Source organism: Gossypium hirsutum, chromosome D08, assembly GCF_007990345.1.
Source record: "Gossypium hirsutum isolate 1008001.06 chromosome D08, Gossypium_hirsutum_v2.1, whole genome shotgun sequence".
In the NCBI taxonomy this organism is placed as follows: Eukaryota; Viridiplantae; Streptophyta; class Magnoliopsida; order Malvales; family Malvaceae; genus Gossypium; species Gossypium hirsutum.
The window spans coordinates 53,764,710-53,907,445 of record NC_053444.1 but is presented as its reverse complement, the minus strand read 5'-3'; the positions used below and the strand labels follow the sequence as shown (position 1 = coordinate 53,907,445).

Here is a 142,736-nt window from a genome sequence, read left to right as displayed (position 1 = left end):
ACAAAATTATTTACTAAAATAATACATTACTTTTTTTCTTTCTTTCTTCTTTTTCTTCTTCTTCTTCTTCTTCTTCTCTTCTTCTTTTTTCTTCTCCTTTCTCTCTTCCAGATGGGGTTTGGGGGACCATGCTTATAAGGTCTCCCATTTGCAACTTTTTACCATTGAAGGGATAGCAGCAACAGCAACAGCTGCTAGCAGATGGAGTGGGGGAGGGGGGCAGCAATAGCACCATTCGCGCTTACCTGTCAGGCACAATTAGTCGTGCCTATCTGACAGGCTCGACCCGTGTTTTACCCTTATTTTGACCCATTGACCGTATTTTTACCTGTATATATATTTAAATATTTTTAATAAAAATAAAAAAATTAATATTTTATTTTAAAAAAAAATTAATATAAAAAATTGATTCGCTCCTGTCAGATAGGCGCGATTAAAGAAAACATACCATTTCGGTAATTAATTTAGTTGACAACCTATTTAGGTATTTAAAATTTTTTAAAAATATATTTGGGTAAAAAACCCACTCTCCCACCTTTCTTTTCTCTCGTCTTCCCTTTACAACTGTAGCTGCTGCCGTCGAACCCGCCATAGGAGCTCCAATCAGAGGCCATCAAAATGATCTCTTCCTCCTCTACCCTTCTCTCGATTTAGAGCATTCGAAAACATCTAAAAAAACCTCCAAATTTTGAACTACCCAAGATCGAATCTCCATCATCGGCCGTTAGATCAGCCCGATTTTTTTATATGTGCTCCTCTCACCAATACCTCATTCCTGACTGTTAGGATTGGCAAGCAAGTTGCCGGAGTACCTCCAACCCCTTGACCCGAATCTAACTCCTCTCTTTTTCTCTATTTTCTCTCTTTTATACCCTTTTTCTTTGTTGTAAGTCTAATCTTTGGGGCTTATTAATTGTTGTTTTCTTGGGTTATTGATTGATTTAGACATGGGTTTATTTGGTGAGGGGATGATGTTGTTGGGTTTGTCATGAATAAGGTCATGGTAGTGGTGAAGGTGTTAGTGGATGAAATGAGGATGATGGGTGGTGGTGGTGAAGGGTTTTGATAGTTAGCAGATAGTTTTTAGAGTATGCCCAAAGATCAATCATGAGATGGTTGTAATAACATACTTGATTTATCATGTTTATTAATATAAGGCGTTACCATTATTATTTCAGTTTCTTTTCTGTGTGTATAAATAAACTATTTTATAATAATGTCCTAAGAATAATATGATTATTCTTAAAAGATCCTTAGTCAAGTATTATTGTTGGATAGGACAACGATAATGCATTAAGACTAACAAGTAGTTGATTGATGATAAAGAGTTGTCATTGATATGGAATGTCAGAATCGATGCATGAATATGTGTGTTAGAGAACAACATATTGGACTGACCCATTATGAGTATGTTTCTTGGATTATTATGTAATTGTCACGACATTACTCATAGTGATTAATATGTATATGATCCTCAGACTTGAGAGCATCATAATCCCAACATCGTGAGTAGTATATTTTGGTACAGTCAAACGTACACCGTAACTGGTTTTTCTATAAAGGCTGATGTTGGATATACCACAATCGATGTAAACGGATATGGTTGGTCGATATAGAATAAGTCCCTCCTACATAATGGGAGTAATATCTTAGGCCACTTGATTAAGTGAGACTAGAAATGCATGGTCATACTCAAATAAGTTGACCCAAATAAGTTGATATGAGATGTCATACTTATTTGTATATCGTAGTCTGCTTAAGATATCAAAGAACATGGAATGGATTATGCAAGTGTGACTATTCCATGACTTGTGTCCAATCCAGAGATAAAGGACTTAAGGATTATTGCATAAAAGGTTAATCATAAAAAGGTTATGTCGAATCATGATCTCTTGTGACTTAGGTAGCAATGATGCATTGTTAGATGCCACTCATTGTTTGTAACATTGAAATCGTTCTAATATTACTGCTAACGTTACAAGAACCTACAGGGTCACACCCTATAGTTGAAATGAACGGAATAAACCATAGTTGGTATTGTTTTTGGGGTTGCTTGAATTAAATTAATTATAGAATTAATTTAATTCGGTAATCAAATTTCCAACACATTATGTACAATATTGTTGTACGCATAATGAGGACATGAATTTGGTTAGCATATGAATTCAAATAAATATATGGTTTACCGAAATTATATTATAATTAATGTAATTATAATTTTCGGTTTAAAATATTATTATATTTATTTAATTCCTAAAAACCCTAAAATAAAAAGATATATAAGAATCCTATTTTTCTTGGTTTTGGGTCTAGCAGCCGTCAAAGAAAAATCACTCTCAAAATTGTTTTGGGGATTTCTGATTTCTTTCGTCCGTAGTCAACTGGGTGGGTTACGTAGAGGTCGGGGTCTCGATAGATTGCGGCTTGGTTCGACTGTAGATCTGACTACACGTTGTTGAGACGTTGCTGTCTACTCAGAATAAACATTCGGTAATTTCGTAACTTTTATCACCCCGATTCGTTCCTCACACATGAATCCTTAGTTAGGATCGCCGGATTTTATTTTTTTCGCTGCGCCATAGGGGTGCCGGCGATCCAACAATAGTATGTGTTGATGGGATTTGGTTATGGGAGATGGCTTCCGGGCTTCCTTCTTCGCTATCAATTTTAGTGCTTTCGTTGTTGTTTGTGAACTTCAGTTCTCGACAATCTCTTTGGAGACCACCGGCGGCGTTGGTGGGATCCCCTTTCTAATCTTTTCTTTCATAAATAAAGGAAATTAGAGCTTATTGCACAGTAAATTATGTGTGTTTTTGTTTATAATCTAAAGGTTAAAATTAAATGATGTGAATGCTGGGGATGACACATCATCATTTAATGATGATGTTACATCACTAAATAAATGATCTTAATGATGGATTATTTTATAATTTACTAAAAAAAAAAGGGAGAAAGGTGAAAAGTAAAGTTGGGATGCTCATCTCATGTGTTGTTCTAATCAATTTGTGCAGCAATAAGATCCTTTCCATGAAATATCGATTTGCTTTTAATTTGTCCGCATGTTTTCAATCTCTTCTTTTTGTTTCAACATAAATTTCACAATGATAATTATATGCTTTTATTATTATATTTTAAAGTTACAATTTTAGATTACATCAAACATTTTCAAATTATAAACTAAGTTTTAAATTAATAATCTTCAATCCAATCTTTTAATTAACTGTTGAAACAATTTATCAATTGGGAATTAATATTTCCAGTAACTTAATTTTTTAAACACATTTGATAAATTATTAGATAGATTTTTTTACAAAAAATTATATGTACATAGAACATTCTTATCACCTAATAGAGAATAAATTCAATGATTTTTATTTTATTTAACTTCTTTATCAAATAATATAATTCTATTTAGTATTTAATTTTAAATAAAATATCAAACATTTTTTTCTACACTTATTAAACATAATTTTAGTTTAGCCTTTCAGCATTAAGTATTGTTTCAAATTTGATGGGGAAGTATATTTAAAAATAAAATCAAACCATTTATTTTCAGTTTTTAGGGCGCTTTTATTTTGATCACCCAAAGAAAACTTTTTGTAATTTCATCACTCAACTTTTAATGCGCTTTCATTTTACTTAACTAAGTGTTGAATCTCTAACGACGGTTGATTATACACGCCATATTATGTTTACAATTTCATTTTGGTCACCAAACTTCTAGGTTGCTTTCATTTTGGTTACTCAAAAAAAATTCTTTTTTTAAGTATTGATTGAGGTAAAAAAAATATTAAGGATTAAAGTGAAAAAACGATAAAAACTAAAATAATCCATTAAAAAATTGTTAATTTGTAATTGTTTACCCCTTGAAGAAAGTTCTAAATTTCCCCCCTTTTTTTGTTCAATATTAAAATTTTAAATTTTAAAACATCAAAATCAATTAAATAAATTGTTGAAAATTTCTCGTCTCTTGGTAGTATCAGTCAATTTGTTACTACAATATTGAAATTAATTAATTTAATCCTCTTCTAAAATTTAAAATTTTATGTTATGTAATAATCGAGATTATATAATCAAAAGAAATTTAAGTTTTGCAGACAATTATTAAATATGAGTTGATTTGATTAAGGATAATTGGGAAATATAAAATAAAAACTTAAAATTTAGAAGGAGATTAAATTAATTAATTTTAATACTATAGTAATAAATCAGTTGACATTATCAAAAGATAAATAAAAAATCAACAATTCATTACACTGATTTTGATGTTTTGAAATTTAAAATTTCAATAGAATTTTCGGTTATAGGATAAACAAGTACGATTTGACAAAATTTTAATGCACTATTTTAATTTTTACCACTTTTCCACTTTAATCCTTAATTTTTTTTACCTAGATCAAAGCTTTAAAAAATGATATTCTTTGGTGAAAAATGAAAGCGACTTAAAAGTTGGGTCACCAAAATGAAAATGCAAACATAATGTGGATGTAATTTGGCATATACAGTTGACCGTCATTAAGGATTTAACACTTGAGTGACTAAAATGAAATCGTCCTAAAAGTTAGGTAGCGAAATTACAAGAATTTTTTATGGTGACCAAAATGAAAATACCTTAAAAGTTAGATGACCAGCTGAGATATTTTACCCTTAAAAAATACATTAATCAGATTATAAATATATATAAAATTTAAAATGACTACTTTTTTTCGTCAAATCTATATTATTCATGAAATAAATATATACATATTTAAATTTAATTTGCACACATTATATATCCTTCATATTAAATTTCAATTACATTTGAATGTTTTAGATAATGACTAAGCTGACAGTAATATAGCATACTTTTAAGGGTTTATTATCTAATTTCCAATTTTAAAATAATTAAAAGATTTAGAGGGATCTACTTATATCGGTATAAAATTTAAATGATTTCACTTTTTCGTAACTTTTTATTTTAATAATTCAATCGTCATATTTCATGCTCCATTCATATAGATCATAGATGTAAAGTTTGGCATATATTAAAAAAAATTTACTTATTTTATGTAAAAAAAAAGAATTTAACTATTAAATATATATTAATATAAATAATATTTTAGATTGATATGATAGAAATATCAGAAACTTTTATATACATGACAAGTACAAATATCTTAAAAAATTAACTATTGAATCGTTAAAATATTAATTTTATAAAAAAATATAAAATAATGTAAAATAACTTAAAATTTACATCTCCGTTTGTGGGCAAATTTACCCAAATATGCTGAAAATTTTATTTGAAAAACTATGCTATTTTTCTTAAAATTTACCAATCTACGTTGTTTTTAGAGAGAAAAGAAAAACACGTCCTACTAGGGCAGGTTTTCACTTTGCTAAATTACTTTTTTTTCTTATTTTTTCTTGCAATTTGAAATTAGAAGTTTTTAGATTTATTTTTTCCCATGTTTGAGATAAGCATTGTTATAGTTTTAAGGTATGTTTGAATTTACAGTGGTGTCGTGGAGCTGAGTGACTTATGAATTTCATCTGGCATGGGAGCATGAAGCCATCAATCGAGCAGCTAGATTGCATTGCAACTCAAGGACCCGGTTGACGGTGGTTATACGGTCTTCGGTTAAAGTGTAACTAAGGCTTCAATTTTTACAAAGGTTATGCCTATCAATGTATAACAACCCGTTTTTCAATGGTGTCGAAAATAGTCATTTTAGGACCACAAATCCATAGTGTGAGTTCGTAAATATTAATTAAATAATATTTATATGTTCATTAGTGTTGTATTAAAGTTTGGTTAAGAAATTTTATCATTTTGATAATTTTGATAGTTAATTAAGTAAAAATGACTGAATTGTAAAATCTGCAAAGGTTGAGTTCCATTAATTAAAGGTTCAAGATGATAATTGATAAGTAAAGGAAGTTACTTAAATGGTAATTACACCATTATGGAGGTGAGTGGGCGATTTTAGCTTTATTTTAGCTAAAATATAAGTCAAACTAAAAAAGGCAAAGTTGTAATTACTTAAATAAATTTTAATTAAACTAAAACAAAGATGAATTCTATCACCATTGTAACAGCCTGATTTTAACTAAATCAGAATAGTGGTTTCAGAACCCCGAATCTGAGGTTGTAAAATTATTTTAATATTATTTTTGGCATTTACTGTAACAGCCCAATTTTGACCCTAATCGGACAGAGTGATTTCGAGACCAAGAATCCGAGTCAGAAAAATATTTTTATAATGTTTTTAATGTCTATTGCATGTTAAGTTATATGTGTTTAAATTTCGTGTGAAAATTTCGTGTGAAAATTTGAAGGCTCAATTTGATAAAAAGGGCTTAATCGCGTAAAATAAAAATTTAGAAGTTAAATTTTAAAAGTACTAAAATGAGGTTGTCTTTTAAAGTGGAAGGAGTTGAATAGTAATTAGTCCATAAACTAGTTAGTGGGTGGCATATTACATAATAATAAGGCTAATTTGGTCAATTAACAAATTAAGGTTTATAATTAAAATAAAGTCAAAAATTTGTGTCATTCATCTTCTCCAAAGCCGAAACTAAGCTAGGAAGAACTCAACCATGGCCTTTAAGGTTTCGACAATTGCTTGGTTTAATTGAGGTATATTTTGGTCCCGGTTTTTGATGATTTTTATGTTTTTGTGATCGTTGTTTCGTGTACTATTTAGCCCATGTTTTAATTTTAGAATTTGATGGTGATTTTGAGTTTTACCATTGATGAATACTTGATCTTTTTGTTAGTTGTTGATGAAATATGAAAGATAGGTGAAAGATTAATATGTTTTGTATTTGAATTTTTGGTAAAATTGAATATTTAGGGCCAAAATTGTGAAATTTAAATTTATAGGGACTAAAATGTAAAATAAATGAAATGCGTGGACTTGTATGAGAACCATGAATATTCCGCTTTTTTGTGGTATGGGCAAATTTTGTGTATTTTGTGTTTTATGCAATAGGGACTAAATTGAAAAAATGTAAATATTAGGGGTAAAATGGTATTTTGTGTAATTTTCCCATTTATGTATTTTTGGACTAAATTGAATGTGTTAATAATTAAAAAGGCTAAATTTGAATATGTTTAGATCAAGAAACGAAGAAAACGAATTTGGATCGGGGAAAAATGAAAGTAATCGAGTAGTCAATCGTGTCCGTCGATATCCAAGGTAAGTCTAACGGAAATTAAATATCATTGCATTAGTATATATATGTTCTATAAGTAAAAATATAATAGTTTGAATTGTGTAAAAGTGTTAGCCGAATGTACATATATATATATATCAACATGTTTTGAATTTTTAAGTTAAAGTAAAATGTATGAATTGTATAAATATATATATTTAACTGAATATATGTGTTGTGTTTTGTAAGTTGGAAGAAATTTTATGAATATCATATATGTTATTCGAAGGTATGTATTGAATTCGAAAGGGTGAAATTAATTATATAAATTATATGTATGCTAGCCAAAGTATGATTTGAGTTTTATAATTTAAAGCTAATAGTATAAGATATATATATATATAGATAGATAGATAGATAGATAATGACCGAATGTATATATTGAGTTTGATGAGTTGAATTTAGTGGTATGAACTATTGTTAGGTTATTCGAATGTATGTTGGTTATGAATATTGGAATATAATTGGTTTTCAGGCTTAATGCCTAGCAGGCTTGATGCCAGTGAATTATTTCAGACTTTATGTCTAGTAGGCTTGATGCCAGTGAATTACTTCAGGCTTTATGTCTAGCACGCTTGATGCCGGTGAATTACTTCAGACTTTATGTCTAGTAGGCTTGATGCTGGTGAATTATTTCAGACTTATTGTCTAGCAGGCTTCATGCTGGTGTACTTTAGTAAGCTTTAGACTTAACAGACTTCATGTTGGTATGTCATTTAAAGATACGTGCTTAGAAATTTTTAATGTGAATGCGATGTCAAAATGGATTGTGAGGTATAATAATCAGGTATGTGTTATGTCTAAACTCATCTGATGATTAAGTAAGTACATTTGGTTGATTGTATTTAACAAAAGGATACTTATATGTGTATATATATTTGACGAATATATGCAGCATTATGCTAATGACAGGTGCAAGATTGAAAGTTTATTTAATGTGAAATAGTTATGACTAATATGTATTAAGATTAATGAATGTTTTGATAATGCTTATATGTTGTATTCGGCTTTAATTAAAATATCTAAGAAATTGTTTCATTCAATAAAATATATTATATTTTGCTCAAGACTTACTAAGCCAAGATAGCCCAAGCTTTAATTTTTGAATTTGATGATGATTTTGTGAAATGCCATTGATGAATATTCAAGCTTTTTGTTGTTTGATGATAAAAAATAAATATTTGATGTTAGGTTATCATGTTTTATTAAGTGATTTTTGATAAAAATGCTTATTAAGGATTAAATTGTGAAATTTGTAAATTGAGGGTTTAAAATGTGAAATAAATATAATTAATGGACTGCTATGGACATAGGGAAGATTCGGCCAAGCATGAGTCTATTGAAATTTTGTGTACTTTGTGTTGTTTTGAAATAGGGACTAAATTGTGAAAATGTGAAATGTTAGGGGCTAAAGTGAAAAATACTCATTTATGTGTTTTTGGATGAAATTGAATGAATATGTCTTTAAATAATTTAAATTTGAATTGATTTAGATCAAGAAAGAAAGAAATCGGAGTTAGATCAGGAAAAGTCGAAAGTTGTCGAATAGTCGTTCTGATCCGTTCGTTTCCGAACGAGGTAAGTTCGTAAGTAATTTAATGTTTTTAAATTTAAATGTATGTAATAAATCTGAGCATGGGATAACTTGTTTGAGCTTGAATCGATTGAATTACGATGTCTGAAAGCCCCGTACGAACCATAGGAATAGTATAGGATACGTATGTCATGACATTAGGACTTTCGAGGTATAATTTTATGTAAGACCATGTCTGGGACACTGTCATCGATATGAGATTACGTGTAAGACCCTGTCTGGGACAGTGACATCGAGATGTGATAACATGTAAGACTATATCTGAGATATGGCATTGAATGTGATATATGTGTTTCCGAGTATCCTTAACGATTCCGGATGGTTCAACAGGCAATGCCGATACGAGTCCGAATGTGAATTTGAGCTAAATGAGTCAGGTACGTATGAGGTTTACATGTTCATCGAAAAATAAGGTAAGTGAAGTTACTTAATATGGTAATTTGGATTATTTGAGATGAATGATTGTATATGTGTATGAGGTTAGCTAAATTTTGGCCTATTCGAATTGAATTATATATGTTCTTGTGATGAATTAATTGCTTATGACTTACTAAGCTTTCAAAGCTTACTTTGTGTTTCTTTTCATTGTTATATAGATTTTGAAAGCTAGTTCGAGTTCGGGGATTGTCCAGGAACATTGTCACACTATCGATCGCTATTTCGGTACCTTATAAGTTTGTACTTTCGACTTATGGCATGTATAGGCTAGTTTCAATATGGTTCATTTTGATTGGTATATATGTAGCCATGCGAAAATGGCTTGATAATGATTTTAATGTTTGTGTCTATTAGGCCATGTAATTAGTTCATTTTGGAAGTATGTTATATGGTATATCTTGTGTGATAATAAGGCTGTCCAAATTAGTGCTTAAATGTTGTCCATTTTTGGTACAAATCTATGTTGTCCAAATGTTATTAATGCTGTCCAAATTAGTGCTTAAATGCTGTCCTTTTTTGGTACAAGTCAATGTTGTCCAAATGTTTTTGCTGTTGTCCAAATATTTGTGAATTAATGATGTATGAATGTTGCAAATCAAAGCTGTTCAAAATAGGACATGCTTCCTATGATTACCTAGTGTAAATGCTTGTTAATGACTTATGTTTTGATGTGTAAATTGCCTTGTAAGTTGTTTTGTAAATGATGAAAATTTTCTTTGATTATTAGGTGAGATAAATTATTCGGCTATAGTATTTGGTTCATTTTGATAAGCATGAAATTTTGATAATTGGTAATGTATAAAGATTATATTTAACCATTTGTTAATGTTTGCTAATGAATCATATTTGGTTAACTAATAAATGATATAATATAATTAGTTTTAACTTGTTATGTGAAAAAGCATAGGTATATAAAATGGTTCGTATAATAATTAGTCATTGAAATGGATGTATACTAAAGAATGAGGTGATATATGTGATTGTTATATGGAATAAAATTTGTTTGGTTTAAATTGGATAGGCAAATACCAAGAATGTGATGCTCATATGGTTCAAAAATTTTGATTGAATGGAGTATATTGAGTTGATGGAAATTGAAGCATGGTTCGTATTTGTGATATGATTAATAAGGCTTGTTTGAATTAATTGGTTATGTGCTTTATATATATATGAATTTGACATATATGAATACGTGAATGGTTGCTGTTTGAATTTGATAACTATTGTAAAGAAGTCATTATAATTTCGTGCATGAATTTTAATAAATGATCGTGATAAACTATATCTTGTTCGGTAATACCTCGTAACCCTAATTCGACGAAGGATACGGGTTTGGGGTGTTACAACCATATTCCTTTATTTTTTTCCTATCTTGTCGAAACCCTAGAGAAAAGAAGAGAACTTCATTCGGCTAACTTTGTTCCATCAATAGGTAGGTGAAACTTGGTCTTTTTTTAGTAATTTTTATGTTTCTAAGCTCGTATTAGCTTAATCTAGCTAACCCAATGACTAATTATAAAACTGTCAAACGTTTTAGATTATGCCATTAATGTGTTTGGATTGTTTTTAAAGTTCGATGGATGGTTATTGAGTTTGATTGTTAGTTAAGGTTATTTTGTAAAGTAATTTTTGATGATTTTAATGTTTAAGGACTAAATTGTTAAAGTGATAAACTTTCAAGGACTTGTGAACTAATCACAAATATATTCTAAATTGGGGGGTTGTTGACATTCAACTAGGATGGGTTTTGAATAAATTGGTTTAATTGTAAATTTTGGGCATATGGACTAAATTGAATAAAAGTGAAATGTTTAGGGTAAATTTATAAAAATGTCAAAAAAGTCTTAATTACATAAAATGACTTAATTTTGTTGTTGATTTAGTTAATTGAATGAAGCTATTATTTTAGATCAAGAACATGTTAACGATAATTTCATATTGGGATCCTCGATTTACATCGAGATTTTGGAAGCAGTTACATGATTCTCTGGGAACTCGGCTCAATTTTAGTATTGCATTTCATCCATAAACTGACGGACAATCCGAATGGGTAATTCAGATTTTGGAAGACATGTTGAGAGCTTGTATCATCGATTTTGAATCAGGTTGGGAACGTTACTTACTATTGGCCGAGCTTGTTTATAATAATAGTTTCCAATCTAGTATTCAGATGGCTCCTTATGAAGCTTTATATGGTTGAAAGTGTCGATCGCCTGTATGTTGGACAGAATTGAATGAAAGAAAAGTGATTGGGCCTGAATTAATTAAAGAAACAGAGGAAACAATTAAAAAGATTAGAGACGGGTTGAAGGCAACCTTCGATAGACAAAAATCTTATTCGAATTTGAAACGACGAGATATAGAATATTTCATTGGTGATAAAGTATTTCTGAAGGTGTCACCTTGGAAGAAAGTCTTGAGATTTGGCCGGAAAGGTAAATTAAGTCCACGTTTTGTTGGGCCGTATAAAATAGTGGAAAGAATCAGACCGGTTGCCTATCGATTGGCTTTACCTCCAGAATTACAGAAGATTCACGATGTTTTTCATGTTTCGATGCTTCGGAGATATAGATCGGATCCTTTTCATGTTATTCCTACTGAAAACATTGAAATTTGATCTGATTTGACTTATGAAGAAAATCCAGTTCAAATGTTGGCTCGAAAAGTAAAAGAGTTGAGAAATAAATAGGTTCCTCTAATGAAAGTGCTATGGAGAAATCATAATATGGAAGAAGCAACTTGGGAACCGGAAGAAACTATAAGAGCGCAATATCCTCATCTCTTCTCAGGTAAATTTCGAGGACGAAATTTATTAAAGGGGGGAGACATGTAATGACCCAAAATTCACGGGCATCGAAAAAGTGCAATATCGGGCCTCCGTCTTAGTAAATCGAGTTCGTAAATAATTATTAGGAGTAATTATGAGTCTAGTAATGTGTCCGATTAAGTTTTAATTAGATGAATTTAGTCTAATTAAGAGAAATTAGGAAAAAAGACTAAATTGAATTGGGGGTAAAAGTTGAATTATACATTAATAGAAAATAAAAAGGATTAAAATGGCAATTAAGCCATTAACAAGAAATGAGGCGGCATAAGTATGATAAAAATCTTAGATTTTTTTATGTTTTAAATATATTAATATATTATTTTATTATAAAATATATTATATTATATTATATTATATTATTATATTTTAAATAAACAAAAAAAAGTTGACAAATGTTTGGTGCATATGATGACATGTGGAAAAATGAAATACATATATTACTAGTTATTGCATATTTACTTATCATTTAAGTAAATAATATTATATTATTATATTATTGTTATTATATTAAACTAATTAAATAAAAGAAATAAAAGATAGAAAAGGAGAAATAGAAACAGAATAGGTAAAAAGAAATAGAGAACAGACGAAAAAGAAAGAAAGGAAAGGGGAAAGAAAAGAAAAGGGAAAAACTAGGGTTTGAGGCTTTAAGCTTTAATTTGGTAAGTCAATCAAGTCATTTTCTTTTAATTTTGATGTTTTAGAGGTCTTAAAACAAAGTTTTGTTGAATTTAAGTTAAAATTTTGAAAGTTCTTTGATTTTTGAATATGATTTATGTTGAACAGATTGTTAAATTTGGGGTTTGATTGATAGAATTTCTAGTTAGAATTGATAAAAGGGGTTAAATTGTAAAATAAGCTATAAGTTTTATGTTGTAGGGACTAAATTGAGAAAAGTTTGAAATTAGTGAAAAATGCTGAAAATTTAGTAGATAAATTTGAGTTTGGAAGAAATTTGAATAGAAATAGAGTGTGAATTAAATTAGAAAAATAAATAAATTTAGTTAGGATTAAATTGGAATTAAAGTATAAATTAGATAGAAATTCTATTATTATAAATTAATGTTGTAATTAATAGTGTAAATTATTATTATTTTCGTAGCTAACAAGGAACTTGAGGCATCGACACACAAAGGAAAGGAGAAGGTTATTGAGGAATAATCGAGCAAATTCGGGTTTGTATTACTATAATTTAAATTATTTAATATTTATCTGTTTGATTGACGGAATTAATTTTCCGGAAAATCATTTCCAACTTTTCCAGCGTTTGATTGGCGGAAAACATTTTCTATTGGAAAATGAACTCCAAAACAAGGGAAAATGTGTTACATTTTAGGAAAAATGTCTTACCCTTTCAATTTCCGTAAGACATTTTCCGTGCTCTCCTCTCTATCGCCTCCTTCATTCCTTCCTTTATTTCCAGTAGAAAACTGCTTTTATTTGTCGATTTTCCAGTAGCTTGTTTTTTTAATTATTCAATACTTGTTTTTTAACACAATTACAAATAATTTATTTGATATTAGTTTTTTTCAATTTATAACGATTAAAATTGTAGCTTAATAATTGAGTATTATTATAAATAAATCATTGCAATATATGTAAAAATAATTTAAAATATAAAAATTTATTAATATATGTAAAAACAACTTTTCCGGAAAATATTTTCAGAAAATCTGTCAAACAGCAGAAAATATTTTACACAGATTCAATCAAACACCAGAAAATATTTTCCAGTAAATCATTTTACAGAAAAGTAAAACATTTTTCATAAATCATTTTACGGAAAACATTTTACTGGCAATCAAACAGACCCTTAATGTTAAATTTAAATTATGTGTATGGTAAGCAAATAATAAGGTAAGTACTATTATTAAGTTGGAAGAAATTCAATTGAATAATGGATATATATATATAAATGAAATGAATATTGACTTGAAAATGGAAAAATAAATTTGGAATTGAATTATGATAATGATTTGAATTTGGAAAATTAAATTGAATGAGAAAAGTATGTGTTGGTATTGAATTGTGTTTTGATTAGTGAATGGAAAAATATAATTGATATTGAAAATGAATTCTTGAAATAAAAGTGAAAATTGAATTGTGATTATATGTGAATAATTGAAATGCATATTGAATTGAGAGAGTGTATTGAATTAGGAAAATGTGAATTGAAAAATGGAAAATGATACAATTGAAAATGTGAGAAATTGTGACTGAATTGAGTTTTAATTAAGAATTGGAATACCCTATTAACTAGTCGGGCTGAGTCAGATGTAGTTGGCATGTCATAGGATTTGGAAGAGTACGAGATTTATCGGCCTTGCCAATTAAGCACTTTATGTGTCGTATTTCAGGCACCTCGTGTGTCATATCAGGCACATCGTGTGTCGTTTCAGACACTTATGTGTCGCATACTGATTAGGTACTATGTACCGTTTTAGGCACAATGTGTCGTACTGGTGTGTTTGGGTTGGAATCTGTGTATCCCATCAAAGTCCAGATTATTAATAGGGTGAATAATTGAAATGAGAAAATCAAATGAATTTGATCGATTGTCGTATTGAATATGAGAAAATTTAAATTTGTGGATTGAAATTGAAATTGAAAATGAAAGGCAAGAACTTAATGTTCATGTAGTGATTGAAATTGTTACATGTGATATGTGATTGAAATTAAAAAATAGCTAAAAAAAAATTTATTGTTATTGTTAATTAATGAAAGTTTAAGAATTAATTGATATTTAAGAAATTGGATAGTTACATGCTTGGTAATTATAATTCTTTATTGCTATTATAATTTGAATTATGGTAATACCACTGAGTATAAAATACTCAGCGTACAGTTGTTTCCGTGCGTAGGTTGAAAGGAGTTCAGAGTCTCGGTTCAGCATCCAGAACAATCTCGACTTCGGCATAAAGATTTTGGTGATGTTTTCTTCTTTTAAGTGAAAGTGGCATGTAATTAGGGGTTATAATGATTATTTTGGTATGTTATATATTTTGTTGGAAAGAAAGGTATTTGGTGTTTTGATGATTAAATTAGTTAAATGATATAATTGTTTATGGCATTGGTATTGAATAGAAATGGCTTGAATAGTTTTATGAGTTAATTAGAAATGATAATAGGGTTTTCATTAATTAAGTTGTTAAGTCAATATGTCTAGTATGATTTAAGTATATTTGAGTATATAAATGCATTGGTTGAATTATTGGAATTGATTTGGTTGCGATTTGAAATTTGCAGGGAAGGTTCAATATTTATAAAGGGGTTATATTGAATTTTTTTTTTTAAAAAATGAATTAAGTCAACTAGTAAGAATTTATATGAATTTATGATTACATTATATATGTTTGTTATTTATTTAAGAATTATTTGTAAATTGTTCGAGATGTCCAATAATGCCTCGTAACCCTGTTCCGATGATGGTTTGGGGTTAGGGGGTGTTACAAATGGTATGTGTGATTCTAACTTGGTATAAAATGGTTGAAGTGGTTTGTTGTATTCATGTTGAGACTTGTAAATGATAGCTAGGTGATGTTTTGGTATGAGCCTTATAATGTGATCTTAAGTAGTTGAAAATGACATGTTTTGGTTTTTTAAAGGTGTACTTATAGACTTGTGAACATGTATTATGAATTGGTTTAGGTACCTATGCAATTGGGTGAGGAAATAGCATGATTCTGGTCATTTTTTGGGCACAGATGGCTTGAGACACTGGCTGTCACACGGCAGTGTGTCACACACGGGTATGTGCCCTGAGCGTATTACGTACAGGATTCACATGGGCATGTGGGATACCCATACAACCATGTTTGGAGCCACACGATCTGGGCTCTATCACACGGTCGTGTGACCCCTGTAGGTGAAATTTTTTAGTTTTTCCTGAAATGTTCTGATTTGTTCCAATTTGGTCACTAATGGCTTGAAAGCTATTTTAAGGCCACGTAGACTCGATTTTCAGCCTGTAAATGCATGATATATTCCATTTCTAATTTCTTATGTATTTATTAAATTAATTTAAAAATTAATTGTTATTGGCTATAAAATGTTTTGTTATATACAGTAATATTCCGTAACCTTATTCCGGTGACGAAAACAGGTTATGAGTGTCACACAAGGGATGGAGCATAAATGGGGCCCTAGTTGGCTGTGGTTATGCGTGCACGACAACGAGTTTTTCATCATCAGGAAAGGATGCTAGTGTAACGACCTAAAAAGTGCAGGCATTGGAAAGTGAATTATCGGGCCTCCGTTTTAGTGAAACGGGTTCGTAAATATTTATTAAAAATATTTACGATGTTAGTTGTGTGATTAATTAGGTTTTGGTTAAGTAAATTTGACTTAATTAGGAGTTATTGTGGAAAAAGACTAAATTGAAGTAGGGGTGAAAGTTGAATAATAGATTAAAGAAAAGTTAAAATGACCAAATAGGTAATTATGCCATCAGCCTAAATTGAGGCGGCATAACAAAAGAAATATCTGAGATATTTTAGTTAATATATATTATATTTATTTACTTAATAAATAAGTATTATTTTAATTATATTATATTATATTATATTATATTATATTATATGTATAACTTAAATAACTAAGTAAAAGAAATAAACAGAAACTAAAAGAAAAGAAATAATAGCAATGGACGAAACAGAGAAGAAACAGGGGAGAAAGAAAGAAAGAAAAAGATAAAGGAAAATTTGGGGTTTCAAGGTTCAAAGGTAATTTGGTAAGTCAATTTAATCTCTTTTCTTGTAATTTTGATGTTTTTGGAATCCTAGAACAATGTATTTTTGGATTTACGTTGAAATTTTGTAAGATATTAGATTTTTTTAGACATGGTTCATGTTGGTAAAGATGATGAATTAGGGGTTAAATTGATTTAATTTCAAATTAGAAGTTAGTAAAGGATTTAATTGTAAAATAATGTGCAAGTTTTGAATAGTAGGGACTAAATTGAAAGAATCTCAAAATTAGGGATTTATGGTGAAATTGAAGAGTTAAAATGAGTTTATAGTAAGAATTAAGAGAGAATATGGAGTTAGATTGGAAAAATAAAATTAGTATTGATAAGGGTTTAAATTAAAATTTAGGTAAAGTTTAGGAATAAATGAAAATATTTAAATGAAATTGGGTATTAATGATTTTTAATTGTTTAATTACGTAGCTAATGTCGCGCAAGAGTCATTGACCAAGAAAGAAAGGAGAAGGTGGACAATGAGTGACTCGAGAGAAATTTCGGTTAGTATTACCATAATTCGAATTTAATTATTAATTGTTAAAATTTAAATTAATATACATGATAAGCAAATTGAGGTAAGTATCAAGGTTGAATTGAATGATAAATACGTATTGGTATTAAATTTATTAATAGCAATTGTTGAATTTTGAATAATATGTTTAATAAATAAAAATAAAGTGAAAATCGATATTGAATTTAATGATATTGAATTGTATGCGAATTGAATGGAAATTACTAGTGATATGATTTGAATTAAAAGAATTAATGTGGTATTGAAATGCATATTGGATTGAGAAATTGATTTGAATTGTGAACATGGGAAATTGTGAATTGAATGAAATTGAAATTAAGTATGAATATATATATGAGCATTTGATGGTACATTGATTGAAAAGTGGAAAATGTATTGGTATTGAATTGTATATTGATTAGAAAGTGGAAAGTGAATTTGAATTGAATTGTGATTGAATCGAAAGTGAATTTGAAATAGAAAATTTATTTGAATACCCTAACTAGTCAGGCTGAGTCGGATATAGTTGGCATTCCATAGGATTGGAAGTGTTTAAGGATACTTCGACCTCGAGTCGATGAGACACTGGGTGTCACTATATTTCTTCAGATAGATTCAATGAGGTACTGGGTACCAACTTTCTTCGGTTCTGCCGTTGAGACACTGGGTGTCACTTTATTGCTTCGAACTATCCGATGAGGTACTGGGTGCCATTCTGGTGTGTTTGGTTGGATCCGTGTATCCGCCAAGGTCCGAGTTAAGTTAATAGGGGTAAATAATTGAAATGAGAAAATTTGAATAAGTGTGATTGATTGAGCTATGGAAAGAAATGAGAAAGTGAAATTGTGAATTGGAAATCGAGATATGAGATTTGAAGACATGAACCCAAAGTTCATGATTTAATTAAGAGTAAATTTTTGTTATATGATATTAATGAGTACAAATTGCAATAGAGTTGATATTGAATATAGTGATAAATTGAATGACTTGTATATGAATTGAAATGAACTATTGGAATGAGATGTGGAAAATCCAATGAAATTAAGATAGTGAAATATTGCTTATTGATATTAATGATCAAGTTGATTTAAAGTATGAGATAATTAATGAATAATTGTAGGCATAAATTGAATGTATATAATTTATTGATTAATGTTATAAATTTGAATTATGGTAATACCACTAAGTATACCTATACTCAGCATACGGTTGTTTCCGTGCGCAGGTTAGTAGAAAGCCAGTGTCCGGTCCAGCATCCAGAGCAATCCCGACCTCAGAAAAATTTTAGTGATGTACCTTTCTTTTGATAATGTGGCATGTATCTAGGTGATGTATAGGTTAAAAATAATAGTCTTGTGATTATGGTTGTAGAATGATGTTTAAATTGGTTACAAGTCTGAAATGGAACTAATATGACATATTTGATACAATGATGCTATGTCTGTTATTTATTTGTGAACTAGTTATAAGATATTTGATTTGTCCGGTAATACTCCGTAACCCTGTTTTGGAAACGGTTTAGGGTTAGGGGGTGTTACAGCTAGTCACCACAGAAACATAAATACGAGGAAGACAAACGCATTGGCATTTTAATACAATCAAGTAATTTTTTTATCCATGTCCACCGAATTACTTGATTATAATAAAATGTCACTGCATTTGTCTTCTTCATACTTATGTTTTTATGGCGAATAACTTTCTTTTTTTATGATGAAAAAAAATTGTTTTCATGTCCGTATAACCACCACTTACTGAGGCCAAAGCTATGCTCCGTCCCTTGGCAGCATACCATTTGTAAACTTGAAGCATTATTTACAATTCAACTCAAGACGGTATAATCACTACCAACTTGGACCTCGAGTTGCAATGTGATCTTGGCTTCTCGAGTGATGGCTTGATGCTCACACGACATGTGAAATTTGTAGGTCACCATGAACCTAAACATAACTTAAAACTAAAATTATGTCTCTCTCAAAGCAAGGGAAATAAATCTTCAAACCCAAAACTTTTAAGACGCAGGAGAAAGAAAGAAAACATTTAGAGATATGAGTGATTAGGTTTAGGTTTAGTGCATTTATATAGGGAATGAGGCGAGATAAAATGTGAATTTTTATCCCGAGAATCCCAGGTTACAGGTCTTAGACACAGAAGCCATTAGCTTTGGTTGGAGTTGAAACCCTTAGAGGCAAAACACTCTCTGCAGGAGGTGTTTTCGTTTGACATTGCTGTGAAAATGCTTTCTACAAGAGGCGTTTCCTCTTTGCATTTTTTAATGGAAAATGCCTCCTATGGGAGGCGTGTTCAGTTTATTTCTAACATATTAGTTGAAAACACCTCTTATAAGGGGCGTTTTCTCTTTGAGGTTTTCTTTAACCCGAGATTTTCGGGATAAAATTTAGGATTTCTAAAAAATGAACCTATGTGGGAGCGTTTGTAACACCCCTAACCCGTATCCATCACCGGATTAGGGTTACGAGGCATTACCTAACACAACACAGTCTAACACAGTCATTTATCACAAATCATGTCTACTAATCATATCTCATATACAAATCATACTTCTTTTCCGTGCAAACCAATTTCACAATACAATTCATACATTGAAATTTAACCAAGTCATAACCATTCTACTATTCAAATTTCGAACCAACTAACATACATCGAATCATATTACATTATAGCAAAACACATCCACCAACTAAATCATTACTCAAGCCGAATCTTATAACCAAACATTATCATACATATATACCTCGAAACATACTTCCCAAAAGAGCTTATAACATGACCGAATATACATAAAAATTAGTATCTTTAACAAGCCATTTCGCATGGCAACTTATATACAATTCAAAAATTGCCATAGTCTATACATGCCATATGTCATAATATCAAGCTTTCAGAATACCAAAATGGCGATTGATAGTGTGACGATAATTCTTGACGATCCCCAAGCTCGAGCTAGCTTTATATATCTCTATAATACAATGGAAGGATGCACAAAGTAAGCTTTGGAAGCTTAGTAAGCCATAAGCAAATAAATCATCTTAATGATATTTATAATTCAATTCAACTAGGTCGAATTTAAATAAATCTCAAACACATATACATTTAACTATCTCATATAAATTCATATTATCACATTAAATATAAACTTACCTTATTATTTCATGAAGATATAAACTTCACACATACCTGAACCATTTAGCTCAAATTCACATTCGGAATTGTTAAAAACACACGAAAATCATATAAAGCTTGTACAATGTCATATCCTGGATATGGTCTTACATGTTAACATATATCGATGCCACTGTCCCAGATAGGATCTTACACGTTTTCTCACTTCGATGCCAATATCTCATACATGGTCTTACACGAAATCACACCTCAGAAGTCCTAATATCATGACATCAGTAACCTATACATTTCCTAAGATTCATTCGGAGCTTTTGACTTCGTAATTAAATCAATTTATGCACGAAACCAGTCATCCAATGCTTAAATCAATTCGGCAATATATATGTATACATATACAAATCAATTCGGAAATGTATATATCTATATTTAAATCAATTCAGCAATATATAAAACATATACATTTTAATTCAAAAACATTTATTTACTTATGAACTTACCTCGTACGGAAATGAACGGATCGGATTAATTACTCGTCAACTTTTGATTTCCCCCGATCTAAATCTGATTTTTTCTTTCTTGATCTATATGAATTCAAATTTAACTCATTTAATCACCTATTCATTCAATTTCATCCAAAAATACCTATTTGGAAATTTTTGCACTTTAGCCCTTAAAGTTTCACATTTATTCAATTTAGTCTCTATTTCACAAATACACAAAATTCACACAATTCAATATAACCCAAGCTTAGCCGAATTACTATAGTGCCCCTAGCAGCCCAAAACTTTCATTTATTTCACATTTCAACCACTCAATTTGCACATTTCACAATTTAATCCCTATTTGACATTTTTGTCAAAAGTCACTTTACAAAACATATTAATCTATCAATAATTATTCATTTTACATCATCAACATTCAAAAACATCGAGCTATCATCAATGGAAACTCACAAATTCATCAACCAAATTCAAAAATTAGGGCATGGGCTAGCTAGAACATGAAGCAACGATCTCAAAAAAGTAAAAATATCAAAAACCGAGCTCAAACCGTACCTTAATCAAGCTATGTGTGTGTCGAACCCTAAGTGTTCATCAATGGTGTCTTTCTTCTTCAATATTCGGCTAAGGAAGAAAAGATGGACAAAATTTTAGCTTTGGTTTTATTTATTTTATCATTAATTTACTTATTTACTATTTTACCATTAAAAACATTAGTAATTACACCAAATGCCACTCCATTATCATCCAATAACTTACAAATGGCCTATTTACCACTTAAAGACCTTTACTTTAATGTTCTATAGCTATTAGACACCTTTAGCTTATAGAACACAACTTTTACGCATTACGCGATTTAGTCTTTTTTACCAAATTAAGCATTCAAACAGTAAAATTCCTTTATGAAAATTTCACACATATATAATCACATGCAATAAATACAAAAAATAATATTAAAATAATTTTTTGACCTTAGATTTATAGTTCCAAAACAACTGTTCTGATTTAACTAAAACTGGGCTGTTACAGCATTTTCTACCCTTTAAAATTCTATAAGCATAATACAAGCATTTGGTTTTTCATAAGGCTTTTAAAGTAATTTTTGAAGGTTACTTGGCATTACGAGCAATAAGCGTTGTCATGCAAGCTTAGATTTCATTCTTACGTTGTTGTCAAAGCAAATGTAATTCTTTAAATTACATGTAGGTTTACGGTCTTGGATGATGGGAACTGTGTTTTCTTACTATTTCATTGGTTTTAAACATATGGAATACAATATTTTTGTTGAAATGAACAAACGAGTCAGAGTAGTTATCCATTACAACAGTCAAAATTGTGGGAATAAGATTGGCCTCGTTTTTGTATCAATACAATCTGAAGATCTGCCATTCAACCGCGGCCTAACATTGAAAGATATTTAGATAAGGATTAGGCACAAAATAGGGATTCAGAGAAAATTTTTGAGCCTCAAATTGAGATATATATGTCGTCATAAGAACCTGTTAGATATGCCATCTATGAGGTCATGAGGGACAACGATCTAGAGCAAGTGATCAAATCCCATTACTCTAGTGGGAGTGTTATACTGGAGTTTTATGTAGACTTTGTCGAAGAGGACGAATGTGGCCAAAGCTCGATGGCATAGTGTCTGTTAAGTTCTACCCCAGTTCAAGGAGCTGAAAGTCCTACCGCATGGTTGTGCGGTGGGTTTACATCATTACTGCAGAGCTCATACCGCTAAAACCATCGTCAATGGTGAGACATTCATCTATTTCGTCCTTCGACACCAATTTTAGGAGATGGTTAGGTGTATTCGGTTATCGGGTGTATGACACACCCACATAACATTCCGTCAGTGCCTTCGATTTTAACTTTAGGAAGTCGATGATCAACACCGGTAACACTCAAGCGGGTATATCATCAAGTTACTGGGACAAGTAAAAAAGAAGTGATTTTGAGGCTGACGTCGAATTTATAAGAATGGATGGTCTACTCTCAACAACCTCAATCGATGAGAGCAATAATGAGAAGGTCGATGATGATAAAGTAATAAATAATGACCCACTAGAGGATTCCAGATCAAATGGTACGAAAATTACAGTGATTTCAGAACCATATCCCATTTTCACTAAACTGGAGAAAAGTGGATCTAATGGTCAAGCTTTGAACATCATTCGATGAGATGACCCGAGTTTCATGGTGTACGATGTCCCAAATGTGTGCTACAATCGAGTGCGTGTCTGGCACGCTTAGGGTTTCGTCACACTATTGAGGCTGACGACTCCTTTTCAACCTCCTATTCATGTGTACTTCGGGGTTGATCGATTATCTCATCTCCTTCCTATATGGATGATTGTGAATGTGTTCTAGTTACCGATAGTACATCCCCCTCGATTGAGTAGGTGTGTGTGAGGACAACCTAAATCGAAAAATTAACGATACTGAGGGTGTTTGTGACACTATCGACAATATGAGATGTGTTCGTGCAGCTGGACATGAGGCATGTAATATGATGCAGTGGGTGGTGGTTATAGGACATATAGCGTTGGAGAACGTATCGGTGCATGGAATGATTGTGTATGCTATGGTGCTTGTGAAAAATAAACAGTTGATGGTTGTGTCAGTGAAAGGAATGGTTGCACGTGTTGTGATGCTTGTGTGTAATAAACTTGTGATGAATGTGCTGGTGCAGGGAAAGATTGCTCATGTAATGGTGCTTATATGAAATAAAGGGTGATGAATGTGTTGGTGCAGGGAACGATTGTGCGTGATATGGTGCTTATGTAAAATAAATCGGAGTTGTATGTGTTGATGCAGGGAATGATTATGTGTACTGTGATGATGGTGTGAAATAAAAAGCGTTTGTGATAAGAATAAATAAACTATACTAACCAAGATGTTGCTCGACAATCGGGTCCTTGTATGCATGTGGCGGACATGTCAATCCCTCCGCAACATCTCCTCCTAACTTGGGATTGATGGGTATTTGTCTTGGCCTCATACGACAATGTTGCCTACTTTTTGAAGCCGAAAGTAGATACGACTTCTCGTGATGTCTAGACCAATCCATGTAATCCGGAGTTGTCACCAAATCCAACGTAAGAAATAGTTCACACATTGGCAAGTAATTGTACCCCTGCTGCCAAATCTCGATATACTTCTTGTGGAATGTTGTCCAATCTTCGTCCATTTTCCCCCGTAAGTTGATCTTGTGCAAGTCATCGAGCTTCTAAGGTTGCGGCGGAATACAGTGTACACTCAAACTGCTGCATAGCTCGGTTAAATTCGTGTATCTCGACAGTTGCAAACATGATCAATGACACTTTCACGTGCCAGATTCTGTGGTTGGCCAAAAATTCATCTAGGAGGCATTCTTGAATCCTTGGATTCGCGTATGACATCCATACAAACTATAGTACGAATTTATAAATTCCAACAAGTGTCGAATATTTAATTTAAAATGTTGGAATAAAAAATTGATAACTATAAAATTAATAAACTAACATCATCTTCTGTTTGTTGGTCTAAAGCTAGTCGGATGTCCTCGAGCTTGGTCGGTATATCGCTATGTCTGGCAGGGTTGTTCCACCTATACAAAAAGTGTTATTCCAAAATTATAATAGTGAAAAGTTTGATACGATTACAATATTATCAAATAAATTTTACCATGTTACGAGTGGGAATTCGTAAGGGACTTGCACTTAGGGGCGTAGAAATGGTAGTCAATACCATGTCCACAATTGAAGAAGTAACATGCAAACGCCTATTTTAGCTTTTTCGGTATCGTCAAACGTTTCTCGGTACAATGTCACCAGCACTGTCGATCCCCAGTTAAATCTTCCCACTTCTCTTAAGCCGACTAGTAGTATTAACCACCTCAAGTGTACCAGATTGTGAGATTTATCTAGCATTAGTAAGCCCCCGATCAACCTCACGATGAATGCGTGCGTGAATTTCTCTTTTTCAACGTCGTTCGTTGAAGTGTCGATAGTTAGGAAGTTGTGCTCCAACCATCTTATCTCAATCCGGCTACCTTTAAACCTGTTTGACATTCCCAGTAGTTCCTCGCATGTTGCACTCCAATCGACACTAACAACTAGCTCTGTAACGACATCCCTATCGACCAGTAGACCGGGTTGTAAACTGACGTCCTCGAGTGTAATTGTACATTCACCGCAGGGGAGATAGAACATGTGCATCTCCGGTCTTCATCTCTCGACCAAAGCACTAATGAGTGGGGAATCCAATTTAGTTCCCCGAGCATACGAGTAACATATAAAAAGTCTACATCTCGCAAGTGTCCATGAATGACCTCTAGTGCACCTTCGATTAAGTTGTTTATGTATGTCTCCAAAATTCGATCTTCAGCCTAAGTATATAAACATAAAAAACTACTAACCTCAAGAGCATAATAATTAACTATTTAAAATTAAATAATTTGATTTTTTTCTTAACATCATAATTATTAACGAATTAAAATTAAATAATTAAATAATATTTTATTACCATTTGTAATTGAAAGTCGGAGATGTTCATGTCATCCAAACGAATAAGCTGATATGTCATCGAAAATTGAATAAAATAAAATCAAAAGTTTTAGAAATATTAAAAAAATGGAAATGGGAATTTAGAATAACAAATTGAGAACAATAAGTTGAGAGTTGAATTGAATGAATGATAATTGGAGGATTTATATAGGTAAAATGTTGTTTGGATTAATGATCATTGGGAAATTACCGTTGAACAGAAAATACATCTTACAAGGTATGTTTTCACTGATGTTCCAGAGCAAACGCGCTACGATGCATCCTACGTGGTGCATTTTTCTGAAACAACAATGAAAATATGCCCTCTGAGAAACGTTCTTTTTCTCTCTTCGAAAATAGCTTAAATCGATAAATTTTAAGAAAAATAATATAATTTGTTAATTTTTTTTTGGGATAAATTTGTCCCGTTTGTGAGTGATATTAAACAGAAAAAATAGCGAAAATTAAATAGAAGAAGTATTAAAGTAAAGTTTGTTATTCACAGCTTTTCAGGCCAAGAAAGGACACTGCAATTAATTGGTCCCCCATGCGCAGTGGTATTGCTATTCGACAAAATCAATACGGCTGTGAAACACAAATATGGACCCAATACCAAACCCGACCCGAAGATCGTTTTCCTCACACGTCCCCCTCCCCCAATCTCTTTTAACATTATTTTATTGGATTTTGTTCTTCAACAGCAACCACCCAACCCATCTTTACAGCCTGTTTTTTTTCTTTCTTTTTCATATCTATCTACACGTGCCTACTACTGATTGGATTGAGCAAAATACGACATCTAATCAACCGTAGGCTACTTATAAAACCATTTCTATTTCATTTATTTTTTATTTGCCACACCTGTCCGGTTAAAATATTTGATAGACTTTTTTTCTAAAAGAATTATTATATACCTCATTTTCAAAGAGAGTATTCTTAATTTTATTAGAAAATGTGATACTAACAAATATAAAAATAGTATAGATTTCAACACCCAAAACAACAGAATTACATCATTGCCCAAAGCTGTCCACCGAATTTAAGATACATGCCATTATTATCCCTTTAAATTAGTTTATGAACAAATTTCAAAATTAGCAATAATCCCATCAAACATATGGATCTCAAACAAACAAACAAACAAACAATCAATCTAAACCAAAGCCTCGATATATAAGATCTTGATCATGGAAGGGGTCTAGTCACCGTAACACATATCAACTGCAACTAATAAACCACAATAATCTTTCATTTCTAAATTAATAATAAAATGTAAAAAGTAAAGATGGGATATGATATACTATAGATTTGATCCAACCAGAAGAATCAGAGGAGAGAGAATCTTGTTCATCTCCAGGAATTTTTGCAATCAAGATTTCGACCGACTCATTTCTCCCTCTCTGAAACAGTCTTTTTTTACTTTTTTCTTTTTCTTTTTGAGATCGAGCATAGATCTCCACAACTTGCTATTTTCAGGTCGAAAAATGTTTTGAATAGTTTATTTAATTTAATTTGGATCCATTTGGTAAAAACTAAACTCTGATAATCTTGGCTGCTTTAACCACGGGATTTTCCCTAGCGATGGCTTCGCGACCCGCCGCCTTGTAGTCGTAGCTACAATCGTGTCGATCCGAGTACCGATGGTCCGAACAGAAAAGCTCCCCGCATCGACACCGGAACCCCGTCAACCCAACGCGTTTTCTGCAACCAGAACATCGATTCACCGACTTCTTTTCCGCGGTATCGTATCCAGACCGATTTGAAGCAGTCATCGGACTATTCGTCGTTGCTGTTGCTGTTGCCGTTGTTGCAGCTGTTGTAGGCGGAGCGGAGTCGGATCGGTTGTCCTGTGAACGAGTCGGCGTAGATCTCGAGGATTTATCGTCGGTAGCGGAAGTAGCGGTGTTGTTGGTGGAAGAGGAAGAGGAGGATGTGGCGGCCGTGGTGGAACTAAAACATTTCTGGCACATGTTGTTGGTGGCTGGATTCCCCGTAACCCCGCAGTTGTTAACGCATAGAGTCAGGGTTTCAGGTACTTTGAATTCAGTCTCTTCTTTTTCGGTTCTTTGAGCCATATCTCCTTGAGGTGATTTCGAAGGAGGAAAAGGAAAACAACAAATTTGAAGGGGAGGATGGAGAGGAAGGAGAGAATTAGTGTTTGGTTGGAGAGAAAATTAGGGGGCGTTGGCGTTGGAATTAAGGAGAGAGAGAGAGAGAGGGGATTTGAAGGGGTCGAGAAAGGTCGGTCAGTAATGGCGACGGAATATGGGCCTCATAGAGACGCGTATGAAACAAACGTTTTACTTCTTTATTTATTTATTTATTCATCATATGCTACTAGTATTTTACAAAACTAACCTCCCTCACTTTTGTCTATTTCAACTTACTTCCCCTCTCTCTCTTCATTTCTATAATACAATTCCTACTTTTCTCTTCTTTCTGACGTGTCTAATGTAATGAATATATGATTTCTCCTTCTTCTTCTTTTATTTATTTATTCTCATCAACAAAAAAAAATTGAATTATTAGTTAATAGAAAATAAGGTTTTGTTGGGTTTTAAAAAACATTCCTTTTTTTACAGAAAATAATAAAATGTTATTTTCACTACAAATATGTTTTAAAATTGAAAATAAAAATTTTTAACTTTAAATTAATTGAGGCTGGTTTAAATTAAATACAAAATAATTTTTTTAGCTGTTTTACAAATATTAAATCTTGGTTGGAATCATATAAATATAAAAAATCATTTTACTTCTCATGTTTTATTATTAAAATATTATTTTATTTTTATATATTAACTTAATTTTAAAATTTTAAACAATAGAAAATAACTAAAATAAAACGGAGCTTTAGTTTTATTTTTCTTTTAAAATATGCAAGCGGTTTTTCGAAAAATTTTATGGACTAACTGGTTTTTATAGGTTAAATTTTGAGGATAGTATCTGTGCTAATTGATTTGTGTGGATTTGGTCTATTTATTTTTATTTAATTAAAATTAGTCTCTTTATCAGTTTTTCTGTTAATTTTGTCATAAATTTAGCCCCTCAATCTTTATAATTTTTGTCAATTTGACCCATACTCTTTTTTACTTTCTCTTTAATAATTAAATAGAATAAAAAATTAACAATTATAAGCTTTTCCCATATATGCCAACAAATTAAGATAGGAAGAAAAAGTTACTATTCGAGATTTTACTTTAATGAAATTAAATTAAAATTATATAATTTAACAACTTAAATCACTTAATCATTTTAATAATATAATTGAATCCGCATTTTTAACATACCAACAAATTAATACCTAATTGAAATTTTAATTAATTTTTTAGTTCGATTAGGTGACGAGATAGGGTTTCAGTTTTTTTCATCTTCTTTTTAGTGCCGACGAAAATATTAAGATGAATATTATATTAATATTAGAGATTGATGTTATATATTTTAAAATAAAATAGCAAGATAAATAGAAAACAAAAGAACAAAATTTTTAAAACGAAAAGAACATTCTTTAAAGTTTGGTTTGGTTTGGATGAACTTGAAAGTAAATATAAAAACTTTGGTATTTAAAAGGTACTTTGAAGCTAGTTTATAAAAAATGGGAAATAGTTAAAACTTAAAAACATACACAATGACTTTTGAAATTATGTAGTCTGCACACACAAAAAAGGTTCTTGAAACTTTTTGTAAAATTGGGGGTAATAATTATAAAAATCGAAGAATAACTTTAAATACTATGAAAAATCAAAGGGAATTATGAAAAAAATAGAAATAAAAAGGACAAACACTTTCTTTCCTTTTCTATTTCCAAGTTTTGATTTTTTAGAAAATGGAGAGGCAAGGTGTTGGTTATTAATTTCAGTTATTGAGAGCTGAGGGAATATGAAAGAAAAAGTGAGAAGAGTTTAAAGAGAAATACTTTTTCAATGATATCAATATGGTTACGTACACTGCTACTTGGTAGGATTAAAATTTTAATAGCTCACCCAAAAAAAATTATCATTATGATGTTTTATGTATGGGTGAAACTGATATATTTATAATTCATTTTCAAAGTTAAGACTTGTAGTTGCAAATTTAGATGATATTTGTTATTTTAAAAAAATTTAATTTAACTCATTCTAACGAATTTTACTTTATTTTTTCATTGGTTCAATCGTCTTTACTAATTCAATTTGTTCTGACAGCCCAATAAGATTTGATATTGACAATAATGACTCTACCCAATTTATCAACTCCTTTATGGAAAGACCGTTTCAACTATACATATAAAAGAAGAAGAAGAATTCGGCTATAATAATATATGAAGATGGTGGAATATTAGTAGTAATGCATGAGTGGGGCATGCCATCACATGTTTGCTTCGACATGTTATATAATTGCCCCAGGGAGGGAAAGATAAAGAAATAAAAGGGGTAGAATTGGTCGCACCCCACTGGCCACTGCCTAGGCAACTGTGAGGGTGGGCTTTTTTAAAGATTAACCGTCCAACTTGGGTCTGCCCCCACCTCCACCTCGCTTATACGTGTTTTTATTTCATTTCATGCATGTACGTCTTTTTTTTTCAGTTAATACTATTTGAATATTTAAAAACAAATTATTCAGTTATTATTAAAATTTCTAAAAATCTATAAAAATAACAATTCAGCAAAAGAAAAAAAAAAGTCTTAAAAAAGTAAACACAGATAATAAATAATGACAATTTAAAAAAAATGAAAAAAAAGGGCTAAAGTTAAGCATGTGCAAATTGAGACTAAATACAAGAGGCCAGCACACTACAGGGGAGGTTATTACAACCGTTACCAATAGAACTTACTAAGCAGTTGGCAACTTGGCATACTTGGTTCAAGTGCATACTACAATTTTGAAACTAAGGACACACTTGAGGGCACACTTGGTTCAAGTGTACAGATTTGAAATTGGTTAATGGCATGAATGCCCCTATACTTTAGAGTTTATTTTAATGTGGTACATTTACTTTTAAAATGTCCAATTTTGTACCTAAGTGTAATTTCATTAACTAATCTGGTACCTGATTATAACATCGTTAGATTTTTTGATGATGTGGCATGTTGACCAACCAAAAAATTTCATGTGTCCTTTTGTTGACTTTCACTAACTCAAGGGCATCTAAGCAATAAACCCATTTTAAAATTTCTTTTAAAAAGTAATTTTCTTTCATCAAAACTCAAAATTCTTTCTTCAAAATTTTCCATTTAATTTTCTTTCATCAATCATAACTCTAAAATTTGAACTTTTCGTCAATTCATTTATTGGAATCACCACTTTCCATGGCCTATGCAGTGGGTAATGCTAGGATACCTTATTAGAAGAGGTGACATATGGAGTTTAGTAGTGAGGGAGGTTGAGAGATCGAAGTTACCTAGGTGAGTGGCATGTACTAGTGATACATGTGTAGATGTGGTGAAATTTATTAAATTCTATTTACCAGAGTTGTCACTTTTTAAGTTTAAAAAATCAATCAACTTGCAAACACTTTTTGGATGGGATCCAGTCATTTATAGGTTGAGATCTTTTCATATATTCCAAAGATCTATCTTTTACCTTCGAAATACACTTTGAATCACTCGATTTCGAGTTCAAGAACTCATGTTATGATCATTTTAGTGAAGATTGCGTGAGCAGAATTTTTGTACGGGATTATTACAGGAAATTATAAGTTTTGGGCTTTTAATTCGATTTTAAATCATATTGGGTTCGATTTTTAGGCTTAATTTATTTATATATGAGCCTAATATTATATTTAGTAGGTTTATTAATTTATTATTTATTTATTCCTAATTTTAGATATATTTTTAAGCATTTTAAGTTATTTAGGAGTTTTATGTTTCTTAGTCAATAAGAAAGTTTAGTTTAAAACTACTTCTTATTTAGATTAATTAGAGTTTATAGTTTTATTTGGATATAATTAGCTAGCCTATATAAAAGCCTTTTCATTGTTCATTAGAAACACATTTGTTTTTCATTAATAAAATTTTCAATTTTGAGAGTTGTTTTTTTTTTGCAAGATTGTTTTCATGTGATTTTTAGAAGTAGTCTTCTCGATTTTCTTCAAGGAGTCATGCGAATTCATTCTTCATCCTTCAATTTTTCAAGGATTATTTCTTGCAGGGTTGATTAGAGTCATTAATTGAGTTTGTTGGGGTTTATATATCAAAGAGTTCAATTGGACACTTATCCATCTATCCATCATATCTACTGGTTTATTCGATACATATTCCACTTTTTTTATTCTATCATTTTGTAATAGTTCGCACAGTGCAGACTGTATCGATATGTTGTTTGGCGTATAGTTGAGTAAGTTAGGATAGAAACAAAAGGGTGAATTATCCATTAAGTGTCTAGGTGGCGTATTGCGTGGATTCGAAAATATGCCCAATTGAGGGATGCCTTGTTGGAATTCACCATTTGGTGAACTTTAGGGTTTGGTAGACTCCTTTGTGTGACAATTTGCCAACCCCAAATACTTGGGGCAAACTCGTTAGTTTACAGATCAGTAAACTTATTTTCTGTGATTTTAGCATGAAAACGATGGCTCGATGAGTAGCGATAAAGTTTAATTGAGACCTAGCTGGAATTGAACTCGAGTACTGTAGATGATAGCTTGATGTGTTTAGGTAGCTGAATGACTTGTTTAATTGGCTTGTTTTAGTGTACAAGCGACGTTTTAGTACTCACTAAACTGGTTAGTGGTAGTAGTTAAGTTTGGTAAATGTTTAGGGAAGTCTATTCTCAAATTTCATGGGCTATAGTGGGATTTTCTGACCCTTCCATTAAGCTTTGCCCCCACTATCTGTGCTATATAAGGATGTCGATAGTCGGCATGTTCACCTTTATTTTTCTTTGCATTCTTTTTTGAGTCTCTGGAAAATTTTAAGGTATTTTCATTAGAGAAGATGAGGAAGGTTTCCAATAGCTAGACAAAACACCATTGAAATCTCTTCATATATTCCAAAGATCTATCTGTTACATTCGAAATGCATTTTAAATCACTCGATTTCGATTTCAAGAACTTAAGTTATGATCGTTTTAGTGAGGACTGCGCGAGCAAAATTTTTGTATGGGATTATTATAGGAAATTACAAGTTTGAGGCTTTTAATTCGATTTTAAATCATATTGGGTTCGATTTTTAGGCCTAATTTTTTATATATGAGCCAAATATTGTATTTACTATGTTTATTATTTTATTATTTATTTATTCCTAATTTTGATAATATTTTTTAAGTATTTTAAATTATTTAGGAGTTTTGTGTTTCTTAGGCTATGTTTTTTATTGCTTTTTAAATGAGCTTTTGGCTTCTCCATCTACCAAAAGTGCTTTTAGCTTCTATTTACATTTTTAACCTTTGTCTTCTCTCAAAATTTTTAGTATTTATAGTTGGTATATAAATATTATCCCTTTTTAAAACTTTAATTTAAATATATGTAATATTTTAATTTGTTAGGTTTATATTTTCTATGTTATGTTAATATCTAATATGAGTTATATATTCAAATACATTTTAAAATAAAATAATACAAATGTGTTAAAAGCATTAATTAAAAATATAAAATAATTTTTAAAATAATACAATTGTGTAAATATCTAATTACAAAATTATTATATTTAAATATAGTTTATATATTCTAATTAAATTTAATAAATAATTAATATTAATTACTTAGAAATATTTAACATTAATATTATATATTAAAATATTAACAATAAGTTATGATAAATTATTTTTTATAATTTTGCTTATGATAAATGATTTTTTATAATTTTGCTAAAATATCATAATATTAACTAATTTGAACATTATTTAAATACATATTTGTTACTTTATAATATCATGTCTAAAATGGACATTTTATTTCTCAAAAGCACTTTTTGTCAACAATACCAAACACTCAAATTTTTCAAAAGCACTTCTTAGAAGTACTTTTCCACAGTAGGGGTGAGCATTTGATCAAATCGAATAAAAAATTTTCAAGTTAATCGAGTTTTCGAATCTCATTGTATCATCCTAACTTTATTTGAAGGTTTCTCGAATCGAGCCGAGTGAGATGGAATTCGAATCGAATATATTTGTTCGAGTTAAATTTTAAAAAATAATTTTGGGTCCTTGTATCCACTGTCACCCATCGTAATAAAATTTTTCCACCTTAATCAATTTTTTTATTAATTTTTTATATACTGTTTAGCTTCTTTGGTTGCTTAGTTGTTTCAATTATCTTCAGATTCTTGTCACTATGTATTTTTGAATTAAAAAATATATTAACTGTAAAAATATGATTTTTTAATAAAATTTATTTTAAAAATAAAATGTGAAATTGATACCAATATAAAATTTTAACACAAATATTTTATGGCATAATTAATAATTCAATTTTAATATAAATATTCAATATGACTAAACAATTCAATAATATAAATAATATAAAATGTGAAATTTAATTTAATAATATAAATAGTAGATATAAATAAAATTATTACTTTATGTTTAGTGATTTTTTTGGATAATTTTGATTTTTTATTTGAGAGTAAAGAGTGAGAAGTAAAAGTATAGGGGGAAAATAAAAAATTTTGGAGAATAAAAGTTTGAGAGAAAGTAAATAGGGGGAGTAAAATTTTGGAGGGAAAATATTTAAAAAATTGGAGGGGGGAGGGTTTGGGGTAGATGAGAGGTGGATGGGAAGGGAATAAAAATTTTAGGGGAAAAGTAGGAGGGAGTAAAAATTTTGGGAGAAAATAAAAGGTTTTGAGGGTTTTTTGGAGTAAAATTTTGAGAAAAAGTAAATGGGAGAGTAAAATTTTGGTGGGTGGGGGGTTGGGAGGGGAGGGGAGGGGAGTAAAAGTTTTGGGGGAAAAGTGGAAAGAAGTAAAAGTTTTGAGGGAAAAGTAAAAAGGTTTGGGAGTTTGGGGTAAAAATGTAAAATATTATAATTTGATATTTGAATTATTCGAGTCATTTGAATTTGAAAACTCAACTCGATTCGAACTCGAAATTTGAAAAAAAAATTCGAGTTGATTCGAATAACTCGATTTGTTTAACCCAAAATTCAAAATTTTTTTTGAGTTTTTCGAGTCGAATCGAGTTTTGCTCACCTCTATTCCACAACACTTTTCAAAAGTACTTTTCAAAAGTACTTTTCAAAAGAAATGATGAACTAACCCTTAGTTAATAAAAAAAGTTTAGTTTAAAACTACTTATTGTTAATATTAGCCCCATTTAGTTGTGCTTCCAAAAGTACTTTTGGCTTTAAAGGAATGCTAACAAACACCATTTTAGTGGTTTTTTAACTTCCAAAAAGTGCTTTTCCTCCATTGAAAAAGTTAAGAACTTTAGCTTTTTCTAAGCCAAAAGTGTTTTTGGCTGGCTAATTTAATTTTTTTATCCTTAATTTTTCACTATATAGGGATAATTTCTTCTTCAAGAGAATCTCTTTGGTTCTCTATTATTTCCTTCCATTCTTCCATTTTCTTCAAGGTTAGGGTGGTCTCTCTCTCTATCTCTACTCCCCTAATCCCATCTTCTCATTTTAATTTGTTGAGATTCAGTTTGATAAGTGTTGAAACCATTCTTATTTTGAAAAAAACAAAAATTAGTTGTCGATGAAAATTAGAGTCGCCACCAATATTTTATTAAGGTGTGATTGGATCACCTAAAAAACGACTTTGGTCTACGAGTTTTAGAAAAACGGGTTCGGGAGTCAGTTACGTACGAGGAAGGATTAGCACTCTCATAATGCCCAAAAATTGGTATCAAGTTGATTAATTAGTGTCTTAATGTCGAGAGTTGATATATACGATCCTTAGTTAAATTAAGTTATTCGTTAAGACTTTCTCATTTCGAAAAAAGAAAAATGTCACGCCCAATGCATTAGGGCACGATATTTTATTTCTTTAAAAAACGAGTTTGTCCCAAAAGACTTGTGTTATAAAATTTAAAAGAATATCCAATTGTTAAAAATTTATGAAGAAATCGCAGCCCAATACATTAGAACACAATTTCTCAAAATCCCAAACATTGAATATTTCCTTTATTAATTTTTAGAAAAAAAAATCTTTATCTCGAGAAATTAACAAGTCACATCCAATGCATTAGGACACAACATATTGAATTCTTAACGACAAGCTTTTTATTTTGTTTGTTTAAAAAAAAACATTCTCGATAATTAAATTCAACGAAAAAAATTGGAACCCAATACGTTAGGGCTCAATCTTTTCAAAGAGTCTAAATTCGAGTATTGCCTTTATTTTCGAAATTTTGTATTTTAAAAATTCGAACAAAAAAACGATATAATGTTTCATTGGATGTATGTATAAATGCCGCTTTAACAAATAACAATAATATATACAACCATGGTATAGAAATAATATATAAATAAGGAAAAAATAAGCAATGACATGCAAAGTATCAAATAAATGAGCAAAATAAAAAAAACATTCTTTTAAAATATAAATGAAAACATAAATCAATAAGCAAATGAAGGAAATATACAAAAAAAAATATAAAGAATAAAAGGTACATAATATATACATTGAAATTATGAAGAATAAAAAAAACATATGATTTACATATAAAATTTTGGATTATAAAATTTATATAAACAAAAGACATAAAGCATTTATGAAAATAAAGAAAAACATATATAAATATATATATATAAATTATAAAATATGTGTTAAAAATATAAGTATATATTTAAGCATTTTCGAAAATAAAAAAACATAGATATATACATATATATAATATTCATTAGAAAAAATATATTAATATATTTACATGTACATATATAAAAAATAAATATATACATATATATAAATTATAAAAATTTACATATATATAAAAAATAATAATTACATTATTAAGATTAATTAATTTTAAAAAAATAAAAATAAAAAAAGACTAAATTGAACTATAGATAAAAAATCTGGGGCAAATCCACAAATAAGTGAGATATAAAGGACCATATTGAACACGCCAATAATGCAGAAGGGTTGGAAAGGAAATTTTCCCTTCTCCTCTAAACGGCGTCGTTCAAATCGGACCAAATTGAAAACAAAAATACAGTAACGAGGCAAATTTTAAAAATAAAATAAACCAAATTGTAAAAACATTAAAAGGCAGATGGGCTAAGTGCGCAATTTACCCCTCCGCATAAAAACATGAAGATCCTAAGCCGGGTCGGGTTGGTTTCGGGTTGGCCTCCCTAAAACGATGCCGTTTTGGACGTATGGGGCCTCTCCAAAACGACACCGTTTTGGTACCCTATATAAGCCCCTAACTTTCCAAAAAAAATTCATATTAAGCTATTTAAAAAAAAAACAAATCCTTTCAAAAAAAAGCTCTCCCCCCCCAGTTCATCTGGCTAGGGACCCGGGCATCGGCCACCGCGCCGGCAGCCGATCTCCGACGACGGCACTGCCATCTGCGGTGGCCGAAAAAGGGAAAAATCCCCTACTTGGCCTTTTAGACCCCCCTAAGCCCAAATCTGGGTTCAAATCCTTCAAAATACTGTCAAAAAGCCCCAAATCTCGAGAAACCTTTCGGTTTCTGGTCGTCTATCCTCGGATATGACTACCTCGGCCATCCACGGCGATCTGGGCACTACTAAAGGTTGTTTCTTTCCTTTTTTAACTTCGTTTTATTCGTTTGTAAAAAAATAATAAATATAAGAGTAGAAGAAATAAATAAAAATTGTAAGTATCAACCTTTTTTGATCGATTTTGCTCTCCGTATTGAACTCTCGGTTTTGCTGTGAAAATAATAGCCATTTTTTATTGATTTTCCACCCCCTTTTACAGTATCTTCATGGCTTTTTTATAGCTCTAATGAAACAATATAAAGAAGAAATAAATCTGTTTTTATTTGATTTGCGAATCTTTGATTCTCTTGCCATATTCTGTTTGTTGTGCAGGTGAAGATTTCGGCTCGTGCGAGGCGGCGCGGATGCTTACCCTAGACACCCTAGGGTTTCCTGAATCTATCTTGGGCCGCATGTGTAATTGGGCCATTATTGGGCCATGTATTTTGGGCCGACTATTTTATCTTATTAATTGAGCCATAGTCCTATTTGTAATTTGAGCCTTTAGACCCGGGCAAAATCAGGCATTTGCAGCTGCCCCTCTTTGCTCGTTATTGTGTAATAGGGACAGAGCAATGACCTTAAAAATGCCTAATTTTGCCCGGTCGTGCTGGGCCTTGGTACTCTTCTTCCTCAAGTAGCCTCATTTCTTCCTACTTCATCTTCAGAGGCATAGGAACTAGTGCTTCAATCTACTCCACTGCAATGTCAGGGAGATAGGATTTGTACGTTGTAGCTTCTCAAAATTTGCTAACCTTAATCTGTTCCACTGCCACTTCAGGGAGATAAGACTTATAGCTTCAACTTGATCCGCTGCAACTTAAAGATAAATTTGATGTGATTTGCTCTACTGTAATTTTAGAGAGATAAGATCCATCATTCTAATCCACTCCACTACAACTTTAGGGAGATAAGACTAGATCCGATCCACTCTCTACAACTTTAGAGAGATAAGATCTGTTTTAATCCGCTCCACTGCAACTTCAGGGAGATATGATTATTGGCTTTAATCTGCTCCACTGTAATTTCAGGGAGATAAGATTTGCCATCTTCAGTATGCCCCACTGCAACTTCAGGAGGATAAGACTTGCTTACTCAGTCTGCTCCCCTGCAACTTCAGGGAGATAAGACTAGATGCGATCTACTCTCTGCAACTTCAGAGAGATAAGATCTATCACTATAATCCGCTCCACTGTAACTTCAGGGAAATAGGATTATTGGCTTTAATCTACTCCACTGCAACTTCAGAGAGATAAGATTCGCCATCTTCAATCTGTTTAACTAGAATGTCGGGGAAATAAGATTTGCCGTCGTAGCTTCAATCTGTTCCACTATACCGCAAGGGAAGTAAGATTCGCCATTGTGGCTTCAATCTTTTTAATTGCAATGTTGGGGAAACAAGATTCGCCATCGTAGCTTCAATCTGTTCCACTACAATGCCAGGGAAGTAAGATTCGCTGTTGCGGCTTCAATCTTTTTAATTGTAATGTTGGGAAACAAGATTCGCCATTGTAGCTTCAACCTGTTCCACTACACCGCCAGGGAAGTAAGATTCGCCGTTGTGGCTTCAATCTTTTTAATTGCAATGTTGGGAAACAAGATTCGTCGTCGTAGCTTCAATCTGTTCCACTACACCGCCAGGAAAGTAAGATTCGCCGTTGCGACCTCAATCTTTTTAATTGCAATGTTGGGGAAACAAGATTTGCCATCGTAGCTTCAATCTGTTCTACTACACCGCTAGGGGAGTAAGATTCGCCGTTGCGGCTTCAATCTGCTCCACTGTAATGCTAAAGAGATAGTATTCACTGCCCACAGCTTCAGTCCGCTCCACTTTAGCTAATCCAAGCCTTAATGTCAAGGAGATAAGATTCGTCGTCGTGGCTTCAATCTGCTCCGCTACAACGCTAGGGAAATAAGATTCGCCGTTGTGGCTTAAATATTTTTCATTGCAATGTCAAGGCGATAAGATTGATGTCTTCGATCTGTTTCACTGCCAGTACAGGAAGACAAGATCTGCTATTTTTAACTTACTCCACTACTGCTCAGGGAGGCAAGGCTGGAGTTTTCACCGGTTTGTTCTCTGGGGAACATGGCTTGTATAATTCAATTCATGAACCTAATTATGCTTAGTGATTAGGATGTCATGATCTGAATGGATCAAATGCTCCTAACTAGATGCGTATAAGTGATGTTTGTATGAATGCAGAATAGGGGTGAGCATTCGATCGAATTGAATCGAATCAAAAATTTTCGAGTTAATCGAGTTTTCGAATCTCATTTTATCATCCTAACTTTATTTGAAGTTTTCTCGAATCGAGTCGAGTGAGATAGAATTCGAATCGAATCGAATCAAATATATTTGTTCGAGTTAAATTTTAAAAAATAATTTTGGGTCATTGTAACCATTGTCACCCATCGTAATAAAATTTGTCCACCTTAATCAAATTTTTTATTAACTTTCATCACCTTATAATTTATTTATTAATTTTTTATATACTGATTAGCTTATTTGTTTGCTTAGTTGTTTCAATTATCTTCGGATTCTTGTCACTATGTATTTTAGAATTAAAAAATATATTAAATATAAAAATATGATTTTTTAATAAAATTTATTTTAAAAATAAAATTTGAAATTGATACCAATATAAAATTTTAACACGAATATTTTATGGCATAATTAAGAATTCAATTTTAATATAAATATTCAATATGACTAAACAATTCAATAATATAAATAATATAAAATGTGAAATTTAATTTAATAATATAAATAGTATATATAAATAAAATTATTACTATTTATGTTTAGTGATTTTTTTTGGATAATTTTGATTTTTTATTTGAGAGTAAAGGGTGAGAACTGAGAAGTAAAAGTTTAGGGGGAAAATAAAAAGTTTTGGGGAATAAAAGCTTGAGGGAAAGTAAATAGGGGGTGTAAAATTTTGGAGGGAAAATATTAAAAAAAAATTGGAGGGGGGAGGGTTTGGGGTAGATGGGAGGTGGGATGGGAAGAGAATAAAAGTTTTAGGGGAAAAGTGGGAGGGAGTAAAAATTTTGGGGGAAAATAAAAGGTTTTGAGGGTTTTTGAGAGTAAAATTTTGAAAAAAAAAATGAATGGAAGAGTAAAATTTTGGTGGGAAATGGATTTTGGGTAGATTGAGGGGTTGGGAGGGGAGGGGAGGGGAGTAAAAGTTTTGGGGAGAAAGTGGGAAGGAGTAAAAGTTTTGATGGAAAAGTAAAAGAGTTTGGGAGTTTAGGGTAAAACTGTAAAATATTATAGCTTGATATTCGAATTATTCGAATTATTCGACTTATTCGAATTATTCGAGTTATTCGAATTCAAAAACTCAACTCGATTCGAACTCAAAATTCGAAAAAAAATTCGAGTTGATTCGAATAACTCGATTAACTCGAATAACTCGATTCGTTTAACTCGAAATTCGAATTTTTTTTCGATTTTTTCGAGTCGAATCGAATTTTGTTCACCTCTAATGCAGAATGTAATTTTTTGAGAATGATATTTCTTTATCGCTTAGGTTGTTGTTTCTCAAAGTTTATTAAGGCTTTATCACTGACGTGCTGCAACACCTTCTTACTCGGCTGGCATTTCCAAAGAAACACTTGATCAAATTGCCCCTCATTGTGAATTTCAAAGTTTGATCAAATTGCTCGCCTTGGTAATCATTGCTTGTTTGTTCATTGAAGTTTTGTCACCAACAAGATATCTTCTCATCTCGTTCAATCAATATTTGGACAACAAAATTCGAAAGAACAGTCTTAATTTAGACTTTTCCTTCTTAGACATTTCAACCTTTAAACTTGGTGTGTTCTAAACAATAGTCCTGTTTCAGGTTACTGTATTATTTAAAAATTTCTAGAGTAATATACAAAACTTCCCCTGTGAAAGTTTTATTAGTTTATTAATCATTATTCCAATGCAACATGCTTACAAGAGATCATAACAATGGGTAAGAATATAATTGATTTAGAGCGTGGCTCCGAAATTATCAAAGATAGTAAAGAAAGATAACAAAGAAATTAATTGAGAACACATATCTTGGAAAAGAATGAAGTATTCCAAGAACAACAAATTCAATATAAATAGTATGAAGACTAGGTGCCCCAGATATCGCAGCTTGAACTTCTCTGTACAAACTCTTTGAAAGACCATTCTGAGTTTAACATGTGTTTAGGAGATCTACAGTACTTCGTCGATATCCCAAGATGTCGCCTACCCTTTCTGTTGATTCAGGTATAGCAAGATCACTACATGCCCCCAATCTGATCAATATTAGAGCCGTCCTTTTCAGGTTTTCAACTCAAATCCCCTTTGGTCTCAAGGTGCCCTTTGCGGGTTTTCACCTTAGCCTCTCCATTTTACTTTTTCCATTTTTATTTTTTTCACATCTGTTTCTTTTCTTCTTCTTTTTTGCGACTCAAAGTGCCCTTTACGGGTTTTTACTTTGGCTATCTCCTTCTTTAAGCGAAGTATTTCTTGACTGAATTTGAGTTTACAGGACTTTGCAGGTTTTTATCATCCATCTTGCTTAAAATCAAAGCTCCTTTAGAAAAGAAATTCTCTACAACATAAGGTTCTTCCCAATTTAACATCCGTTTCCCTCCATAATATTTTTTGTAGAGGGAGGATCTTCAATATTAGGTCACCATTGTAGAATTCTCTGGAATGTACTTTTTGTTATAGGCTCGCATCATTAATTTCTGGTACATCTGACCATGATGAATAACTTTAGCATTTTTCCTTTTATCAAGTTCAACTGATCACATCACGATTAGATTCGTTCTGCTTCATCCAACTTACTCAGCCAATACCCGGAGAAAAAGAATTTCGATCGTGATAAACTAAAAAGAGAGGCATTGCCCCGACAGAGTTTTTCACTGCACCATTCATGATATTAATCCTGAACATACTGCAAATTTCTGATATTGTGCTGTCGTTCAGATTGCAATGACAGTGCGTAACCCAGGCATATCCTGGTATGACCATGCGAGGACATCTTTGAATTCTTGAAGTAACTCAGCGACGTCTTGTTTTGTTTCTTCGGCCATGCATGTTCCCTCAAGGTCACAATCTCTATTGACTCCTCTGGAGGTAAATTTGTTTCTCTTCTTGCTCTAACATCCTCAACAAGTCAGGAGATAAGCTACAATCTATGTCATTTTCAAAGTCATGAAATCTCTCTAAACACATGCCTCACTCAAAAGGAAATTCTGAGTTTGTAGCAGCGTCACTCATGTTATTGAGATCTGGGGACCCATAATAAATATCAAAGAATATACAAAAGAATGCATAAATTTATGAATAACTATTTGTACAATTATGATTATGAATGAATAAATGCATAATATTGAAGAAAATCCAAAAGAATGAAAGAATAATTATTCGAAAATAATGAAAGAATATTGACTCAAAAATGAATGCAAAGATGTATTTTATTAGAATAGCGATGTTCAGACATAAGCCTATTTCATAAAGGAATTCTTATTGCCTCTAGGCTAAAGGCAACAAGTGTGTTCTGAACATTACTCTAAGTAAGCTCTAGATGCTACAGAGATTTCTTCTACAATCTGATTATTTAGAACACTCTCAAGTTTATTTAACAAGGTCCCTTTTTCAAGTGTGTCTTTATATACGACATTGATGTGATCGTTTCCCACCACTTCTTCATACATTGCACTCAATCCATTATCAATCATGATTGGGTAATGGATTTTCTGCACTAGATGAGTCATCAAACTTGACAACACCCATGTTGATAGTCTTTCAACTAGCTTTTTAAATGTAGTGCAATTCTCTATTGAGTGCCCCGTAATTCCCGCATGATAATTGCATTGTGCACTTGCATCATACCATTTGGGGTACGGAGGCTGTGAAGGCTTCAAATGAAAAGGGGAGACAACATGCGCCTCGAATAAGATTTGATATAGCTCCTTATACGACATTGGAATTGGCGTGAACTGGAGCTTCTCAGTACCTTGCTTTACACCTGATTCTTGTCTTGATGAACCCTGCTGATTAGCAACCACTTTTCTTGGTTGATTCACCGTAATCGATTTACTGTACGTATTCACGTTGTTCACCTCATTTTCTTTTTCCTTTGAAGCTTGCCTTCTGTTATTTCCTCCAACATCAATCTTTCCACTTCTGATAGTATTTTCTATCATTTCACCATTCATAACTATGTCAGAAAAGCTTTTTGTGGCACTTCCTAACATATGTGTGATAAATTAGGCTTTCAATGTGTTAACGAAAAGCATTGTCATCTCTCTTTCTAGAAGAGATGGCTGAACTTGGATGGCAACCTCCCTCTACCTCTGTGCGTATTGCCTAAAACTTTCACCGGGCTTCTTTTCCATGTTTTGTAAAGTGATTCTATCAGGTATCATGTCAATTACATGACTAAACTGCTTTATGAATGCCTTTGCTAAATCTCTCCACGAATTAATTTTAGTACGGCTCAATTGATTGTACCACTTGGAAGCAGCCCCTGTGAGGTTATCCTAGAAACAATGTATTAGTAGTTGGTTATTGTTAACATATCCAGCCATTCGCCTGCAGAACATGGTTATGTGAGCTTCTGGGCAACTTGTCCCATTGTATTTTTCAAATTCTGGCATCTTAAACTTATTAGGGAATACCAAGTCTGGGACTAAACTCAGTTCTTTAGCGTCGATCCCACGATAGTTTTCAGTGATCTCCATCGCCTTAAACTTCTCTTCGAGCCATTTTCACCTTTCTTCTAACTGCTTTGGTAACTCTTTCTTTATTCTTTCTTTTTCAGCCACTTCATCAAAGTCAGGAATGTCAGAGTTAGTAGGGTGGTTTCCGGGGTTAGAGCCCAGTCTAGCCTGGAAGTTTGAAGTACCGGCCTGGAACTGCTGAGGCTTGATTATGACAGTAGATTGGTGCGGGTATACCTCAGCTTGGGTTCACACATGTGGAGGAGTAAAGCCTGGAGGATAGAGAAATTCATCATCATTTCCCTCTTCGACATTAGCCATGGGGCCATTTCCCTTATCATTTCCCCCAGTCAACAGTTGGGTCAACTTCGCCATCATTTCTTTTTAAGATTCCAGCATCTTCTCCGAGATATCCTGTTGCATTTTGTCTAACCGCTCCTGCACTTGTAGCTGAAGTTGGTCTTGTATCTCCTTTTGGTACTATTCGAGCTTTTCCAATCTTTGATCCATGTCTTTAGTTTTCTCTTGAGTACCGTAACGATGTTTGGTAGATTGGTTAGTTTCCAGATTAACTGAGGAATGATTTATATCAATTAGAATCTTTTAATATTTTTAATGCATATGAAGCAAATGCAATGCATGAAATGAATGCAAAAAGGCGTTAATTTTGATTCAACTCCATTTAAGAAAACTTTACTAGAAAATAAATTTCTTTACATAAAGTGAATTAAAAATAAAGTTTTGCCCTATTACTCAGAATTCTAATCTGCCTAAGTAACAAAGCTAACTCTTGCCCCCGATCCGAATCTAATTCATACTTCACACTCAGCATGTCAGCCTGTACTGCCAAAGTCTGTATGTGATCAGCTACTTCTCAAATCTAGACCACAGCTTCCTTCATAATATGATCTCTGCTCCTAACTTGATTCTGAAAGTAGTGAAGCTGTTTCATTATCACGACTTTCATTTGCTTCTAAATACTAGGTCTGGATCTCATAATTTTGCAATGCCGTTTCCAACTCTTGTATTCTTTTCTTCATTTCCTCAATCTTGCTCTAGCTTGCTTTCAACTTTATTGTAGAATTTCGATGTTGATACTGACGAAGAGATCTTTCCAACTCGGTCACCTATCTTTTAATTCACCTTTTTCTCTTTGGCTATCTAACAAACTCTTTTCTAAAGCCTCGTTTCGCATCTGCATCTCTTGGAATTTTTGTTCCCATCTATCGGGTTTGTTATTTTCTTCTCAATTTTCTTCACGCCACTGTTCTGAAGTTTTTCCCAGCCCGGCAGTTCTAATTGATAAACTCAACTTTTTATAATCTTTCTTTAGACTACCCAACTCCTCTTTCGAAATGTCGTCTCTCTTTAGTGTGGCTACAATCTCCTTTAGTGGCGAATAATTTTCAGAGAAAACCCGATACGAAACCCTATCAACCTTCCAAAAGTGACTGTGAAACCACGCGAGTAGGAGCTGTACACATCCAATGAATCTACCCTCTCCCACTTTTCGGCATGCACTGAATGACCTGAAGGTTTCTGTCAAAATTGCCAGAATTGGTGTAACCCTCTTATCAAGTCTGTCAAATAAATCAGTGACTGCTTCATCAACATGTCCCAATACTTTGGGGAAGACAACTAAGCCATATATACTCAAAGCAAAGACGTCTAACCTCTTCCTCACATCTGGGTGTGTTAGAATTAAATCTTTCAAAATCTTCCAAGGAATGCACTTGCTATCCCCTTTGTGCTTAATCCGTGCGGCAACTCACTGCTCACTCATACCCATTATATTCATCAGCTTCTTCGAAAAGGTTGGCAGATTTACAGCTCTCGAGTAGACTTTATCTACTTGAAACTTTGAACATCAAAGTAAAGCCACATATTCTTCTATCGTAGGCACTAAATCGACCTTTCCAAATGTGAAGCAACTGTAAGCAAGATTCCAAAACTGGGCGAGGGCTCGAAACAGGTGTTTGTCTACCTTCACATAAAGTAAATAAGGTAAATCCCCATAATTATTATAAAATAGCTGTCTAACCTCGTCATTCCACTGATCCCAGATTTCCTTGAATTCTTACAAATTGTTTTGAGTTACACTGATGCACGTAAAGTCCCATAATTCCGATACATATCCATAACCCAAACTATCGCCTTTCTCTCGCTGCATTGTTTCAGACCAAGTCCGGACAGTCGCATTATCCTCCACTTTATCAAGAAACCCTTTTTCCATGATAAGCTTTCTATCTAGCAACTGCATATGAACCGACACCTTTTATAATGAAATGAAATGCCATGTCATGCAATCAAAATAAAACACAAAAAAAAGTTAGTATCATATATAAACATTGAATATAATCAAGAAATAGTAAAACACCTGTTCGGATATCTATTAGGGTTTAGTGTAGCTCTACCTAAGGTGGATTCCTAAGGTTCATTATATGAAGTTCGGCTTCTAGGGCAAAGGTACCTGAACCAGTAGATTCCTCGATCTTCACCCATTATAGGCTCATATAGATCAAGTTCGGTTCAAGGGAATACATTTTCCCTATGACTATACAGAGATGAAAACCTCACGAAGGCATAGGTACAGATGTATTCGAAAAGCAATCCACTATCCTATACGGAGGTGAAAACCTCATGAAGGAATAATTTCTCACTCCCACTTAGAAGGGTAAAATCATTCAACTTATGTAATGCATAATGCAAACAATACTTAGATCAATTAAGCAAGAAAATAGTGAATGAAAAATGATCTTTAAAACAAATTTCATTTTTTTGACCATAAGACAAAAATTAATCACCTTTGTGGCTCCACTCTCAAAATAAGTCCCCAGCGGAGTCGCCAAACTGTTGAAACCATTCTTATTTTGAAAAAAAAATTAGTTGTCGATGAAAATTGGAGTCGCCACCAATATTTTATTAAGGTGTGATTGGATCACCTAAAAAAACAACTTTGGTCTACGAGTTTTAGAAAAATGGGTTCGAGAGTCAGTTACGTACGAGGAAGGATTAGCACTCTCGTAACGCCCAAAAATTGGTACCAAGTTGATTAATTAGTGTCTTAATGTCGAGAGTTGATATATACGATCCTTAGTTAAATTAAGTTATTCGTTAAGACTTTCTCATTTCGAAAAAAGAAAAATGTCACGCCTAATGCGTTAGGGCACGATATTTTATTTCTTCAAAAAACGAGTTTGTCCCAAAAGACTTGTGTTATAAAATTTAAAAGAATATCCAATTGTTTAAAATTTATGAAGAAATCGCAGCCCAATACATTGGAGCACAATTTCTCAAAATCCCAAACATTGAATATTTCCTTTATTAATTTTTAGAAAAAAAATCTTTATCTTGAGAAATCAACAAGTCACATCCAATGCATTAGGACACAACATATTGAATTCCTAACGACAAGCTTTTTATTTTTTTTGTTTAAAAAAACATTCTCGATAATTAAATTCAACGAAAAAATTGGAACCCAATACGTTAGGGCTCAATCTTTTCGAAGAGTCTAAATTTGAGTATTGCCTTTATTTTCGAAATTTTCTATTTTAAAAATTCGAGTAAAAAAATGATATAATGTTTCATTGGATGTATGTATAAATGTCGCTTTAACAAATAACAACAATATACACAACCATGGTATAGAAATAATATAAACATAAATAAGGAAAAAATAAACAATGACATGCAAAGTATCAAATAAATGAGCAAAATAAAAAAAATATTCTTTTAAAATATAAATGAAAACATAAATCAATAAACAAATGAAGAAAATATACAAAAAATATAAAGAATAAAAGGTACATAATATATATATATTAAAATTATGAAGAATAAAAAAAACATATGATTTACATATAAAATTTTGGATTATAAAATTTATATAAACAAAAGACATAAAGCATTTATGAAAATAAAGAAAAACATATATAAACATATATAAATTATAAAATATGTGTTAAAAATATAAGTATGTATTTAACCATTTTCGAAAATAAAAAACCATAGATATATACATATATATAAATATAAAAAATATTCATTAGAAAAAATATATAAATATATTTGCATGTACATATATAAAAAATAAATATATACATATATATAAATTATAAAAAATTACATATATATAAAAAATAATAATTACATTATTGAAATTAATTAATTTTAAAAAAATAAAAATAAAAAATTCTAAATTGAACTGTAGATAAAAAATCTGGGGCAAATTCGCAAATTAGTGAGATCTAGAGGACTATATTGAACACGCCAATAATGCAAAGGGGCTGGAAAGGAAATTTTCCCTTCTCCTCTCAACGGCGCATTTCAAATCGGATCAAATTGAAAACAAAAATAAAGTGACGAGGTGAATTTTAAAAATAAAATAAACCAAATTGTAAAAACATTAAAAGGCAGATGGGCTAAATGCGCAATTTACCCCTCCGCATAAAAACACGCGGATCCTAGGCTGGGTCGGGTCGGTTTCGGGTCAATCTCCCTAAAACGACGCCGTTTTGGACGTATGGGGCCTCTCCAAAACGGCATCGTTTTGGTATCCTATATAAGCCCCTAACTTTCCAAAAAAATTCATATTAAGCTATTTAAAAAAAAACAAATCCTTTAAAAAAAAAGCTCCCCCCCAGTTCGTCCGGCCAGGGGACCGGGCATCGGCTGGTCGTCGGTCACCGTGCCGGCAGCCGATCTCCGGTAACGGCACCGCCGTCTGCGGTGGCCGAAAAAGGGAAAAATCCCCTACTTGGCCTTTTAGACCCCCTAAGCCCAACTCTGGGTTCAAATCCTTCAAAATACTGCCAAAGAAGCCCCAAATCTCGAGAAACCTTTCGGTTTCCGGCCGTCTATCCTTAGGGACGACTACCTTGGCCATCCACGGCGATCTGGGCACCACTAAAGGTTGTTTCTTTCCTCTTTTACTTCGTTTTATTCGTTTGTAAAAAAATAATAAATATAAAAGTAGAAGAAATAAATAAAAATTGTAAGTATCAACCTTTTTTGATCGATTTTGCTCTCCGCATTGAACTCTCGGTTTTGCTGTGAAAATAATAGCCTTTTTTTATTGATTTTCCACCCCCTTTTACAGTATCTTCATGGCTTTTTTATAGCGCTAATGAAACAATATAAAGAAGAAACAAATCTGTTTTTATTTGATTTGCGAATCTTTGATTCTCTTACCATATTCTGTTTGCTGTGCAGGTGAAGATTTCGACCAGTGCGAGGCGGCGCGGATGCTTACCCTAGACACCCTAGGGTTTTCTGAATCTGTTTTGGGCCGCATGTGTAATTAGGCCATTATTGGGCCATGTATTTTGGGCCGACTATTTATCTTATTAATTGGGCCATATAGGCCTATTTGTAATTCGGGCCTTTAGACCTGGGCAAAATCGGGCATTTACTATAAGCATGGAAGAATATCAGGAGTAGCCATCCGGATTTACCTTTTAGAGAGATCTCGTGTTTGCCAAGTTTCTGACTTGGAACGCAACTATCACTGTTTTTATCTTCTTTGTGCTGCGCCGCCAGAGGTATTTTTGTTGGTTTCTTATGAGATCATCTAACTAATTGTGAATACTAGCCATATTATTTTTCCAGTGAGGTTTAAGTTTCCATTGTGAACAGGAAATTGAAAAGTACAAATTGGGAAAATCCCAATGCTATCACCGGTGAGCTTTTTCTCTTCTACACCCATTTTTTCTTCTTTTCTGTGGCATTGGAGTTACTTTTATTCAACCTTTATATTTTTCATCTTTTTTCAACCGAGATGAGATATATAATCATCCAGGCAACTTTGAACGGTGAACCCAATTGTCTCGTAACTTGTTTTTTATTATCCATTTTGTTTCTTATTTTGACTATTTTATATATATGGATAATAGTGTGTACAAGTAGTGTTCTGGTCAGAGTTAAAATGAATTAAAAAAAGAAGTTTCAAGTGCTAGGGATGGTAATCGAGTAATGAGATTGACTAGAGAAGTGTTGTTGCATATCCTTAAATTTATCTGCAATGCTTACTGAATCTTGTAAAGATACATGGTGAGAAGAATCTGCTTGTATGTCTGGTATCTGTTATGCCTACTCTAAGAGGTAGAATGAGTTGGTTCGTGCTTCATTGTAATGGAATTTAAGATATGAGATGCAGCTTTGAAAGGTGCATAAATTTTGCACAAAATAACATTAATGATTCAGATTGAATGCTAAAGCTATTGGTGACATAATATTTGTTGAACTTCCAATCTAAAAGGACTGTTTGTTTTTTACCAGAGATTGTTTATGAATAGAAGATGATAGAATTGTATCACTTTCATTGCCACTTACTAATTTTTTTTATCAAACTATGACTGTAAAAAAAGTTTATGTTGCACAATTTGAGTTAGCTCAATTTCTGAATAAATCAATCGACATTCTAAATCATTTTTAGTGGACTACTCTTTTTCACTTATAGTATGGATTTGTTTTGAGTAATTTCATTAGAATTTTCCTTCTTAACTTGTTGTATCATATATTCATATCAATTTGTGGATTGTTTCATGATGGTTTATCCATTTTATGCATTCAAATTTACCTATTTCTCTCGTGAGGCAGTTTTAGTGAGGAAGTAGGTGAATGATTTGGTCCTATGCCTTCTTCTAACTGCACACTTTTCCTTTCTTTTTAAGTATTTTAACTTGAAGCGCAACATGAGTGATGTGTAGATAAAGTAAAAGGGCTGGTGAGCAAAAAAAAGTAGGAATTGCATATGGTGTTAAAAAGTAAAAACAAATTCAGACAGATGTGTTGTTTAATTGGTACTGCACTTAATAACCTGTCCTTTTTCCTATAAGATGGCATTTACTGGAGGCCATGATTGGGAGAGGTGTGGTGAGACTACAGTCGAGGCATAAGATGAAGTGTGGTCGACAAGATGTATGGAATACAAAAATATTAATAGGGCATATGAGAATATTATTGATCCAGAAGATGTGCATGGAGAAAGTGATGATGGTGATGGCGAATCAAACAATTCAAGTGATTTTGAAATGAAATTAACAAGAGATGCTATAACTTCTAGTTTAATGAATTCACTTTAAATTGTAAATGCTAATGTAAATTTTTTTATGATGTATTTGGTATATAAATATTTCCCCTTTTTGAAACTTTAATTCAAATGCATGTAATATTTCAATTTGTTAGGTTTATGTTTTCTATGTTATGTTAATATCTAATATGAGTTAGATATTCAAATTACATTTTAAAATAAAATACTACAAAGGTGTTAAAATCATTAATTAAAAATAAAAATAAAACATTTTTTTAAAATAATACAACTGTGTTAATATCTAATTAAATTTTATAAATAATTAATATTAATTACTTAGAAATATTTAAAATTATTATTTCATATATTAAAATATTAACAATAAGTTACAATAAATTATTTTTATATTATTGCTAAAATATCATAATATTAACTAATTTAAACATTATTTAAATGCATATTTATTACTTTATAATACCATGTGTAAAATGGACATTTTATTTCTCAAAAGAACTTTTTGGCAACAATGCTGAACACTCAAATCTTAAACCAAACTTTTCAAAAGTACTTCTCAAAAGTACTTTTTAAAAACACTTTGCAAAAGAACGCTAAATTAGCCCTTAATTAGAGTTTCAATATACTTGATAGTTTTATTTGGATATAATTAGCTAGCCTATATAAAAACCTTTTTATTGTTCATTAGAAACACATTTGTTTTACATTAATAAAATTTTCAACTTTGGGAGTTAGTTTTCTTTTTTCTTTTTGCAAGATTGCTTTCTTGTGATTTTTAGAAGCAATTTTCTTCTCGATTTTCTTCAAGGAGTCGTGAGAATTCATTCTTCATCCTTTAATTTTCCAAGGATTATTTCTTGTAGGGTTGATTAGAGCCACTAATTGAGTTTGTTGGGGTTTATATCTCAAAGGGTTCAATTGGATACTTATTTATCTATCCATCATATCCATCGGTTTATTCGATACATCTTCCACTTTTTTTTATTCTATCATTTTGTAATAGTCCGCCCAGTGCAGACTGTATCGATATGTTGTTTGGTGTATAGTTGAGTAAGTTAGGGTAGAAGAAAATGGTGAATTATCCGTTAAGTTTCTAGGTAGCATATTGCGTAGATTCGACGGTATGCCCAATTGAGGGACGTTTTGTTGGAATTCACCATTTGGCGAACTCTAGGGTTTGGCGGACTCTTTTGTGTGACAATCCGCCATCCCCAAATACTTGGGGCAAACTCGTTAGTTCGCGGATGGGTAGACTTATTTTCTGTGTTTTTAGCATGAAAACGATGGCTCGATAAGTATCGATAGAGTTTAATTGAGACCTAGTTGGAATTGAAGTAGAATACCGTAGATGACAACATGATGTGTTTAGGTAGCTGAATGACTTGTTTAATTGGCTTGTTTTAGTGTACAAACGACATTTTACTACTCACTAAACCGGTTAGTAGTAGTAGTAGTAGTTAAGTTTGGTAAACGTTTAAGCAAGTCTACTCTCAAGTTTCAAGGGCTATAGTAGGATTTTCTAACCCTCCTATTAAGCTTTGCCCCCACTATTTGTGCTATATAAGGATGTCGATAGTCGACATGTTTCACCTTTGTTTTTCTTTGCGTTCTTCTCTAAGTCTCTAGAAAATTTTAAGGTATCTTTGATAGAGAAGACAAGGAATGTTTCCAATAGTTAGACAAAACACCTTTTTTAAGTATCAGCTTACTGGTAATTTCTGGAAAGCCCTTAGGTTGTTGTTAAAGGGATTTACATTTTTGCATTAGTGCATGTATAATTAAAATAGATAAATAGTCTAATGGTTATAAATGTTTCATATTTAGCTCAAGAAGCTAATGAAGGTCCAAGTAATCGAGGCAAATGACCAGTAGAGTAGATTTTGTTATGAAGTTTGCTGGTGAGTTCCTTCTTACTTTCTTTGAGTTATGAAACTTTCATGGTATGTGGGTTGTGTACGGTAAGTTGCTTTTACTATAATTTTACTGTAAATGAGTCAATGTGTTGCATCTAGACGTGTGCATAATAACTAGTGAAGTGTGTGTGAGTATGGCCATTGTCAACGTAAAAATGTCTTCCTTGATGCACAAGCCTAGTATTAGACAATTTATGATATGTGAAAATTATGGAAATGAGATCTATATGTGATGCCTCTGATAGGAGAACTGTATTACAAACCGGATTGGCAGATCATGGCTCGATCTTGAGAGAGAACACATGTTCGACTTAACAAGGATATGAATATGAAAATAAATATGGCGGATATGTGATTCTGATTTATGAGATATGGGTCTGAGGTTGGCACAAGAATGGGTCGTTGATAACCATACATGGTTAATTGAGATGTCTATAAGTGGAGAATGCATCTGCCAGAGTCTTGTATGTGTTATGATTAAAATTGGCGAAGTTTTATTGCCAATGAACTATAGATGACAATTACCGTATTATATTTGTATGATAGAGTCCCGCAAAAAAGTCTATTATTCTTTTCTTACGAGTATTGATGCTTGTTGATTATTGAAGTTCTTGTAAAACTAATTGTTTCTTTTTTTAGAACTCAATAAGTTCAATTGAAATTATTTCGTTACTTTTCATCCTCATGCATTTTGATAGTAGAAGAAGAATCTGTCGAAGGGGACTACTCTAGAGTTACGGTTGCGGATGAGCCACTTGTTTGTTTTTGTATCATGCATGACTATGTGGTGGGTGGCATATACATATGTGTTAGAAAAATCAAGTAATTTTAAAATCCTTCTCTTGTGCGATACCCTATTGAAAACCTGCTATCTTTTTTATAATTTCGGTTAAAGGTGCAACAATATTTTTTGAGTTCATATCGTACAACTACAGTTTCCTCTCTCAATTATCAGTTAGGGCCCTCAAGTTGCATTAGTCAGTCTATATAGGTGGCTCGCAGACTCCTAAGACTTCTCTTAGTCTTTAAGGGGTGAAATTCTGAGGTAAGTTGAAGGAGAGACTATAAAGGCCCTTAAGATTGTCATTTAAGACACCACAGTAGCTGTGAAGAGACCCTAATGAGGCTTGCAAACTCCTCGGGCTTATTAGAGGAAATGACTATTGATGCTTGAGGTATCTCATGAGGACAAGCCCAAGATGTGCGAGGGAGGCAAATGTAGTTGTAAGATATGGACTCCTTGGACTCTTGTTGGTCTTAAATATTTATAACTTCGAGATTAGTCAAAGAAGGGATAGTAGAAACCTTGAGAAGTCGACGTGCTAAGTACTTATGGGGCTATGGAGCTTAAGGGGACCAACAGACTACTTTAACTCTACTGGGTTGAAGAGACCTAAACTAACTAAGCACACTTCTAACCATTTCCATAAGAATACGATTACACCTTTTAGGAACATTTTTTTATTGCGTCAGACCTGACATTTTTTGTTAAGCTCGAATGTGACACTTTTTTTAGGAATCTAAGAAATAAGATAGGATTTTGTCTTGACTCATCATTTCTACCATAGTACTTATCACATGAATTTGATCTCATACTTTTGACTTTTCTATTTAATTGTCTCTCTACTTTTGTAATGTAACTTCAAGGATGTCAACAATATGAGATTTTTCATCTATCATGTGTGCGTAACCATAACAAGATAGATCATTTATGAATGTGATAAAGTTTTTTTCTCTAACTAAATAAGGAGTTAAAAATGATTCACAAATTTTTGCATGTATATTAGTATATCTTAGGATACTGTTAGTTGGTTAGGGGATTGTTAATACTGTTGTTTAGTTTGTTAGTGAGCAGTTAGTCATTAAGGCTATATATTGGCTTCTTTGTAAGTTCAGAAGACAGATTGGAAAATATAAAATTCTTCTTTCTTACCTTATTCTTTCATAGTATCTTTCGTTGGTTGCTCCTGTGGCTATGGCTTCTGCTGATTTTGGAGATCTGATTCCTATTGTTTTTACTGGTGATCGAGTCACCAACGCGTTTCCTCGGCATGAGGTCGTTAAGCTTGATGACGGTATTTATTTGCAATGGCACAAACAAGTCAAGTTAATTGCTGATCGATATGGTCTTACTGGTTTCTTGGATAGTACCTTGCCTTCGCCGTCGCGGTTTGTTCAATTGCCTGATGGTTCACGTGCTCCGAATCCTGCTGCTTTGGTGTTCACGCAGCAAGATCGTCTCCTTACTTCATGGCTTTTGTCCACGATAAGCTCGTCGCATCAATCTTCTATTACCGATGCCTCCACAGCATGCGATGTATGGGCTACAGCAACTCATTTGTTTGCTGCCAATACTGGAGCGAAGCAGTCTCGTATTCGTCATGAATTATATTCCTTAAAAAAATGAAGTCTGTCAGTTAAGGCTTATGTTGCTCGTATTAAAGAGCTTTGTGCGGTTTTGGAGACTTCTGGCTCCGCATCACAGAAGAAGAGAAGATCAAAGTGTTGTTTGCGGGTTTACCATCGGAGTTTGAAGCCGTTATTTCTTCAGCCCGATTGGCGACTGGCGTTATCTCTTTTCAGCGCTTTATTGACGCTCTTGTGGATTGTGAGGCTCGTTAGGCGCGACTTTTTCAGGATGCTGTTTTGGTTGCGAATGTTGTTAAAAATTTTCTGTTTGATGAGGGAGACGTTCGTGGTGGCGGTTGTGTGTTCAATCGTGGCCGTGGTCGGAGTTTTCAGTCTCGAGTTCAATGCCAGATTTGTAGTAGATTTGGTCATATTGCGCAAAGGTGTTACTATCGTTACCATTATGACTCAAATGAAGTGTCAACGGTACCTTCGTCTTCTTCTCAAGAGGCTCCATCGTCGATGCTTGGTGGTTATGGCGAAGGGCAAGCTCATCGTCAACAGAAAAATTTAAGGGTGAGTTTTGGTCAAAATTATTTTGGGGCTCAGAATAATGGTATAAATGCTGGTCAAAATTCTCGTGGTTATGCTTCATGTGGGCCGATTATGTATGATAGTCAACATGGGGATCCGGGTTTCGGTCGTTCTTGGGCTGGTGAATTCAGGCTTGGTTTTAATGATGATGGTCCTAACACTTCAATGTGGCAGTATGAACAGTTTACACATGGGCCCATTGATGTTGGTGTTGGGCATAGGCCGAATGAAGATTATGTTGGTATTGGGCATAGGCCGGACGAAAATTCTGGGCCGAATGTTAATTTTGCTAATCCTGAACCTGGTTTGTATAGGTCGCTGAGTGTGGCTCGAGTATACGCCCTACTGGCCCAGTTGGTGGTAGTCCGATTTTAAGGTAAACTAAACCACGCGCTCGGGTGTATGATGGATCCGATCCATGTATTGGTCTTCCTCAGTTAGGTGACTTACACGCCTCTAATTTTTCTGATTCTCCTGTTCATACTATTCCAACCGGGTCTAATGCTGGTGATGGTCGTGTTGGTACCACTTCTTGGTACCCTGATTCTGGGGCGAGTAATCATGTCTGTCGTGATGTTTCTGCCCTATGTGATGTCACGCCGTATTCAGGTATGTCATTTCTTTAATGGGTGATGGCTCTCATACACAGATTTTCTCAATCGGTAATGCTATTATTTCAACTCCGTCCAAGTCATTACACTTGTCAAATGTTCTATGTATGCCAAGTATAAGGAAAAATATTTTATCAGTTTCACAATTTGCTCATGATAATGATGTTTTCTTTAAGTTTCATTCTACACATTGTGTTTTAAAGGATGTCGTAACCCGAGAGACATTGCTAACGGGTTGCATTCGTGATGGGCTATATCAATTTTCTGTACTAGATGTGTCGTCTTCATCTAATGATGTTTTGTTTGCTGCTTATTCTCAAATTCAACCTAAAGTTCCAGATTTTCCGGTATTTACTTTATGGCATAATCGTCTAGGCCACCCGTCTGCTTCTGTGGTTAGGACTGTTCTTCAAAAATGTAATGTTGTTTCAAATAAATATAATTTTGATGGTATTTGTTCGGCATGTCAGCAAGGAAGATCACATAAGTTGTTTTTTCCAGATTCGACCACTAATTATTTTCCGTTTGAATTGATTGTTTCTGATGTTTGGGGACCTGGGTCTGTTGCATGTGATGATAAGCGGTATTATGTTTCGTTTATTGACATGTGTACTAGATTCACCTGGATTTATCTTTTACGATAGAAATCTCAAGTTGTGGAATGTTTTCTTCAGTTTCATCAGTTTGTCAAGACTCAATTTGGCAAATCGATTAAGCAATTTCAGAGTGATTCTGGTGGTGAATATCGGAGTCTTACATCTATCTTACAGTCTCAAGGTATTGTTTATCGATTAACTTGTCCGTACACGTCTGAACAAAATAGTGTTGCCGAACGTAAACATAGACACATTGTTGAGATGGGTATTACGTTGTTAGCTCAAGCACATATGCCTATGGACTATTGGGGATATGTCGTTTGTTGTGCTGTACATCTTATAAATTAACTTCCTACTACTGTTCTACAAGGGCGTACTTCGTTTCAAGCTCTTTATGAAAATGATCCTACTTATGATCATCTTTAGGTGTTCAGTTGTTTCATCTTCGTCTACCAGTTCAACTAATGCAAATCCTATTCGTAATACTCATTCAATGATTACTCGGGCCAAGGCTGGTGTTTTTAAACTTAAAGTCTTAACTGCTGAAGCTCTAGAACCTTTTAAGATTGAAGAAGCTATGACTACTGCTGAATGGAAAGCCCAAGCACAAGATGAGTATGATGCTCTTATTCGTAATTCCACATGAGAATTGGTTCCAGCTCCGTCTGATCGTAAAGTTATTGGATATAAGTGGTTGTTCAAGACTAAAAAGAATTCTGATAGTACTATTGCCCGTTGGAAGGCTCGGTTGGTTGCGAAAGGTTGTTCTCAGGTTTCGGGGTGTAATTTTAAGGAGACGTTTAGTCTTGTGGTTAAATCGGCTTCTATCAGAGTTATTTTGTCTCTTGTTATTTCCAGGGGCTGGTCGCTTCGGCAAGTGGATGTTAACAATGCTTTTCTAAACGGTGATCTTGACTCTGAAGTTTTTATGCAACAACCTCCAGGTTATGTTCGCTATGACACAAATGGTAAACCTTTGGTTTGTCGCCTAAAGAAAGCGTTATATGGGCTTCGTCAGGCTCCCCGTGCCTGGTTTGAGAAGTTAAAGCCCTTTCTTATCTCTCTAGGATTTGTTGTCTCGAAGTCTGATGCTTCATTGTTTGTTAGAGTCAAGCTAGATTCGACGCTCTATGTTCTTGTATATGTTGATGATATTATTGTTACTGGGAGTGTGGCTTCTGTTATTGAGTGGTTTGTTCAGCTATTGAACAAAGAGTTCTCACTCAAGGACATGGGCGAGCTTCATTATTTCCTTGGCATTGAGGTTGTTCGTTCGTCGTCAGGATGTCTTCATTTATGTCAGAAAAAAATATATTCGAGATATTCTTGTTCGCTGTTCAATGGAAAATGCGAAGAGTGTTCATACACCGATGATTAGTTCATCTGTTATGCCTAAGTCTGATAGCAATCGTTTGGAGGATCCAACTGAATATAGGAGTCTTGCTGGTGCGCTACAGTATGTTACTCTTACTAGACCTAATGTTACACATGCTGTAAATCGAATATGTCAATTTATGCATAGTCCCACTACTGTTCATATGACAGCCTTGAAGCGTGTGTTGCGATATTTAGCAGGCACTCTGAATTTTGGGCTTGTTTTTCGTCCGACAACCAATCTATCGTTAGTTGGGTGTGCTGACGCGAACTGGGGATTGGATTTTGTTAATCGGCGATCAACTTCTGGGTTCTGTGTTTATTTTGGACACACTCCGGTGTCTTGGTGCACAAAGAAACAACAAGTGGTGGCTAGGTCTATTGCGGAGGCCGAATATAGGAGTCTTGCTGCGGTTACGAGTGAGGTTAAGTGGTTATTGTCGTTACTTCAAGAATTACAAGTTGAGTAGGTTGATACGCCAAATATTTGGTCTGATAGTTCTGGTGTTGCTGTGGTTGCTGCTAATTTTGTTCTACATTCAAAATTCAAGCATGTTGAATTAGATTTGTTCTTTGTTCGTGAGAAGGTTGCTAGTGGTTCTATTGTGGTTGGTGAAGTTCCAGCATGTGATCAAGTTGCTGATATTCTTACTAAACCTCTGTCTGTTTCAGGGTTTACTCGCTTTCGAAGGTTTCTTCAGGTTTTGCTTGTTGAGGAGATGGATGCATATTAATATATCTTAGGATACTGTTAGTTGGTTGGGGGATTGTTAATACTATTGTTTAGTTTGTTAGTGAGCAGTTATAAAATTCTTCTTTCTTACCTTATTCTTTCAATGTATAATTCCAAGGAGTTCATTACTTTTTGTGACATCTTTCTTTGTATGTTTGATTTGCTTTCATTTAATGCAATCCAAAAATAGTTAAAAATAAATGACGTCTAGATTATGAGAAATTTCGTCCTTACCAATTTTTCAATTCTCTTTGGAGATGTGCTTCAACTTTATGTGCCATAAGAATGAAGAATGTTCATTAATAAGGCCCACGTTTTAAACCAATATTTGAATGCAATGTCAATAAAAGCTTGTGCAAATCATAGTTCAAAATTTTTTTATACAAGTCACCATATGAAGCACCAAAACCAACTATTATCGAATTCAAATATCCCATAATTAAAATTTTATATTAAAATTAGATTAATTACTAGGGAAGTAATTACACTCTCTTATAATTACAATTATAAAGAATTGTAATTCTCTAAACGTGTTTGATTGACAGAGTGTAATTATATCTTAATTCTCTATATCATGCTTGGTAGTACAAATTGTAATTACACAGGTATATAATTTATATTTTTTAAAAAATATTAATTACTATAAAAATTATTAGTATGATAAAAATAATTCTGAACAAGTAATAGAGATTAAAATCAAATAATCATATGTATTATGTTTTCCTAAAAAAGTATATGATAATACGATTACTAATAAAAATAGTAAGAAAAATAAACATCATATGCAATTTTATCTAATTGTTCTAGTGCATATTTGTTGGGTCATTCCATCTTTAATATTTAACATATACTTCTTATCATCATATGCTAGTCCTTGATTGAGTTCATCATCATCTGAATTTGAATCGGCATCATGAAGATTATCAAGATCTCCTTTTTTCCATGTACTCTTTAAAGTATATGGATCATCTCAATTCTAACTATGATTGAAGTTATAAAATATGTAACATGCTAGTACGATCCACCTTGTTTTTTTATGCTATACTAAGGTGATGCTGTTAATATATGACATATTTTTTAGAACAACAAATGTCTTCTCAACCACATCTCGAAGCCTTGAATGTTTCAAATTAAAGAGTCCACGAGCTACTATAGTGCATGTGTCTAGCTTCATTCTTTCAAATGGTATCATATCTGCAATATGGTGTAAGAAAATTTGTTCTATCTGCATAATTAATATTAACATTATAATATTTGAGTTCATAATTTAAATAGTCTGTAACTTTAATTATAAAAACTTATATAAACTTAATTTGAAGAAAGACTTATACTAAGTTATATCCCTTTTATATAATATGTAAATAAAGTAAAAATAATATACTATTTATAATATTTAACCTTTATAAAAAATAGTTTTATAAATTTATCCAAACCTTTCATAACACTTCTAATAAATAATATAGTGACTTTTAAAAGTTATTTTTATAAATAAGTTATAATCATGTTGGAAATTTGAATCTCTATCCATCATTTTGCTATCAAAATTAAAATTAAGAATATACAATTTTATTAAATCACAGTTACGCGCCTTTCTTCTTTTTATATTTTTATATAAAAAATTAAAATTAAAATGTTTAGAAATTAACCTGTGTTTAATTGATTTATAAACAAAATCTTTATCATTACATTAATAATAATTTTTGAATAAAATTTTCTAAAAAAAAATTTTAACATAAAATATCACTAATTGTCTTAGTGTCACAAGTCAATTTGATATTTAAATTTTTTTAAAAATAAAATTTTAATATTGAATATTTTTCACTAACTTGATAGCTTTTTGACATAATATAGAAAATTGAAAACATCACAACTAATTGGAGTGCATTTAAAAATATGATGTATTTACCGATTTCAATTTTCTTTTACTCACAAGTTAAACTATTTTTATTTATTTATTTTAGTTTCATACATATTGCATATGTGTTATTATTGTTAGTTTCCAAACCTTACATTTCGTTATTTATTGTATGTTATGTTTAAACACACACACATGTTCTAAATATGTGGTTTCCACATGCATATGCATGTGATAGGATTTTTAATATAAATAATGTCACCGATTGAGTTGATGTCACATGCCAACATGGCACTAACTCAAACTTGATGACAACACCATGATAAACAATTGTAATATATTTTAATATTGTTAATCTGATGTATTTATGTGTCTAAATTTTGTTTTACTCACAATTTAATTTATTTTTTTATTTTAATATCGTACATATTTCATGTGTTATTATAATTAATTAATTTCAAACTTTACATTTCATTATTTATTATATGTTATTCTTAAACACACACCTGTGTTCTAAATTCGCACCTCCACACACATACGCGTGTGATTAGATTTCTAGTAATATTTGAAAAATTCAAAATGCTTAAAACTCGAAAGATTCAAAAGGAAGTTGGAAATGTAACGTGTATCATACTAAACGTAACTATAGAAAAATAAAATACAAAGAAAAATATTTAAGAGACATATAAAATAATTTTAAAATACAATTAATTTAAAATATTAATACAAAATTTAAAAGAATAATAAATCATATAATAAATTTAACTGTTTAAAAAATAATTTAATAATAAATATGATATTTAAAATATAATTAATTTAAAGAAATACTACAAAGACAACTTCCAACAAATAAAAAACAAAAAACACACAAATAATTAAAATAATTAATTAGCTTACCCTTAACTTCCTATACTTAAATTTCTCCTATTTACTCGAGTTGGTTTTATATTTTATATAGATATATAAAAGAGAGGAGCTAAACAATCTTTAATTCTTCCGTGAGGAAAATCTCTTACCAGGGAACAATCAACATCATTCATCTCTGGTACCTCTACCGAAGATGATGATATGAAATACTAGAAATTGAACATCCACTCCATAATGAAAAACATTAAGAAAATTAATAATTGATTTTGGCCAACTGTTGCATTGATAGTGAAGTTTGTTCTGCATTTTTGCTAGTTGTGAGAATTTGCTTGGTTTTCAGCCCTTTCAAGTTTAGTCTTTTAGCATTGGTATTTGATCCACTTGAGTAGTGATTCCAACTAATGCATTGAAATCTAATTGGTAATTGCATTTGATGCTTTGTTGGTAATTTCCACACTGACCCAGTAGGAAATTATAAGCCTTCACTTCCATTTTTCTTTTCCTTTATACTGCCATTGTTTCTTGCATTAGCTGCAGTATGCAGAGCATTGGTGAACCTGCAAAGGGGCTTGAACTTCTAGGTTCATTATCCTTGATTAGTTGAATGGGAGACAATTAGAAGTGGAGACCTGTGACTGGCATGCTGAATTTGGAGAATCTGTTGCTGACGATGTATATCTTAACCTTCGAAGAAAACCAAATCAGCATATCATCAAAGAGATTATGATGGACAACTTGTTACTAACATGACATCATCAGAAAGTGAGGCTGGATTGTCTGTCTTCCTATTGTCTTTCTGGCAATAAGGATATGATGGTGTTAATGTTGTTGGCCATGGAATTATGGAATGTCTCAGACCGGTATATCAAGTGAAAACAAGGGTGAGAAACCACTTATGGTGCAATACAGTGTAGCTAAGGAAGCAACAGCCAATCCTAAACGGGTTTAGCTTAAGTGAAGTTTATGCCTAAGGAAGCAGCAGACAATGCTTCATCCCTGGATGGTACCCACATTCATGTCACGGATTCTTAAGGTATTTAATCATTGTCATCCATTCTTTAATCATTATTATAATGCAAAAGGGATGATTGATAACCAGAACATATTCAGACCTAGATTAATAAATTTGGACAAGACTTGCGCGCACGATGAGACTTAAACCAAAATAAAATTTGGACCGGAAACTCACAGGTGATATTTACACATTGTGAGACTCAAACCTAAGCACTTAATATCCCAGAGCTTAACTTTGCCATTTCAGCCAAGGACTCAATCGCCATTCAATGGGCATAACAAAACATCAGCGCAGTTGGTTGCATTTTAGACTAGTAAAGTAACCCATCATCTCCAAATGTCAAATGAAATCAACAAGGAATTCACAGCATTATTATTAGCAAATGTAACATAAGGAGATATTTCGTCCCGTGTATGTTCTATTTTTAACCAACAAAAACTATCATCTTATCGCTAGTTAGGCAACACATAACACATTCAGTAGAAACAGAAACAGGGAGCTCAAATCTGAAATATTCAAAAGGTTCACTTAGATAACACGTTGAACAACAACCCAATTGACGCCCCTGCAATACACAACACAGAAACCACACGGAACCGAACAAACAAAACATTCAAGCTTTTAGCAACCTGAAGAGTAAGAGTCAGAATCTGTAGCCTACCTCGCTCCTCCATCATCTTGAAGAAGTACATTGGCTTCACTGATTGCCGCAGCATAAACGCCAGCGTAAAAGGGAACCCAAATGCCAAGATACTTTGAACGGAAACCTCACCTAATGGGTGTGCTCCAGAACCATAAGCATAGGATATCCAAGCTCCAAGACCAAGGTGGACCAGACCCAGAACAGCCACTGCTTTACTAAGTCCATATATGTTCTTCATCATTGCTTCAAGAACCTCTCTTGTCTCATTAGCCAATGCTGATAAATCACGTTCCACAGTTGGTCCCTCGATTTCTTGGTGCTTGAAATCAGGGTTTTGACTCGGATGGGATTCACTGCTACTGGTGTGTGATTTCTCATCGTCGGATTTTGGGCCAGGGCTAGAAGAAGAAGAAATTGTTGAAAGATATCTGGGACCAAGTAGTACACTTTGGGTTCGTTCAATTGAAGAACAATTGAAGTTAAGCGGCGCTTTGGGTTTGGAACAAGAACACGATGAGAGTGATCTAACAGAGTAGAAGTGAGAAGCGATTTGGTTTAGGGTTGAGAGAGAGGGAGAGGGATGGGATTGGATGGAACCGAAAGTTGTGGAAGCGATGAACTTAGGGTTGAAAGGAGGCGGAGAGATGAAGAAAGAAGATGAATTGCAGCGGAGGGGGAGCTTCGAGATTAAATTGCGTGTACGAGAGATCATTGTTGCAATTTCAAAAATTAGGATTGGAGACTGAGAAAGTTATATAAATTTGAGAATCACAACCGCTGCAATTTGTTTTCCTTTGATTTAGAGTATAGTATTTTGCACCACCAAAACGGAAGGGCGGCTTGCATTTGCAGAGCAGTAGCTGCTCCTACCCAAACGTCAATGGCAGTGTTGTTATTAAGTTAAACTTTATTCAATATACTCATTATTTAAGCCTCAATCACTATTAATTACCTAATTTTTAATATTTTGGTCATTTATTCATTATATCAATAATAAAGACATTAACTCATAAATTTAATAGTTAATTTAATTTAAATTATAATTAAAATATCAATTTAATTTTTTTAATGTTAAGTCTCGAAAATCTAAGAATATAAAAAAAAACCTTAAAAATCTTTTAAAATTATAAAAATTCAGGTCTTGCAAACCTCCTTAACAACTCTCATTTATTTTCTCACTACTTCAATATCACTCTGGTTGGGTGAAGACTCTGGACAAAGCCTTAAGCCTTCCCTTCTTGTTTTATTGGGATGTTCTCCCTGCTTCGTCATTGACATCACGTATACTTGGGGCGAGTGGAATAGGGATGTAATGGAATAGAGCTGCAATTAGTAATTCAATTGTTTGTTTCAATAAAATAGAGCTGTAATAGTATTTTTGTGTTTGGTTGAATAGAATAAATATTGTAATAGCATAAGGAAAAAGACTTAAATAACCAAAGTACCCTTAACAAATTTTTTAGGTAGATAATTATTGTTATTGTTATTGTTATTAAATTTTAATAAGTTTATTACTAAGTATATTTTAATAAAAATAAAAATAAAAAATTTAATCATATTTTAACATAATTATTATTAAATACAATTTAATAAAATAATATATTATTTAATATCATTCTTAATATAATTATTATTAAAATATGAATTAATAAAAATCATAATATATAATATCATAAAATAATATATAACCTACTTTATTATTTTTTAACTGCAATACATATTTAATGTACTAAAATATCATTAGCGAAACAAATAATTTAATTATCTTCTAAACTAAAAAGCAAAAGATTAGAAGTAATAAATAGCTTGAGAATTATATTTTACATGTAATAGCCCATTTCTCTGAAGTGTCGGAATAGTAGTTTCGGGGCCACAAATTCGATGTGTGAGTCCGTAAATATTATTATTCAATATTTATGAATATTATGTGGTGTATTGATAAAAATTTGATTTAATGATTTGTGCTAAATGGAAGAATAATTAGGTTCAAGTGGTAATACCCCAAAGTTAAATGGTTTTAGATAATAAGGTATCAGGACCTTGTTTCTATAAATTGAGCTGAAAATATATTTTATAAATATTTATGGAGTATTATTAAGGTTGTATTAAAGTTTCGTAAAGAAATTTTAATGTTTCGATAGTTAATTAAGCAAAAAGAACTAAATCATAAAAAGTGTAAAAGTTGAATTCTAATAGTTAAAAGGGTTAAATGACTATAGAAAAATAAGTGGATGGACTTAAATGGTAAATAAACCATTTAAGGAATTAGTGGACTAAAATGGACATGGATTTGATGTTTTGTTTAATTATTAACCAAGGTTAAAATGGTAATTTTATAAATTAAATAAAACATAAGTAAAAGATGAATGGTTGTTATCTTCTTTCCCATTTTGTTTCAACCTATTCTTCTATGGAAAATAAGCTAAGGTCGGCCAAATAAAAATGGATGCATGTAAGTGGTTTATTTATCTGTTTTTAGTAATTTTTTTTTTTTGAGATCGTTGTAACTATGTCCAGCTAGCCCGTACCTTTGTTTTTGAAACTGTTAAAGATTTTGAATATTTCCATTGATGAATATTTGTGATTTTAGATGTTAAATGATGAATTTGAGGTATTAGTTGTTATTTATAAGTATTTTATTAAGTGATTTTGATGAATTTAACGATTAGGGATTAGTAAAAATACAATACTAGATGTGAAATTGTTACAAATGTGGGCTGTATTGGATGCTGGTAACATACAATTGGTATGAACTTTCAATAAAAATGGTTAATTTGTAGGTTTTAACTCAGGGACTAAATTGAATAAAAATGAAAAGTTGAGGGCAATTTTGTAAAAATGTCAAAAGGACTAAATTGCATAAATGGAATGATTTTTCTGTCTAAATTATTGAATTTAATTAAATTATTAATTTAGATCAAGAACGAGTAGAAAATTGAGAAGAAGGAAAAATTACCAAAAAACCTTGTACTTTGACATTTCTGCAATTTAGCCAGGTAAGCTTGTAACTTGATTAAATCAATTAATTGTGGTTTTAATTTTTTAATATGTAATTGTTTATATATGAATTGAGTTGATTGGCTTGAAGGAAAATGATTAAGATCATAGTTGAAAGACACTATAACACTATACCAGAAAATAAATAAGACTATAGTTGAAAGACACTATGGCACCATACCAGAATCGAGTAAGACCATGATTGAAAGACGTTATGGCATCATAGTTCTATCGAGTAAGACCATGGTTGAAAGACACTATGGAAACACGATGAAAAATGAATAAGACTATGGTTGAAATGCACTATGGCATCAAGACGAAAATAAATAAGACCATGGTTGAAAGACACCATGGCACACTACGATCACTTTATATTCAGGTAACATGTTTCAAGTGAGGTGTGTATCGTAAGTATGAATACGAGTTGAAGGTTTGACTAGTATAGTTTGATAATGCATGTTAATGCCTTAGTGTAATTATATATTCTTATTATGTTTATAAATACATTAAATCGTGATGTTGTAGTGTGTTTAAAGAATTAAATGGTTACTTGAGTGTTTGCCTAATATACGATGTTATTTCATTTGATTCAACGGGCATGAAAAGGGAATGAACGGTAAATATTCAAATGACTTATACTATGAAAAAGAATGAAAAGGAAATGTTAAATGAAAGTATGACTATGTTCTTGGAATTGATGATTTCAAGTGAGGTTATTCATGTTTAATGACTTATCTTATGTTATTCAAGCGAATTATGAATTGATGCATTAACATTTGTTGTTGATGATGCTTAGGCTTGTGCCAAGCTATTGGTTAGATTGTATTATGTTGGTTTTAAAGAAATGCATTGAAATGGTAAGTGACCAAATGGAAAGATGCTTATGTGCATGAAAGGGTGATAAGAATCAAAGTATGTAATTTCTCATGAAATGGTTTATTGTGTAGTTGATTCTAAAAGAGTTATGCTTAAATGCACTAGCTTGTGGCTATGGTTAATGTTATGTTTATGCCTTGTATGTTATGCAAATGAAATGGGTGAGAATAGGTAATGAAATGATAAGTTCATAGTTGAGATGTAATGTGATGAAAAGAAATGATTGTTGAGTCAAAGGACCTACTTGTAAGGAAGAAATTTACTTATGCTATATGTGAGTTTACTTATTTCATGAATAAATACACTAGTTCATGATTTAATAATGTAATTAAGTTTATGCTAAGTAAATGGAATGGTAAGTAAGTAAGTAGATGAAATGGTTCATCGTTTTAAGGAAAGGTTGATAATTATGTAAGTCAACCTATGAGACCTTATTAGGTTATGAATGAAATGTATATGTAATGTTTATAAATATACTAAGTTGAATGGTGTTGAATCATGTTTAATCTATGTATGATAGTCTTAAAGTGATAAGTTATGTTTCAAGTTTATACGAACTTACTAAGCATTCATTGCTTACGTAGTCATCTTCCTCTTACTTTGCAGATTATCGGAAGCTCGATCTGTTTGGAAACTCGTCAGAGGTCTATCACACTATCCAATGATTATATTGGTAGATTTTGATGTCTTGATCAAGGTTATAATGGCATGTATAGGTGGATTTGTGTATAAATGATCTAGTTATTGTTTTGGTATATATAAGTGTCAATACGGTTAATGTACCTATGGTATCTTGATGGTTGGTGTTAATATGGTTAAGTTGTTGCATGGTATTATGACCAAAGAGGTAAGTATGACATGTTTGCAATATGGTTAATTAAGGTATGCTTGAATATGGAATTTAGTTAAGTGTGTTTGTATCAAAAATGACAAATTGGGTATATGTTCGTGTAGTTCAATATGGTCAATTATGGTATAACTTGGTATGGAATTAAGCTAAATATATATGGATGAGTTATGGTCAAATATGTATAATTTTAGGTATATGTGTGTTTGAGATGCATGAGAACAATATTTCAAATGTTAAGTTATATTGACACGGTATAAGTTAAGTATGGTATGTTTTAAAATGGTAGTAAGGTGACCAATTATGCATATGTGTAGTTAAGTTGAATGATTGCTTTTGAGGTGCCATATATGACAATTGATTGGATTAAATTTGGTCATTTGAATTGGTCATATTATGTATGTTTTGGTATGTTTTGATACCTTGGTCATATGTGCAAATGACTTGTAAGGGTGTCCTTGAATTGGGTGAAAGAAATGACTCGGATTTAGCCTATTTCTAGCCCTACACTTTTCACTTTATTCAATTTAAACCATATCCCAATTTTCTAATTATACATATAAATACATATCCTTATCAAATTCATAAAAAATATTTATTCAATTTCACCTCTTTTCCAAAAATGACCAATTTACACTTTTAGTCCTTCAACTTTCAAAAAATTATAATTTAGTCTTTACTAAATTTCATTATTCATATTTTCTCTACCAATACTTAATTCACCTTTTAAATACTTAACATGTCTCAAAGATGAAAATTATGGGGCATTACAACCACGGTTGGTGAACCTACAAGACTCAAGATAGAGGTGTCAATATAGGGTGTGTAATAATTATGGAGCTTGTAACACCCCAAATCTGGTAGACACGAAGTTGTCTGTTTTGGAGCATTTTGGTAGTTAGTTTGCCATTATAAGCTTTTGGTGAATTAATGCTTTGGCGTATAGAGTATCCACGCATAGAAGTATCTCTGGATTTAGTTCTCGTAGTATTCTTCAATTAAAGAAAGAATTGGACAAAAGAAAAGTAAGCCTTGTGTAGGTTGCCGCCAAAGGTATAATACACCTAGTTGATTTAAGCATTGTGTCCAACAAGTTTTGGTAACGAGATCTGGTTTGGAACCAACTGAATTGACTTGTCAAATAACATATGTATAGGACTCTCATTTATATTTCTCCTGATCCTTGTAGGTTAATTAAAGGACAATTATTGTTTATAGTTGACATTTGTCAAGGTCCACTAAGAAAAGATGAGTATATATTTGGTGAGAAGAGAACGTTGGGAGGGTATTTCTTCCTTCAACATTACTCTCTAGTTCTTATTTTTAAACTTAAATGTTCTTTCCTTCTTTGTTAAACTAGAAGTTGAGGATTTTGTGAATAAACTGTAAATGTCCCACCTCTTGGTAAGTAAGATAGCTCTACATGTTAAGTTTTTGAAAGAATAAGGCAGATAAAAAACATATAAACAGTAAGTTATGAATATGAGCCCCTGCATTGGGGTCGTTTGTAGTTAAGATGATAGCAAATTGTCGATAAATGGGTTTTAATAATTGTTCCATATTCTTTAAGTAGTTGCTGCTACTAGTTTGAAAAGGATGTTTTGTAACACCCCTAACCCGTCTCAGACACCGAATTAGGGTTACGGAGCATTACTATACAAAACAAAGCTTTAAACTTAAAAATAATTAATTTAACTTATAACCGTTGACAATAGGAAACTTATAAAATTACCCCTAAGTTTTACCTTTTATGCAATTTAGTCCCTAAACCCAAAACTTGCAATTTAACCACTTGTAATTAAAATTCATGCTAGCTGATTTTCATAGGGTTTATAATCAGCCCATTTTTATCACCATTTCACAATATTTACTCCACAAATAAATCCCTAAACATTAAAATTACCAAAAATCACTTAACAAATTATTTCTATTTAACAATCAAGCTTACTAATTTATTAACCAAGATCACAAATACTCCCAATTCATTCATGGCAAATCCCTCAAATTTTAACAATTTAATGAACTAACCCCCGAGCTAACTAAATTAAGCTAATACGGTTACAAAACATAAAAATCACTAAAAACAAACCTTAAAATCACAAGCATGCATGGAGAAGAGTTGGCTGAACTTCCTTTGTCTCCAAAAGTGGAGTTTTAGTTGAAGGAAGATGAACATTAAAAAAAATGAAAGTGATATGTTTCTTTTATTTTATTGTTTCTTTATTTTTCTGAACTTGTTTTAATATTTTATTAATATCAACTCATTTATTCACCCATAAATTATTCTAACTGTGCATGCCACTGAAAAATGGTGGAATTACCACTTAAACCCTTGTTAATTTAGCCTTTAACACTTTTATCTAATAAAAGTTAACTTTTGCAGCTTTTACAATTTAGTCCTTTTAAATTAATTAACTATCTAAACATCAAAATTTCTTAACCAAATTTTAATACGACCTTAATAACACTCCGTAAATATTGAATATATTTACGGCCTCAGGTTTTAGAAACGAAATCCCAATACCTCATTTTCTAAAACCACTTGACTCTAAGGACATACCACTTAAACCTAATTATTTGTTTAATTAAAAATAAATTATTAATGTAACACCCTAAACCTAGCCTAGACGTTATGTCTGAATCTAGCGATGTCACATGATAGGGTGTTTGAAAATCGTGTCGTCGCGTTAAAACCATTTTCACTGAATTTCTTATCTTAATATCTTATTAGTTCCAAAATTGTGTTGCTCATTTAATCGATAGTTTCAAAATGTTATTCGTTTGCGAAAGCTTTTAAAACAGATTAAACAATCGTGTGTTTAGGAAAAACATTTATTTCTTTTAAAAACCGAGATTTCCTACTACTAGTAGTTGTAATCCATAAGGTAAAAATAATTAAAACCCAAAACCAAAGTCCGAAAGTCCAATTACAACCCAAAAACTTATCCAGTAAAAATAGAATAGAAATAAAACCAATTATTGTAAATATAGGTTAAAAACCATGAAAGTCCAAAATCGTGGTTACCGCCGAGTCCTCCGCCGCACCGATCTGTCAAGATCTAGGGATTACCTGTGCACATTTAAACAAAATGGGTGAGTTTACAAAAACTCAGTGTGTAATCCCACAGAAAACAGACAATAGCAAATCATAGTGCACAGTTAAAACAGTCTTGAGCCTAAGCCCTTTTCGGTATCAGTAACAGTTTGGGCCTTAGCCCATCTCAGTACAGTATCAAATATGCAGTAGGGCCTTAGTCGATCACAGTATCAGTAGCAGCCATGCAGTATTCAGTATCAAAGTCCTACCCAACCAACCTCTACATACCATCTCCGTTCAACCCTACACTCAATGTGAGGATCAAATCAACCCACCCATCCCTACACTTCAGGTAGTACCGAATGCGACACAAAACAGTAATTTGCAGCTGAGCTGCTAGTATGTTAGGCTTAAGAGCCTTTTAGTACACTTCTTCCAAATATAATTAACCCAACCACATTCAATGCAACATACAAGTCATGACATGCTATCTCAGGACATCAGTACATATAACCAGTTTAGTATACAAGCATACTTCATCATGCTCAACACATATATAAATAAAACAGTCAGTTGGTACAATTAGTGTAACAGCCTGAATTTGGGGCTAGTCGAAATAGTAGTTTCAGAACCACAAATTTGACGAGAAAAAAATTATTTTCATTATATTTTTATGGTCTACGATTTCACAAAATGATTTCGTGAAAATTTCGTTCGAAAATTTTGACGTTTGGACACTCAATTTAGTCAAAAGGACTAAATTGTAAAAAGTGCAAAAGTTGAGTTCTATATGTTAGAGGTGTTCAATTGTTATGAAATTTTAAATTGGAGGTCTTTATATGGTAATTAGGCCATTGGTTAAGTTGGTGGATAAAAATGGGCATGGTTAGGCATGTTTCCAAAGTTTTTCATTAAGGGCATTTTGGTCATTTAGTTATTAAAATGAATTAAAAACAAAATTAAAACCCAATTTTTGTCCATCTTCTCCATAAGGCCGAATTTAGGAAGGGTAAGCCATGGTTAGGGTTTTCAAGCTTCCAAGCTCAATAGTTAGTCTATCATTGCCCCGTTTTTAATAATTTTTACGTTTTTGAGATTACCGTAATATGATTTATCTATTTCTACCATTTATTTGAGCTAGAGTTGATGTTTAAAAATTTACCGATGGAGAATATGCATGTATTTTGATGTTCTATGGAAGAATATGAATGTTTGGAGTGTGATAAACAATTTGTACTAAGTAATTTTCGATAAAAATGTCTAAAAGTATTAATTTGTAAAAGTTATAAAATGTGTCATAATTGTGTGAATAAGTGAAAATTGTGAATGGAAACTGTCATAAAATGGTTCGGCTAAGCCTAAAATGCAAGGAAATTGAATAAAAATTATTTTACGAACCTAGGGGTAAAATCGTAATTTTGTGAAACTTTAGGGGCAAAAACGTAATTTTTTTAAAGTATGATTTTTGAATTGGAATGAATAGTGTGAATGTTATATAAATTAAATGTATTGTTATAAATCAAGAAAGACGAGAAATTGAAATTGATCAATAAAAAGAAAAGTGGGAAAAAGTGAAAAATTCCCGAATAAACCTTTGGAATAAAAAGGGATACGAATGAAGTGACATAAATAATCACATGTGTGGCACGAACTGTGTGTAGGCCACTATATAAAAGTGAAAGTGATGGTCACGTGTGTAGTACTATGTGCAGGCTACTACGTGTACCAGAATGATAGGTCGCATGTGTAGTACTATGTGCAGGCTACTATGCGTACTGGATAGTTTCGATCACGTGTGTAGTACTATGTGTAGGCTACTGTGTATCATATGGTAATGGTCACATGCTTAGTATTATGTGTAGGCTACTATGTGAACCGAACATCATTGATTAGTAAGGTGGTTGCTATGTGTTGATTCCACCGGACATTATTGATTAATAATGTGGTTGCTATGTGTTGAATCTACCGAGTATCTGTTATTATTCCGAAGTGTTCATCGGGAAATTGACTAAGTGTAATTGAATAATGAATATAGGTGTGGAATTGAATTGAATATCGACTTAGAAATGGAAAAGTGAATTTTGAATTGAATTGTGATTGAAAGTGAAAAAGTGAAATTATGAAAGAGTACATTTAGCAACAAAACAGTTTAGACAGCAACAATTGTGTAACTTTGAAAAATCACCAAAAATGGTGGGAATTGAATTATAGGCTGAATAATATATGAAATTGAAGCTCAATGAGTCTTTTTTCACATAAAAGAAACAAATCAAGCAAAAGATTTATATATTTTGAGATATTTGAAGTTTAGTTAGACAGAGTCAGAATGAGTTTAGAATCCCCTGTTCTGACTTTGGAAAATTGTCAAAAATTGTACAAAAATAATTATGGGATAAAGTTTATATGTTTAGAGTTATCATTGAATCTATTTTCAAGAGAAACAAACATAAACAATATCTGAATTTTGTACAATGAGATAATTAATTTTTAGTGAAGAGAGGTTAGAACTATCAAGTAGTGAAATAGGGAAAACTTTAAAGAATAAATTGTACTAGTTGGATGAACCAAAAATTCTTAAAATTTTATGGTAAGAAGATATGAGAATATAGTTTTGGGGAAAATTAATGGTTCTTAATTTGGAGCTCTGTAGCTCCGGGTAAAAATAATTTAGTGACTCTGACTCAGAGAGACAATTTTAAGTATACATGTAAGCGAATAGTGAAACTATAGAAAATGTTATTTCTAAGAGTGTTATGTACATTAAGGATGTGGAATGTAGAGGAGGAGGAGGAAAATTGGAAGAACATATGAATGATTTGTGTATAATTGGCCATATGCTCGATTATAATCGATAAACGATTGAAAAGAAATGATGTTTATAATTGTGCATTATTAGTTATGGTTAAAGTTCATGTGAGAAAATAAAGTTTCATAGTATGTGTATGTGGTATACCTGGTATATGATTTGGTATGTAGCAATGTCAGAAACGGTTTATAAATTAACTTATGTTGGTAAGTTTGATACATAAATAAATGTGGTGCTTATCCATGCTTATAATGCTTATACTATATGTTTATTTGGCTAGCATATTTGGTGTGTATGCTTAGACTTTGGCCAAGTTGTGGCTAGATTACGCCACATTAAATTTATAAAATTATGCATTGAGATGGTAAATGCCTAGATGGAAATATGCTTGTGATCATAAAAGGGTGGTAAGGTTTAAAGTTTGTAATCTTTATTAAAATGGTTTATCATGTGGTTAGTCTTCAAAAAAAAAAAAGATTAGCTTGCGACTATGATTGAGTGTAATGTTTCTATCTTGTGTGATATGCATAGGAAATGGGAGTGGAAATGAAATGAAATACTAAGTTTATGCTTGAAATGTAAAATGACGCAAAAAGGGGACGTTAAGTTAAAGGATAAATATGTATTAGTATTGAACTTAATGAAATTGAACTGTACGTGAATTAAATGGAAATTGCAAATGATATGATTTGAATTAAATGAATTATTGTGGTATTGAAATGTATATTGGATTGAGAAATTGAATTGAATCGTAAACATGAGAATCGTAAATTAAATGAAATGGAAATAAAGTATTGAATTGCATGAGTATGTATTGGGTCTCAGAAGCTCTATTTGTTACAAATATAGTATTTTGAAGTTATAACATTAAGATTTATAAAAGCATGTTAAAAATTTGAAAAGTTTAAATTTGAATGAAATTTTATAACTCGGTTTAACATGTTTATAAGTGTATGTGTTCTGGTAATGCCTCGTACCTTATTCTGGTGTCGAATAAGGGTAAGGGGTGTTACAATTAGGGGTCTAAGTAATGCTTACCAACCATACAGTAGATTCACAATCAACTTGGGCGACCTGTGCAACCTTAGCAATTAATTTAGTGAAAATGGGCTCACACACCCATGTGGTCTGCCCGTGTGGGCCCACACACCTATGTGGCCCACTTGGCCCAAATTGGCCTTGGTCATGTGGTCCATTTTTAATGTAACCCGTGCTAGCTAAATATTCGTATATGTTTTCACTATTTACTTATATGTTCCTTCAAAGCTATCTACTTAAGTCACTGTTACTACCTTATTTATGCCTTGAGCTACAGAATTCCAAATTAATGTCCACTTGATGTATTTGAAACTAGACTCAAATACCTTTCTACCATAAAATTTTTATAATTTTTGGTTCAGCCAGTAAGTACAGTAAAATCTTCAATCTTACCCTTGTTCTGATGTCTGACAGCTTTTACCTTTCTTTGCTAAAAAATAATTATATCTTAGTAAAAAATTTGGATGATGTTACCATTTATTTCTATTGAAAATAGACTCATCAATAATTTAAACATATAAATTTTAACCCCTAATTATTTTTATCCAATTTTTGATGATTTTCCAAAGTCAGAACAGGGGAACCCGTATTCATTCTGACCTTGACTTACAAAACCTATTATATCTCATGATTTAAAATTCTATTACTTACATCGTTTCTTCTATGAGAAACTAGACTCAATAGGCTTTAATTCTATATTTTTTTCATCTTCTAATTCAATTTTCACAATTTATGGCACTTTTTCAAAGTTAGCCTACTATTCTTGTCCAAATAGCAAGCAATTTTGGCTTTTAGCCGAATTCTATTTTCTGCGTTTCGGGTACACACCTGATTTTGTTTGATGCTAAAACAATCCCCGAGCACTCCAAAGCCTATAATTGAACAAATAAAACCAATTTAATCTCATATAGCGTGATCCCAAATTAAACTCGTATCGAGGTTTTAACCCATAAGCGACTAAACCTTACTTTCAACCGTTGAACAGTAATTCCCACAAAAACTAAGACTCCGATTGGTGATTACGAGCCCTTGAATCCTCCCCTAATTGGCATAGATAAAACACTTCAGAAGAAATTTAACAAACGAAGACAAATCACTTATCTAAAACTTACCGAACGATCGCAGACAAACGTGGAGCGACACGAGGCAAATTGGGAAAAGAAAAATTAAGAAAATAAAGGGTGAAATAGAGTAGAAATTCGGTAGCAATGAAGAGAAAAACGGCAAGAGGGTGGAGGGATTTTGGGGAAAGTAAAAAAAAAGATGAACAGAATATTTGATAACCACCCCAATCCCTTATTTCTCTCCATCAAACTCCCCACTAAATCCACTACTCAGATTTTTATTCCATCTCAAACTATCCTGGATGCACGAGCAAAAATAATGCCCATGCCAAGATTCGAACACAAGACCCCATTCACACCAACACTCCACTTATCCACCAAACCAGCAAGCCTATTCTGTTAATTATTTGCCAACTTTTACAGTCTACAGACCAAAGATAGAGCTTATTCATAAAAATAATAAAATTTGCCCAAGTCCTAGCTTGAACTTGGGACCTCCCAAACACACCCAGAATACATAACCACTAAAGAAGACAGATATTTTGTGTCACACAATCACAATACCTAAAATTAAAATTTTGGGGCATTACAATTAAATTAAATTTAAATGTAATTCTATACTTGACTCGTAAATATTAAATAATAATATTTAGGGACTCACTCGTCAGATTTATGGCCCCGAAACCATCGTTTCTGACACTACTGAAAAACGAGATGTTACATGTTCGAATTTGGAACTCTAAGCTACAGTATATGTGAGTATTAGGTGAGTCCCTAGTCTTGACTCCCATAAGTCATTCTAAAAAGTTCATCTTATGATTGATGTTTCAGTAACGATGCATGAGTACTTTAATGACTACTGAACGTATATGTGTGTTCTTCGTATAGTATTCATTTGAGTTTAAGTGTGTGATGCATTGTATGTATGGGTGCATGTGACTCTGTGAAGAAACTGTATATGTGTACATGGAATATATACTATGATGCATGATTGTGTTGATGTGTGTAAAGCATGCAAAGAAGTATGATTTGGTTAGAAAATTGAGCATAGGCTACATGAATATGTCATTATGTTAGATGTATGATGCATGATTGAAAATGTTAGAGAAATAAAAGTTTAACGGAGTGTTAGGATATTATGTGATGTGAGTTTTGAGACCGCAGTAGTATTCTATGAAGTCCGTCGGAACAGTAAACACAAGTTTCGGTATGACAATTCTGAGAAAAGACCATGGCTATGGCACATTCTGGAAAGGGCAGATAAGTCACATTTATCTATTGAGGTTTTTGTGTGTCCTAAGGAGATGATGGGTAAACCTCATGTGATAATGAGTTGAGGAAAATCCATATCACAAACACAATAGTTCATGTGTTGCCTTGGTGGCATCCAAACAGAGCCTTTGTGGTGCATTCTGGTTGCCCTTTGTGGCGTAATCTGTTTGGCCTTTGCGGTGAATTATGTTTGGCCTTTGTGGCATATTCTATTTGGCCTTTGCGGCGTAATCCATTTGGCCTTTGTGGCATATTCTATTTGGCCAGTGTGGCATATTCTGTAAAGCCTGTGTGACATGATCTGCTAAGCCTTAGTTGCGTATTTTATATTCGTCTTTGTAGAGAATCCTGTAACATCTATGTAGCGTAATCAGTGAAGATTACATGGTAGAATTTAGTTAACCGCCTATGTGGTAAGATCTGGGTAAGTTTTGAGACTTTTTTGATAGCTAATTCTATGATAATGATCTGATAAGTCTAGAGTTAACTTGGTTTGTTTAGTCTTGGAATAAATGCAATAAGCTTTAAAGGGTGTTTCGTGAAAAAGAATATACTTATGTATTTCTAAAGAGGCTGTATGGTATCCGCTAGAATAACCTGTACAAGATATGGGTGTAGTCATAAATATGAAAAAGTCTAAGTATTCGCTGAACTGAGTTGTCTATGTTATGTAAGGATGAAATCTAAGTTATTTGGTATCATCCATATCTGAATGGTTTTCATGTCTCTTTAAAGGTCATATTGAACCCAAGCCGTGTGCCAATTTGGGCGTTCTTGTGTTATGTGATTTAGGCGTCTGAAATTCTTCAGGAAAATATAGAAAGTTTCATCATAAAAAAATATAAATTGGGAATAAATTCAAGATATGATCTGATTGGTAGCATGATGGTTATCAAACCTAGTATGAGAGTCAGCAAAATGTAAGATTTGTAGGAAGTTCATCGTATAAGATCAAGTAGTTAAGTTATCCACCAAAAAATAGTACCTGCAAATAATCACCATGGGAATAAGATATACATATTGTCTGGTAAGATTTGGGGTCAGCCAAGAAGTGAAGTAAAAGTTGATACGATAAGTTTGGTAGCTGGCGTATAGGTATATATTTGATATTATGAAATTATCCGCCAAAGATAGAAGTGTGATCCAAAATCTTCAAGATAAGGAGTTCAACTAGATAAGATCTAAGGTATTTGATGTTAAACTTACTAAGTTCGCATGAACTTAGTAGTGTTTGTTCATGTTTCAGGTTCTGCTGGAAGAATGAGTTTGCCAAGAGAGACCAAGCTAGGAACTCACCAAAGTAGCAGTTTGAGTCGCGATTTTATGCATACAGAGGACACCATAGGAGTAAAGCGTATATTTAACTAAAGCACTTGGAGCCTATTTTAAACAAGTTATATGTTGTTTTTGGAACTTTGATGTAATAATAAAATATACACTTGTACCTTAGAAATTATACAAAAGGAAATAAGGAGTATGTTTATGAATATTTATACACCAGTTTTAACATTAACTACGTGTTTATGTGTGGTAACATTTGCGTGCACCGAGGAGGGGGATTGAACCACCAATCTGAGGCACTTAAGCCATATGAACCAGGAGCGTGCTCATGACAACTAGCTCTCTGCAAAGTACAAGAGACAAAATCCTTGTCGGGGGACAATAGCTTTGGTTGTTAGGAGACCGGTCAATTGCCTAACGGGCAACACTTACAAGACTCCTTTCGAATGAGTCGATCCCCACAATAAGGATAGATGGCTAAGTGAACTAAAGCATCGAATTGCTAATTAGTTATGGGAGTTACTTGTATTGAAGGTTAGAATTCCTCTATTTCCATTTTAATTTTTGAGAATGAAATAGATAAAACCCTAATACTATTTTTAAAAATGAAACAAGGAACTTTCCTTTTTATTCTTCGCATGCAAAATTACATCTCGAATCAATATATATAAGAATCCGAATATGAAGAGAGAAATAAAGAATATTATTATGGTTATATTATTAGACACTTTCTCTCTCTTTTTTCGGAATTTTATATATTTTCATTTTTATGATATGGTATAGGTTACTGGAAACGTGCTTTTTTTTGTAATTATAAAATTTGTTTATTGAAAAAAGTATTTAAAACTCGAGCTGCCCTACCCCTTCATTGCTTTTATTATTGTTATTATTAATAATTATTGTTGAAGATGAGTCATTCTTACACTGGCATGCTGATGAATGATGATGGTCGAAAGTACATTTCTGTATTTAATTAATTCATACTTTGGGATGGGTCTTTGTTAATTACGTTTAACATCAGATTCTTTAACAATTTTCATCTTTAGAAAAATCAATATCTTTCCAAAAAAAAAAAACAATTAAAAATCCAAACTTAATAAATTACAATCATAGACTTTAGCTAATTACATTAAATTGATTTTTTTTAAGAAAAAGGTTAAGGGTTATTTAGACTTATTAGCCTAATGTTTACTAAATTGTAATTAAGGGGTTATTTAGACTTATTAGCCTAATGTTTACTAAATTGTAATTAAGTATATAGTGTATTTATATATGCTTTTGAATTTGATAAAAATAGTGCGGTTAAATGAAAAAAAAACATGGAATTTTACCTAAGAAGTACATGTGTCATAAGTTAAGTCCCATTGCTTCACAAGGAACATCCTAGCTTCATAAAGTTAATATTCCCACGACTGACACTGTTCATGTCCCATACCTAGACACTAGGATTAACACTTTGCTCTCCTCCACTACCATCATACTTAAGCAATGGAAGCGGCAAAACTCGCTCCTTAACCAATGCAGGTTTAATTTTCAACGAGTTCTGCCTTGATGACATGTAAGCAATCTCAAGTAACCACCTCGCCGAAAGAGGGGCCTTGCTCAACAGCCTGAGATTGCCATATCCATAAAAGACTAAGCTATCTTGCTTTATATGACATACAAAAACATAATAAGGGATATCAACTTTATTTGGAGATTTTTTAGTACACCAATAAATCTCTAATCACATCTAAAAACAGTATTAAAAATTATCACAACACAATTAATTACTTTGAGGGGTATAATCGGACCCAGTCTAACCAAACATAAACCCTGCCAAATTAATCCTTAGAACCCTCAACCCTTGGAACCGCATATATCGGCTCTCGGCATCACTTTTCATCTTACTCCCAAATTTGTATCAATATTAAGTCTTAAAGACGAAAGGATTTAGATGATATACTCCTACCGTCAATGAAAAGCAGCCCCAGCTTTTCACTTATTTATTCGGGGATGGGATGTCCATATCAAATTATCATGCTTGTTGTTGGGCGTTTAATTTTATGAGACAAATTTTGGGGGAGAGAGGCCTACCGAGGAGATCTTCATTGTGGAATGAAAAAGGTGGGAGTGGAATAAGATCGATTGCCTCTTCCTATTTCCAAACCCTAAAACACATGGATCCTTGGGTAAGCAAGCTCTTCTCTCTTTTTATTTTGTTTGACTTGTGGAATGAATAAATAATATGACATAGAGGCTCAATTATTAAAGCATATTTTATGATGAACAACTTTGTAGATGGATGTCCTTACTCCAGTTATTCTCTAATACATCACCATACGTGCATTATAATAATAAAAGAAAGAAAGGTGTGCTATTTGTCCAGGTTGGGGGCCTACTATTTGTCTAATTTTTACGCTATTCAACAAGTAGCTGTATTAAATTTGATGTTGAGAATCACATCACTTGTAAAAATGCTTCTTCTAGACAGAACTGTGAAGGTACTTGTAAGTTATGACACTTTAGCTATGATCCATCCACTACTTTTTAAAAATAATTCAAAAAATTTCCCACATATCTGGTGCCATGGAAAACGTGTGCTCAACAACACCATCATCCTGGGCCCTGCTCTGCAAACAAACATGTACTAATTTTTGTAGGGTTTTGCTTTTGTGGTGAAGATTAGTGATACCGCCCCTTCAAATATTGCTCCAAAGACGACTGCCACTTTGGACTTTTACATTGATATTTGCTAGTAGCTATACAACAACTATTTATATATACATATATATGTATACATAAAATAATAATTATTAGGAATATCATATTACAACTTATAAGATGAGACTCAGACAAGCTAGATAGCGTATGGATTGATGGTCATCACCTGCTGCTGCATTTTTTTTGTCTAACACTATTTCTTTTTATTTAAACCTAAGACTTCACTTAACAATGGATCCTACATGCGATGTATAGGCATCATCACTAGTTAAAGCACAATCCATCAGTAACATATCCTCCACCATTTCTGAACTCTGAATTATCAATTCCCTTCCATGGCTAAAGGAGGTTTGGCGGTAGAAATCGTGGGTCGCTACCGTGTGTCTCCACCACCAAATACAGTCCCACCTACCTCCCTCCCTCTAACTTTCTTCGACATACCATGGCTTTTCTTCTCCCCAACTCAACCTCTCTTCTTCTACGACTACCCGTACCCTACTTCTCACTTTTTATCCACCGCTCTTCCAGCACTCATCCACTCCCTCTCCCTCACTCTCCGGCACTTCTTTGCTTTGGCTGCCACCCTTGTGTGCCCACCCCACTCATCCAACCCCCCTTTCATTGTCTACGACCGATCCAACTTCGTCTCCTTGGTCGTCGCCCAATCCACCGCTGATTTTCATCACTTATGTTCGAATCATCAGCGTTGTGTCAACGACTTTTACCCACTACTCCCTCCTTTGCCGAGCGGGGAACAAGAGGAAACTCAAACCCCTTTGCTTGCTGCACAAATCACCATTTTCTCTAATGTCGGTGTTTGCATTGGGTTTGCGTATCATAATGTGGTTGCTGATGGGAGAAGTTTCAACAGCTTCATCAAGAATTGGGCTTCTCTTTTCAAAGACCCTTCTTCTTGCTCAGTCAACTCATCGCTACTTCCCTTCCATGATAGAACGGCAATAAAAGACAGTTATGGGTTGCAGTCCATTTTCTTGAACCATTGGAGAAAAAGATCTTCAACAAACATGATCATAGGTGTTTCAGACAAGGACTTAGACTTGGCCATGGTTAGAGCTACTTTCCTTATGTGTCCTGATGATATGGAGAAGATTAAAGGGTGGATTGTTGGTCGATGCAAGGTCAAAAACATGGACCAACCACCACGTTTAACACCATCGAATTTAACATGTGCTTATGTGTGGGTGTGTTTGATAAAATCCCATGAGAAAGTAAATGGGAAGTTAACTGGCAAGAACCCCAGTTACTTCGGGTTCAATGCGGGCGGTATAACCAGGTTGGGATATCCGGTACCAGCTGCTTATTTTGGTAACTGCATTGGGTTTGCTCGAACAATGGCAACTCAAAGTGAGCTTAGCGGAGAAGATGGGATTATAGTTGCAGCAGATGCTATCGGAAACAGAGTTAAGGACTTGGACGAAGCATTTCTGGAAGGGGCAGAAAACTGGATATCAGAATGGGGGGAGTTTTATGGGTCGGATTCGGAGCCCCATGTGATGGTTTCCGGGTCACCGAAACTGGATTTCTACGAGACAGATTTTGGTTGGGGAAAGGCAAGGAGAATAGAGGAAATTTCAATGGATAATGCAAAAGGGAAAGCCGTTTGGCTCACCCAAAGCAGAGATGTGAAAGGCGGAATAGAGGTGGGGTTAGCATTACCTAAGCCTAAAATGGATGCTTTTACATGTTTCTTCACTCAATTATTGCCTCACCATTAAGCTTTCCTTTTTTGTTGTTGTTGTTGTTAATCATAAGCCTCACCATTAAGCTGTTGTTTCATTTCAGCAGAGTTTAAATAAGTTGATATCCCTTTTTTTTTTCTTTTATGTCTAACTCTGTAATAGCTACAGTAGCTATACCTATAGCTAGCAGCAGGTATAGTATTATGTACTGTATAGCAAAGTTTTTTTTATTTATGAAAACAATATAAAATAAAATTAATTTCAGAAATAATATAAATTATAAATTATTTATCAAAATAACATGAAACCTACAGAAATTTTGGAGGTGGGCATGTGGCATATGCCATTGGCAACATACACTACCCTAAAATATAAATGTATCATTATCAAATAATTATTGAAATAATAATAATAATAAATGGATGGATGGATGTCGCACATACAATAGGCGACACATTGCAAACTTTGTGATTCAAGGCCAGTTATTCATTACTTTTGAAAAGTGTTGTAGAAAAGTACTTTTGAGAAGTGCTTTTGAAAATTTTGAGTATTTGGTATTATTGTCAAAAGTGCTTTTGAAGAATAAAATGTCCATTTTAGACATGATATTATAAAGTAACAAATATGTATTTAAATAATGTTCAAATTAGTTAATATTATGAAATTTTAGCAAAAATATATAAAAAAAATTTATTATAACTTATTGTTAATATTTTAATATATAATATTAATTTTAAATATTTCTAAGTAATTAATATTAATTATTTATTAAATTTAATTAGAATATATAAACTATATTTAAATATTTAATATAATAATTAAATATTTGTACTTAGATATTGACACAATTGTATTAGTATAAAAATTATTTTTTATTTTTAATTAATGCTTTTAACACATTTGTATTATTTTATTTTAAAATGTATTTGAATATATCATATTAGATATTAACATAACATAGAAAACATAAACCCAACAAATTAAAATATGACATATATTTGGATTGAAGTTTTAAAAAGGGATAATATTTATATATCAAATATAAATACTAAAAATTTTACAATAGCATTTACAATTTAAAGCGAATTCATTAAACTAGAAGTTATAGCATCTCTTGTTAATTCCATTTCAAAACCACTTAAATTGTTTAATTTACCGTCATCATCACTATCATCGTCGTCGTCGTCATCATCATCACTTTCTCGACCATGCGCATTTTCTGAATCAATATTATTCTCATATGCCGAGTTAATATCTTCGTATTCCATAAAAACTACATCATTTCGACCGACATATTTTCGGATAAAATTGTGTATCGTTATTGTAGCAACAACGATCATCGTTTGCTTTTCAAAACTATAACTTGGCATATCCCTTAAAATGACCCATTTTTTTTCAAAACACCAAAAGTTAATTCAATCACACTACGTAATGATGAATGTGAATGATTGAATATCTCTTCTTTACCAGATATCGGTCTACCTCTACAGAAGTCAGGTAAATGATATCGCTGACCTCTATATGGTCCAAGATAACCTTTCATTTGAGGATATCCAGAATCAACAAGATAATTTTTTTCCCACAAGTCATAATATAACAAACAATTAATTCAAGAATTTTTTAATAAAAATAATCAATTAAAGAACTTATACTTTATTATTTAAAAAATCTCATATAAACAAAATATCTAACCATTTGAAGGGTGCGGAAATTTTTATTTTGGATCTCGAATTGCATCAAGAAATATTCTAGTGTCATGTGCCGATCCTTCCCATCCAACCATGATACATGTGAAACACATATTAAAATCACATACTGCCATAACATTTTGAGTCGAGATACCTTTTGTTCCAACATAGGGAATTTGTTCATTTGGTGGAAGAATAGTTGCAATGTGAGTACCATCAATTGCACCTATGCAATCTTGAACAAATAATCGTATTAATCTCGTGCATATTTTTCGTATTGATAAATATATTAAAATATAATAATATAAAATTAAGTTTTAACCTTAAAATGCGACATATATCTAGAATCATTACGTATTTGTTCAGGTTTTGAGCTAAAAAAAGGATCTTCGGGTGCAATTAGATCAGTGGTCACCCTTGAAACTTTCTCAAGCACAACTGCAAAGTATCGACTTATTGTTGATCCAGACCTTTGAAATCTTTCTCGACATTGGGAAACTTTTGCACTGGTGCCCAAGATGTATAAAAAAATTCCCAACATTTCAGTAGAAGATATGTTTCTTGAAGTTTGCAAGTTGTATCTTTTCTCCAAAACTCTCAGCAAACCTGTGAATACCATTTTAGACATCCTAAAATTAATCATACAACGTGATTCGTGACCGTCAAGGATCTCTTGGATCCATGTCTCACCTGACTGTTTTGAATCCATGCATGGTTGCCTCAATATATACTTCTCGTAATATAATTGCACGGAAGAAGATGCAACAACAAATAATCGATTAAAACATTCCATGCGTTGTAAAATCTCTTTCTTTTCCCTTTCATCGTCACTTTCATCACCGCTATAATCCTCAACTATACTCATCACCTGTGAATAAATTTTATATCAAAAATCACATATAAACAACTATTGATAAAACTAATTTAGTAAAAAATAAATAGAATATAAATTCAATATCTAAAGACCAAACATAAACAGCTTTTAATAAAACTAGATTACACATAAATAAGTAGAACATAAATTCAATATCCAAAAACCAAACATAAATAACTATTGATAAAACTAGTTTAGCATTGTTGTTTAGTCACATAATAGATATCTTTGAACCCTAAAAGATCAGAAAATTTTCAACTATCCTCCATTTCGGTCTTAAGCCACAAAGCTCTAATCTTGGGATTAATTGATAAAAACATAATTTGCTTGTCCTTATTGAGCAATAATCTAAGTGAGAAAAAGTATAGCGGACTAGCTTCTAGAACTTCTTTCGACATGCTGTCTAGCATTTTGACTGCTTGTGGAATACCATATGGATCCATAACAAGAGTCAAACTAGATGTGGCTTGACTCATATTGTCAGCTACATTGCATAATTTTTCTATTTGACTGGACAATCTTGTAGCCTCTCCAATTTGCTTTGAGGATTTCTTTCTTCCAGTTTTAAATTGTGAACTTGACATCTCAGGGTTTTTTCTTTTTTGACTGTTTCCATCAATTTGAACATCATTTGAAATGTAAACATCATTTGAAATGTGAACATCATTTAAAATGTGAACATCATTTCTTATATTTTCTTCTTCATTCTCTTCAAGTATTTCGTTGTTAACATCCTCAAAAAAATCACTACGGAGTGTACCAGAAGAAGGTGCCCATGCTTTATCACCTGTTGCAACTATCCCCATGAACATTTGGTCCAACTTCCCTTCGAATTCAGGATCAATGCCTGATGTTCTAAATTTTTTAGCTTCAGGCACAACCTACATATAAAATGATAGTTTAATAACAGTAATTATCAATAACATCATAAATAAGAAAAAAATAAAAAATATTTAGAATTGTTAATGTACCTGGAGCCCACTCTCCCACCATTCATCCGATGCATCAATGGTTCTTTTTATAAGATTCCACCCTAAACCAGTATCTTCGCCTTTAAGTTTCTTCCAAGCTTTCCATTTTTTTAGGGCATCCCACCTATTTTTAAGTTGTCTTTGTGAAAAACCCTTGCTCGTTTCTTTCTCAAAGTTGGTCATTATTTTCAACCATCCATATCTTGTGAAATGAGCATCAGACCTATTGCCTTTCAATATCTCTTTAATACAAACATTACAAAATATTTCTGTCAATCTCTTATCCCACATTGCTTTTAATTTTTCATCACTAACTTCAACCGCCGAAGTACTCATCTACTGTGTATACGAACAGATTCATTTCAGCCAGTAAAGCAATCAAGAAAATCAAATGTCACATAAGTATATATGTTTACATGTGTATCAAAATTTTAACTATATACATGAACAAATAACAGTAACAATGATAATAAAGAAGTCATCCAAGAAATTGATTAACATGGTAAAATGTATAACTTTATCATTACCATCATTAAAAAATGAAAAAAAAATCACGAGAATTAAGGGCTAAAATTATTCCTGATGAACATTTATAGGCACAAGTTTTTAATTAATATTTATGTAATTAAAAATAGTCCCTTTAAGATGATTATTAATTATTATTATTGCATACTGACAAAATTTTCTATATATTAAGCCTTGAACATGTCACTTGTGTTTTTTTTTCTCTTTTAAGAATTTAACTAAAGTCGCCGGAAAATCACAGGCTTTATCACCGAAACACATTTCATCTCCTTTTCTCTCTTCTCAGACCAACTTTGACTTCAATCAAATTTCAATCAACAAGAATTTACTTTGAAAACATAAAGAAAATTCCTTTTTTGGGTTTCGAAAATTGTGATATTTTGGGCTTTTAGAAGAAAAGTGGAATGGGCTATGCTAGATGGACTCCGGCCAAAGGAGACGGTGAGTCTATTTTACTTTGTTTTTTCTTCTGGTTTTTCTTGATTGGTTGCTGAGAAAATCGTCGGGAAAGTTGGAAGCTTGAAAAACAATGACAACATCTTTGATTTATTTGAGCTCTAGAAAACTTTGGAGTTAAGCTAGTTAAATGGTATATTGAACAAGTAAAGTTTCTGATATTTCCTAAGCAGCTAAAAGGTTTCCGCTTGAATTTCTTTTTATTTTTAAAAATTTTGTTTCAATTTATAGTGTTTTTTCGTTCATTTTAAGAGATATATAGCATTTTGGTTTTGTGTGATAATTATAGTCTCTTTGTTTTTTTTTCCTATGGATGATATAAAAACAAAAACAAACCATAATGTTGGAGCTATGATTGAAATATCTATCATCTATATATTCATGTAACAGCTAAAAGATTGGAATTTCTGACTTATTCCTTTTCTTAGTATAAATAATGTTGTTATAGACTGAAAAAAGAGAAAGTAGAAGAAAAATGGGGCTAAATTTGGGATGATGATTTGAATGTTCTATTATTAGCTTGCAATTAGTACTCAATTTGTTTTCCAAATGTTTCTGACAATTTTCCTTCTCCTTTAATTTTTTCCCCTCTAAACTCTTCCAGAATGAGCTGTTGTTTGTTGAAATAGAGTATATGCAGAAAAAGGTAAGTATTTTTTTTCCATTCTTGTTGCTCTTCACATCGTTATTTAATCCAAAACTGATATTTTGTATTTTCACAATTCCTATCTGCTGCTAGTTTTCACTCTCAATATCTATTTCTCACTTATACTTCTTTTTTCTTTGCTCACTTATACACACCACACATCTAAACATGTATGTATATAGGCTATATAAACCGACTTAGAGGCTTAACCTTACTGCCATACTTTCAGCAAGCTACCACATTGCTTAGATTCTTGCCACATTGTTTCTATCCATGCGTTGTCAATTTAAAACCATTTATAACTTTCCACCTAGCAAGCCAACTTATCAACTTATCTCTATGATAAGCCGACCTTGAAGTGGATTTCACTTTTAAAACTTCCCCTCAAATCCAGCTTTTTCATTATATGTTTTTCTTTTAAGTTTGTGAATATGTTTGTTTTCAGTGAATTTGTAAAAATATCGGTTAATTAATATTTCGTCTTGCAATTGACTAGTTGAACGTTTTCATTCTTCACCTTTTCTCAAGAGGTAGCTAAAAGTTCAGGTAACAAAACTCATCCTATGAATTAAACCTAGAGATCAAGGAAGCAAATCAACGGATAATTTGGTGTACTAATTTTCCAAGACATCACCAGCAGTAAAAGAAATCTGAAAAAAATAGTTACCCAGACGAAAAAAAAGATAAACTCATCGGTGGTGGAGAAGAGGAACAAAGAAGCAGCAGAGGAACAAAGAACCAGCACCAGCAGAAGAACAAAGAATCAGCAGAGGAACAAAGAACCAGCGATGGGAGAAGAGATGAGAGCAAAGAACCAGTGTTGTGTGTGTGGCTAAAAAGGTAAAAGACTAGCCCAAAAGTACTTTTTTGGCTGAAAAAGCTAAAAATTTCTGTTTTTTCATCTGGTCAAAAGCACTTCAAAGAAGTTAGAAACCCTAAACCCTAAACTCAAAAGTACTTTTATATGTAAAAGTGCTTTTCAAACGCCCAAAAAAACTGGCCCTCACATTACTAGGAGGGAAGCAACTATTTTGTACCATTTAATTTTAAACTTTGATTTAATTTTAATGTTTTTTAATTTAGTTCTTACATTTAATATTTTTTAATTTAGCTTTTACCTTACATGTTTTTTTTTAATTTACTTTTTTTATATGAGTGTAACATCACGATTCTTAATTTTTTATTCTATTTGACAATTAATTGATAGTGATTGCTTATTGCAATGGCTGGTTTAACCAACTCATTCTATTAACTAATTTGATCAGTTAATTCTATTAACTGTTTATTTAAAAGTGTTTGGTAAAATTTAGCTGAAAGTTTATATGTGTAAAATAACAAATAAGAACATGACACATTTTATTGCTAATTATTTATTTGTTTATAATACTTTAGTCTTTATTGGGTGAAACTTTTGAAATAAAACACTAGTACCAAGGAATTAAAACATCCATTATGAAAATTAATTAGTGAATATTTTTCAAAATTCAAATAAACAAATTTCTTAAAGTTTCTTATTTGCAAATTTCTTAAGTTTCATAAGAAATCATTTTACACAAATAAATTGAAAATAAATTAAGAGTACATAAATTAATTAGTGAATAATTTTTAGAATAGAAGCTACTGAAATCTTGACATCCCTATTATGTTTGAGAGCATGTGATAAAGGGAGTAATTTTTGAGCAAGCATGGTCAGATATGCCATTTCACATATCTCATTCCCAATCAACTGTGAAAAAAATTGTTCATCCCTACATTTTTTGTTTTGGAGGTTTTAGCTCAACAAGCTCTTACAGACCTCCATTCACTACAATTAGAGGGTTTGACTACCCAATCCTCCATTTGTGCCCAAATTAGCTAAAAAGGCTTAAAACTCTGTTTACCAAACACCCTCTTTGTTTTTTGATACACTATCTAGAACTAACAATAGCCCCTCCTCAACCCTTAAATAAGAGGATAATGTGCTTCAGCATACTTAAACTCATGTTTTCCTGCACTGATAAGAATATCGATGCTAATTAAACTAAGACTCAATCCGCATCTTATATAATTTTTCTTTTTCCAATTGTTAATGCCAGTATAATAATCTTAGTTGTGTCTAATTACATGTCTCTTATAATATACATTAATTGTACAATAAATTTAATTTTGACTAATTTTCATCTTTTATAATTAAAATTTATATTAACATGCAAATTGAAAATTAATTGAATTAATTTATATTAAAAGAGACATGTAAATAGGCAAAATTAAAATTATTATAGGAAAAATTGAATCTTCACCATATACCTACAAAGACATTAATAATTAAAAAATCATTTGAAATGTAAACTAAATTAAAAACTATTAAAATTAATGACTAAATAAAAATATATTAATACTGTAAATTAAGGTTAGAAATAAGTCAAAGCTTAAAATTAGGGGATGTAAATAAAAATTATCTCAAACTACCCTTCTAGCAGGGTGTTGGTTATTGTATGTGGGACACCCATCATTGATAATAATTAGTTTATATTCACCTAAATTATTGTACCTTCCATATTATTTTGATAAATAATTTATAACTTATATCATTTTGTAAATTAATTTATTTTTATGCTATTTAAAAAAAAACTATTTCAGCAGACAGGGGATGCATGAAGTGTTGTATTCTGTCAGTACTTTATATTTGTTGGTATGTGTTTGAAAAGGCATATCTAATTGTATGGCTACCCTACTTGCTTTCCAGGCCATGGAAATTAAATATGTTGTATTATCACCGTCACCATCACCATCAGGGCTCGGCTCCACCTGTTTTGTGCATCGGAGATCAGGAAATAATAAGGGTTAATCCTACAATGAGTCTTCTATGACTTAGATTTTAAATTGGTATGTAAATTGTAGTTTGGTTAAATTAAATAACAATCAAAAAAATTTAAACATCATAATATTCAATAATCTAAATGTATATATTATAAACCATTCATTCCCATACATTTCATCCCTAAATCGAGCCCTCAAGGCCCTAGAAATAACTTGGAAGCAGTTCGGAACTAATTTGAAAAAAAACGAAAAGTTTAAGAAAAAATTGCAAAAATTGGAAACAGGTGTCACACGCCCGTGTGCCAGGCTGTATGACTCACTGACTTGAACCCTAAGAAATTTTTAGATAACACACGGTCGTGTCGCCAGGCCGTGTGCCTCACACGACCGTGCAACTCACTGACTTGAACCCTAAGAAATTTTCAGATGGCACACGGTAGGGTCGCCAAGCCGTGTGCCTTATACGACCGTGTGACAGACCTTGTCCCAGGCCGTGTATACCCAAAACTTACCTAAAATCAAACTATTTCATAGCCAATTCATAGCTAACCAATCTAACCATTTGAGCATACATCCAAGGGACTTAAACATCATTCACAACTACATAAACATGTCATTTTAGACACCCTAAATCAACTAACCAATGTGCCATTCAAAGACACCACAATTATGTCAAAACATCAACTAACAAAACATGTCAATAATGCCTCACTTCATGCATGATAATCTAGTTCAAATATGTACCAAAACATACCACAATTAATCATTTTCAAACCATTCTAATTACATCAAGAAGAACCTTATTTACAAGCATATTAAGATAAAGAGACATAGTTTGGTAAAGTATCAAAGTGTACCCAACCAACATATTTATCTATATATACATGTCACTACCCTAAGAGATACAAAAACTACCAACTTAGATAGATAGTGTGAGCCGGTTGAATGATCGTTCCAAACTGTCAGCAACGTTTATCTACAAAACAATCCATAAGAACCGATAAGCTTACAAAGCTTAGTAAGGACATATAACATTTAATCTAAATACAATTAAATACAGTTCATATACTATTTGATTCAGAGTTACCGGAGTATAAACAGGGGCACATATGTGCATTTAGGGGTACCAAAGTACAAATAGGGGCACGTATGTGCATTTAGGGATATCGAAACACAAACAGGGGCACGTATGTGCATTCAGGGGTACCGAAGTACAAACAGAGGCACGTATGTGCAATTATACACTAATTTTCTATAAACATATTAATTAAAGAATCATAATATAAGAGCACAAATATAAATCCATTTACGTATTGAAATACTATGAACTTACCTACAATTTAATTCTGATCAACATGCAGAGACTATTCTGCTACTTTCCCTTTTCTTCGGTTATTGTCTTTTTAATTCAAATCTTGATCTATATAATAATTAAACACAATATTAATCTTGTAACACCCCTAACCCGAATTTGTCGCCGGAACAGGGTTACGGAGCATTATCGAAATTTACAAATTAATTTTCAGACATTTCATTTCATCTAGCATTCATATTTGAAACCAACCAAAATCAAAATATTAATGAGCCAACGTTTGCTAAATTAACTTATACATGCCACTATAACTAGAATCAAATCATCCAAAATTATCGATAAAACCAATGGATAGTGTGATATATCTCCGACAAGTTTCCAACCCAATCGAGCTTCCGATAATCTGTAGGGTAAATAAAAAAAAATAAGTAAGCAATGAATGCTTAGTAAGCTCGTGTAGTCTTTAATCATATTAGTTCTTTTAAAATATGAAATCTATACATATCAAGGATAACCCAATATTGATACCACAATACCCATGAAGTTATATTCATCAACTTACAAGGTGAATAAATCCATAGTATCACTTAAACATATTATCCCAAGCTTAGTAAGATTTTATATAACTTTAAATCTTGATAATTTCTTTATTTTCATTTGCATTTCTTTACTTTCCATGCTTGTTCCTATGCATGTCACACAAGTCATAAACATATCATTCAACCATGGTCACAAGCTAGTGCATTTACCCAAAGCCTTTCCCGAACTGATCACATGATAAGTCATTTCATAAGAAAATTGCTTAATTTAAACCTTAATACTTTTTCATGAGTAGTAGCATATTTTCACTTAAATACTTACCAATTCAATGCATCATATAAATAATTATATTACCATTCAAGATAACTCCCGATATTTTACCTTTCAAAGAATAACTTACGGATATGAGTACATCGTTTTCAGAAGCCCGAAGGCTGAACTTAAGCTCATGAAAGCTAAACAGATAGTAAACATGAAAGTCCGCAACAAATGCTGAACCTCGGTTTACTTGGGTAATTTACCGTCAATTCATCCTTTACATTTGTAATGCCATAACCCAATTATGGTCTTATCCGTCAATTCATCCTTTGGCACAGAACGATTGTACTCAATCCCGCGTTCAATCCAAACTTGGTATTAAATTCAATAATATATTTTCAATAATAATTCAATTCCATGTTTTCTATTACCCTTATTATTTTTCATATTTATCCCATTGAATTTCTCGAAAATTTGATGGATTTTCAGAGGTACACTTTTAGCTTACAAATCCGGGTCCGTCAATTCATATTCATGTGCGTACATTTTCATTTCAGAGAGCACACTCCCGTGAACCTCATCCTTACAGCAGGATTACCAGTCCAGGCTAAATCCCCTGCAATGACAATTACTTTAATGAGCTTGGATCTGAATTACCAGTCCAGACTAAATTCAGACCCTAATTCGAATTACCCGTCAGGGCTAAATCCATTTTCCACATATTATTCGGGAGGGCTATCTTAGGATAGGATCACCCATTCGGGCTAGATCCTTTTTACCGTAAATTCCTTTTTAAAGATCTATCGAATTTTCCTTTCATTCAACCGGGATTTATTTTCTCTTTTCATCAAGAATATCAATACTTCATCAATTATCATACAATAAACATCCAAATCATATTCACATCAAGAAAAATATATTTCAAGCATTTAAGAATATAATTCAAGTTACATGAACTTACCGGGCTAAATTGTAGAAATACCAAAATTTAGGGACATTTTGGTAATTTTCCATTTTCCTCGAATTTCCACCCAATCTTGATCCAAATTAATATTTCATTCAATTTATTAATTTAAATAATAAAAAAATTCATTTCATGCAATTTGGTCATTTTGACATTTTTACAAAATTACCCTTAAAATTTTACTTTTATTCAATTTAGTCCCTAAACCTAAAACATGTAAATTAGCTATTTTAAAATAAACTCATATTAGCTGAATATTCACATATATTTTCCCTCCTCCACTCCATTCCACATCCTTGATATATACATAATACCACTATTTCCTTGTTTACTCATAACAAGCTGTTCACTTGAGTCATAGTCAGTAAATTAATTATATCTTAAGCTATAGAACTCCGAATTGAGATTTGTAAATTTTATCTAAAACTAGACTCACATATCTTCTTACCATAAAATTTTCATAATTTTTGGTTTAGCCAATAAGTACAGTTTATTCTTTACAGTTTCCCATGTTTCATTGTTTGATAGTTTCGACCCTTCTTCACAATTAATTATCTCTTTGTACAGAATTCGGATGATATTCTTGTTTGTTTCTATTGAAAATAGACTCATTCAGTATTTTAAACATATAAATTTAAGCTTCTAATTATTTTTATTCAATTTTTTATGATTTTCCAAAGTCAAAACAGGGGAACCCAAATTCATTCTGACATTGTCTCACAAAATTTATTACATCTCATTATTTACAATTCCATTACTTACACCGTTTCTTTTATGAGAAACTAGACTTAATAAGCTTTAATTTCATATTTTTTTCATCATATAATTAGATTTCCATAATTTATGGTAATTTTTCAAAGTTAGCCTACTGTTGCTGTCCAAAACTGTTTTAGTGCAAGATGTTTATTACCATGTTTATAACACACTTATTTTCTTTCTCTACACTATTTCTCATCACTTTCTCTTATTTTATCTTCACTAACATATCAAGAACATAGGATCATATATACGAAAACTTTACATTAACATCATTTCCATACTTTTTCAATAATATCAAACTTAAAAATATATTAAAATCTTGATGTTCTTACCTTGTCATATTGATTTCAATCTTTAACTTGATTTTATCTCTCCTCCAGCTTCTATTTCTTGAATCTAACTTGATATTCTAGCTCCCCATAGTCTCAGTGTTATCTTTCTCTCTTGATGGATATGAAAATTCTGTTGATTTCTAGATGAAAATGGTGAATTTTTGGTGGAAGGATCAAATTGTAAAGAATGCAAAACTTTCTTTCTCTCTTTTTCTCATGTTGGTGCATGGGAAAAATAGTGGGTTGGATGATTCTTCATCTTCCTTTTCTTATATATATACTAAAAATAATAATAAAATATCATTTAAAAATCAAATTAAAATATTAATAAACTAATATTTATTTATTTAATTAATCTAAAATATCTCCAACATCATCATTATCTTCTAGATTTCTCTCTCTTCTAATTGGCCATTTTACCCTTTATGATATTTTAAAATTTCATCCTTGAGTCATCACTTAATTTGTTAAATTATGATTTAGTCCCTCAAAATTCTTCACATTTTTCAATTTGGTCCTAATCCATCCATTTTCCTTAGTTTCTAGATCATTCCACCCTTAAAATATTTACACCATTGGTCCTTCAAATTTTTTATATTTATACTTTAACCCCTCAAATTTTGAGTATTTACTCTTGGGCAACAAAACTTTTCTCACTTTTTACGATTTAATACTTTCTTGAACTAATATGTCATAATATACTTTCCAATGTTGACATAACTCCAAAATTTCCCCTTTTTGTCGCTTTATTTTCTTATTTTATTATATCAAAGATAATATCTTACTGTAAAAAATTTTGGGGTATTACAAATCTCATACACATTTCACATTCCATTCAATGCATATGACCCTTAACTTTTCATTAATTATATATTTTCCATTAACTTTTACAAATTTTGCAATTTAACCATCTAACCCGAAAATCATCAAATTGACCATTTTCTAATAATCATATTACAGCCAATTATTCTATGCCTTTTAACAATCCATATTACACATCAAATTCATCATCAAACCTTGAAATTTTGACATTTTAACAATTTAATCCTTAAATCAAAATTTAACAAAAATCACTTCACAAAACAACCAAATATCACAATCAAAACTTCAAATATATAATTATCATCACAAACAACCAAGATTAATCAATCGTAACTTCCAAAATTTTTAACAGATTCAAAAACGAAGGTAGGGGCTAGCTGGACCTAGTTGCAACAATATCAAAAACATAAAAATTACTAGAAATAGGTGAGAATTTAGGTAACATGCACAAGGAGAATACAACCGAAGTTTGGAGCTCCTTCAATGGTGATTTCAGCACCCAAATGAAGCATAAAATGTTTTTCTTCCTTTAATTTTGTTTTAATTTTGCTTTAATTACAATTTTACCATTAAACCACATGTTATTTTTCTCATTTTCACACTAATGACCGTCCAACACTAATGATTAAGGGTTAATTGCTACATAGGTCCTTTCTCATTTAACAATTAAGCTATTTGATCACCTAATGTAATAATTACTAAGTTTTGCACCTTTTACAATTCAATCCTTTTTCTTTAATTAACTATCTAAACGATGAAATTTCTTAACCAAATTTTAATACAAATCTAATGACTCCGTAAATATTCTATAAATAATATTTATGAACCGACATATAGAAAATCTATGGTTTCAAAATCACTATTTCGTTACAACTGAAAAACTTGTCGTTACGCGAGTAATTACTGGGGAAGGTGTCAAATAAGTTTAGGCAACAAAACCAGAAAAGTTAAAATCGGTGGTTGCATGCTCTTTCTTCAATCGTGGGCATGGTATCAACTATCATTTTTATGGCCCCGAGTGGACACCCCCTTATGAATTCCCGCTTGTAATATGGTAAAATTCATTTGATAATATCATTATCCTAATATTTATTTCATTATTGTAATTTTGAAATGACATATTATTTGAATAGGTGGAATAATTGTGCGAGACACACAGATATACCAACCGAGCTTGAGGATATCCAATTAGCGTTAGATCAACAGTCCGAAGAGTAGGTTAGTTTATAAAATTTAAAATTATATAATATTTGCTTCAACATTTGAAATTAAATATTAGACATGTGCTAAAATTTATAAATTCGTATTGTAGTTTGTATGGATGTCATATGTCGATTCAATAATTCAAGAATTCATACCAACCGAATTTTTTGCCAATCACAACATCTAGCACATCAAAGTGCCATTAATCGTTTTTGCAACGACTGAGATGCACAGATCGACCGAGTAATGCGACAGTTTGGGTGTATACAATGTTTTATAGCTGCAACCCCAAGATCTCGATGACCTGCACAAGATCAACTTGAGGGGGAGACTCAAGGAAGATTGGCTAACATTCCACAAGAACTATATTGAGATGTGGCAGCGTAGGTACGATTACTTTTCAACGCGTGAATAATTTCTCACACCAAAGTTGGTGACATCTCCGGATTACATATATTGGTTCAAGCATAATGACAAGTCGTATCTACTGTCGGATGTGGAAATGAGTAGGCAACATCAGCGTTGGAGGTCAAGATGATCGTTTAGTAATCCTAGGTCAAGAGAACATGTCATAGGGGGATCAACATCTGCTCCAGCTCCACACAAGGACCCGATGGGTGTGCACCCTCCAATTAGTATGGTTCATATTTTTTTGGTGTTAAACTATTTTTTTTACACTAGCACCACAACATGCACCATCATTCACTGCATCAACACATTATCCAAGTGTATTTTTCACACCATCGCCACCCACCTCACCATATTACACGTTGATGCCACCAGCAACACCGACATATCCAGTATTGCCAACAATTCTTACATTTTATCCGCAATCAGGTTGTGCGGCACCATACAATTATCCATCGACAGTATCGCAAACACCCCCAGCATCATTGTTCTACTGAGATGGGTTATCTTTGCAACCACCTATTCATACAATGGGGGATGTACAATAGGCGCCTAAGACCCAAAATCACTCAACCACAGAGGAAGGAGATGAAGATGAAGATCAATATCAAGGTTGAGGTGAAGATGAATATAAAGAAGATGAAGAGTTGCCACCCCAACTTATTCAATGGAACCTTAGGTGTACCTGACGCCCACCCGGTTATGGCACGCATTTGGGACGTCGATGATTATGTTATTTGTATTTTTCTCAAATACTTCATTTTTAGTTTGTTAAATTTTAATTTGTATTGTAATAAAATTTTCCACCCATAATGTTCTTGTTCCACATTTATTGACACCAAATTCTATTATTTATTTTACATCCCAAATGTACACTAATTTATAATCTACACAACAAATTTATTAAAATGGTTTGTATTGTACCATATCGTATGGTTAGTTCTAATTATTTTATTTCATTTGTGTTATTCTTTCATTGAAGTTTTTCTCCCTCCATTTATTCCAATCTTTGGTTTGTATCGCACTGCAGAGTGCATTTTCTCCTAACCATTTCAACCCCAACCCTAACCTTGTTAGAACCCAGAAATCTCAGGGTTATTTTCAAACACTACAACCTAAGATAAAATTGCATGCCGAATATATCTTCTCCCCGCACCCTCGCCTATATAAAAAAGGAGTTTCCATTACCCTACTCTATCATCTCTTTCACCTACCATCTCTTTTAAATTGTTTTCTTTTTCTTTTTCTTGTGTGTTGAAATTTTTGGGTTTAAATATTTATTTATCTTTTTCTTTTAGGGAGACATAATCATAGTTTTAATTCTGTTTGGGTTCACAATAATGCCATGGAGCTTGGTGACCTACAAATTTCATCTGTCGTGTGAGGATAGAGCCATCACTTAAGAAACCAGAATCACATTACAACTCAAGGTCCCAGTTGGTGGTGATTATATGGTCTCAAGTTTAAATGTAATTAGGGCTTCAAGTTTACAAAAGTTATGTTGTAAAAGGGTGGAGCATAATTGGGGCCTTAGTTGACAGTGGTTATGCGGACACAACAAAGAGTTTCACCTCATCAGAAGATGATGCTTTATAAAACCCATACAGAAGTGTAAAGCGAAAAACACAGGGGCCTTCCAATATAATCAAGTAATTTGTTTTGTCTATCTCCACTAAAGGCAGTGACCATGTTACTATAACCTATGACAGAGTTGAAGGCAACAAAATCTCCAATTGGGACGAGTTATTTTACAGTGTAGAAAAGATGAAATGTGAATCAGGGCGGCAGTGGTTATTTCGTGTTTCATCTTTTTTGCATTGCACAATAACTCGTCCCTACCAGAGATCTTGTTGCCCCCAACTCTGTCACAGGTTATAGTAACGGGCTCATGACCTTTGGTGGAAATGGATAAAATGAATTACTTGATTATACTGGAAGGCCCCTGTGTTTTTTGTCTTAGACTTTTACATGGATCTTATAAAGCATCCTCTTATGATGAGGTGAAACTCGTTGTTGTGCCCGCATAACCATTACCAATTGGGGAGCCCAGTTATTCACAATCCATTGACAACATAACCTTCGTACACCTGAAGTCTTAGTTACATCTCAACCCGGGTCCATATAATCTTCATCAACTATGTCCTTGAGTTGTAATGTGATTTGACTTCTCGGGTGACGACTCCATTCTTATATGGTAGATGAAATTTGTAGGTCACCGAGCTCCATGGTATCACTGTAAATTCAAACAAACCTTAAAACTATAACAATGTCTATCTCAAACACAAACAAAAATAAATCCATAAAATCTAATTTCCATCCATAAAAAAAGAAAAAATAATAATTTTTAACAAAGTGAAAACGCGCCCTACATGGCGTGTTTTCAATTCTCTATCCAAAATTACCTATATTGGTAATTTTTTTTAAAAAAAATGGCCTACTTAATTATTTTAAAAAAATAGCATATTTACTTAATTTTACCATCAGTATTGTCTCTATAAGATATTTTGATTAACTATTTGCTATTTTAACTTGGGTATTAAATGTTAACTCAAATTTGTTGTGGTGTAAATCTAAAACATATGGATCAAATTGTAAGCATATATAAATTCACTATATGGGTAACTTAGATTTGACTTATTAAAAAAATAGCCCTCCCACATTTTATTTTTACCGACACTATCTTTTTTAGCATATAAAATACAAGTTGTCCATGCGATAGGTACACTCATTTTTACCATTTCATCCATGTATTTTAAGTGTGTTCACATCATATTTGAGCTAACGTTTAATCAGTATTGTGTAAATTTAATTGGATCTACCAATCGATATACTGTTCCAAACAAAGAAGTTGGACTAGTTGAATCAACTTTCAGATTGATTGAACCGATCAAACCCGGAATTGGTAGCTTGATCAATTCAACTATCAATCTAATTTCTAAAGCATTGCATTTAACACTTAAATTTATAGCTAAACTGAAAAAAAATTAATTGATAAAATATTAATATTTTGAAAGCGTATTTAACGCATTTTAAAACATTACAACCAATATAAAATTTGGACTACAAAATATTTGAAAATTTTAATCCAAATAAATAAAAAGTGTTCATTGTTCAACTTTAACCACATCAAATTACTACTAAAAATGATTCAATTGATACACCAATTTTCTAACGTATAGTTGAACAATATTTTTTTAAGAAAAAATTTGGTGACCTAATTTTTAGGGTATTTTTATTTTTAGGATATTTTTAGTTTAGTTACTCATGCATTAAATCTCTAACTACAGTTGACTGTACAAGCTAAATCATGTTCATATTTTCATTTTGATTATCGTAAAAAATTAAAGTCTTGATCCGGATAAGAAAAGTAAAGATTAAAGTGAAAAAGTGGTGAAAACTAAACTAATGCATTAAAAACTTGTCAGATTGTACTTATTTATCCATTGCTAAATATTCTAAATTTATTTCTTTTTCCAATCTTGAAATTTTAAATTTTAAAACATCAAAATCAATTAAATAAATTACTAAGTTTTTTATCCAATGTTAACCGATTTGTTACTATAATATTGAAACTAATTAAATTAATCTTCTTCTAAATTTCAGTCCATTCAAATAACTCATATTTAGTAATTGTCTATGAACTTTAAATTTCTTTTGATTATATAATCTTGAATCTTCCACCAAAAGTAACGAAAAAAAAAGTCCTTACCATTAATTAAATTAATTGTTTGCTCTTTGTTTGGGTGAAGAAGTGAAGAAAACAATTCTAGGTTGTGTTTGACATGGAACATAAAATTAATTAATTGTAAGGATTTTTTCTTTTACTTTTAACTTAGCATGAAAGATTTAAAATCTTATAATCAAAAGAAATTTAGATTTCATAGACATTTATTTAGATAAGTTATTTGATTTGATTTTAATTTAGAAATATAAAAACAAAATTTTAAATTTTAGAAGGAGATTAAATTAAATTACTTAATTACAATATTATAGTAAAAAATCGGCTAACACCATCAATGGACAAAAATTTTTCAACAATTTATTTAATTGATTTTGACTTTTTGAAATTTAAATCTTCAATATTGAAAAGAAGAAATTTAGAACTTTCAAAATGGCGTAAACAAGTAAAATATAACAAAATTTTAATACATTACTTTAGTTTCTACCGCTTTTTCACTTTAAGCCTTAAAAAAATATTTTGGGTGACAATAATAAAAGTGACTTACAAATTGGATGACCAAAATGGAAGCCTTAAAAAAATCAATTGCCGTTAGAGATTTAAAGTTTAAGTGACTAAAATGAAAACGCCTTAAAAATTGGGTGATGAAATTGCAAAGATTCCTTTTTGAATGACCAAAATAAAAGCGTCCTAAAAGTTAGACGGCCAACTGGATTGTTGATCCTATAAATTTTTTTAGTTCCTCTGTAATTTATATATATAAATGAATTTTTACGAAGATAAAAAGTTGGATATGGTCAGGTTTTGGAGAATGTATTAATCAAGAAAATACGTACTTCTCTTTTGTTCTCCAACTTTCTCTAAACATCCCCCTTGAGTCTTCATCCAACTATTGTTTTTAAACTTAATTTGTTAAGATTTATAAAATTAGTTTGGGCAGAGAAGCAAAGAAACAGAAAGGACCGCTCAACTTATCAACCATTTTTAAACACTTCACCTTATCTGGTATATGTTCTCCACTTTTTCCTATTTTTAGTAAATTTGTTTAACATTGTTTTATAATTAAATCATTATTCCTGCAATTTTATTGGATAAACTACTAAAATAGCCATTTTTGTTTGTCTCATGTTACATTTTAGTCACTTATGTTTAAAATATTACATTTTAGTTACTTACGTTATCATGTTGTAACATTTTAGTCACTGAGCCGTTAACAGTATAACAGCAAGCTGATGTGGCACGTTAAATCATCATTTTAAATGAAAATTTTAGATTAGATTATACAATTGGTCCCTAAATTTTTTCGTTTTGAGTAATTTAATTTTTTCTTTTATTTTTTAACTTTTTTTCTTTATTTTCCATTCTTTTCTGCTTCTCCCTCTATTTTCCTCCCTTCTCCATTTCTTTTAACGTTGTTTTACTATGTTTTCCATTTGTTAAAACTAGTCCCTATACTTTTATTTTTTTAACAATTTATTTATTTTATTTTTATTTGTTTATTTGTTAAAGCCAAATATAGGGATTAGTTCTAATAAGTGGAAAACATAGAAAAACTATGTTAAAAGAAATGGAGAAGGGAGGAAAACAGAAAGAGAAGCAGAAGAGAATAGAAAATAAGGAAAGTTAAAAGAACATAAAAGAAAAGAATTAAATTGCTTAAAACAATAAAATTTAGGGACCAATTGTATAATTTAACCTAAATTTTTTATTTGAAATGATGATTTAACGTTCCACATCAGCTTACTGTTACATTATTAACATCAATTAACGGCTCAGTGACTAAAATGTTACAACACGATAACATAACGTAACATTTTAAACATAAGTGACTAAAATATAACCTGAGGCAAACAAAAATGATTATTTTCATAGTTTACCCAATTTTATTTTGATATTTAAATGCAATCTTATGGTTATATTCCTTATAATGATATGTATTTTGTTAAAGACAAATTTCTAAATGTATGAGCTGCATCTTTTTCATGAATTGTGGCACCCAATACTTGATTCTTGGATATCTTATTAGTAATAATTACTTTTGGCTACTAGAAGTGGAAACATATAGATAAATAAGAGAACAATAAGAGTTATCAATAAAACCCTAAAAAAAAAAGACAAATTATGAAAAATTGTTGGTTATGTACCTGTCACATACATATATATCTTATTATTCAATTAATATTCCTTAAAAGGAAGGAAATATATGTTTCATAAACAATACAACAGTTCATACTATCCTTAGGGATAAAAAAAACACTTTTCTTGTTTGGTAATGAAACAAACTAATCTTTGGTGGTACAAAATTAATTTAAGGCTTTAGAAGAGCTAATATAATGTATATTTTGTTTAATGTGGCGATGAAACATGTTATTCTTTCATAAGTATGAAATTCATTCAAAATTTTAGAAGAGTTAATAAATTGAAACAAAGTGATAATTAATACATTATGTTCTAGTCAATCTCAAAAAAATCTTGTTTTAGAAGGATATATGTTGTAAAAAATATCATAATAAGACTGTGGAGGATGGGATGATTAATTAAATCTATTATATTGGGTAATAATTTTGTATTGAAAAGCTACAACATTTTCCTCTAGTTGGTACCATGTATATATTAGTATGGTTGAATTATATGAGATGATAAACAAGAAGTTTCCATTAGTATCATTGAATCGTGTGCATAGCAAACCAGAAGTTTAATAGTCCAAATATACTAATTAGTTGGCATGATTGGTTAGACCATCCTGATCAATAATAATGTGACAAGATAATAATTAATATGAATATTTTTTAAAGAACCTGAATATTCTTCACTTATCAAGTGTTGCATGTTGGCAAAGAAGATATATTAGACCTCACTAGCAAAAGTTGAAATTGAATCTCTTGCATTTCTGAAAAAAATACAGGCCCATTTTATCCAACAAGTGAATGTTCTGATATGATTTTAGTAGATGCATCTACAAAGATATCCACATGTAAGTTATCAACACGCAACCTATAGTTTATGAGATTATTTTTTTAATGATTTGTTTAAGAATAAAACTTTTTAGATCATGCAATCGAGACAATTCTTGCTAATGTTTATGAGTTTATTTATTAGACTTTCAATTATTATTGAATGTTAGATTGTCAGTGCGAATAATCACATGTAAGTTATCAACAAGCAACCTGTAGTTTACGAGATTATTTTTTAATGATTTGTTTAAGAATAAAACTATTTAGATTATGCAATTGAGACAATTCTTGCTAATATTTATAAGTTAATTTATTAAACTTTCAATTATTATTGAATGCTAGATTGTCAGTGCGAATAACTATCGCAAAAGCATGCTATTTATACATATAAAATGGTTTAGCATAACTTATAAAACAAATGCCTCCAGTTAGTAGATAAATCATATCTTTTGAGAACAAAACTATTTGTACATATGTATAAGGATATAATATTTTACATGAATTGGCACTTGTACACATCATGCTAAGTTTTGATAAATACTCTCATTACAATTGACTTTTGTTCAAGAGTCAAACACAATGCATTTTAGAATTTTTTAATGTGTGATATATGTTTAAGTTGCTCCACCACAATGCATAAAATGAGTATTCAAAGAAAGTTGAGAATATACATTAGTTATGAGTTTACTTGAATTATGAAATAGTGTTGAATAAATTGGAAATTCAATTATAACATAATTTGGTAACTACAATTTTAATTTGACAGTTTTCCCAACATTATAGGGAGAGAAATAACAATTGGATGAAATAAAGTACTTGGAATGAATTGTCATTATCTAGATCCTTATAGATTGTAATTTGAAAAGATAATTCACTTTATTATAAGTTAACTGCCAAATGTATTTACTGATCTAATAAGAATAATCAAATCTTATATACTAGCTGATGTGTCAAAGTCCCAATAGGACAACCTGTTAGAATAAAATGAAAGTATCGCATTTCTAAAACATGGTAGATTGATTGGTTTTAAATATGAAAAATATTGTAAAAGAAAAGAATAAATCTAGATTATCATATAGTGGAGACGGTGCTCTTGTAGAGACTTAAGACATAACTAATTATTAAATATTCAAAAGAGATTCATGTGCTTGAAATTGAATATAGAAATAGCTAAAATAAATAAATATTGATAAGTTATGTCAATACGAGAAAATATGGAACTGTGGAAATGAAAAGTTGTGACAACATTTTTGCAATATTGAAATAATAAGAGAAAATAAAGACCTTGAATAAATTTGTCGAGAAATATAGATAAGGAATAGATAGGCCAAAATGAAATAAATTTTTCGTGAAGTTTTTGGATGAGTAGTCCAAACGTCTAAAGGTATAAAGCCAGCAGGGTACAAATGATTAGTTATACGAAAACGAAATAAGAAAAATGAAGTTTTTCGTTAAAGTCCTGGATTGATTATGAAAGGTATAATATTCTTTTGTGGTGGATGTAATAACCTTTAGATATCTTATAGTTTGGAAGTTCATGAAAATTTTGACATGCATCTAATGGTTGTTGTTACGACCTTTTATATAAATCATTATATAATGAAGTTTATAATCCTTGAAGGATTTATAATGCTAGAAGCATATAGAAGTTCCTAAGAATTTGTTCAATATACTTGCGTAGATATTTATATGAATTGAGATGATTTGGACATATGTGGTAAATATAACTCAGTAAATAGTAGTTGAAAGAATATTATAAAATGATAAAAAAAAACACTTATATGTATTCTTATAGAAAGATTGTGATAAAAGTTTGTTATGATTAATGTCGAAAGTTTTGAAGAGATCAAAATATATTTTCCTAAAATTCTTCCTCACTTGTGATATTCAAAAGAATGATTATATAAATATTTAGCAAATCATTCAAATGATCATAGAAGCTAGTCTTCAAGATTGGAATACGAGGAATTTGAAATATTATATGATGTTGTCATGAGGGGGAGTAAATACACGTTGTACTCTTTTTCCGTTAATCGAGGTTTTGTCTCATGGGGTTTTTTGGTAAGGTTTTTGATAAGACAACATGTTATACGTATTATAGATATGTGTAATCGTCCTTCACTAATATTTTTTCCCACAAGGTTTTTATCTTAGTAAAGTTTTAACAGGATACATTATCTATTGACTGACATCCAAGGAAAAGTGTTATAAATATTTTATTATTATAGAGGTGAATGTCTATTAGGATAAGAAGTTTGATATACATTAGAACTCTAATGTTCATTAAGAATAGAATTTTATATAATTTATACTTCTTATGTCTTTAAATATAGAAGTATTATAAACATCCCTATTAATTAATAAAATAACTACTTTTCTTTTGCTCTCTTATTTCTTATTCTTTTACTTTCTTTATTATTTATTTCATAACACTATTAAAAATTAAGAGTGGAATTTTTTTAATTTTCACCTAATGAAAAAATTGTATCTTTATCCCCTAACAAATATTATTTATTCAACTTAAATTTAACTCAAATTTTTAACTTTTAACCCTCAAAAGTTTTAATGTTGTTTCCTCTCCCAACTTTATGGCTTCATCTATAGTTAATGAAAGAATATTTTCTTTTTTAAAAAAATATTAAGTTATTGTTGGAATCATTTGGGTTAAATTTTTAATTTTTATTACATTATGTTTTAAATTCTGTATTTTTTTTTATTTTTGACTTAAAAGATAAATATTTTTTTTATTGAAGTGTTGTTTGATAAATTGAAATTTTAAGTATTAACTTTTCAATACTAAACTTTATAAGTATTGAATTTATATTAAAAAGAATTTCAGCATTGAATGTAACTAGGTTCTTTGATAAAATTAATGTTGTTTTTTAAAGGTATTTATTTCTTAAATTTAATTTAATTTTATTAATATTAATATTTTTTTGTATAATTTTCCATACCATAAAAATTAAATATCATAATGTGGATATCTCACTTTTTTTTCTCTTAAAAAAAAGATAATTTATTTTTAAAATAAATCAATTTCACCTTTTCAATAATAAGTACCTACTTATCTTAATCAACATTTTTGTTTTGTTGAAAATTGTGTATTAATTAACAAATTAATAAAATTATCAGAAACGTTTAAAAAATTAAATGTTGAAATTTTCATTTTCAATGATCTATCAAACATTTCCTTAGTTTGAACAACAAATATATATATATACATACACACACACCTTTTACTTATACAAAATCTCAAATGTAGCATAGTAAATGGACTAAAATTGGATTTTAACCATTATCCTATAATGGCTGAAAAGGAAAACGAAATGGACACGTGTCCAATGGAGGAAGGTCCTAAGGCCTTGTGTATAAATTTGACATTTAAATATATTCAATTAATTAAATAAATAAAAAGGTAAAAACTCAAGATTTAAAAAAAAAATCATTTTATTGATTTATTATAGTATAAGGTATTGGTCCCATGTATAGAATGTATTCATATTACAAGACAATGTGTACACACTATCCAGCACATTATAGATACAGTATCAAAGCATAGGAACCCTGATATTTCAACAAACAACCTCAACGCTGCTGTTGTTGTTGCTCTCTCTCACTCTTTATCTTTATAGCACTGCCAGAGAGAAGAGACCTCACCCAATATACAGCTCTAAGTGTCTCACTTGATTAGGGAAGCATACAGCATTTTCACTGCCACTGTCACTCGCATCCATTATTCAAATTAATCTCCATTGGCTACTATACACATTCCATTCCATACCTTCAACATATATTTGTATTATCTATCCATCATCATAAGATGCAACTTATATTGCATAGCCCCGCATACTCCCATGACTCCAACCTTGGTTTCTTGTATCAGCAATACTGCATTTGGTTAAAGTAGATGTTTAGGGAGCAGGGACATATAACTACAAATAAAACTACCTGCATAAGTCCCACTGTATGTGAATTTGATGGTTATATTGGAGTTGTCTAAGTGTATTCTAGTTTCTTAGTTTCATACTTTGGTTATCAAATGCTATTTGGTTGTAATGATTGATGAAGATTGTAACTTGTCAAAAACTACTTGTACAACATATAAAGAATTGTGTGGCCCCTCAAAGGTTGATGATTACACACCTTTTGATATGGAGAGCAACAGTAGAAACTGAAGCAAGAAACTTTTTCATCAAAGCTGCATATAGGTCCTTGCATTATTTAGATATCCTGCATGCATAGTAAGTATTTTTTGGATAAGATAAAGCATCTTGGAAACAAATAGTGCAATATTGGAGCAAAAACTGGAGATTTTGCAATTATGAATCTAAGCATCTTGTATCAAATATCAGAAGTTAAAAGAAGAAAAGCAAAGGCATGGGAGGAACTCACACTCTAATAAATGTTGTGAACATTAATGTGCATAGTCACTAAGAAAGTTTGACAATCTGCAAACACACTCAAGATGGTAAGCAAGTTTGGAAAGAGAAAACTACTAACAAATGAGAATATATTGCTTTAGTTCTACTAGCAAAAGTACAAAACAAGCAAAGAGAATACCTAATATTCTTAGTTATTATAGTGCGCCCATCTTCAGCTCTAAGATGGCGTAAAGCCACTTCCTCCAATTGACCATCTCGATATGCATGCTGCAAACACAACATTTGTGAGCATACACCAAAAAAAAAGTTTGTCGTAATTAAAACACAGCTAGAAGAGAACGCTAAAGATGAAAGGCTGAAATTGGAACAGACAATCTTCAATAAATATTTGGGTGACATATACTGCAAACAAGGATAAGCTAAAAGGAATGCAATTTTTAAAGTCCACCCTTTGAATGATAGGACTGCATACATCCACCTAGTTGGTCGAAACAATATTTTTCTAATCAGATAAAGCATGCCTTCTGTATTTTTCAGTATTTTTTCCGAGAATAAAAGAGAACCTTTTGGACATACATGTACTACCAGGAGGCAAGAGGAATAAAATCCTCTAAAGAACAGTTACATAAATTTCAGAATTTGAACCAAGGCAAAACCTGTACAAATTAACATCCATAATATCAAAGGCCTCAAACTAATTCAAACCATCAAGAAAAGTAATAATTCAAACTCTAGTAGCTAGTCTAGATTCACATCATAATTAACAATGTCTTAAGTCTTGTCTTAACATGAGAAAATCTGCAATGATCAAATTTACTCCAAAACCAATGTCTCCTGGTTGAAAAAGGTTGCATCCTATTAGAACACCAACATGACCTCGTTTTCAAAAATCAGCAGAAGAGCATAATAAAGAAAATACCCCCCCCCCATCGCTTGAGGAATCATTTAGTTCAAAACCTAGTTGCATTAAGAATAAGGCCTCTCCATAGATGTTATACATCATTAGCAATATCTTCAGCATAAAGAATATTCATTTCATCTTCAGTAATTAAGTGTCCGAAGACTTCAAAAATTGCATCCATATCCATAACATGGATCTGCAAGGAGTTCACCTGTAGTATTTCCATGCACAAGAGCTTGACTTGACTATATGATGGAAGACAACACATTTGTATCCACAAAAGGAATCGTAAAAATTAGTACTCTAAACGGCTAAAGCAAATAGCATATAAGTTACAAAAATACCAAGGGGAGAATACAGTAAAAGTGATTTTCAGCATCTACATAAGCATCCATACAGACTGCCAAGTAAATGGCACTGTGACACAAGACATCTACCCACCAAAAAGAAGGGAAGAAGAACAACAGAAGGCACAGGAAAATTATATCAAACTTGAAACATAATATATCAAGAAGATGAAAGCAAAAAACAGCACCACCCAGCTAAAAGAATTAATTGAACCAAACAACAATATAAAATTGATAATAGATGAATAAATGCTTGGACTTGGCCAGATGAGACAAGACTGTGCATTTTGCAGTTTGCTAGTTCTTCATGATGCATGTTCAGTGGCACAGAAAGATGGAACGAAGAATCCATATAACAAATGGCCAAAAAGTTCTGAGTAATTTCTTAAACTATTATCATTAACCTTTTGTTGATCTCTCCTTGTACGGAATTAAGTCTGTTGAATTACCACTTTTCCCTCTATTCACTCAGTCCACATCTTGAATATAATTAATCATCTCTGCCTAACTGTTGTCTAGACCCATATCACCCACTGCTCATCTTTGTTCCTCTTACCCTCTATTAACGGCACTTTTGTTTTAGGAAATTAAGATAAAATCTAGTGGTTGTCAAATGTTAATTTAAGTACAACCAAACTTATTTTCCCAAGTCGATCTCTTCAAATAAAAAGTGAAACTGTTAGATATCATGGTTGAGATTGGGCTAAGAACCAGCTAAATCATTATGCAATCATAGTGACAAAAATAAGAGAAAAGGACAAGGAATCACCAGAAAGAAGGGGACAGGGAAAATGGCGAAACAGAAAACTATAATATAAAATTCACATCTAAACGGCTTAGAGTTGAGAAGAACCAAGAAGGCATACATTAAAAAGTACTAGAAAAAGAAATTTATAGGTTTTGCAATGAATTGAAGAATGAATAGTGAATTGTTACCTTGTAAAAACAACTATTCCCAAAAGGACAGTTCCCGTTTCCAAAGTTGAAGTGCTTGCAATTTATTGTCCTGCAAGGGTGAAGAACAAAAATGGAGATTTAATAGTTAGAAAAGTAAATTTGCCATACGAATCTACAAATCCTAGGTTTAGCATCTTCTCTTATGTGATTTAGGTATCTAAGCTTGAAAGTCAGATCACAGCCTAAAAACATTCTACACGGTAATTTCTTTTTGAAAATCCAACAGATTCTGTCTTCCTTTAAGTATGGAGGGGAAATTAGATGATCTAATTCACCCCATCATAAGATAGATTTTACAAATCATCCAAATAATCCATCAATATATATATATCTACATGTACATGTACATACTTTTGACAACTTAAACTAATAGTGCATGTAAGCAGGAAATGTAAGAAGCATTGAACCGCAATGACAATACCTCAATTTTGCCTTGTAGCCATCTACAATTCGCTGCTTTTCTTCTGGAGTCCAATACCAAATGACACTTGGAATGACAAAGTATGATAGCTTGCGGCAGATTGGGCAAGCCCTCAAGGCAGTATTGACATCCATTCCAGAGGAAGGAGAACTGCTACGCCAATTTCTAATGCAAGATATGCAAAATGGATGATCACATTCTGAAAGCAACCCAAACTTACGTTCAGCTGCTGTGGGCTTCAAGAGAACACGATCCAAGCACACACTACACTCTATTTCTTGACTATGCTTCAATGCATCAAGGTATTTTTTCTTTTTCTTACACATTTTTATATGTTCCTCCCTTTCTTCAGGTCTAAAAGGATGCAAACAATGTTTCTCACAGGTGGGACACAAGTCTCCATGAATATGAGGACATTTTTCTCCACGGGGACAATTTCCAGCTACAGCAAATGAGCAGATAGAACTTTCAACTGGATTAGTTCTCCTAGGCTCTATAGATTCACCATTATCTGATAGATCTTGGGGCCCAGATTCCAAATCGCATGGTTGTTTGAAGGGAGCAAGGCAAGCTCTACTGGAACCAGGAACCTTACTAGAAGCAGCTGGAGATACAACCGACCCAACAAATGCAGTTTTTGAAGGAGCTAAAGGCATAGTATCTGATAACGTAGATTGTTGAGGTGCTGTTGATGAAGACGAAGCAGATGGATCTGATTGAGAAGCCTTAACATGTTCATATCTGCACCGACTACCATAAAAGCAGTTTCCTTTCTGGTAGTACGTGCAAATCTGGAATGCACAAGAAACAAGAATAAGGTAACCAAAAAGCATCATCAACAGGTAAATGCAAAAAGGCGAAGGGAAGGGAAACTTCCTACATTGTTAGGTGGGTGCTTCCATTGATGGGAAAACTCACAATGCTCCCTTTTAGGCACGCTCCATGAGCAAAGAACTTGCAAAGAACTCTGAAATGATAAGAAAATTAAAAGTTACAAAACATGCAGTCTACATCCAGGTTGATCCTGACATCATCCACAAAATAATGGAACCAGGATTGAAGTTTTGGTGAGACAGCGAAATAAGTAACTAAAATTCAAGACATGCATTCCCAAAGCAAAGGAACCTAGCTAATGAAACAGATAATTATGGGGAATTCATTCATACAGAAAAAGCTGAAAAAAAAAACAAACATTTTCCAATATTTCATTTAAAAAATTTAGAAATATCAGCAAAATTTAACATTAATAAGCAGGATGGTCATTAAAGAATCCATATTTAACAACAGAGAGATAAGATTGCAGCTAGACATAAAAGTTGAAACCAAAGGACAAACAATAAATTGAAGCCTAAAAGGGATAGGAAGAGAATTATCAAGGGATAATAAACAATTTAAAGCATCATAATCATCAGATAAATAGAATGAAATTACATGAAATGAAACAAAAATTATGAACTCTTGAAGAAGGAAAAAAGGGGGAGGGGATTAATTGAAAGATGAAAATCACCTCTTAGGCATGGAGAATGGGCGATTGATTCAGAGAATGAAAGAAGCCAAGAAATTAAAATTATAAAAAGAGAAAAAAGAAGGGAGGTGTTGGATTGAAAGATGGCTGAAGAAAAGAAAAGAAAGAGGGGATCAGCGAAATTGAAGGTGGGTTCTTTCAGAGTCTGGATATTGTAACTAACATACATGTCATCAACGTTACACATTCACATAAACATAGGATTTGATTTGGCGGTGAGTTGGTTTTCCGTACAAGACCGGAGTCAAACGCAAAGGAAAAGGGACAAAAATTGTCTAATTATGGAAATGGCCCCTCCTCATTCTCATAATTCTGCAACTCAATTTGGTTTTCGGTTTAATCAGTTTAACATTGTCGAAGCTATTTAAAAAATTTAAATTATTAATAGTAAAAAAAACCCAAATATAATGAAACATATATTTAAACAAAACAAAATATAATAAAAAAACTCAATTATTTGTCAAAAAATAAAAGCATTATAATTTATATGTTTTTTATTGATTTATCTAAATCTCGATTTTTTATTTTTATTATTTTTGGTCAATTCTCTATTTTTTTTTTTGTAATTTAACTTATACGATTAAAACGTCCAAACTAATCAAGTTCATAGTTCAATTAGTGGATGCAGTCAGATATCTAAAACCAATTTTTCTTTTTCTTACTATTTTTTTAAAGATAAATTTATTAATTCATTCAATGAATGAAATCATACAATTTAAGGAAAAAAATAGCAAACACTCATTGTAGATGGGGAAAAGACAAACTCCATCAACACACCAAAGGCTTTAGCCTTAGCATCATTAGAACATTCTGACACGTTGGCAATTGGCTTTGTCATAACTCAAGCACAACATATCTGGAGTGATTGCAAGCACTTAACACGATAAGAAAATCAACCTCGGATAGTCCAAAGCGACGAGCAAAAATTGACAAAAAGAATCGAGCATTCATCAAACTATAGAGGACAACAACAAAACCATCCCTAAAATCACTTGTAAAACTAAGATTACATGCATAAGCAAGACTAAAAACCGTGCTACAAGAGCAAACAAAAACTTCTAAAACTGAAGACTTATTAAATAATGGAAAAACAAACAAAAAAACATATAAAACTTAAGACAACATGAGTTCAAATCGACTCGTGCAAGCATTTATTATTCTAAAATATTCTCAAAATAGAAACAAATTAAGAAATTGATGAAGAGCCACCCACTTTCCAAAAAAAAACAACTGGTGTCTGGTGGAGTTTTAGCAAACGATAGGGATTATCATCTATTCATCATGACTTATGAAGACAACAATATACTCTCAAAATAGATCTACAAATTGAAAAAGAGAGAACACACATGGAGTGAATGAAAAGAAGAAAGAAAGGAAGAGTTGGTGGGAGGGGAAAAAAAGCGGGCGATAGCCAGCCCTGAGGCTAGCACCGCCGCTGAGCAAAACAAATTTTTTTTTTGCTTTATTATTATTATTAAATATTTTTTTATTTTCTAAGCCACTAATAATGTATTTTGTTTTTTTAATTAATGCAAATCAATATTATTTAAGTTCTTAAACATAATTAAAATATATTAATTATTTTGATAATTAAAATATTTTAAAAAGAAAAAAGCCTTCAAAACAGAATTAGAATTTGAATGAAAATAATAATATTCAGTTTCCTTTGTAAATTTTTAGCCACTGATTGAATGAAAATACTTAAATATGGAATGCCAATGCATTTATTTTACGGTGTTAAGTCTTAGCTTTAAATTATTAAAGCATTTGATTTAATATTTAGATTTTATTAATAAGTATTTTCTCGATTAGTATTGTTGGTGTAATAATTTGAAGGACATCTTTGAGTGTGTAATATGCTTCGTTCCTCTATCCTAACTTTTTTTTTAGTACTACATAAGATTAAATCAAAGTAGGCAATCTTTCTTTTAGGAATTATAAAGTATAAAGCAAACAGCCTAGGGTCATGTTGTTTGGATTTGTTATATATATTGGATTTATTTTTTGCTTTGTTATTCTTTCTATTTTACTATAAAAGTAGAAGGCATCAGGTAAGAAGTGTTTCTCAATATAAAATTAAACAATTTTTTTTCAAGATTGAATTTTAATGATAGCAAAAGATACAAATGATTTCATGCTCCAACCATTTACTGATCTCTTCAAGGTATAATTTTGTATTTACTGGTGAATTCTTTCTTGGAAATATGTACTTTAATGGAAGCCCAAAAAGAAAAAGATAAAAAAAGTGAAAACAGCAACAAGACAAAACATTTATTCAATAATAATGTTTGCTTGTTACTGGCGCTTTTTTTTGAAGTTGATGATGGCAAGATTGAGTTGCTTTTGTCCCAAGTCAAGGGAAAAGATTTGGCCGAGCTTATTGCTGCTGGAAGAGAGAAATTGGCAGCTATGCCTTCTGCTGGAGCTGCTGGGAGGTTACTGATGCAACCGTTGGAGTTCCTGCCGCTGCTGAGGCTAAGGAGGAGGAGATAGTTGAACATGATTCAGATGAGGATATGTGTTTCACTCTATTTGATTGAGGAATTAGAATATTGACCTTTATACTTTGAGGAATGAAGCCCCCATACTTTGTTTTTCTCTTTATCAGTTGATGGGAATCAGTATAGGATAAGACCAGCATTGGTAAACATGCTTCTATTGCATTTTCTTTTCAGACATGGATATGAATTTTTTCTCTTTATAAACCATTTGGAGCTAATGTTAACATTAATGGGAGACAACATTAATGGCAAACAATACAAAGTGGTGCAAGTTTAGCACCCTAAAGTTGACTTTGAAAAAGTGGCATGGGATAATTTTTTTTTGGTCCTTGAGATAATGGGCTATTTATTGTTTGGTCCTTAAACCTCAACTATAAATAGGCCTTCTCATTTCTCATTTCAATTCATCCCAACCAATCTTTCTCTCTTAGTTTTCTCTCTTCTTCCATTTGAGAATTCTTAAGGAATTCTATTTGTTTGTAATACTTTGGAGATAGTAAAGTTATCATCTGGTGTTAGTGCCCGAGGACGTAGGTATAATTTACCGAACCTCGTTAAATCTCTTGTGTTCTTTCTTGTCCTATTTTTCTTTCAATATTTGAGGGTATAATAGTAGTATTTAATTGTGCTATTAAATTACTATAGAAGGGATATTCTGTCTAAGGAAAGACTTGGTATTTAAGAGATCCATGTGATCCACCTCTCTTCCCTGGGAATTAAACTTTGTGTGATTTTTTAGTACAATAATTTACACGCTTCCGACCCTATTGGAACAACAAGTGGTATCAGAGCCGAAGGTTAATCGTAGTATGCTTTGTGGTTGCAGTTTGAACTGATCTTCCACATCAGAAAAGATTTCCTTAGGTATATTGAAAGATTATGGAGAAAACGGTCGGTGTAGGAGCTTCAACATCGTCCATGTGGACAAGACCGACAATTGCAAATGCAAGATTGGCCGTGGAGATCTTTGATGGCACGGGCCATTTTGGTATGTGGCAAAGTGAGGTTCTAGATGCCCTTTTTCAGCAGGGTCTAGACATTGCCATTGATGAAGAGAAACCAGATGATGTACAGGAGAAAGATTGGAAGGCGATCAATCGGTTGGCATATGGCACAATTCGATTATGCCTTTCTCGAGAGCAGAGGTATGCTTTTCAAAGGAGACTTCTGCAAATAAGTTGTGGGTGGCACTTGAAGAAAATTTTTTGAAGAAAAACAGTCAAAATAAGCTCCACTTGAAGAAAAGACTGTTTCGCTTCACATACGTCCCAAGTACCACAATGAATGATCACATCACCAAATTTAATCAGTTAGTCACTGATTTGCTGAATATGGATGAGACATTCAAATATGAAGATTTGGCTTTGATGCTGTTGGGGTCACTTCCTGAGGAGTTTGAGTTCCTAGAAACTACTCTATTTCATGGCAGGAGTGATATATCTCTGAGCGAAGTCTGTGCAGCCTTATACAGTTATGAACAGAGAAAGAAGGACAAACAGAAAAACTCAATCAGAGATACAGAAGCTTTAGTAGTCCGAGGTCGTTCATACACTCGGAAGAAAACTCAAAAGGGGAGATCAAAGTCAAAGTCCAGACTCGGGAAAGATGAATGTGCTTTTTGTCATGAGAAAGGCCACTGGAAGAAAATTGTCCAAAGCTGAAGAATAAGGGAAAAGCTGCTGTAGATGCTTGTGTTGCTAAGCATGATACTAGTGACTCTGAACTATCACTGGTTGCATCATCATCGTCGTTCCATTCAGATGAGTGGATATTGGATTCGGGTTGTACCTATCATATGTCCCCTAACCGGGAGTGGTTCTCTGATTTAGTAGAACTAAATGGAGGAGTTGTTTATATGGGCAATGACAATGCCTGTAAAACTGTTGGGATAGGTTCAATCCAATTAAAGAATAAAGATGGATCAACCAGAGTTCTGACTGATGTTCGGTACGTGCCCAGTTTGAAGAAAAATCTCATCTCATTGGGAGCCTTGGAATCCAATGGTTCAGTTGTTACTATGAGAGATGGGGTTTTGAAAGTGACATCTGGCGCACTTGTGATATTGAAGGGCATCAGGAAAAATAACTTGTATTACTACCAAGGTAGTACAGTTATTGGAGCAGTCGCTGCAGCTTCCGGTAACAAAGACTTGGACTCAATGCAGTTGTGGCATATGAAGTTGGGACATGCCAGCGAAAAATCCTTGCAAATTCTGGCAAAGCAAGGATTGTTGAAAGGTGCAAAGGCTTGCAAATTAAAATTTTGTGAGCACTGTGTTCTGGGAAAGCAAAAGAGAGTGAAATTCGGCACTACTATCCATAATACAAAAGGTATTTTGGAATATATTCACTCAGATGTGTGGGGGCCTTCCAAAACACCTTCGTTGTGAGGAAAACACTACTTTGTTACTTTTGTTGATGACTTTTCCAGAAGAGTTTGGGTGTATACCATGAAAACTAAAGATGAAGTGCTTGGAGTTTTTCTTAAATAGAAAACTATGATCGAAAACCAGACTGGCAAGAAAATCAAGCGGCTTAGGACGGACAATGGAGGGGAATATAAAAGTGATCCGTTCTTCGATGTGTGCCAAGAGTATGGTATTGTTCGACACTTCACAGTTAGGGATACACCACAACAGAATGGAGTGGCAGAGCGTATGAATCGAACATTGCTGGAGAAAGTTCGATGTATGTTGTCCAATGCTGGGTTGGGCAAGTAATTTTGGGCTGAGGCTGTGACATACGCTGGCCATCTTGTTAATCGTTTGCCATCATCTGCATTAGAAAGAAAAACTCCTATGGAGGTATGGTCTGGAAAACCAGCTACAGATTATGATTCCTTACATGTGTTTGGAACCACTGCATATTACCATGTGAATGAGTCAAAGTTAGATCCGAGGGCAAAGAAAGCTCTCTTTATGGGAATCACTTCTGGAGTGAAGGGATTTCGTCTTTGGTGCTTAAGCACAAAGAAAATGATCTGTAGTAGAGATGTTACCTTTGATGAATCTGCCACATTGAAAAAGGTAGCAGATAAAGATATTCAGACGAGCAATACTCTACAGCAGGTGGAGTGTACTCCAAAACAAGTGGAGTTTGAGCAGATGAGGATTTGCCCAGTTAATAAGTCTAATTCTCCAGCCACAATGGAAGAATTAGAGGTTGAAGAGGTTCTGACCCAAGAACCACTAAGTACACCAGAACCAGTTGCAGTTGCAAGGCCACGGAGAGAAATTCGTAAACCTGCTCGATTTACTGATATGGTGGCCTACGCCCTTCTCGTTGTTGATGATATTCCTATCACTTATCAAGAAGTAATGCAAAGCTTAGAAAGTGATAAATGGAAAAGCGCCATGGATGAAGAAATGCAGTCTCTCCGGAAGAACAATACTTGGGAGTTGGCGCAATTACCGAAAGGTAAAAGGGCAATCGGATGCAAGTGGGTATTCGCAAAGAAAGATGGATCTCCTAGCAAGAAGGATATTCGCTACAAGGCAAGATTGGTAGCTAAAGGCTACGCTCAGAAGGAGGGAATTGACTACAATGATGTATTTTCCCCTGTTGTGAAGCATTCCTCCATTAGAATTTTGTTGGCCTTGGTAGCACAGTTGAATTTGGAGCTAGCTCAACTTGATGTTAAGACAGCTTTCTTGCATGGTGAGTTAGAAGAGGAGATCTATATGACTCAGCCCGAAGGATACACAGATGCTGGTGGTAGAAATTGGGTTTGTAAGCTGAACAAATCGCTATATGGATTGAAGTAATCCCCGAGGCAGTGGTACAAGCGATTTGATAGCTTTATGAGAAGGCAGAAGTACACAAGAAGCAAATATGACAATTGTGTATATTTGCAGAAGCTGCATGACGGATCTTTCATTTATCTACTCTTGTATGTTGATGATATGTTAATCGCTTCGAAGAGCCAAAATGAGATAGATAAGCTGAAGGCTCAGTTGAATCAAGAGTTCGAGATGAAAGATCTAGGTGAGGCCAAGAAGATTCTCGGCATGGAGATAAGTAGAGATAGACCGAGAGGCAAGCTTTGTTTAAATCAGAAGCAATATCTGAAAAAGGTATTACAATGTTTTGGTGTAAATGAAAACACAAAACATGTAAGTACCCCACTTGCTTCTCATTTGAAACTTAGTGCTCAATTATCTCCGAAAACTGAAGAAGAAAGAGAATATATGGCGAAAGTCCCATATGCTAATGCAGTTGGGAGTTTGATGTATGCGATGGTGTGTACGAGGCCTGACATTTCACAAGCTGTTGGAGTTGTGAGCAGGTATATGCATGATCCTGGAAAAGGACATTGGCAAGCTGTGAAATGGATTCTACGGTATCTTCGAAAAACCGTAGATGTTGGTTTAATTTTTGAACAGGATGAAGCACTTGGTCAGTTTGTAGTTGGATATGTTGATTCCGACTTTGCTGGTGATTTAGATAAACGTCGTTCAACTACGGGGTATCTGTTTACTCTTGCGAAAGCCCCAGTGAGTTGGAAGTCTACCTTACAGTCTACAGTAGCTGTGTCTACTACAGAGGCAGAATATATGGCAGTTACAGAAGCTGTTAAGGAGGCTATTTGGCTTAATGGATTGTTGAAAGACTTAGGAGTTGTTCAAAGTCACATAAGTTTATATTGTGACAGTCAGAGCTATTCATTTAGCGAAAAATCAAGTCTATCATTCAAGAACCAAGCATATCGACGTAAGATATCACTTTGTGCGGGAAGTCTTTGAAAAAGGAAAAATTCTACTTCAGAAGATTCCGACAGCAGATAATCCCGCAGATATGATGACCAAGGTGGTAACAACAATCAAGTTTAATCATTGTTTGAACTTGATTAACATCCTGAGAATTTGAGCACCTTCAGGTGTATGGCGCTCGAGAGTGCATTTGTAGGCACTACAAAAGATAGTTTTATCGAATTTGGGGAGTTGAAGGAAGTGTGTGAAGATGTGATTATCCTAATCAAATCTTCAAGGTGGAGATTGTTAACATTAATGGGAGACAACATTAATGGCAAACAATACAAAGTGGTGCAAGTTTAGCACCCTAAAGTTGACTTTGAAAAAGTGGCATGGGATAATTTTTTTTTTGGTCCTTGAGATAATGGGCTATTTATTGTTTGGTCCTTAAACCTCAACTATAAATAGGCCTTCTCATTTCTCATTTCAATTCATCCCAACCAATCTTTCTCTCTTAGTTTTCTCTCTTCTTCCATTTGAGAATTCTTAAGGAATTCTATTTGTTTGTAATACTTTGGAGATAGTAAAGTTATCATCTGGTGTTAGTGCCCGAGGACGTAGGTATAATTTACCGAACCTCGTTAAATCTCTTGTGTTCTTTCTTGTCCTATTTTTCTTTCAATATTTGAGGGTATAATAGTAGTATTTAATTGTGCTATTAAATTACTATAGAAGGGATATTCTGTCTAAGGAAAGACTTGGTATTTAAGAGATCCATGTGATCCACCTCTCTTCCCTGGGAATTGAACTTTGTGTGATTTTTTAGTACAATAATTTACACGCTTCCGACCCTATTGGAACAACAGCTAAAACCAGTGATAGACTACCACACGCAAGAGCAGGACAAACCCTAAATGAATTTTGAGTTGTAGCCTAAGATACGTAGGTGAAACTTATTGGTGATCGAAGACAATTTTCCAAATATTGTGACTTGTTTTAATGTTGATAGAAAGCTTCCAGGCCTGAACCCAGTTCCACAAACGAAGATATCTTGCTGACCACCGTTTCAAAACTTTTTGTTTGTTTGTTCTTCGGCCATTGCCATATGATATGTAGTTCACATAATTATGTCCCAAGACTAGGACTAAACTCAGGGCCACTGGTCAGACACGTACTGAAATGGAGCAGACAATAAAAAAATGGTAAATAACGAAGTTCTACAGTCCACAGAATTCTAGTCTTTCTGACCAACCTCATCCTTTTACCGAATAAAACAATACTCTTATGTATGCTCTTGCATCAGCAGCCAAGTATAACATTCTTAAATGAACTTCAAACTTCGCTATATATAACAGTTATCGGCACCCTTCTATTACAAGTTAACTTGCGTGTTTCATTTACTCGTATTTCTATGGGTTCCTTATCCGACCAGCCTCACTTTGTGTTGTTCCCTTTCATGGCTCAAGGTCACTTGATCCCCATGGTAGATATTGGCCGACTGTTAGCACAACGTGACGTGATTGTTACTATAGTTACAACACCTCACAACGCAGGCAGAGTCCAGAATACGATTGCCCGTGCCATTGAGTCAGGGCTCCCTATCCGTTTAGTGCAGCTCCAGTTTCCTGGCAAAGAAGTAGGATTGCAAGATGGGGTTGAGAATCTAGACATGCTGTATTCAAGGGAGGACTTTTTCGATTTCTTCACTGCAGCAAACAAGATGGAAGAAGCAGTGCAGCAATTATTTGAGAAGCTAACACCACGCCCTAATTGCATTATTTCTGACATCTGCCTCTATTATACTCACAAAATTGCCACCAAGTTTCAGGTTCCAAGGATATCATTCCATGGATTTTGTTGCTTTTGTCTTCTTTGTTTGCATAATATACGTTCCTCCCAGATACTTGAGACCATAACCTCTGATTCTGAATACTTCACGGTACCTGGCTTGACTGAAAAGATCGAATTTACTAAAGCCCAGTTACCGCTTATCCGTGATGAACCCAAGAAGGACATTGTTGAACCAATGATCGAAGCTGACCGAGCATCATACGGGGTCGTCATAAATACTTTCGATGAGCTGGAGTCAACTTATGTGAAAGAGTATAGGAAGATAAAGAAAGCTTGGTGCATTGGTCCGGTTTCTCTTAGCCACAAAGATGAGTTAGACAAGGCTGAAAGAGGCAACAAGGCTTCAATCAGTGAGCAGCAGTGTTTGAAGTGGCTTGATTCTCAACAACCCAACTCTGTAATCTATGCTTGCCTTGGGAGCATCAGCACTGTAAAGTGCCCAGAACTGATAGAGTTGGGTTTGGGGTTAGAGGCATCGAACAAACCATTCATTTGGGTGCTAAGAGGAAACGATACAACATCAAACCAAGTGGAGAAGTGGATCAAAGAGGATGGATTTGAGGAAAGAATAAAAGGAAGAGGGCTTGTAGTTGTGGGATGGGCTCCCCAAGTACTCATTTTGTCACACCCAGCTATAGGAGGCTTTTTAACTCATTGCGGATGGAATTCAACAATTGAAGGCATTTCCGTTGGTGTCCCATTAATAACATTACCACTCTTCGCAGACCAGTTTAGTAACGAGAAGCTTGTAGAAATATTGAAAATCGGAGTCAGTCTTGGAATTGGCAAACCGACGATGTTTGGAGATGAGAAATCTGGGTTCATGTTGAAGAAAGAAGATGTTAAAAACGCGATAGCCCAATTGATGGATGAAGGAAATGAAGGAATAGAGAGAAGGAAACGTGCCAAAGAGTTTGGAGAGAAGGCAAAAAAAGCTGTTGAAGTGGGGGGCTCTTCTTACATTAATATGACTTTCTTAGTCCAAGATATCATCCAACAATCTTCAAAAATATGTTTGGATTAGACTTCTGTCTCACATGAGAGTGAGTGAGAATATAAGTTCTTTCAATATGCATAATACAATGTATACAGCTATTTTTCTTTCGTCAAAGTGTAAAATTATAGCTTTTTTTTCTTTTCTTCTTCAAAATCCACTTTGAGTTACCTATAAAGCAAACCAAATAAATAAATGAACAGATGAGATTATGCATGCTTCGTAATCTTTTTCTCTTAAAATTATTAGTGTGTGCCATACTTATGAAGCATTTATATGTACTTTGATTTACTTTTACATAATATATGCATAATACAGTAGGTCTATACAAAATGATTTTGATGACTCTGGGTTTCCTTGTCCGTTTGATGTGGAGTATGATGATATGAACCCTGGCAGCAGGTAATGCACGGAACTCCTCATATAAATCTTGCTGCTAGGAGCCTATCTGGTTCAAGAACCGGGATATATTTCCAAATAAAGTTTGCTTTCTATTTGTTAGCAAGCCACCCTGGCTGGCATTATACATTTTTCAATATCTAGTCCAGCTAGTACCTTAGTGGAATATCTGTTTGGGATAAGTATTGGTCTATCATCTATAGAGACTTCCAGTTAAACTTTGCTTTCTACTTTTGATAATAATTATTATAATAAATTAATTATCAAGTTTAGCCACTTTGCAAACTTTGTTAGCCATTCAAAAATTTAATTTATTGTTGTAATGGCCCAACATTGCCCGACCCGATATAAATTATGAAACCCAAAAAATAATTAAATGTCTAAAAATGTCCAGTTACGAACAAAAAATTAAATGCCCAAAATTATACCAGACCCAACTAAAACCCAAACTCACTAAGCCTAATACCCACCAGCCAATAGCCCAAATAAACCAAAACCTAATGGCCCAACACAAAAACAGAAGCCAGAAAACCCTAGCAGCAGGCTCCCCTCCACGTCACCGCGCCTCCGCACGCCCGTACCTACAGCGAACACAAACAAACAAATGCAGCAGAGAAAGAAAAAAACAGATTGTATTTTTCTATTTTATTCTATTTTTATTTTGAATAGGCAGATATAAAAAGAAAATAGAAAGCCATTGTAATGTTTTTAGACACGAAAATCAATACAAAAAAATAGATTGAAAGTAGATTTTCGTTTATTTCCTTTTCTCTTTGTTTCGGTTCGTCTTTTTTCATAAAAATAATACAGTTAGTGAATAAAAGGTAAAAAAGGAAGTCTTACCTCGTGACACCCTCGGATCCACGCGTAAAGGAGCCAAAAAGCCATTTGTGGTGAGGCTCCGACCACCGTTCACGGTGGAATTGTGGCGGAGGAGCGGTGTAAAAGTTAGGGCCGGAACCCTAGCGGAGAAACTTTAGTTTTTTTTTTTATTCTAGAGCTGCAAATGTTTTTTTTAAAGTAAATTTGGTTTAAATAGAGCTTCCATACGACGCCGTTTTGAACAGGGGCTCATAGGTGCCGAAACAACGCCGTTTAGGTTATGGCCCGCGCGCGACCCGACCCGTTCTTGGGGGATCCGCGTGTTTCTGAGTTTTGGGATATTTATTCCCTTAGTCCTTCCGATTTTGAGGCATACTACAATTCGGCCATTTTTTTATTCGCGAATTGCACCATTTGTTTTATATTTGCTTCGCTTTAGTCCCTATCGAAAGGTTGCACGAAGAAGAGACCGGGATATTTTCTGTTTAGATCCATGTTTTTCGCGCGCACTTTAATATGGTCCCTGGCATCCTTTCATTATTTATTATTTTTACCCCCTATGTTTTGTTGTAGTTTCAATTCGATCCTTAACCTTTATTTAAATCGTTTTAATATATTCTACATTTTAAACTATTTTATTTTCTATTTTACAGTACTTTATTTAGTTATTTTAAACTTTGGTATATAGTACATATTTTAATATATATATACACGTTATTTAGTCTTAATTTTTCTTTATATATGATATTTTAAAATTTATTTATCTTTAAATTAATTAATTTTAAAATTTCTCTTTTATATATTATATTAAACTTATTGTGTGTTTTTTAACTTATTTTGTAAATTATTTATTTTAAATTATTCTGTATATTATTTTATTATTAATTTGCTCTATATATTAATCATTCTAAAATTATTTTAGATTCTTTGCTTTAAATTAATTTATATTGATTATCTAAAACTCATTCTCATATAATATTCATTTAAATTTTTATCAACTATTTAAATCATTTTAATTTTTATTTCATTTTAATTTTGTTCATTGCAACTTAATGTACGTATTATACATATATTATTGTATTAAGTTCTCCATTTTATATGCATTACTTATGTAGATTACTATATAGTATTAGTGTAATGACCCAAAATTCACGGGCATTGGAAAAATATAATATCGGGCCTCCGTCTTAGTAAATTAAGTTTGTAAATAATTATTAGAAATATTTATGAGACTAGTTGTGTGTTTAATTATATTTTTATTTTGTGAATATAGATTAATTTAAAGGTATTAGGAAAAGGATCAAATTGAATAAAGAATGAAAGCCTAATTATAGATTAAAAGAAAGTAAAAAGGGCTAAAATGGCAATTAAGCCATTTATATGAAATGAGGCGGCATATAAGCATTAAAATTTAGGATTTTATTTAAGTTATATATAAATATTATATGTATATAATTAGTATAATTATTAAACATTATTATGGTTTTATATTATTATTATTATTATTATTATTATTATTAAATAAACCAAAATATGGGATATGATAAAATACATGTGTAATATAAGTATTTGTACATTTGTAATATAATTGTATATTTTCTTATAATTGAAGTAAAAGATATTTATTAATTAAATTATTATATTAAAATATTTTTTATGAATTAATTAGATTAAGACAAATGTAAGGTTATGATATGGTACAAATGCATTAATTATATTTGTTATTAAAATAGATATTTTATAAATAATAATTAATTAAACATAAAACAAATAAAATAAAAGGAAATAAAGTAAAGTAAGTTAAAATAAAAAGGAAAAGAACAAAAGAATGCCATTCGAAACAGGGGAGAAAGAAAAGGGAAAGAAAAATAAAAGGGAAAACTAGAGATTTAAAGCTTGGAGTTTAATTGGTAAGTTAAATCAAGTCATTTTCTCATAAATTTGATGTTTTTGGAATCCTAGAGTGAAATACTCTTGGATTTAAGTTGAAAATTTGAAAGTTGATAGATTTTTTAGTAGGGTTTATGTTGAATAAATGATGGAATTGAGGGTTTATTTGATAGAAATTTTAATTGGAATTGAATAACGGATTGAATTGTAAACTAAACTATAAGTTTTATGTTTTAGGGACTAAATTTAGAGAAATTCGAAATTAGAAAAATATGCTGAAATTTTGATAGTTAAATTTGAGTTTGGATGAAAATTGAATAGAAATAGAGTGTGAATTGAATTAGAAAAGTAAGTGAACTTAGTTAGGATTAAATTGAGAACAAGGTAGGAATTTATTAGAAATTTAATTATTTACTATAATTAGTGATGTAATTAATAGTATAAATTATTATTATTTTCGTAGCTAACAAAGAACCCGAGGCATTGGCATCGGCATCAAAAGGAAAGGAGAAAGCTATCGAGGACTAAAACGGGAGATTTACGGTTTGTATTACTATAATTCAAGTTATTCATTATTAAATGTTAAATTTAATTTATGTGTTTGGGAAATGAAATGTGAGGTAAGTATTATTATTATTATTATTATTAAAATGAGTGGGAATTAAATTGAATAGTTGATATAAATTAATATTTGAATTGTTTGTTGATTGAAAGCGGGAAGTGAATTTGAATCGAATAGTGACTGATATTAAATTGAATGGAAATGTATTGAGTTGTGAAAATGTGTGAATTGTGGATTAATTATTGATTGAAAGGTGGAAAATGATTGAATTGAAAATGTGAGAAATTGTGATTGAAATGAGGTTATATGTGATTTAAATACCCTATTAACTAGTCGGGCTGAGTTGGATATAGTTGCATGCCATAGGATTGGAAGAGTTCAGGGATACTTCGACTTTGAGTCGATGAGACACTGGGTGTCACTATATTTCTTCGGATAGATTCGATGAGGTACTGGGTACCAACTTTCTTCGGCTTTGCCGATGAGGCACTGGGTGTCAACTATTGCTTCGAACTATCCGATGAGCCACTGGGTGTCATTCTGGTGTGTTTGGTTGGATCCGTGTATCTGCCAAAGTCTGAGTTTTGTTAATAGGGTAAATGATGAAATGATAAACCGAACGAGTTGATCAAATGAGCTATTGAAATGAAATGAAAAAGTTGAATTGTGAATTGAAATGTGAAATGAGATTGAGAAATGAACCTAAGGTTCATGATATGTCCAAATTCAAATTGTGGATGTATGATATCAATTGATGAATTGCTATTGTTGAAATATGGAATTTAAATTTAAATTTGTATATACGATTTTTGCATTATATGTTTATTATTGTTATAATTTGAATTATGGTAATACCACTGAGTATGAAATACTCAGCTTATGGTTGTTCCCGTGTGCAGGTTGATAGAAGTCAAAAATTCCGGTTCAGCATCCAGATCAATCCCGACTTCAGCATAACTTTGGTGATGTATACTTTCTTTTAGTAATGTGGCATGTACATAGGATATGTATAAAGGTTATTAAGTTTTAATATAAATGGTTAAAAATGTTAGTATTATAAGTTATGAATTATAATGAAAGAAGTTTATCTATTTTTATTTAATTAATACATTGTTAAATTTATATCGATATTATGTTGATTGAGTTTGATTAGAAGGTATTTAGAATAGAAAATGAGAACGTGACATGAATTGGTTGATTTGATTATATTTGCAAATGATATGGCTTTTAATTGCAGGGGGTTTTATGTAAAAATAAGTAGAAGTGTTGCCGAAATTTTTATAAAAAAAAAATTTAAAATGAATGAAGTCAATTGGTGAACAAATATATGAATTTATGATTTATTTTAATATGTTGGTTATTTATTTATGAATTATTTGTAAATCGTTTGATATGTCCGGTAATGCCTCGTAACCCTATTTCGGCGACAGTTTGGAGTTAAGGGGTGTTACAATTAGCATATTAGTTTTTTTTATACACATTTATTTTAGGATCTTTTTGTACATTATTTATTTTTAACCCTAGTTTTTGATCTATTTCAAACTTTTTATATGTATTATCCATTTTAGATTTTTTAAATCAAAACACATATATAAAAAAGTTCATTCTCGGGAATTCTATACGTTGTGTCCTAACGCATTGGATATGACATGTTGTTTTCTCGAGACGAGGATTCTTTTAAAAATAAAGGCAATACTCGGTATTTAGGAATTTTGGGAAATTGAACCCTAACTTACTTGGTTTTAATTTTTCATTCGACCCAAATAACCAAATATTCTTCTCAAAATGCAAGGGTTTTAAAAGTCAAAAGATAAACTTAATTTTGAATATTAAAAATGTTGCGCCCTAGCTCACTGGGTGTGACATTTTATATCTTTAAAATAAGAGTGTTTTATTATTTAATTCAACTTATTCAAGTCAAAAGGATCGTATTTTAAAATCTTTTCAAAATTTCAACACTAAGACATTAAACAATCAATTCGGTACCAATTTTGGGCGTTACGAGGGTGCTAACCCTTCCTCGTGTGTAACCAACTCCCGAACCTGTTTTCTCAGATTCCGCGGACCAAAATTGTTTTCAAGGTGAGCCAATCACACCTCAATAAAAGATCGGTGGTGACTCCAATTTTCGTTTTTATGTCGACAACTAATAATTTTTGTTTCAAAAAATAGTTTCGACAATTGTATTTAAATTTAAATACGTCTTAATTTGATTTGACATTAAAAAAATCATTTTATTTAACTTAAATTTAAATTGATTCAAAATTAATTTGATTTAGAATGATCAAAATCTAAAGCAAGTATAATTGAAAATGATTCTAACCAATAATGATTTAGCTTGAAAAGTTCGAAATGAGATAAACTTAAAAATGATCCGAACACAAAATTGACTTAACCTAAAATAACAAAAAGAAAAAATAAATTAATCTTGTTGAGAGATTTTTGACTCTTATAAAAAAAAAGTCTTCCAATTATGAAGTCTTATATCCTCATGAGAGCTCAAATACTTAAAGAGATAATGGATTTAAGGATAACATGGTTTACATGTTGAAACACCCAATGAAGGGTCTCTTGAAGGAATAAAAATCCCTTAATACAGTGTATACAATTATTTTCTTGTAGTTACAGTGTAAAATTATAGTTTTCCTTTTCTTTTCTGCTTCAAATCTGTTTCAATTACCCTGTAAAGTAAGTCAAATTGATTATAAATGAATCTATGAGATTATACATTCATATTTTCTTTTACAAACTCTTAAATGTTATTTTAATGTGTAACATACACATGAATCATTTATTTCTAGCTACTTTAATTTATGGTTACATGACATTTTTTTATGTAATATATATTATATAGCAATTTGAGAATTCAATAGTGGCAAAATGTTAAACACATCATTAGTGTTTGAAAACAAATAATCAACTTGAATTAACTGTTTATTTTTATTCCGATTTTTATATTGGAATGACGATATTTTAAAAAAAATCAATCAAATATAGATAAATAAAATGAAATCCTTATTAAAATATTGTTCCTAGATCATAACGAGGTTTTATCTCCCGCCTTCGCCGAGATATGAAATTCAACAATTGAAGGCATCCCATTAATAACATTGCCACTCTTTAGAGACTAGTTTAGTAACGAGAAGCTTGTAGTACTAATACTGGAAATCAACAACTCAACGATGTTTGGAGATGAGAAATCTGGGTTCATGTTGAAGAAACAAGATGTTAAAAACGCGACAGCGCAAATGATGACTGAAGGAACAAAAAGAAGGGAACGTGCTAAAGAGTTTGGAGAACAGGCAAAAAAAGTGGTTGAAGTGAGGGACTCTTTTTACATTAATATGACTTTGTTAATTCAAGATATCATCCAACAATCACCACAGCAGAATAGATGTTTAGAGGCGCTTTTTTTAATAGTGATGGAATAAAAAACGCTGCAAAAACACCGCAATAGATATAGAATATTTAGCGGAATGTAACGCTGTAGAATGTAATCTTTTTGTGGGTTTTGCTTTTTGAATACGGCAAAAGAACGCCTTCAGTGGCATTTTCCTCAGCAAACACCGTTAAATGTTCAAAATTTATAATAATAAAAAATCGGTATTTTATCTTTCCTTATAAATTAGAATACAAGCCAATCATATATAATTTCACATTATTATATATAAAATAATATATAATTCATAAATAGAAAATTTAAAATATTTTATACAAATCAATAAGTTCTAATGCAGTTAAATCAAATTGTAACACTTATACTCGACTTGATCACCAAGTCCGAGCTATAAGGTGTCACATCCGTTGCCAGTGCAACTACGATCGAATTATATTCAATTAATGTCAGTTAACATAAAATACAAGTAATATAAGTATATGATATGATACACAATCATTTTTGGGTCTTATACGAGCTTACAATAGCTCTACAGGTAACCGAGGTCGAATTAGGACTAAATTGTAATGTTGACAAAACTTCTAGTTGAGGTGACGACATCAGGGGGTTCATTGTCGCGACGCAATATATTATATGGTCTCGTCTCAATGACCCATGCATGACATTGCACCATGCCCTGAAGTTGTGATCTCGTCACGACATCACTTGCACAATGTCGCGACGTCACGACGTCACATACTGTTTCTGCAATTTCTAATTGAATATCAACCTGCAATTTTGCAAACAGCTACCGTACTCATTTACCTCATATTTTCAATCAACACATACATTTCTCAAGCATCAAATTATGTACTTGAACACCTTATGCAACAATATACCAATGCCATAACACTTATAATTTAACTACCAAACATAATTCCATTCAAATTCTCCATTAATCATACCTATTCACCTGGACTATAGGCAATACATCATTGTATTTGCATTTCATCCATATGTTGACCCAAATATATGCTACATCCATATGATTCATTTCTATATGTCAACTTCTAATCTTAATGGCCACAAAAAAACCCTAATATTATACCAAAACGAACTCAACTAGGTACATGCCACACTTTAAGAAAACAGAATTATACAAACTTTGCTGAGTCAGGGATCGATTGGTGGTTGCTGAGATAACCGCTTGATCTATCGAGAATCTACTTTACCTATTGGTTTGCCACAAATCGATGTGGCAAATTAGGCCTTTTCGACGCCCTTAAGGAGCTTTTTCCCAAGCAAAATAGAGTTTTTAGCATAATTTTTCGTTATTTTCGTATTTTTAGTTAATAAATGAAAATGTATCGTTTTTGTCTCTCTCTTTTTTTTATCTAAATTGGCCACTTGTGCCATTGGGGACCCTAACGGGTGATTGAATGTTGTAGGGAGCCATTAAAGGCCCGAACATGAGCGAAAACATCGCCTAGATCGAAGCATAGAAGTCACAACACCTCTGACAAGCCTGAATTGAAGAGGAAAAGAGGCCATCTACAGTGATATCGCGACATCCACTTGAAGCACTTCATTTTGGAGACTGTCGATGATATCACGATATCCTAACTTGGGTATCACGATATCCTTGCTGTGTGGGGACAAAAAATGACATCAGGGGCAGAGTTTGTCCACCTGAAGCACTAATCAAAAGCCAGCATTCAATGGCACTTTAGGCGACATATTTGGGTTAGAAATCAACTATTTAAAGCCACTCTTGATTGAGAAAAATGGAGAGCTTTTCACTTTAGTTTCTATAATCTTTTTCCTTAGTTTTAGGTTAGGGTTAGGGTTTCTTTTTTTTCTTTTTCTTTTCATTTTTAGTTTAGGTGTTCTCTTTTCTTTTAGAATAGATTTTGTAGTTATTAGTTAAGTTAGTTCTTGTTATAGTTTAGTTTTATTTACATGTTGAGTCTTTAAACTTTCTTGCAACCACTCTTTAATCTTTGCTTAATGTTATTTCAGTTTTCTTTAGTTTTAGTTGTTAAAGATTCTACCTTTAATGTTTCTTGCTTCTTACCTTGCTGCCAATTGTTCATCTTTACTTTGCTTCTAAATTTCTCCATTAAAAATCCAATTTTTTATCTTTACTTTCTTGCATTTGATACTTATGGATATTGTAACACCCCTAACCCATCTTCGTCGTCGGATTTGGGTCATGGAGTATTACAATAAAATTTTAAACATTTAACATTACTAGCTTACAAACATTCAATTATAATTACAAATAATCAAATCACATACCATTTATAACAAACATACATTTAAGGGCCTTAAACCGAGTTTACGGGGCCTTAAAAATAGTTTGAGAACATTCTAGGTAAATTCAAAACAAAAAAGAAACTAGGAAAAAGTTGAAAATTTTGAAAATAAGGGACACACGGCCGTGTGTCACTGCCCATACCGTGTGGACATTTGAAGTCCAGACACACGGTCATGTCCTATCCCGTGTGTCCATCTGTGTGTATATTCAAATTAAGGTTACACGACCGTGTGCCTGCCCAAGTATGCATTCGATATAGGGTCACATAGTCGTGTCTCAGACCGTGTGACAAATTATTTTAAGACACATGGCCATGTCACGCACCGTGTGCTAGACCGTGTGAAACTTGCACCTAAAGACAATAAGACACACGACCGTGTGGTTAAGCTGTATGTCGTGTGGCAGTTGATAAATGCCAAAAGTAACATGTTTTATTCTCATTCTTAATGCGTTTTTGGATGATTATTCGATTAAAAATAGTGAATTTTATGCTTTTAATCCTTTAAGTTCATGTTTCTATACTTAGGAGAGTATTTGGGAGCAAAAGGAATGAGAAACGAGCGAAAATCAAAAAATCGAAACAAGTTTCAAGAGCCACACGGGCTGGACACACGACCGTGTGAGCCACAAGGGTTGCCACATGACCATGTGCTAGACTGTGGATTTCACAAACTGCACTCCGTAAACGCTGAAAACACAATTTTTATGTTTTTCGAGCATTCTAAAACCTATATATACCAAATATAAGAAGAGGGGAGTAAGCCATCAGAGAATATTGAAGAAAACAACTTGAAAAAACACTTTTGAAGCCGACTCAAAAGTAGATTTCCATCAAGATTGAAGATCTCATTTTGATTTTTCCATCAGATTAAGTAAAGTTCTTGACTTAGCATTTAGGGTCATAGATGCAAATCCAAATTTTATTCCTCCTAAAGCATTTCGGATGCCGAATGCATTTCCGCTCAAGAAGTTGAGCGTACGAGTACTAATGAAATGACAAAAGTTGGTAATAACATCATTACTAGTTTGATGGCAGCTAGAAGACAACATCGTGTTTCTTAAATATTTTTTTTACTTGTTTGGATATATATCTATTTCTTGAATATTTATGTACTCTTAATTTATTTTCAATTTACTTGAGTAAAATGATTTCTTATGCAGCTTTATATTAATTGGAATATGCTACTTAACAAATTTATCCAGAGTGTGACATAATTATCACTAATTTACATACTAAGAACATGACATAATTATCACTAAGAATATAGTTTACAATTATATTGATACAATATTAATATTTATCAATTTTCACGAGGTTAATATTTGAAAATAAGGAAATTAGGAAATTTGTTTATTTAAATTTTCAAAAATATTCACTAATTAATTTCCAAAATGGATGTTTTAATTCCTTGGTGATAGTGTTTTATTTCAGTAATTTTACTCAGTAAAGATTAAACTATTATAAACATATCAACTTTTAGCTAAATTTTACCAAACACTTTTAAATAAACAATCAATAGAATTAGTTGGTCAAACCAACTACTACAATCAGCAATCAATTATCAGCTGTCAACCAATTGCCAAATAGAATCTAATTAATACAAAACAACTATTTTGATTACCATAAATTTACCTTTTAAAAGACTAGGAAATGTTAAGTTCAATATTTCTTTTAAATCCACATCAACTTACTAACAAATTTTTTAACTATATTAGATTTTTGAACTAAAACATAATATTAATTAAAAGATACCCTCATTATGTTTCAAGTTAAATCTTTCAACACGAAATTTCGGAACAATCTTTACTTCACACTCTCTATAAAAAATATAATAATATTTTAAAATAATATTTATATTAATTACATTAATGTATTATAAATGTTATTATACAAATTTTAGGTAAATAAATTTGAATTTGAATTTAAATTTGAATTTGAATTTGAATCAAATAAATATAAAATAAAAATAAATTAGACATAATATGAGAAAATAATTTAAGTATGAAAAACACAAAAAAGAATATAAACACAACATGAATATATGAATATATCAAAATTAATATGAAATAAATTATTAATGTGTACAATAATTTGAACAAGTATAAAACATTGGTGAAGCCAAAAACCTTATATTAAAAGGGTCAAGATTGAATTGTAAAGCCCCTTGGTACTACTCTTGGTATGAAATATGGACATAAATATGTGATGCTTCACAAATTTTTATTTAAATAAAATTATTTTAACTGTTGAGTGTGACTCTTATTTCAGTCAAATTTGAGAAATAATCTTTCAGTTAAACTCTGTTTATTTATTTCAATCAAACCCTGATTAGTCTAAATTATTTTATTATTATTTGGCCTATGAATTTAACCTATAAATAGGCTCTTTTACAACATTAGAAAATATACCCATTAGAGATTAAAACTCACAACACTTTGGAAAATTTTGTGTTTACGTTTTTCAAGTTCTTTTTTTTTGGGTTTCGAGGTTTAGTTTTTATTTTCATCTTTGTATTCTTCGTTCTTTTGCCGTTATAGTAAAATTATCTTTGCCCGTGATTTTTTTATCTTCTTTGGAGAGGTTTTTCCACGTTAAATTTGTGTGTTCAATTTCTCAATTTCTTCTGCTATTTTTTTACTTGTTCGTTGCTTAATCAGGTTGTTCCCCAACAAGTGATGTAACAGCTCAATTTTGACCCTAATCGGAATAGTGGTTTTGAGACCACAAATTCGAGTTTGAAAAATATTTTAATATTATTTTCCGTGTCTATTATGTGAGAATTTGCTTGTGTGAAATTTTCATGTTTTAATTTTATCGTTTAAGTGTTCGATTAAATAAAATGATTTAATCGCGTAAAATGAAAATTTAAGGGTTAAATTCAAAAGGGCCGAATAATAGTTGTTCTTTTAATGTGAAGGATTTATGTGGCAAATAGATCATTATTAAAGTTAGTGGGTGGCATTTTAGTGGGTGGCATTTGACAAAAATGACCTTAGCATATTAAATATTATTATTAAAGGTTAATTAGGTAAATGAATTATAATGTATATTATAATAAAACAAATGAAAAATGTTAGTGGATTCTTCATCCATCCACCACCGAATATTGAAAGAAAAAGAAAGAGTTGAAGCTTTGTTATATTCGGCCTAGGTTTGAGGTTGGTTGAGGTATGTTTTTAAATCAGTTTTTGGTAATTTTTACGTTTTTGAGATCGTTGCTTCGTGTTCTTCAAAATTCATGCTTTTATTTTAGAATTTGATGGTGATTTTGAGATATGCCGTTGATGAATGCTTGAGCTTTTTGTTAGTTAATGCACTACACCAAAACAAACTTTTACGCCGCTAAAACTATTTGCAGCGCTTCCACAAGCGCCGCAAAAATGCCGCTATTGACAACGTCATTAACGTTTGCGGCGTTTTTAGAAATAAACGCTGCTAAAGGCCATGACCTTTAGCGGCGCTTTTAAAAAAACGCCGCTAAAGGTCATGACCTTTAACAGTGCTTCTCCCACAAACATTGCTATAGATCATGACTTTTAGCGGTGATCTTTTTACAAATGTCGCTATAGATCATGACTTTTCGCGGCACCTTTCCTACAAACGCCGCTATAGGTCATGACCTTTTGCGGCACCTCTCCCACAAACGCCGCTAAAGATCATGACTTTTAGCGGCGCTTCTCCTACAACGCCGCTATAGATCATGACTTTTAGCGACGCTTTTTTTATAAACGCCGCTAAAGAACACGACTTTTAGCAGCATTTTTTTTAAAAATGCCACTAATTTTGGCAGATTTATAAAATAAAATTTTTCACATTTTCAACCCTTCTGTAGCATAGAAACCAACCAAAAGCAACAAATCTAAATACTACTTCAAATTAAATGAATGATGCATAATATAAATATCAATAAATGAAATATAATTCATATTATTCTTACAATAATGTTAAAAGTTAAAATGATAGAAATATTTATACGATAGTCTATGATGGCGGATGTTGCGACTGCTGAAACATCTTCATCATATTCTGAAGCTGTTGTTGGAGTTCATCATACTTTTTGCTCTGCTATACTTCCCTCGTTGTAGCCTCTGCTTCTCTTGCTGTTGCCTTTGCTTCCCTCACTGCTGCATCTGATTTAAGTTGTAGCTGGAGTTCTTCATATTTTCTTTGAACCTTAGCTTCTCTCGCTGCTGCCTCTGCTTCTCTCATTGCTGTATCTGCTTTAAATTGTAGTTGGAGTTCTTCATATTTTCTTTGAACCTCATCTTTTCTCGCTGCTGCCTCTACTTCCCTCACTGCTGCATCTGTTTTAAGTTGTAGCTGGAGTTCTTCATATTTTCTTTGAACCTCAGCTTCTCTCAATGTTGCCTCTACTTTAAGTTGAGTAATTTGCTCAACTGTGGTCGCTTGCATCTGAGCCATCTGGTCTCTTAACCTCTAAACTTCAACCTGAGCCTAACTCCCTGAAGGCATATATTGCTGTGAGCTAGATCCAAAATATTGGGTTGGGTTAACAAAAGATCCTTGAAATCAAACCCAACCATACCTTTCAAGACCCACAACTTCAGTAATAATTCGGTTATCAATGTCGTCAAGATGAACAGAATTATCACTCGAAGCAATCACTTCGTAATCTACCTTGTTATCCTTTAGTTTCTCCTAATAAATAAATAAAATAGTTAGGAACGCAATATATATTATAAAAAGAAATGCAACATAACCTAACAATATTTGCCTTATAAATAATGAATTAAACCATTAGAAAATAAACACTATAAATATTTAAAACAATTCAAATTTTATTAAGTAAACATACCATAATTTCTGCAGCTTCAGGAGTCATAGGAGATTCATCTTTCTTCCTATGTGTAATGTCAAAAAGCTGAAGGCATCCAACTTTCTGACCGGACGAGAGTTCCTACAATATAGTAGTAAAAATATTATTTAATGGAAAGTAATAATAAAAATTTGACACTATTAATAAATTCAAAATACCTCGGCCTTAGCTACACAAGTAAAACTTTTCGACCCTGCTGTGTGAGTGAATTTTTATTTTTGCCTGTTACTTTTTCCACCTCGTTCACGATCTTACGTTATGAAATTATTATTACGTATATAGTAAATACTATAAACCAAAATAATTATAAGAGTATGGAAGTACGTAATACCTCTCATTTTTGTGAAATATGGAAGATATTTGAAAGATTGTCATGTTTTGTCTTTGAATTTTTGGTGAAATTGAGTAATTAGGGTTAAATTGTGAAATTAAATTTTTGGGGGACTAAAATGTAAAATACATTAAATGTGTGGACTTGTATGAGCACTAGGGATATTCGGCCGTTGTATAGTGTGGGTAAATTTTGTGTATTTTGTGTTTTATGCAATATGGACTAAATTGCAAAAAGTGTAAATGTCAGGGGCAAAATAGTAAATTTCTCATTTATGTGTTTTTGGACTAAATGAATGTAATAATATTTAAACTAGCTCATTTTGAATATGTTTAGATCAAGAACCAAAGAAATCAGAGCTAGATCGGGGAAAAGCCAAAGTCGTTGACTAATTGTCCGGTTTCAATTTTTCACTGTCCGAGGTAAGTCTATTAGCTATTTAATGTCATAAAATCAGTATATAAGTATGTATATGTATTTGTCCTTGATGAATTATAATTTAAAGTATATCGGTTGAATAAATTAAAAGTATGATTGGTTTATATGTATTTTTTTTAATGTTCGAACCTAGAGGTTTATACTTATATAGGTAATTGAACTTAGCTAAAGTGTGAAGGTATATAAGTATATACATAAATGTTATTGAATTTAGTTGAAGTATAAGAGTTTTATATATATACAAGGTTTGAATTCATACACGCCTATACATGTATAAATTATTGATTTAATCAAAGATATGTATATGTACATATGTGTACTTAGGGATTCGAAAAAATACATAGATATATATGTAGAAACTTTTGGACTAGATTTATAAAATGTATGTTATATTTGTGTAAGTAATTTTTGAATAAACATGTAAATATACATGTATATATATACTTTTGAATCGAATTAAGATGTGTCATTATAAAAGTATATGCGGTTTGAGTATATATATATGTATACATGTATAAGATTTAGTTTTGAAATTTGTTATTAGATGATATTTGTATATGTTATTTTCGATTATGTATATATATGTATAATTTTAATATGTTCAAATGTAAAATGTATATTATTCAAGAATATTTTTAGTTAAGTAGTATGATATTTGTAGTAGGATTTGAAGCATAAGGTTATGCATAAATGTGTTCGATTAATTTATTGAATTATCAAATTGGATTTGGTGGTTGAGTTTTATATATATATTCATGTGTTTCAAAGATATAAATTATGAGTTTTGAGCTGAATATTTAAGCATGGAATATATATACCTATATAGTTCGAAAATGAGTAATATTTGGGTGAATTGAGTGTTTGAGCTTAGTGCCTAAAAGGATTATTGTCAATGAGATAATTCAGACTTTACGTCTAGCAGGCTTGATGCCGGCGAAATGTTTCAAACTTTACGTCTAGCAGTTTTGATGCCGGTGAATCTGTTGAAATTGTGTGAATTGTTCAGATTTATGTGTTTGAAGATGTTGTGCATAAATTCGACATAGGTCGTTGATATATATATGCATCTGTTAAGTGTAGTTGAAAAGTATATATATACACATATATATATTTTTATATGGGTGCATTTGGTATAAGAAACTGATGAGTATTCTTATGTGCAATTGCGAATACATATATGTCTAAATATTTGTTTATAAGTAAAAGTTGAATAAGAATGCATTCGGTTATATGCATAAATATGAGTTAGGTTAAAAGTTTATGATCGATATATATACATGTATAATGAGATATGAAGTGTGATTGATAAAGTTATATATATTCGATTGTATGTGCATGATAAGTACATATATGACTTTGGATATATGTATGTGGTAAATACATGTACACATTTGGTTATAATATTTTTTAAGCATATGTATATATGCATTCGGCTAATATGTTTAAAGTGTATATATATTTGGTTCTAATATTTGTCATGCATATATGTATATATGCATTCGGCGATTCATGTTTATAGAGTATATGCATTCGGTTTTAAGTCTTGATAATTATGTATGTATTTGACTATGTGTAATTGTTAACATATATGGTATTTGCGAACTCGTTAAGAGTACAAAAGGAAATTTTATAATCATTTTTTTACATTTTTGATATGCTATAGACTTACTAAGTTGTAAAAGCATACTTTGTTTGTTTATGTCTTTTGAATTTATAGACTTAAATATCAAGCTTCAAGCTTGGGGATCGTCAGCAAGTTCATCACTCTATTTATTGTCTCGGTATTGAAATGTTTAAACTTTAACTTATGGCATGTATAGGCTAGACGATATTTTGAAATTCGTACTTTGATGTATTGTAAATATAATTAATAGCCATACGAATATGACTTATTTTCTTATGGTTAAGCTAGATTGAAATTCTAAGTTTTGTTTTAAATGGTTTAAGTAAAATTTTTAATTATGCTTACTTATATATATTTAAATTCATATATTTATTTTATTATAATGCATATATTTTGATTTGGAAATAGTTGTTTTAAACCTGTATTCAAACGAATTGCATATAAATGTTAAATTTATTTTTAATGACTGCATTGAGTTGTGTTTCGTACAATAATGCCTCGTAACCTTAATTCGAAGACGAATACGGGTTAGGGGTGTTACAAGTGATATCAAAGCTAGTTCAATTTTCATAGATCAGCTCGTTCAGAGATGGCAACAAGTGACATTGAGAAGTTCAATAGTGTCACAAATTTCAATCTGTGGCAAGTTCGGATGATGGCAATTTTAGTTCAGAATGAGAGAAGCTTGATGAAAAGGCCTTGTCTGCAATCCAATTTGCCTTGCAAATAGGGTATTGCAGGAGGTATTGATGGAGAAGACCTCATCCGCCTTGTGGAAAAAGTTAGAATATCTTTATATGACTAAGTCTTTAGCTAACCGTTTAGTGTTGAAACAATGTCTATTTACATTTCGCATGAACGAATGTGAGCTTTTTAAAGGTCACATCAATCAATTCATTACCATTTTAAATGATTTAAATAACGTTGAGGTTTAGATTGACGATGAAGATCAAGCTATGCTATTATTGTATTCTTTACCCTTTTTATACAAGTCTTTCAGGGAGACTCTGATTTATGGCAGAAACAAACTCTCGTTTGAGGATGTGAAGGGTCATTTGTTGAGTAAAGACAAACTCGACAATAAGTTTGGTTCGAATAGCAAGGGAGATAGGTAAGCTTCCGTTTTGGTAGCATCAAAGAAACGAGGCAAAAGGTGTCGCTATTGTAAGAAGTTAGGTCACTTCAAAGCAAATTGTTATAAATTGCGAAATAAAAGGGCAACTGAGAGTAAAGAGGAATATGTAGCTGGTGCTAATTTGACTGACGAAAGTGGTGATGATTTCTTGTTAATGTCAACGAACAAAAGCTCCGAGCTTACGTCCGAGTGGATCCTAGATTCGAGATGTTCTTTCCACATGTGCCCCAATAGAGAATGGTTCTCCACATATAGTTCGGTTGAAGGTGGAGTTGTGCGCATGGAAAACGATTCATACATGTGTCCCAATAGAGAATGATTATTTCTAGATGTTCTTTCCACATGTGTCCCAATAGAGAATGGTTCTCCACATTGGTACTGTTAAAATTAGGATGCACAATGAGACGATTAAGACACTCTCAGATGTCAAGTATGTACTTGATTTACGAAAGAATCTCATCTTCTTGGGTATTTTAGACTCGAAAGGTTGCAAAACCAACATCAAGTCGAGCGGCATTAAGGTGTCTCGTGGGGATCTCGTTTTGTTAAAAAGTAAAAGAATTGGTCGTCTTTATATTCTGGAAGGTTCTACAGTGATTGGTGAAATCGGACGTCCCTCGTCCGTTACAGAGTTGAAGTCAACTCATTTGGAGCGGAGGCAACTTGGTCATAGGAGGGAAAAAGGTATGACTATTTCGTTGAAGAGATATTCTCTTTTGGATGCAAGTTTTAAAAATTTAGGGCACTCTGTTAATGAAAATCAGACTCGGGTTAATTTTGATTTGGTAGTGTACAAGTCGAATGCTAGAAGTCTTCCAGTTTTTAAGCACAGATTCAACTTAGTTCATTCCCTACATAGTTCAAGATAGGCCTGTGGCGAGTTTTGACAAAGATGGCGTTGTGGAAATATGAGTCAAGGTGGAGATTTGTTGAGTATGACTTCTATTTCAGTCAAATTTGATAAATAATCTTCCAGTTAAACTCTGTTTATTTGTTCCAATCAAACTCTGATTAGTCTAGATTATTTTATTATTATTTTACCTATAAATTTAGCCTATAAATAGGCTCTTTTACAACCTTAGAAAGTACACTCATTAGATATTAGAACTCATAACAATTTTGGAGAATTTTGCGTTTACATTTTTCAGGTTCTTTGTTTTTCGGGTTTCGGGGTTTAGTTTTTATCATTAATTGCTACTTCGTCAATCTTACTGATTAGTGTACCTGTTGTATTTGCTTCTCCTGATGGTTGGTTGAGTAACAAAAATATTGTATTTTCTGGTACATCTTTATGGATTGGATTAGTTTTTCTAGTGGGTATCCTTAATTCTCTTATTTCTTGAATCTATCCATTCTGGATCCAAAAATGACCCCTCCCACAAATTTTTCAAATTTTGAGACACATTCAATAATATAGAAGTATAAGTTGCCAAAATGAAAATAAAAAAAATATTAGAGGGGGGTCAGTCAAACTTCTGTAATTTGTAATGTAACTTGAATGAAATAAATAGAATTTGAATGATGAATGAAAAGAAAATAATAAAATCGAAATTATAATAAAAAAATGAAATTCTAAATTATTAAATTAATAATTTATTTTAATTATACTTAAATTAAATTATTAATTTTTCTATTTAACTCTAACTTAAATTAAATAATAATAATTTAAATTAAATAATAAAAAAATCTAATATTTGTACTTTTCGTTCTTTTGCCATTATAGTAAAATTATCTTTGCTCGTGATTTTTTATCCTCTTTGGAGAGGTGTTAAATTTGTGTGTTCAATTTATCAAATTCTTCTACTATTTTTTTACTTGTTCGTTACTTAATTGGGTCGATCCTCAACACTAACAAAAATGAAAAATATCTCATGAACTAAGTCACAAAAATTACATGAAAACACAATCTTCTCTAATTGAATTATATGGAAAAGTTATTAAAAACATGAATAAAATTTAGACGAAAAATAACATTAAATAATTAAAATACATTACTAAAGATAACATAAATAACCAAATACACCAATATATACACACATATATATCTGTACTATATATAAAATGGTTGACTGAGTTGGTGTTATCAACTCGACATAACTTAATTTTGAAATTACTAAAATACCTTTACTATAAAGGGTAATTAATATTATTATAAGGACATTCTTGTTATTTAATACTTTTATACAATATTTCAATTAAAACAACTGAAGAACATTATTGAAAATAGAACATGAGACCAACAAATTTAAATAAAAATATCTTACCACT

At 32.0% G+C, this 142,736-nt stretch overlaps 6 protein-coding genes, 2 long non-coding RNA genes and 1 pseudogene across 12 annotated transcripts; 4 read left to right on the top strand and 5 right to left on the bottom strand.

The window, feature by feature from the left end:
* Positions 1-26,629: 26,629 nt before the first annotated feature.
* On the bottom strand, positions 26,630-27,945 carry LOC107900732 (zinc finger A20 and AN1 domain-containing stress-associated protein 5). The gene has a single exon (XM_016826429.2). It carries the CDS (start codon positions 27,548-27,550, stop codon positions 27,008-27,010), a length of 543 nt encoding a protein of 180 aa, XP_016681918.1. The 5' UTR covers positions 27,551-27,945; the 3' UTR covers positions 26,630-27,007.
* Positions 27,946-48,373: 20,428 nt separating this feature from the next.
* On the top strand, positions 48,374-50,851 carry LOC121219858 (uncharacterized). Its single transcript, XR_005916862.1, has 4 exons — positions 48,374-48,672; positions 48,973-49,301; positions 49,396-49,439; positions 50,598-50,851. It is a non-coding gene; the product is annotated as an uncharacterized lncRNA (long non-coding RNA).
* Positions 50,852-63,057: 12,206 nt separating this feature from the next.
* Positions 63,058-64,295, bottom strand: LOC107900733 (uncharacterized). The gene has a single exon (XM_016826430.2). It carries the CDS (start codon positions 64,066-64,068, stop codon positions 63,238-63,240), a length of 831 nt encoding a protein of 276 aa, XP_016681919.1. The 5' UTR covers positions 64,069-64,295; the 3' UTR covers positions 63,058-63,237.
* A 15,852-nt stretch (positions 64,296-80,147) lies between these two features.
* Positions 80,148-89,224, top strand: LOC107900737 (anthocyanin 5-aromatic acyltransferase). Of its 4 annotated transcripts, none has more exons than XR_005916860.1 (2): positions 80,148-80,745; positions 88,096-89,224. XR_005916860.1 is itself a non-coding variant. In XM_016826431.2 (2 exons), exon 2 carries the CDS (start codon positions 81,613-81,615, stop codon positions 83,011-83,013), a length of 1,401 nt encoding a protein of 466 aa, XP_016681920.2. In that variant the 5' UTR covers positions 80,246-80,745; positions 81,533-81,612; the 3' UTR covers positions 83,014-83,112. The 4 variants fall into 4 exon arrangements, 2 of the variants coding, with proteins under 2 accessions (XP_016681920.2, XP_040954332.1); XM_016826431.2 differs by lacking the exon at positions 88,096-89,224 and adding an exon at positions 81,533-83,112 and having other exon boundaries at positions 80,246-80,745; XM_041098398.1 differs by lacking the exon at positions 88,096-89,224 and adding an exon at positions 80,855-83,112 and having other exon boundaries at positions 80,246-80,745.
* LOC107900736 (L10-interacting MYB domain-containing protein-like) lies at positions 84,780-88,945 on the bottom strand. 2 transcript variants are annotated; one of them, XR_005916861.1, is made up of 5 exons: positions 88,805-88,938; positions 86,511-86,849; positions 86,327-86,420; positions 85,356-85,533; positions 84,780-85,271 (listed from the first exon to the last, which is right to left on the bottom strand). XR_005916861.1 is itself a non-coding variant. In XM_016826432.2 (3 exons), the coding sequence occupies exons 2-3, from the start codon at positions 86,844-86,846 to the stop codon at positions 85,794-85,796; spliced, it is 963 nt and encodes a 320-aa protein (XP_016681921.2). In that variant the 5' UTR covers positions 86,847-86,849; positions 88,805-88,945; the 3' UTR covers positions 85,638-85,793. The 2 variants fall into 2 exon arrangements, 1 of the variants encoding a protein (XP_016681921.2); XM_016826432.2 differs by lacking the exons at positions 84,780-85,271; positions 85,356-85,533 and having other exon boundaries at positions 85,638-86,420; positions 88,805-88,945.
* Positions 89,225-107,600: 18,376 nt separating the features above from the next.
* Positions 107,601-112,955, bottom strand: LOC107900738 (putative RING-type E3 ubiquitin transferase C3H69). Its single transcript, XM_016826434.2, is given in 9 exon segments — positions 107,601-108,055; positions 108,311-108,397; positions 108,560-108,615; positions 108,728-108,816; positions 110,734-110,803; positions 111,176-111,966; positions 112,056-112,099; positions 112,102-112,142; positions 112,683-112,955. Coding segments are annotated over 7 exon segments (1,080 nt in total). The 5' UTR covers positions 112,694-112,955; the 3' UTR covers positions 107,601-108,055; positions 108,311-108,397; positions 108,560-108,581.
* Positions 112,956-114,826: 1,871 nt separating this feature from the next.
* On the top strand, positions 114,827-115,413 carry LOC107899886 (60S acidic ribosomal protein P2-like; annotated as a pseudogene).
* A 5,797-nt stretch (positions 115,414-121,210) lies between these two features.
* On the top strand, positions 121,211-122,846 carry LOC107900739 (UDP-glycosyltransferase 73C6). Its single transcript, XM_016826435.2, has one exon. The coding sequence runs from the start codon at positions 121,303-121,305 to the stop codon at positions 122,764-122,766; it is 1,464 nt and encodes a 487-aa protein (XP_016681924.1). The 5' UTR covers positions 121,211-121,302; the 3' UTR covers positions 122,767-122,846.
* A 579-nt stretch (positions 122,847-123,425) lies between these two features.
* On the bottom strand, positions 123,426-124,473 carry LOC107900740 (uncharacterized). The gene is made up of 2 exons (XR_001685019.2): positions 123,979-124,473; positions 123,426-123,716 (listed from the first exon to the last, which is right to left on the bottom strand). It is a non-coding gene; the product is annotated as an uncharacterized lncRNA (long non-coding RNA).
* Positions 124,474-142,736: the final 18,263 nt, after the last annotated feature.

Bases quoted from the DNA above. Each gene is read 5' to 3' on its own strand.
- LOC107900732 (XM_016826429.2), bottom strand. From the start codon at position 27,550: ATGGCTCAAAGAACCGAAAAAGAAGAGACTGAATTCAAAGTACCTGAA.
- LOC107900733 (XM_016826430.2), bottom strand. From the start codon at position 64,068: ATGATCTCTCGTACACGCAATTTAATCTCGAAGCTCCCCCTCCGCTGC.
- LOC107900737 (XM_016826431.2), top strand. From the start codon at position 81,613: ATGGCTAAAGGAGGTTTGGCGGTAGAAATCGTGGGTCGCTACCGTGTG.
- LOC107900736 (XM_016826432.2), bottom strand. From the start codon at position 86,846: ATGAGTACTTCGGCGGTTGAAGTTAGTGATGAAAAATTAAAAGCAATG. The intron at 86,421-86,510 runs GTACATTAACAA...TTTTATATGTAG, and splicing joins GGTGGGAGAGTGGGCTCCAG to GTTGTGCCTGAAGCTAAAAA.
- LOC107900739 (XM_016826435.2), top strand. From the start codon at position 121,303: ATGGGTTCCTTATCCGACCAGCCTCACTTTGTGTTGTTCCCTTTCATG.